This window comes from Parambassis ranga, chromosome 16, assembly GCF_900634625.1.
Source record: "Parambassis ranga chromosome 16, fParRan2.1, whole genome shotgun sequence".
Lineage (NCBI taxonomy): Eukaryota > Metazoa > Chordata > Actinopteri > Ambassidae > Parambassis > Parambassis ranga.
Genome location: NC_041036.1, coordinates 7,575,490 through 7,719,668, shown reverse-complemented (window position 1 = coordinate 7,719,668; position 144,179 = coordinate 7,575,490). Strand labels below are relative to the sequence as shown.

Here is a 144,179-nt window from a genome sequence, read left to right as displayed (position 1 = left end):
AGAGAGGGAGAGGGAGAGCCGGCCTGGGTCAGGTTAATACCGCTGTGACCCTGAGCCATAAATATATTTACACATCATTACACATCAACATACACACTGCCTGCCTGTGTCGCACACACAGTGTGCACATACACTGTAGAATCAGTCCCGAACACATTGTCGCACATGTGTGTGTGTGTCGGGCTTAATTGAATATTTAATCTATTCATTGACTAACATTAATATGGTGAGAATAGCAATAATGTGATCAAAGCTTAAATGAAAATGTGAAGCATGACCACACACAAAGGGCAGTCGGTAAGAGATCACACACACACACAGCTGGCACAGTGTTGAACAGCCCTTTCAAAGAATCAATGGAATGGCCTTTTATTCCAATTAAAATGAAGCATATTATTATTACTAGAAAAATGAACTCTGAAAGTAAAAGAAAACAGCCTGTAGGTGTGTGGGTGAGAAAAAAAAAAACATTTTTATTAGAATTAAATTAATACCTAAATGTCAGCTGATGTGAATTCTTTGCAAATACACATATTGATATTGCAGAAACTTAAGGGAATTTGTTGACTAAGAAGTAGAGCAGATATTTCTGTGGATGACAGATCTAAATCCAAGAATTGTTTATCTTGTCATCATTCCCCTGCCACCTGGGTGAGGTGTAGAATATTTACCATACCGCTTGAAGATCTGAAGTGCCTCCTGTTATTCGTCCTCCACTGCCTCAGAGATATAGCCAGTGTGTGTGTGTGTGAGAGGGGTGGGGGCTGTGCTCAGAGCACTATACTGCCAAAAGGACATGTCCAGGATGTGCCTTTAGGCCCCAGTGACTGGCCTTTATCAGCCCCTTGCTGCCATCACCTCCCTGCAGTCTTTCCACAGGTCAAGAGGTTTCAGCCTGAGGTGCGTTGCTTTTCATCATCTCGGCTGTCTGTGCAAAAGCCTGACTGATCAGATGAACTCAGTGGCTTCCCCAAATTCAGAGGAATTAGGAATAGAAAAGAAACACCATCCAGACTCTTTAAATATCAAACCTTTACCATCCAGGGATCATCATCCCCCATGAAGCCAGGATTGTAATCTCTCTCTCTCGTTCGAGGTCAGAAAAAAGGTCAAGAGGATCTAATTATGGGTCATCATGACACTTCAACTCTGTCCGTCAACTTAGGCTTAGTTAAACTGTTCCCAGGTGTTTGATCTCAGTTTTTCAGTCAATCTGAATCATGTTTTTGTTGAGATATGTTACAATAGTAGCAAACTCAGCCCCACATTGTTCCATTGAGACAGGCAGCCCTGTGCAGTTTAAATGAGGAAACAGACTCAGTGTGGCCTATATGTAACATTTCTATTTATTACACACAGACAGTTCAAAAACTTGAATTTTGACTCAGCAGTTGAAATCAGTCATGCTGAGTCCACCTCTAAGACTTGTAGATCTGATGTAAATCGGCCATGACATCTTGGTATTCTAATCCAAATGCTCATCGTAAGATGTAAGCGTGTTTACACACCAAGACTAAAATGAGCTGGACATTGTGTTTTTTATCTACAGTACTGCTAAAGCCATGTAGAAGTAATTGCTAAAGGTCAAGAGAGACTGTGTTTTACCAAGACATTTGTGTTTATCATTCAGGACAGATCAATACAATATTGTTGTTTTAAAGAACAAAAGCCAGGGGAGACTTAACACTGACCTTTGGTTCCATTTTCCATTGTGTTCAGGAGGTCCTACAAAACATACAAATGAGGCCCTCAGGTTTCTGTGGAAACTAAAGGTTTCTTAACATGCTGGGTCAGTGTTAACTGTAGGATGTTGATATATAAGGGATTTAAAATAGACCTTTCTCTGTTGTTGCTGTTTCAGACTAACTAAAAAGTCAAAGACAAAGTATTTGACATACCTTTTCTTCTTTTGCTCACTTTGGAGCAGCAAAATCTTTATAAACACATTTTTGCCACTTTAAGATTGATGATATTCTCAGCTCATTTGTCAACAGTTGCCATACATTCACGTTCCACATATCAGGGTCCCGGCTCTGTGATGGACCTGTCCTGTCTACTCGCCTCTTAACATGTTAATTTTGTCACCACTATGCTAGTATTATTATCATATTTTGTTCTCTCATTGCTTTGATGCACATATTCTGAGCCTTAATCTGAATTTATGTTTCAAAATGTAAATTGTTGAGAGCAGCATAATCATTGTTTTTTTGCCGTCCGGTCTATTTGAAAGTTTCTCTTCTGTTTCAATTCGTATCTTACCTCAAAATGTCAAAGTCCATCTGCAGAGAGTCACCAAAGGGTTTATTGGGGATGTAATTTGTAACAATGGAGTATGGTGTTGTTTAATCTGCATGTGGAGGGTTTTTAAATGTATATAAGACTATATATATAAGTGTTTGCATTGTATTTTCAAATCTTTCAAGTTTTTAAACTGGCTTCTGAATGACCTGAAAGTTGTGATATTGTCTGACACCATGCATAAACCCTGGTGTGCAGTAAGAATCTCTCATCCACCTTTTTTTTAGCTCCAGCTTGTATTGAATTTGTTTGTGAACTTGAAGCAAGCCCCGCTGCAGTGTTTCATATACAAGGCACATTCATAGTATCATTGTACATCTGGCATGTGATCAAAACTGGATTTGATGTACAGGCCACTCTGTACCATGACCATGAACACAAGTGTAGGCTTTGTGGCAATGCATGAAAACCAGGTATTAACACTTGCACTATGTATACATGCCGTGGAAACATTTAAATGCTTAACATTCTAATCTAACAATTTTGCTCTGCGTTGCTTTTCACCAGTGGTGGTGAAAGGCAATGCAGCGATGGTGGTGTTTTGCAGCAGAGAGAATGAAGGCAGACAGATTCCAAAATAGCACCTCTAACAAGTCCCGTAGAGAGGGGAGAAGAGACACCTTCGTGGGCCCATTGCTCCTGGGCTACAACATGTAGTGTGACGACTCAGTAACTCCAACAGGTCGACTTTAGACTATTTGGAGAGTTTTGAGAGACAGCCCGGCCAACTGTGAGGATGTGCTCTGACGCGCTACCTGATTCTCCGTCTGCCATGCGTCTCAATCAAGCCTAATGCCTGCTTCTTGGCTTCTGTATCTTTACCCTCCTCCTTCACCTTCCTCCTAGCTTTTTTTTCCCCTTTCCATCGGATCTCAGGTGGAAGAAGGGAGATTCATTTTCGATCCAAATTGTGATGAGTCAGCCAAGCGATGTGTTTTTCATACTTCCTCGGAAATAACTGTTTGACTCCTACAAGCTGTACTTTCTCTTGACAATCCAGAGGGAGAAGAAAGAGACAGTGTCTTTGTTCACAAGCTTGTAACTGCAGTGGATGGGTTGTGACTGAGTTTACAGTGTCCGTAGGCAGCCGGGCTAACTGGGACTTCACAATGGACAAGGCGCGCAGTTGGCCTTTCAGCTGAATATTTTGCAAGCATTGGCAATTTCTGTTTTTGTAACCTATTTGACAGGTGACATTTACCAACTTCAAAATTACCTCTGCTCCAAATGACTTAACTCTTTTCTCAGCGGAATACAGATGACATGAAAGTAAACAGTGAGATCTGTGACAGAGGCAGGGTAATTGAGGGCTTGGTTGTATGTATTCAGATGTCAGTGTTGTTAGTCACACAGGTACTGGGACAAAATGGGTCATAAGACATGTTTCAGAGTGGTGCTATTACAGACACAGACACATTACATTATTGGCACAGATGAGTGATACTATAAACCCATTCCTATGTAAAAGTTTTATTATTTAGTGTTTTGGTGCTGTGCAATTGAACGACTAATGGCTGAGTAGGGGGAAACTGTTTTTGAGTCTGGTGGTCTGAGTGCGGAAGCAATAGTGTCTTCTATAGACGGCAGCAGTGAAAAGAGTCTGTGGCTAGGGTGAGTGGGGTCCTTGATGGTTTTCTGTGAAAATATAAGCATTTATAACTTATAGTTGCACAATCCTCACTCTAAGTCTGACTCCAGAGTTTAAAGTAAAAAATTCTGAGTTATGCTCTAAATTCAGGAGTCAGAAAATATGGCCATAATCCTGTCCTTACCTCCTGAACATGGACAGAAAGTAATATGTACAATAGAATACATCATATTAAAGTCATATTTCGAGTCTATCTTTATAGATATGAACACACAGAATTCAATCTTAATCTAATAAATTAAACTTTCCCATCAATCGAACTTTGTCTTAAAAGGTGGTTATTGCCTGGTGGTTTATTTCACAATACATGAAGTATTATGAAATAAGTATAGTATTCTCTTTCTGTTTCTACAATATGGCAGAGAGGTCGACAGGATTATTGTACGGAACTACCATGTTTAAAGTACAAGTTAATTTTTGTATGTAGCATCATATCTTTAACTGAATTCAAAAGATTTAATGATTGTATGGATGCTTTGTTCATGCATTGATAAACTAGTGAAAAGGGCAGTTTCAAACAAATTAGAAGTGGTTTTAACTTTCCTGGCCTCTATATGTAGCTACAGTCAAAAGAAACATGTGAGGAGATTTTCAGAGAACAGCAGCTAGTTCCTCCACCGGGTCTGGTCAAGGGTGCTGAGGTCCGTCCCTGCATAAGCAGCGTGTGGGACTGGTACAGTGGCTGCGGTTGACTGATCTGCCTGCTCATTAAGGCACCGGCGAGCCCATTTGGCCTGCTCCTGTAATGGGAGCCTGTACTGTGTCAGAAACACTTATTTGCTCCACAGCCATCACAGAACATTAACATTCACGACAGCCCATCACATGAGGGAGGGGGGAGGGCGGGGTGGGGTTAGAAGGGTGTCTGAGAGGGTTTGCTCACTGCCCCAGCCCACTCACACACACACACACACATATAACCTTACACACAGACTCACTCACACAGGGCCTTCACATGTGCACAGGGTAAATTTGCATTTCATACATGTACATCCACAAAAACAACACACATTGCACATTATAACCCTAAAGTCATACTCTAGCACCACATGCAGGCTGCTATGTATGATCACTTGCATGCAAGTGCACACACTCGCACTTACACAGTTTAATTCTCTTAACACACCTTTTAAGAGATCACATGCTCTCTCTCACACACACACACATTTGAAAACCTTATGTTCTCTCACACACTCTAAGAAACATGCAATCAGCCCTCTAAGTAAAGGTCACATTTGCAATGCAGGTGACTCAAGCAGAAGGCAGAAGGTAATTGGCTGACGGGACGGGGAGCGCTAATACCTTGTCTCTGAAAGATTATGTGATGGATGGGAAATGCTTGGCATTGGGGTAATTAGATGTGTTTGGAGGAGACGAGACCGGGCCAGGGCCTCCACTTAAAGTGAGTGGGAGGAAGGGGAGGGGGGGCAGTCAAAGAGAAGGTGGCAAGGGTCACATGAGGCCATTGCTAAATTTAAGAAATCAGGAAGAAACAGACACAGAAATAGAGAAGATGAGGCAAAAAAAATAATAAAGTTTCAAGGCAGTGAGATTTAGTAGTTGTCTTAAATGTGCCTTACCCTCTTTCGTAAAGAGGAGACAATAGTTCTTTGGGTAACTGGCATGCATGCACCCCACAAAAACACAGACTAAATCAGAAACTGCATTTACTGTAATTTAAGAAAAACATGCTGGAATAAGGTAGGAGAGGAGAGAAAGGACACATGAGAAAAAAGGGGAAATATGAGTGCAAAGCATTCTAATTGAAGTGGGCCAGCTGTGGTGGGGTGAAACCCTTTAAGACACATGCATTATTTACATAGTGTGTGTAGCTGTGTAGGCCTGTGTGTGTGAGAGAGAGAGACACCCTGTCTGCATTGCACCTCCTTTGGAGAAGGAATATATTCTATCACAGGGCACTGAAGTGGAAACAAAGACTCAGCCTTTCTCCATATAGAGTGCTTGAAATGGAAATGCTGTCATTGACACTGTACTTAACTTGGACTAGGAAGGAATCACAAGTATTTTGATGTTTTAGGAGATGATCGCATTGTTGTAAATAGTTTACAGTACTTCCTAATATTACAAAAAGCAATTAGATCACATAAGTGGATTTTAACAAGTAAGCTTAGCTATAGTATAGTATTTCTCTTGTTTCTCTGTGAATTCTTTACCCAAAATCTTACATACCTTTTAAGCTGATATTACAGAACATCCTACAGTTTATGGTATAACGTTGGAAGGGAAGGGAATGTGTGAGCCAGAAAAAAGGGACACTTATGTTACACTGCTACATCTTGATGAGCTACAATGCTATTGAAAAGTAACATAAGCATTTTACTTTAATGACTTATATCACTTGGAATAATTGCTTAAATCTGTTCTGAGGATGGTAGGTAAACTCACTTAAAAATGAGCCCAGAGATAATGAATGAGACTTTGATGGTTATGTGCACAGTTCTCAAGACTGTCCAAATAATCAAGATCAATATGTAATCAATATCTGCATGTTTTATTTCATGATACTTCATTTGTGCAGACAAGCAGCTGATCTACCAAGCTGCTAGCAGCATTTTACATTTCCAAATTATTCACCCTCTGCATTGTGAAACAAAAGAGAGTGTCTGAATATGGACGAAGGTTTTATGATTCAATACGCAGCTTAGCCTACAGTTATACTACATAAAAATAAAATACACATTTTCAAGTATTTGGGTACATAGTCCTATACAAGTACAGAACTGTTGGAGAAAAACACTGGATGTTGTGGGCTGTAAATTACAACTTTTGGCATCAATGTGTCATGTTACAAATTATTATGACATAAAGCAGTATAGTCTCTTCCTCTCCTGTTATTTCTTCATCCTTTCCTCTCCATCCCTCTGCTCTACCAGCAGGTTATTGCTGCTGTGTGCAAATAAGATTAGCAGGTTGTATTTTCTCAGGTCTCTGCACTGAAACAGTAAGCCTAGCTGTGTATATAATTAGAGAGAGATTATGGCAGGGCCACTGCCAATGACCACGGCCAACTGACATTGTGTGTGTGTGTGAGCTGGCGATGGTTGTTTTGCAGTGGCCTTTCCATAATCTCTGTGTGTATCAGGGTGTGTGTACAGGACCACAGGTGATGTTTGAAGTGTAGCAGAGCCAAGACAAAAAGTAATGTGTATAGAATAAAAAAAGGAATTATAGTTTTATGTGAGCAGTAATTTACCACCTGATAAGACAGGTTGATTGACTGACTTTAATATAGTAAATGAGAGGGATTTAAAGGGCGATTTTCCATGACAGAAATGTGTTAATTTGCCTGTCAGTGGTTGCCCTTTGTTACTCCAGGCTTCAGACTCAATCACAGTGTAAACACGCAGCCCTGTGAACTTGGCAGGTGTCTATAGCTAGTATCTATCCTCCTGATGGGCCGAGTGTTTGACTGTGACTCCATTGATATCCTGTTTATTCAGTCTGCATAGGAATAATCACTTCAGTAAATGTGTGATATTTTTGCAGGATTTATAGGTCTCTAGGTCAGGACTCGCTCACTGGGGCAGAGTTTTGAATTCTAAACAATTATTTCATGCAGATTTTTAAAAAAAATACAAAGAAAATTAAAAAAAAATGTTCCTAAAATACACATTTATTGAATAATGTCTTATTCAAATGAATCTGTACGTTGAAATATATTTTTTCCCTCTTTCTTCTCTCATTCCTGTTTCCTCCCTCTGCCTCCCATCACTCCATGCAGCCTGAAAGTTACTAAATAATAGAAGAATTATGGGTATTTTATTCAGCCATTTTTCACGCACAGTTTCACACAAATTTGCGTTCGGAGCTCTTTTCTAACTGACTGAAGTATCGCGGCGGTTTGCTGTTGCATGTCCTAATAGACGCCTCACAGCTCGCCACTCTCCTCTCGCAATTAGTTTTCATTGAATACTATTGATTTTCACCCCCTTTCAATTATATACACAAAAGTCAACCACCTAGATGTTTGTAGTCATTAGGAGCTACTCTTTGTGTCTTCTCCAATACTAATTATGTCTGGCTGCTGGTGGCTGTTATCTTCAGTGCTTGAACGGAAAAAAACAAAAACTCCACAAGGGAAAAAAAAAATAGAATCACTACATGCACCAGTGGAGATCTGGGGTCCTGTCGCATCTGTGTGTGTGTGTGTGTGTGAGCGAGTGTCTGAGCGCATGGCTATCCTTCCACCATGAAGCCTATGGAGAATACACCTAATAAAATAAATATGACTTGGATAAAGAAAAAGAGTCGAAAGTGTTTGTCCCTTGGCACGTCTCTCTCCGAGTGTGTAATGTATTGTATTTTCTATGTGGCTTGGCATCGCTCCTGCATTGTTAAAGGAATGTTCCCATAAATGTCTTTGCTGAATTTAATTCTAAATAAATCCTGACATTAAAGGGCCATTTCCTTTGAACACAGTGTGAGGATTTATATTGAAATCAGGTTGAAGTAAAAGAGAGGAATTTGGACCTTCACCAATACACTATAGAGAGGTTCAGTTTCTGCAACACCACATATAAATGTATCATTCAGAGACTTTAGATTTAAGGCCTCTGATGAATGGCATATAATGACATATAATTGTAGCCTGCTGTGTCTTTTTTGTTGATGTCCCTCTCTCCATTTTGCAGATACGAGTGAAAAGGTTGCACAGGTCTCTGTGTTTGCACTAACCTCTGTCCTATATTTACTCATCTTCTAAACAGGAATGCCATGCATATGTACAGAACAGATTTGGCCAGCATCTCAGAGTTGAATCATTATGCCCTTTCCTCTGCATGGCAGCAGTTCAATGATAGCTCCGACTGTGTGAGAGGGAGATTCAGAACCTGATTGAGTTTAAGCATTTTGGATTGTTTCTCTTGGGGCATCATTGTTCTTTATGGAACAACATGAAACATCAAAGTTGTAGGACTTGTGTGGAAGTCTTTGAGAAAACTGTGAGCTGCAGAATCAGTTGATTTCTCTGGAGTCAGTGCAAACTTTTCCCGTCAAGTTCAACTTTCAAGAACTTTGACATGCAATTTTTTTCCCCATTGAACATTACATTATTGTCCCAAATAGTATTGCACAAACTGTAAGTCTGTACAGCCTGAAAGTTATGCTAGCAAACATCTTCAACTCATTTGTAGTGTTAGGACCCTACAGGAGACTTGAAACCTGTTTTGTTTCCATGGAGGAATGAAATTTACGACTAGTAAAAACTAGCACAAAATGGACTCTAGACTTAATCACCTGTCAAGCTGCTGTCACACCTGAGTCTGGAAAGTGCTGCCTGCTGGAGAAAATCATTTTGACTTGTCTGACAGGGCAAAGACGAACAGGATGTGGCTGTAACACACGCTAGATGTGGGATACATTATGTTGTAATGTTATTATTTGGGCTTGTTTTATGTGTTAAGTATAACATGAAGACACAAAGTGATGCTACAGCTGCTTAGAGTGGAGGTTTATGAATTATGATGATAAAAATAAGTTGTTCATAGTTTGTGCACACATTTACTGCATTTTATTCCAACGGCGCTCCGAACGTTGTTTGTACTTCTTCCTTACATATAGCCGCTCTGTTATCAGTAAAAGGTTAGCATATCGTTTTTCCATTGACAGCTAATTGGAACCGTTTGTTTGACAGGTGCGTGGATGTGTCTCAAGTCAAGCTCTAATATATCACCTTTAAACAGGATTTCACAGAAAACTCTTATCTGTTGGATCAAAGTGAGAAAAATGCTCTAATTATGAGGAGGTTCAGACGCGGCGTCTCACTCTCTCCTTCCCTTCTGCTCACTTGATCTCTCTGTCGTTGACTCTGCCATCTATCACAAAGTGTTCCTTTGATAATTACATGCCAAAATGACTTAAAACTTCCCCGCTAGGTGTAAGGCGTTACAGCCTGAATGACGTGCCAATTCACCCTGGGGACTTTTTAACAAGGTAAGTCAGGAGCATGCCATGCAGTCACTCACAGTCTTTTGCACAAATGTTCGGCAACTCCTAATTACAGTCTTTCATAATCCTCTGACTGGTTATTTTGACTAAACAAGTTCGCAATGTGGCAGTCTGCCATCTTTCTCTCTATCTCTCTGTTTCTGTGTATGAGGAAACATGCAGGCAGAAAGTAAGGCAGAGACAGTCTGCCACTCAGTGAAACAGATAATTAACTGATGTGCGGCAGATGTATTTGTTTATTTTAACAGATTCAGTGGGCAGAGAAGATCCTGCCTTTGTGTTTGTCAGGCAATGGAAATGAGACTTCAGGGGAGTGGGGCAGAAAGGAAAGGTTGATGGGCTAAATGCCAAGCCACAAAGTCTCTAGTGAGTTCTTCCTCGTGTGTGTGTGTGTGTGTGTGTGTGTGTGAGAGAGAGAGAGAGAGAGAGAGAGAGAGAGAGAGAGAGAGCGGGCACAACCCCCCAGAACAAGCCAGCAGAGCTTGAACATTTGGCACTTGCAGTTCATGTGTTAAATGTGGGCATGGTTGTCAGCGTGTACAGAGGTGTGTTGAACTTGCTTAGCATGTCCCATGGACACCTGCACACTTTGTATACTTTTATACCGCATGCTTGAGTTACATAGGCCTCACATGCAGACACATGAGTGGGTGTCTGTTTGCTTCATCTTGTGTGTGTTTAAGTGAAGCACACTAGGGTAGAAGTTAGGTTTGTGTGTGTGTGTGTATGTGCATGTATATTTATAAAAAAAATAAATAACCATGACCATTTTACAAACCACGACAGCCTGTGTATAAATTACTATTATTAAAGGAGTAGACAGGTGATTAGCACTGACAAAGATATGTGTGGAGTACAGAACAAAAATATTAGCCTAAAGCTAAAGCTGTTAGGACATAAATTCCAAACCATGTTTGGTCTTTCAGCCCCATAGGTTTTCACTGAGGTCTTTTCTTTTTTAAAGAACTTTTATGTACATACTTGAGGTCACTTTTGGATCAGTTGGTTGACATTTAATAAAATGAACACTGTTTTTTTTTTAAACTTTGAATTGATCAGTGCTTAATAAAGGTCTCTGCTAATGGTTCAGGAACTCCCTGCCTCAAATTCTTAGTCAGTAAAACACAGTATCCTCTCAGTTATCCCACACAGTTATCCATTCAGGCTATGAAATCACTTTATCCTCCACAAATCAAAACATAAACAGTTTTATTTTGTTGTATTAAATATTAATTATTTTGCTGTGGTGTGGCTGAATATAACTGATTATATTTACATTTAGTTTATCTGGTTTGCTGACTGACTGGCTTGGTTTTTAAACAGTGCTATATAAATAAAGTATAAGTATCATTTCTATTTCAGTTGCACTACATTTTGTTTTTGTATAGCTCGGCTTGTACAGTTCAAGACTTTTTCCAACACTTTTGGTTTGGTTTTGTGGTTTTAAAAGAGGCAAAGCATTTCAATAAGGTTTCCATAATGTTGGTTAAAAACTTGAGGCATGTTGCACATAGAAAGTTCAGCCACACTAAGTCAGTAATAAGTGCTTGGGGTTAGTTTGAGGTTATGCTCTGAGCACTTATGATTCTTAGACCCTCTCTCATGTGTGCAACAGAATCTGAAACCCAAATACGTTCAATAGTTTTAAGAGAGGTTTGCATTGAGAAAATCAGTTTTAGGTAGTATATAAAGCAACAGTGACCTCTGTGGTTTGAAAGCAGAATTGCAGTAGGAGGAGGAGAATATGTGGGTAGATGACTTGGATTTATACTTAATATTAGAACTCAGAGCTGGGCAAAGTGTCCAAACTGGTACACAGCTACTCAGATAAAATACAGTAAAAAAGTTAACTGTATTTGCATATCAAAGACCTATAGGCAGACTAAAGTGCAAAATTGATATCAGTTTAACAGTGGGAAGTTACAAGGTCCATATTAGATACAGAATTTGTCAAATTTTGTGCCATAAAACAAAAAAAGTATTAATTTTAAAGGTATGAGTGTATGTCTAAAGGGAATCTGCATCACTGTACCTGAGTGTCTACTGTCAGTGTACAGAATGTGTCTCTGCCTGTCAGTCTTTTTGTCCATCTCTCTGTCAATCACAATGCTTTTGTCTATGTGTGTGTGTGTGTGAGAGAGAGAGAGACAGACCGACTGTCAGACTGGCTGTCTGTCACCACTGATACTAGCAGTTTGCTGGAGGGGAAACATCTAGATATTTCTGCTTGACCGTACATCTGCCCAGCCAGAGATGGCCTCTTTTCCTGCTTGGTCCCCTCTATGGACTGGGTTGTGCGAGCATATGTGTATGTGCATGTGTGTGCCTGTTTACGTGTGTGTGTGCGTATACGTCAGACAAGGCAAGGCGATGTGTGGCCGGTTGGACAGTGATTTCGGAATCTGTTTCACCCTCAGGTGACTGTCAAGCTGTCAGAAAAGCAGGTTTGTTCCAGCTCGAGATGTACCTCACCATGTTTATATTTGCAGTTATTTTCCCCTTTGAGTGCTAACATCTTGTTGACAACGCTGTACACAGAGAGGCTGGACAGGTAAATAAGTCACACAACTCCTCTGCTCAGGAGGAGTATTTCAAGAAGCAGGATTAGCAAGAATCCCATAAATTATTACATAATATATATTATATTACAGTCTTGTAGATCATGTGTTTTAATGCCAGGTAACAACTACTGTGAATAATTAATAATTAGACAAATTAACAAGGAAACTAATTTGAGAATGTAGGATTACTACTCTGAGTGACTGAATATCGTCAACACTTTGTGAAGTCATTATCTAGGCCTTAAGATCTTATCGCCCAAGGAGGTCCAGAAGGACATTGAAGCATCCTTCCAGTATGTTGAGAGACTCCCCTGTTCTGGAGGAGGCCATCACTGTTCAAGAGACCATTGGCAAAATCCAAGATCTTGATGCTGCATTGCCTCAACTGTGTCCATGCAGGTAGCCGCAACAAATAGCAAAGGTGTCAGAGGGACAGGTCCTGAGATTCCATGGGTCTGATGAGTAGCAGGTTCAGCACCTTAAGAGACATTCTGTCATTTTTGAAGGTAGATCCTGAAAGATTCGTCAGAAATTTGTAACTATTGGATGATATTTGGTTCCACAAGAGGCTCTGAGCTTCCAGGACAGCCAAATCGGTGAAGATGTGCAGACACCATTCTGGCCTACCTGGAAAATGGCCACACCTAACCAGGGCCCTGCAGCACTGGTCTTTTGAGTATATAGGAGAAGATTAAGTAGAAATGTAGGAGGCAGAGGAGAGGGGTGTTCTCTCACCAGCCCAGTCCAGCTCAGTCCACAACAAGGATTGGTGCCATCAGATTCGGATTTAAACTCATCCAACACCTGCCCTATTCAGCAACCACTTTATGGTGGTCCATGATCAAAGAAGAAATCACTTTTCTCCAAGACTGCTTGACTAAGTGTGTGAATGCAGTTTTTCTATAATGATCTCTTCTACCTTAGGCTATGAACACCACCAGACCCCCTTATTTTCGTGGTGCTTCTTGCGATTAGCTGCACAAAGTAGTTACACGCTGTCTCTGAAAACTATTACAGTGAAAAAAAACTTCATGCTTTAAACCAGCAAAATGTGTTCAGATTGAACAATGAGAGCAAACCACACAGCAGCTGTCTGTGCATTATATCTGAAGCATCCATGTGGTTTATCACTCTGCAGATAATAATGAGCCTCTTAGTTTATCGTCGTACACAAGACAATCTACTCTGTTCATTGTCTCCTCTCCCTGGGTGAATGCGCCTGCTAATCATTTCCCCCCTGATCCCTCCAGCAACAAGGACAAAGTGAGAAAAGTCCCCTTTCTCACAACACCTATTACCTATTGTGCAGTGATAAGAGACAATGAATATACACACACAATAAAAAAAACAACAACAAAGAGTTTGGTCAAACAACAATTCACAAATGTCCATTTTTATGATCCAGGATTGTGATGAATGAAAGCATGCAAGATTAGTATTGGGTTTTGTTCAAGCCTGTTATCAAAGAGGAACAACAATGGCGGTGAAAGATGGGACAGGCTTGTATGGAACAGAAAGTTTTTGTTTTTTGATTTTCAAAGCCTTTCCCTGAGAGTCACTGGGGGAAACAATCGCACTGACACAGGTCCATTGTTTGACGTGGGTATAAATACAAGTGGCCTAATGTGTCTGTTGTTTGAGATTTCTGGCACTCAGCACTCATCACTTCCCAGAAGATAGGTGATCAAAGATAGAGACAACAGGATGCCAAAGGCATATCACAGAGAATGTGAGGATTTACATCTGCACTCCTCATAACAGCAGAAGCTTTTACAATGGGCCCACGAGGACCCAGCAGAAGTGTGTGTGTCTGTGTGTGTGTGTGAGTACAATGGATTTCTAGCTCCAAATCAGTCTCCTGTTATTATCTGCTATGTGAGGAAACACCTATGGGAACCCCAACTGAAAAGGCAATATCAACAATTTCACACAAAGGACCACAAGTCGCACAATTAAGCATTCAAAAACCTCAGCATTGGATAAAAAAAAACAAATGCATATGCACAATCCCACATACACAAACTTACACAAGCACACAGCAATATGCAGGCATATTTGCAATCATGGAGCACGGAAGGGATTACAATATTTCCCCCCTCAGCCAGATTAGACAAGATCAAATTATTCCCCTTCTGTGATGCCAGTTTTCTGCTGTCTAATGCCGGCTTTTCAAACAACACAAGGTTTATTGTGGGCAGCACATAATGCAGCAGATTTCAAATTCCTGTCGAATGCGGTGTGACAGAATACAGTAGCTCTCCTCGTATTCAGCAGGAGGAGGCCCGTGCAGGCCACTTACACTGGCTGCAGCTAAGCTGTTTATGTCCCCCATTCAGCAGTTACACAGGCCGGCGAGTGTAAACACAACAGTATCTTTTTAATTGTGCTGTTTCAAGCCTCGCATCTCTGTCGAATTAGAGTGCAGACCACTCTCTGTCTCTCCCCAAGTCCTAGCAGATTAGGGGCCTCGCTGTAAGGAAATGCCGGGGTGGCTCAGTTTGGGTTGTCACCGAATCAGCTTAAACTTCCCTCAGCGAGCATGGCAAAGAGCGATAACAACCGCACGCTTGTTTGCGGTGCAGAGATGCTGCAGCAGGGGTGGCTGGGTGAAGGCGTGCGTGCATGTGTTTGTATGTCCAGCTGAGTTTTCCGCTTGTTGTCCCCTTGTTTGTTGGAAAGCTGGAGATAAGGAGAGACAGAGAGTGAGCGAAAGAGACTGAGAAGCAGAGGAAGTTGTGTGTGTACCTGTATATGCATGATAGAAAGAGGCTGACTGATACTGAACACATGTAGCAGTATGTGGAGATAATGTTCAGACTAATCTAATGTAGGACAACTGATGACAAAAAAAGACATTATAGTATTGTAAGGCAAGGTTTATTTACCACCATACGAGGCAATGGATGCATTACAGCATGCTAAAATCCATAAAGGAATTGAATTTTGATTCAAAAAGTTTTCCTATACTACAAAATTCTAAGCTCTCCTCATTACACATGAAAACAACTTGCATTTTCTCTCTGTTTCTCCATTCCAACCATTAAAAACTTGGTTGCGATGCATTTTTCATCGCACCATGTGCTTTTGTAGAATAATCAGCTGGAGTTAAATTGGTTAGGACGTGTATGTTTTAAAAATTTAAATGTTGTCTTTAAGAGACAGGGGCAGGGATATAAGCCTGGTGGTTGAAATGAGGTCTGTACACACAGTGAAGGCATTAACCTTTTCTGCATTTAAGAGCTGTTGAAAAGAAACAAGAAAGTCTTTGTCTGTCACCTCTTTGAGCATTCAGGGGAAGAAAAGAGTGAGAAGAGGAGGTAAGGTGAACCAGGAATGGGACCAAACAGGGAGAAACATGAAGGATCCATAATATTAGATAATGTTTTATTTTATTGTGTTTTATTTTATATAATGATATTCTGGGAAATTATCAATGCCTGGGACAAAAGTAAATATGCTATTAAATTTATTAAGGATTATGTAGGCTGGGATAGAGTCAGTTTCCAGTGTGTATACATGCTTGCATGAGGAACAATCAGTGTTTGAAGTCTTCTTGTAGCACAGTTTCCCTTTATGTCCTTCCTCACCTGAGCTCCACAATACCTGGAACCATAGCAGGATGTGGCAGCTAATAACATAACATAAAGATGACCTTAGTCTACAACACATTTAACACCCAAATCCCTTCCCTCATCTTTCACTCCTTGCTGTGCTACAATATAAACTGTCATACATGAGAACTTTGTGCATGTGTATGTGACAGACGCTGAGCTTTTATTTTGAAAGAAAATGAAGAACACAAGCATTAAATAGATATGATGTAAAGGATGGCAGGGATGATGGCCAACATGTCACGCATTGGTTTCTAAAAATGTGGTACAACTTTTTAGAACAATTTGACCTCACACAAAATAATAAATATATAAAATAATAATAATAACATAATAATGGTCAACGAGTCCAGTGTTCAAGTCCCCCTGACACCACGAACTGTTTTTTTTTTCACCTGCTGTTAAGTTTCAGTTTTAATAGCGATTGGATTTAGCATAAAAAAACTACTGACTACAATTGTGACAACCCCCCTCTCCCATGAATATGTAGACATGTGGCTGTTCCATTTTTAAGGACTGAAATATCAACCTCACGTTACGTTTTCGTGGTGAGGTTGGGCAGTATTTGAACTTGACAAACTTGACATCACATATACTGACAGCATCTACTGCACATTAGCAACAATAATTTCATCCTATTAAAACTTGTCATTTACAATCAAATGCCCTTACTTAACGGCTAACGGCTCAAGATGAAATTGACATTAATGACATTAATCCACTGTTGACATTAGCATTAGCATTGGTGTGTCGGTTCAGCCTCTGGACCGCTAGCAGTCAAGTGTTATTGTGAGATTGTGTATAAAAAGCATGCAGGTTTGGGTAACCTATATTTTGCATCCATAAACATTTAATTGCTTGTTGGTTGGAGCAAAGGACAGGCAATCCTGGACAGGCAGTACTGCACAACACACCAAAAACACAGAATTGATGATGATGTACAACTTGACCCAAATGATAATACTAGATGATGATAACACAGATGATTCAAGGCCAGAAGTGATGCACATTATATAATGTATGTTACAAGAAATTTGACCATTTTTGCTATGAGGCTGCTATTAGTAATATCAGTTGGTTTTGGCTGGAGAGCAGAAGATGTTCTGTGAATCTCACCTGTGTAGATCCTTGATTGGTAAATGTCATAGCTTCGCTGTCAGTTAGAAAAGATGTTTTAAAATACATATATTCAGTTGAAAATGAATTTTTATTAATAATTTCAAAGGGCAAAAGAAAAAAATCAGGTCTGAAGTGCACTGAGGTGATGCCCATTAATCCCCTTCTATCCGACAGCAGCGTTGGAAAAGGTAGAATTGTGAAATGACAAGCCCCTAAAAAAAGTGAATGAGCACACTTGAACGATTTCAACTACAGCTCCCCTCAACCATGCCTGTGGTTTTGAAAAGGAGGCGAATATGGTGAATTCTGTCTGTAGACTGACGCAAAACTGAGTGGACAGGCAGGTAATAGGAGGATGAGGCGGGGAGAGGGAGAGACAGGCATGGCGCAATCATGAAAATGAATGCAAATGGAGGCAAGGGCAGCCATGGGAGGTCCAAGAGCATGGAGAAGGGATGTACTTAAAAAAAACGATCTGCTCAAAGAGCACAAAGGGCCTAACCTTTACTGGATTAAAATGAATGGTTTGATATAAAACAGCTACAAATAAATACACAAACATTTTAAGATTTCTTAAAAAAGATGTCGGCCCTTCCGTCCATCTTCCCTCTCTTCACCTTGCGTCCTCTTTCCTCCTCTCTTTGCATACCCACGATTTCTCTCAGTCCTTCTTTTCTATATCATCATCCCATATAGCCTTTATTCTTTACTTTGGCTTTCTCCCTTCTATGCCTGCTCCCCCCTTCCTCACCCCTCCTTTACTTTTCCTCTTCCACACACTGTGAATGTAGGGTAGCAGCTTTTCTGCTCAGTCGTCCCAGACTGACAAGTACCTTAAAAAACCCTGTCAGTTTAGGAACATGACGTCCCGTGACCTTCCCAGCATCTCACACCCATGCGCAATAAATGAATGGAAATATACATCAAAACTGCTAGTGTGTCTATGCGTGTGCATCATGGCTGAATTGTTTTCCTCAACATGCGAATGCAAAACAGTGAAGTTGATGAATATATATGACTCTTGGACTATGCAATTCTGAGAGAGCTATAATGCAGAACTGTAAATGGCTGCTTTCAATTTTGTTGGGCTCATGTTTGATTTTGAGGCAGTGTGTTGATTGCATTATGGGCAAGGGTGTCAAAGAACCAAGAGGAGCCGGGTATTTAGATCAGTCAAACCAACATTAAATGTTAAGTTGCTTTTCATATTGATATTTAAATATCATTATTATGAATTGTTAAAATCTGTATTTAGTCTGAGACCATACAGTGTAACTCACAATTTGTGACTGTGTGTGTGTGGACGTTTACAGCCATATTTAGACCCCGTTCACAATGGGGAAATCAATCCAGCTAGAGTGGGATAAGGGGTGCATCCGGATAGTTTTTTTCTGAGTCTGAACAACGCGAACCCAGATATATCTGGATTGATTTCAATCCACCCCTCGAAGGTGCATCTCCCGGATTGGCTCACATATGGGTCATGTCTGAATGCAAATGCGGCTAGCGAATCAGGCTAGTGACGTGATACTTCTGGTTCAGAGGAACAGTGTCCGGGTCACACGAGTGCGCCGCAGCCTGAACAGACTCTGTATATTATGAGGCGCCACCTAGTGGTTTGAAAAGACAACAAACAAGCCGGGTTAAGCTAGATTGAGTGCGGACACATGTGTGTGATAGCCAGATTTGAAAATAGGTCTGAACTTATCTAGCTTAATGTGATGGTTAAAACTTTTGCACCCTGCACACTGCAAAGACAACTTTCAGCTTGTTGATTACAGTTCTTCTGTGACTTTCCCAGTAACTTTGAAGCAAGGGATGGTAGGGGCTCCTGATGAACTGTTGGCAAACATGCATAGATAATTCTTCTGTCTCTCCCTTATTTGCCCTCTTTCCCTGCACCGCAGGTTCTAGCTGTCCTGCAGCTTTGAACATCTCAGCTTGTGGTTCCAGATTAATAAAACAGCGAATTAATGAATTTTGGATGAAATCTTCACAGTTGGGGGCTGGTTGTGCCTCATTAGGGCCTGTATTATTGATCAGATTGAAAACCTCCAGTTCCTCTGGAACCAAACTGTTATAACCGGGCACCCTCCTTCTCCTTCATAACGAATGCTAATTGCACAGAGGTAAAGGATTGATAGCTAATTGAGCATATTTTCAGACAGATCATCATCATAGCTTGACACTAAAACGCATGTCTTTAATATGCATGGAGGCTGTCACATACTGTATTGTTAGCCTGCTAACATTGTGGACAAGATACTGTAGGACCTACACTGAAGGAAGAATGGAAGTGTCGTAGTCTAGCTTTAAATAGATTAACACTATAGCCCTGTTCACACTGGAGAAAATCAATCCAACCAGAGTGGGATTTAATCCAGATAGCCTTTAAGCTGGATGCTTTCAGACCTATTTTCAATAGCTCTTTTTTCCCCCGCTCTTTTCCTGTGTCGTTCTTTCAGTTTTTTTTCTTTGTTCAAAACATTGTTTATTCCTTTGCAGCCATGTCGAAAATATACTCGGGGCAAAGCTGTCGTAGTTCAACGGATGTGGACGCGGCTGTTGTACGCAACCTGGACCGCATTTGCATTTAGACCTGAGACAGATTTGAAGCCAATCCGGCTAGAATTGAAATCAATCTGGATATATCCAGATTCGCCTTGTTCAGACTCAGAATAAAACTATACAAATATATCCAGGTACAGCCCGAATTTTGCTCTAGCCGGATTGATTTCCCCAGTATGAACGGGGTCTATCAGACCAAAGAAAGGAAAGAAGAAGCCATAGTCTTAGGAGCTTTGAAAGCTCTGAACCAGCTGCTAAGTACTCTTAGGAGTCAATTCTTGATCTCTATGTAAACTTGGCCACTGCTTAATCTCTGATATTCACTATCCTCAAACTTACCATACTTTGCATTTCATTCAGTAAAACTTATGATGAATGTGAAAAGTGAATAAAAACAAAACTGTAGGGGCCTTCTGGGTTCTGTACTTTGTGTCAATATGTTGCCACAGCTGCACCAGTCTTTCTTTGTGTGATCTGTATGTAACTGCATCATGCAGTTCCATTTTGTTGTTTTCTCCTTGGTGACTATATTTTGCCCTCCCAAGCAGCTTGCCATGAAAAATTAAGTGGATGCTCAGAGACTAATGCACTTTCTCAGTCATGTGTTGAGACAATAAAAAATTAACAATAGAAATAATTAATTTTGATTGGTGCCTACAGTACTAAAAACTTGTGTTGTGACCTCATGAGTAATTTATATCTCATGCAAATTCCCTTCTTTACTTACATGCAAAATAATGTCACTTCCATGTTATAAATTACTGCAAGACTTCTAACTTATGTTCCAGCATGTTGTGATTACAGTGTGCCCCTGTGCATGACAGCAAGGGTCTATTTTCTTTGCTTTTATTTTGAAGTTCTACCAAGTCATCTAATATGCATTTAACCAGAGGTAAACATGCATCCTGAGCAAGATTTCACTTTGTAGCTATTAATTCTTACCTTTCTCCCTGGCATGGCTCATTGTCATACAACTGTAAACATCTCTCCTTTTTGTTTTCCTGTCTGCTAACTTGGCATATCGCTACCAGCACTGCATGCCTTAAGATTTAACTGTCATTTAGTCTAATGCGGCATCCGGTTCTTCTTGTTTACATGATGTTAGCCTGACTACTACCACTGTGGTTATGTTAGTTTAGCTGTTTCCTAAAGTGATTCAACAAATAGGTCCAATGTTACTGCAATATCCGCAGAACAATGGCTGGCAGCTCGTCTAAAAGTGATTGCTTTGTAAGAACTGTTGACCAAAAGTACTTATTATTATTTTGTCGTCTACACTTCAACAAAATTACATCAGAACTTAAGTTAAATAAACTGGGAAGTCCCCCAACTAAAAAAAATGCTATGCTATAAAATAACTAGACTAATGGATTAAACAATATTAGGTACTTATAAAACAAGCTAAAGAGATCTCCTTAGATCTCCTTTGCAGGAGGCATTAGTAAGCGTGTTTATGTACCAAGGACAGAGATGTCTTCAGAACATTGAGTCAACTGCTTTATTTGTAGGGTATTGCAATACCTATTCTGACAATGTTAAACCGTCACTGGCAATAAATCCTATAAAATAAATAAATAAATTTAAAAAAAAAAAACAAAGAAGCTGAAACAACCTAAATAGAATAAGTAAAATAAAAGTAATAAAAACAAAACTGTTTTGTACTTTGGCCATCCATTCTGCTCTATATACTTTACTTACTTTGTGCTGCAGGTTTTACACACACACGCATAAGTTCCCCTCTGTCCCTCATGATCCCCTCGTTATCCCCATATGGCATCTTGCTGAATGAATGAATCCATCCTGACAACAAATGGGATATAAGACAAAGAATATGTTTTCCTTCACTCTCCCGTATTACTAATAGATAAACTGTTGGGTTGCATAGCATAAATACTTTAACCACGTCGCCTCCATTTGTAACTGTGTGGCCAAACAGATTCAAACAGGAACATATGAAATATAAATTGGCATTTTATAATGGCCTTTTGTGTGTGTGTGTGTGTATGTGTCTGTGTGTGTGTGTGTGTTTGGGGGGGGGGGCTGTTGTTCTGCAGGGACTCTCTCCAGCCCTTGTAGACAAAGTAAATTGAGGAGGAAGAGAGACTGCAGGGATTAAACTTGCTATAGCAGGAAGCTGTACAGGAGAGAGTCATCCAGGCAAAGTTAATGCTGATTACCCTGCAAAACACACACCTATATTAAGCACATAAAATTATGTGGTTATTGTATCCATATAGAAATCATATAGAATAAAATGTTATGAATTAAATCTTTTCATATTTAAATATGTATATATATATATATATATATATATCATAAAAAAACACCAAATTTATTTTTTAAGTGCCTTAAAAGTACATTGAAACATGTAAATCAAATTAATATTTTGGAGAAGCTGCCCAAAGCCTGAAAGTGCTCATTGCTTACCACAAGAGAAAACCTAGTTAGCTGAGCAAATGCACAGAGAATGTAGACCAGAAGCAACATGGTTTCTTGGAGCTTGTACTACACTCCTGTTGGACATCATGTCAACCCAGGGCTGATCCATCACACTCAGGAACACACACTCAGGCTTTGAAGCACCGACTGCAGATCTGTCATTGTAAAGCCTGTAGAACATCTTGTCTGTCTAACACACACACACACTACAGCAAAACTGTTGTACTACATCTTAAATCACAGGTCCATCATTGTACTGGCTGAAGAACATCTAGTCTGTCTTGTTTCTAACCTAAGACAGCAAATTGAGATAATTATGGCCTCAACACTTACAACATGCAAGCAAGTCAGGAAAATTCACTCCAGCTTGATTATATTGAAGCTATTTATCTCACACACCATCGCAGGGCAACTTAATGACAAGGATACAAATGAAAATCTTTTAGAACTATTATGATAATCTGACCAAAGGTTTTTTTTTAATTACATTTACAGAAAATTAAAAGATAGTATTTCAGAGACACCCACTGGTGTTCACATGGTTTTATGTAATATGAATAGATTGAACAAAGAAGTGCAATAAATTGCATATAAACCAGTTTCTTAAAAAATAAAAAGAGTAAAGTGTTTTGTTATCAATTGTTAATTGATATTATTGTAAACATACACACATCATTGCAGTAGTTTAGCTGTTTAATCTCAGCTTTCCTAACATGCCCTAGCTGTAACAACTTCAGTTTGAGCTTCAGCTTCTCATGAATTCAGATTTCTGGACATTATTATTGCAGAAAAGTGTCAGAACAGAGACAGCAAAGACAGAAAAGGGTGAAGAGACAAGGAGACAGGGGGAATTATACAGATGTGAAATAAGCCACAGACTGCAGGAGTTGTAATTAAAGCTTTAAAGGTTGACAGAAGAGGGGAGTGACTGTCCATCCCATTTATCCCAGTTCAGATACTGGCAACCTTTGATTTTCAGATAATCTTCTTATCCTCTTTGGAGTGGACACTGGATTTATCAGGAGTGACTCACTGCTGTCTGTCTGTCTGTCTGCCTGCCTGCCTGATTGCTTTGTCTGGCACTCACATACACACATGCACACAAAGTTTGACCAAAGCATTTATATATATGCACAGATACACATTTAGAAACACTGTTACAGCTGTTACCAATTCACACAAGTTTAAAGTATGGGAACAGTTCTACTCTTTTTTTCTTACACACACACACACACAGTCTGAGGGGCCTGGATGGATAGCATCACATTTGAACACTTAACAGACCAACTGGCTGTCAGACTCTTTTTCCATCCTACAGCTGCTGTGGGAGATAGACTGATACTGCAGATGTTCCTGCTAATGGATCAAAAGACAAATGGGGCTTTAAAAGGGATAGCCGCTCACCAAGAGTGTGTCCTGGGGAGATAATTATATGACATATTCTTTGTCTGGTGATTTTATCGTACGCCATTTTTATTAGCTCAGCTGAAAATATATTCAGAAACTGTAAGAGTGTAATGTATCACATTGTACACGGCCATGTTTTACCATATTTTCTTTCAGCCAAGGGGTTTTGTCATATGGGGCTGTCATCCGGGTGGCATTTCTTCCATAAATTTGACCTAACTCAAAATGCGACTCAGTGATTAAAAAGGAAAAGTATGACTTTGTTATTATTATTATTATTATTAATAGCCATAAAAATACATCTGAAATGTTAAAAATGAACTTTAGCTGAGGACATCCAGAGCATTTCGATTTCTTTAGCTGAAAAATAGTAAAGAATTTAAAGCGAGAGAAGGAATAGTAACAAGAGAGAGAATTAACCCATTAGTCAAATGTTATTAATGACTCGCACATATGCATGTGCTGGACAATTAACCATTCACAGGTGAGTGTAACCGATAGGCGCCTTGCTTTCTCGAATGAACTTTGATAACATCAGTGGCATCCCTCTTTTTTTTCCTGAACTCATTCATTCTGGTCTTCTTCTTTTTTTATTGTGCTGTCCACTGGGTGTTGGTGTCCGCTTTGGTTATCAAAGTATCACCAAAATTTGCTTGCCCATCTACCAAAATAGAAAAAAAAGGGGGAAGGAACGCAGACGATCGGGAAAGAGGGAAGAGCCTAATTACTTTAGCCTGTTCCACTGTCAGGTCATTAATAAAACCTAGTTATCTTTCAGTGACGCCCAGCCAGGAGCCTCCCCCCACAGCCCCATATCTTCTCCTTATCTACTATAAAATATTTGGGAATTTTTCCTCTGAAAATAATTCAAGATTTTTGTCTTGGCTGGATATTAAGAAAAAAAAGGGGGGTATATGGGCCATGCAGGCGATATTCATGGCATAATGGAAAAGCTCCACTTGGGTTTGTATGATACCGTGGGGATGTCTACATGCACGTGTGTGTTCCAGGTGGATAAATGTGCTAGAATTACACTGGCCTTGGCTTCATAAACATTGATGGATCTGGGCAACCTGCAAATGCAGATAAGGACTGTGGAAAAATCACTCGGCCTGTTTTTTTTTTTTCACTTCTTGGCCAATGTATATTTAAAAAGGAGCATATATATGCTGTAGGTTACATATGCATTACTTATTCTTTTGCCCACATACATCAATGACAAGCAAGGAAAAATGAATAGTCAATAATAGCACGGTGGGGTTGTCCCACAGACCGCCCTGTGCATATTTTACACCTTCCTCCTTTATCAAATAGAAATAGTAACATGATATGGAGTTCATTTCCTGTAGTGTAACCTCTTTGGCCCGTTTGCTCGGGAGTCTGTGAGAGATAGAAAACAGAGCGCAGAGTTTGTAAATCAGCTTGGGTACATGGGGCAGTGCTGTTTGTTTTTTAACCTGCTACAAGCCTGAAACTAAGTTAACATTTTTTTTTGTATCCGCGACCAGCTGTTCCACATCCAGCAACAGTTCGCTGTATATACAATAGTAGATGGACAAAGTGGTCTTAAAGTGGCCGAGTTAAACAATTTGTTTTTAGTTTGATTTAATAAAGTAAAGCCATGCCTTCTCAGCTGTTCAGCAGTCGCATGTGTTTGAGGGTGTGTGATGTTCCTAAGCTCTCAGATACAACCTATAATAGCCATCCATTATCTTCATCTGCCCCCCCTGTGATGACAGATCATTTCCAACTGCTTTGAAACAGTAGCACCCTCAGCTGTGTACAGGTCTCTGATCACACAAGAGCTGTATTCAGTGGGAAAATGGAGACACTGGATAACTGGATATGGATTATCAAAGATGCTGTTCACTCAAAATGCCTCATGTCTCATTCAATGAATGAATACCACAACTACGCTCAACAGCGGAGGGGAGAGTTCAAACAGTCTCAGGAGAAAGCATGAACAGGTGTTCTCTGGGCAGAGCCATTTAACTGTTTTTATAAGATTCAGTAAAAAAAATGTGTTCATAGTTATGGTTCTTCCATACATGTAACATTTAATCCATCTGTAGCAGATGTTTAGTTTGTTTTGGGCCTGTGCCCAAACCTTTTTTTAAGAAAAAGGGGGTCTGTATGGAGCAGTCAAACTCTGAAGGGGGGCGGTTTATGGTGGGAACATCATCCTACCTAAGTGAACTCTGCAGGTTTGTGCAAAACCCCTCGTTCAGCTCAGTCATGTATATGTAACCCATAAAGAGCTACTTTTCCTTATTGATAAGATTGATTAAGAATCCAATCAGGTTCCAATACCAGCCTCAAACCTTCTTGTATTTTTAAATATTGTACATCTACAGTTTATGTGAGCCTCATTAGGGTTTGCTGAGCAGCCCATCTAATATATCAGGAGCACTAACCAACATGCAGAACTTCAAACTCTCCATACCATTATCTCTCTCTGAGAGTTTAGGCATGGTATATATAAAGAACATGTTTTATAAATAAAGATCACATATGCTCTTTGTTTATATCAGATGGTCGTGTAGATAAAGTCAACATCCCAGCTGGCACACTGAGTTCAATTCAATCACACTGCTTTCATCTAATATGAAAGCACACACACACACACACACACATGTAACCCACCCCCTCTGATTCAGGGTCAGCCATGCCCATCTCCTCTGCTCTGCATTTAGGACTCATGAATAAGTAATGACATCTCTCATCACCTCAGAGCACTGACAGTCAGGCCAAAGAGCTTTCATCTGCTCCAGCCCATGTTCAATGTTAATGTTTTTCTTCCTTCCTGATCATGTGACAGACAAGCAGCTGACCCGAAACCACCACAAACAGTGGCACCTTGTAAGTGCACGGTGGTGAGGAAATGGAAATATCTAGATTATTTGATTTGATTTAAATTTATTGCTTCACACAAAGTCAAAGCCTAAGTTTGCAAACTTTTTTTTAAAAAAATGTGGAGATAAAATGATCATTTCTGGGGGAAAAAAATAATGTTGCCTGGCATGCATATTAATGTCGGTCTGTGTTAGCCTAGTTATTATGCTTGTCACCAAAAGAAACGTCAGATTATTTGTTAGATGTTTTAATAGAAGAAATAAAAACTGTTACAGAGTTATTATTAGAGTCTGTGTTCCTGTACAATCCCTTTCGATGTCAAATCAGCCTTAAATAAGGCAGATTCCTGTAATTACCACAGACGGCCACAGAGGCCGCTGTTTTCTCTGCCCAACATAAGTTACCAACAGCTGAGTCTGTGTAAAGTTTCCACATTATTATCCTCAATCAATGTAGCTGCAACTTATTTACATAAAGTACATTCAAACTAGCTATGTGATTCTGTCAAAGCTTACATTTATCACAGGAAGTGGTATTACAGAGCTACATAAGAACACTGACAGTACAGTTAGACAGACACTGAAGCACTGAAACACCCTCATCCCAGAATCTGCATTGTTTATGCAGATCTTCCCTGCATTTAGAGCACTGCTGTGTTTCTTACTGCATTAATCATCACCACCTGTAGATCCATCACTTGAACTAGTGTTGGGCCTTTGGTAAAAATGTATGTCATGCCCACTGTGGACTAATGGAGAACAAACAGTAGCCAGGGCAGTCAAAAGCTACACTGTGTGTACAAATGATCAGTTTTCTTATGGAAAAGGAAGTGTTAAAAGATGTATCAATGTGTGTAACAGTAAATTGGAATATTGGCTCCAGTGCACTTTTATTTAAAAAAAAAAATGTTTTGAAGAGCACAAGCTTTTGGAGGTAGAAAACTATCCCCCTCCATTATTCTTCCACTCGCTGTTTCTCTCTCTCTCCTCTTATTTTGTCATTGTTGAAGAGCTTGTTTGATGCCCCCCCTTCTCAAAGCCTTACTTTTGCATATTCATTTCATGTTAAATTGATGGATTAAGTTATCCCTGGCTCAAAATCAATCGTAGCTTGCTATTCTTTATTCCTTTACACTGGACCACAATCCCAGAGAGAGAGAGAGAGAGAGGGGGAGAGGGAGAAGACACTGATAAGGCTCAGTCCCATTATATGTCATTTTAAACAAAGAAGCAAAGCAGCCTGTGGAGACTCCCTATCAGCTATTAAACAGAGACGTAGCATGCAGCCTGAGATTGATGATTAGCATTTTCTCCTGGTAGAATAAAGATGCTGGCCTGGACCAGCGATAACAAGACAGAGTACAAAGAAATGCTTCCCTTTTCCTCCTTTTTCTTTTAGTATTTGTCTCTCTTCTTAACTCTCATCAAATAACTATTCAAATAAAAATTCCTTATATGTTTTTTTTTCCTTTCACTGTTTTATTTTCTTTGCTTTCATGCCTCTCTGTCTCCCTCTCACATTGCCCTTTACACTCCTTTCCTTCCTCCCCTCTCCTCTTTACAGAGGCAAATAAATGCACAGGCTGTGTTGCTGTCCTTTTGTCTTGCATCCTTGTGTAATCTGTTAGGAGTGGACAACATGGAATCCCTTATGTCACAGTCGGAGACTTGTAAGTCCTGGCCAGATACAAGGCAGAATGACACAGAATGAAAGCGGGGAATAAGGGGGATTTAAGTAAGAGTTTGATAGGAGCATGTAGGGCCATTGTTTTCTTTGCTGCACGACCAATGTCAAGCATTGTGCTGGGACAGTTTTAACAGCCTGTAAGGGCTGCAAAACAGCCTGATTATAGATGGGCAGAAAGGATGTATTGGCTGCATAAACTGTCTGCAGTTGAAAGTCATTTTGTGCAACTGCACTGGGACCATGCAGATACTCTTTAAAAAATGTTCTCTCAAATCTTTGAACTTTTTTCTCTTTACTAATTACTATCACATAAAAGTTGTGCTGTGTTACTAGCTGCAAAAACATGCATGCATAAAAAGGCTCAGTTTATTTTTTGAGTTTAACCGTTTCTTTTCTGGGAGTCTGCCGTTTGTTTTTGTTGTTGTTGTCATCATAACTAGTGGGAGAAGTACAATAATATCTCTGATATCCTTTGCTTAACTAAAAGTAGCAATGCCAAATACTTGCACCAAGTTTTACCTCTACAAAACCAGTGACATCCACAATTATGCTTGTTTTTCCATTTGTTTGTGTTGCAGTTGTGAAAATTAAAACTAAATCTAAAGGCCTCTAAAGTCAAGAGAACTGCCTACGCTGTGCAATTTATATACAGTTACAACCACTACATTTTCATTGTTTGTACAAGAATATACATTGTCAACCATTCATACAAAAAATACATAAAGGGCCACACACATATTGAACACATAAAACACATTGGGCCTCATTCAGAGACAAACAAAAACAGGTGCATTCACATGAGAATATGTGAAGGCGCATATTGTACATGTAGTTGTTACAAACTTGCACACACAGTACAGTACAGCCTTCTACACACGTTCAAGCAGATGTACATGCTCACAGATGTAGATGTGATCCTCCCACTGGTCTATCCGTGTGGTCAGAAGAACATCACTAGAGCTCCTCCATTTGCTCGGAACTAGTACTGCAGCAAAATAGGGAAAAAAAATCCCCATGATATGCACCTTTCAACTGATGTTATATTTTTGTTTATTTCTGTGTCTTCATATTTATTCAGACATACAGCTTAAATAATTAGAATTTTCTAGATATGGACAATTAACAACAATTACTCTCCATGACAATGTCTGTCATTCAGAAAATTTCTTCCCACAATTTCCCAGGTGTGATGATTGAAACTGGCCAAACTACAAGCATATTATCTGTCCTCTAGGTTGTCACCACTGCTGCAGAGATTTAAGAGAGGATGAGGAAGTGACCAGGAGAAAGAGACAAAGCAAAGTGCAACAGGAAAACAGAGCATGAAATCAAAATCCCATTGCTTTGATACCTTTGTCATCACTATAGATGGTCAATTAGACTAAACGTTACCTCTCTTGCAAAATAGAACATGACAAGAGAGTCAGAGGGAGAGGAAGAGAGAAAAAACACACATTTGTTGTAGTGTTGGCAGATTTGGAGACAGGAAAGGACAAAAGGAACATTTGATGCAAGAAATGTGGCATCAGCCTTTCAGCACTATTGCAAATTCATGCTCCAATGTCCCCCGCGCTGCTTCCATTCCCACATTCCCTGAGCACTTGTACCTATCAAAGTAGAGTAATTTTGTTTTTGTCTAATCTTTTCAACCTGCTTGTCAGGAGAAGAATTAACCCTCTGTTCCTTTCTCTCCTATCTGGAGACTTGTCTACTTGACCGTTGTGCTATCTGTTGATATGATGTTCTGCTCCTATAGTAGAGCCAAAACTCCAGTGTAGGATATGTATGGAATGTTTGCTTCATTTAACATAAGGTGTCATGACTAATTTTTGTGCAGGTAATGAAGTAGTAATTTCTACTTCTGGCTCATGTGACTGATTGTGGCGGGCCAGCAGCCTCATAAGATTAAGCTGGCACAGCACTCTGATTTTGTCACTGTCAAAACTTGAATTAAATGAATGTTCTGCTAAAAACAAAGCAAAATTCATCCCTAAATGAAGCCTGTTCTGTGGTCTTTCACTAACTGCACATGCCCAACTGAACTGATGTGCCTTTTAGCGAGTATCATTTAAACCAAATCATATGCATAATAAATTATTCCTAATAAATTATGGAGCATAACACCTATCACCCTGATGTGGGCAGTGTTATCTTATCCTCCATATCTTACCCAGACTATCATCACAGCCTGTTGTCCTTTTTGCATGCATCTCACTTTCATACACTGACACACAAACACAGACGTAGGTCACAGATGTCTGTGTGCCTTATCACGGCTTTAGCACTGAGGCGGATCAGTGGTTTCTGTCAACTAACACTCGACCCTTGATGATAGCATGACAAGGTATGTGCATGGGCGCTATGTGCGCAGGGTTTATCTGTTTCCTCTTCCTGCTTTCTATCATCCAGCCACATTCCACATCCATGACCTCACATCTCAACAGGCCGCCGTTGTCCCTCCTCTCTTGATCCAGCTCTTCCATTTTTCCTATCACTTTCTTTCTTCCACTTCCTTTCATGAGGCCTGTGAATACCTGTGATTGTCAAGCTTACAAGGAGACGATCAAACCATGCTGAAAATCCAGCTTAGTCACTCAGTGCTTTACAATGGCTATCAAGGTCAAAGAGCGTCTCTTGAATATGCCAGCAGCGGTTCCTATGAGTGAGATTCCAGGGATACCTCCTGAGAAACTGCTGTGAGATGCCGTGTGATTGTTTATCCATCAAACATTACCCTTCAGGACCAGACACTCAACACCGCTTACTGATTCTTCACAATGAAAACGCATACACAAACACATGCATGTAATCCTCCTTTATACCATCCTCCAACCCCCCTTTTGTTTTTGCCTGTGTAAAATTACAGTTGTACAGGTGTCCGGCCAGCAAAGCAATGCTGACAGACAGGCATGCACGAGGACAGCCAAGCACTTGTGTTCACCACAAAGATCTTTCTTGTCTTACAACCGGCTGTCCTGCCCAACATGTGGCTTTGGTTACAAAACCCGCTCCTCGAGCAGGAGCCCCCTTCATCTCTGTTAGGAACACAGAGGACGATGGAAGGTGCTTTCCGAGATGAACGGTAAAGTAGCTTCCTTTTTCAAAGGGCTGCGGATGTACATGGCTCAGGGATTCCTGTGTTAGCTGTGAGATAGCGTGGCACCTGGAGAGACTAGACAGGAAGAAAGGACAAGAGACGAGAGGAGGAGGGAAAAAAAAACACAGAGAAGCTGCTTAGATGTGATGCCAGAGAAGGGACCAGCAGCTCTCTCAGATTTCAAATGTCCGTTGTATGAAATTGGGGTTTCAAACGTTACCAATCTGACTGCCTTTCCCTCTTCATCTTGCACTCATCATCAGCACATCATAAAAATGTGTAGATCAGTGCTTTCTCAACAGCCTGCTGCACAGAGATGACTGTTGTGAATTCCTCTCTTACCTCAAGGCTCTCACAAAATCCCCTCTCTGGAATAAATGTACAGCATAATACTTTTGTTTAAGGGCCTTTTTTTCTCAGAGCCAAATGTAAAACAAATGAAACAAATCCAGTGTTTAGTTGTATATCACATACAAAGACTAATGCAATAAAAGTCTTTGTTCCTGAAGCTAAAACAAAGGGCTCTTTGGTGATTGACACGTCCAGCGAGTCCCCTGCCAATCTTAGGCACGATCCATTTCCTCAGGCCAAAGTGTTCTCTTTGTGTGTTGAATATGTTTTGGAACATGCCGGCCATTGATTGACATGGGCGCAAGGGCTGGTAAAACATTTCTGTGGTGTGAAGCAAACAGCGGTCCGTCTGTCACTCGGCCTCAGATGTTTGGCCTGGGGGGGGCGGGGGCTATACTGATATAATAGTGGTACAAAAATCTGCACAGATCTGCTTCACTTTCCCTTTTAGTCATTTTATGACTTATTTGGAGCTCAGATTAACACAGCCTGGTTTCAAGCTATAGCAAATGATTTAATGATTGAAATATAATGTCAACAAAACCACATAAATACATCTCTAATTTCACATCCACCTTACATGCGGCCTTTGAGTAAACACTATGTACAATGATAGTGCTGTTTTTAGGCTTGTTTAGGATGTGGAAACTTCTCTTTTTTCCCCCGTCAAACAGTTGGAAGGCATAGTGCTGACACCCAGTGCGAGTCACCACCTTGCACCTTTTCTGTTTTCCAAATGAAAACAATAGGAAAAAAAATGCTGTATATATAAAAATGTCCTGATAGTTGTGTATTTCCAAAATGTCATATGGATTGATTCAACGGCAGCATTACAATTTTAATCAGTGGTGTAGAACCAGGTGTTAAAACGCATGCGGCAGCCCTCCAGGCCATAAGAAATTGGACAAGGCACCAGGAAATTGTCTCTCCTCCAGAAACAAGTGTTTTGTGATTGTTTACCCCATGTCTTTAAATTGCATTTCTTCCTTTTTAATTTAAGCACCTCAGCTATGGGATTGAAGGAGGAAAAGAGAGAGAGAGGGAGAGGTTGGAGGGAGAAATGGGGAAAACCTTTTCCACAGTTTTTTTCTTCTTTTTTTCTATCTCTCCATCCTCTCCAGTATTAACCCTGTCTGATGTGATTCCTGTCAAATGCAAATGTCACGACCTGATATGGTCAGCCCACAGGGCACTTTGACTGCATGTTAGTCCACACCCAAATTAAAATATAAGTTGAATGGTGTGTGTGTGTGTGTGTGTGTGTGTGTGTGTGCGTGCATGCGTGTGTGTGTCTGTGTGTGTGTGTCTGAGCCTGCAAAGTGCTCGTGCTGCATGTTTGTGCACATGACTGTAAAAACATGATTGCTATGAGAACAAGGAGAAATCAAGTGTCATAAATACAGCCTCTAACACACGGCACCATTTTTCACACTATGCTTGAGTACCGATATGAACATGTAGCTCAATCAATAGGTTTGCAAAAAGGGGAACTTTACAAAACTGCTGTGCGCGCACAATTTAGCTTACAAGCAAGAGAGTTCAGCACTTTGGAAAAGATAAATGCTGCTTTTAGTTTTCTGTACACCACATTCCATTCGTATCAACATTTGTGTGTATCTCTGTATCTCCATGAGGCTGTGATTTCAAGCCAGAGTTAATTGCTGCTTCGCAAACTGCCCTGTCGGTGTAGCCAGTAGACTTCTGTTTTATGTTGTTGAGGAACTATTGGTGGCACACTTCTTTTTTTTCTTGCAGTATCAAATGACTAAAGGGAATTAGCAGCCTGCTCCAGCTCCTCGTCCCTTTGGGGAATTATACAAAAGAACAGCAATTTATAAGGGGTACCACAGAAGAAGAAATGAGTTGCACAGAGGCTTGAATTCATGGCTGAACACAGAAAATGACAATCGAACAAGATATATTTATATTTGACCAGGTTAGACAGGTAACTTCACTCAATGTGTTTAACAATATTTTGATGAGTTTATTTTGTCAAAACCCTAAAATATCTTTTCACACCATATGCTATGGTATGAAGGGGCAAAAGTATAAGGATTTCTATTGATAACATTACATGGAGCACATTGCTGTTGAAGTATAAATAAAAGTAACACTTGTTCAGCATGAGGTTATTTACAGGTCTTTAAATTATAAAAGTGGAAGCTGTATTGTGTAATGTCTTTATGTGTCTCAATGTGTCAGGTTGTGCACTCAATTCAGTTTAATCTCTGAATAAAGGTAATCTATCTACAGCAAAGTGTTTCAAAGAAGTGGATGATCATACTGTGAATTTATGGAAGGAAGTTATCTGCAGTGCACGTGTGCCTGCAAGCACGTGTATGAACACAGGGTGTGACGTTCATGTATTTATTTTGAATTTAAGCATCTTTGAAAGCATTGTAAGGTTTTCACCACTAGAGGGAAGCATGCAATCATTTTTGAAGAACCGTTATCTGAGATTGACTGTGTTAAATCTATGGTGTCCACAATGTTGGCTGAGTTGTCATAAGCTCAACGCAAATTAATACAATCGTCGCTATACAAATTACTGATTTCCCATAGAAATAGAACATGTGTTAGATGTTTTTTTCTTGCTGTTTACTAATTAATATAATTGTATTGCTACACAACACTAACAATAAAAACGAGCGGCTTTGGACATTTTTATTTCTAACTATTTTATCTGTAATAATTATTGTGTGGTGTTGATGCCCTGTCAAGCTTTGTGTGAAGCAAATAGTTGACAAAACACATCAACGTTTATATTGAAATCAGTCAATTCGGTCGTAAAATATTTCCAACCTAGTTTTTTTAAAACACACCGTCGACCTCGACTTTGTAGGTCCCCCAATAACACATGGTGTACTGAAATGTTTAAATTACCACGTTGTGGGTTTGGTCCTGAATGCAGCATCGCATCGTGCGAGGGGACAATGAGAAGAGGGATGGTCGTGCGCATGCGCCCTGTTGGAGGAGAGGAATCGTGTGGCTCCGTTAGCATCCAGAGCTAGCGGATTGGTGTGGCAGGGGAACACGGTGTGGAGGAAGGCGTACTGTAGGTAGACAAGATATCGGCGACTCCAGATATCCCCAGTTAATCCTTGAGCTAACCATTATCCCTCCATGCTGTCCAAGAGAGGAAGATAACGATAATAGCCCTTCACTGCCACCTCAATTAGCCACCGTGCAAGACTGATAAGGGCAACTGCGTTTTGCGTGAGGAGCCTTGCTTTTTGGCAGAACCAGCTTTCCTTTGTAGATATTAGCTGAAACCTCGACTAACGTTACTTGTAAGCATGAAGCTACGGAGTAACAGGCAGTGTGCGATGGAAGTAGATGGAAAGAAGATGGACCAAGCTCCTCCGGTCAGAAACCCTTTTGTGCATGTCTTGAAATTCACCCCTACGGAAAAGGCAAAGGTAAGAGTAACTTACTTTTGCTTTAAAGGGCTAATATGCTCACACAACATGAACACTACAGTGCGACACAGGTTGACACCATCTTTTAACTTAAGCAGGTTTTCTTCACTGCGTGCAGTCAGCTGGGCTTGTGTTAGCTAGCCAGCTAACATTAGCTGCATACATGTTGCTTTTTCTCTCTAATTTCTTGTGGGCTCGGCTAAACCTTAGCTTTAATGGCCACGTAAAGACCTTTAAAAAGAGATATTGAATTTTGCTGCGATGTGTATTTATTACAGGAGTTACATGCGTGTAAATTAACCTCACTCAGGAGTCCGCTAACAGCTTTTTAATACAGAATACAGTTATTTGAGCATGGCCGCCTATCCAGGAGGGGCCTAGCTTGTTGCTTTTTAACTCTTACGGTGACCATTAGGTAAATGTAAGTTGTACAGGTCACAGGGAGAGGATATGATCAGTGGGTACCCTTTAATTTGTTTTAACATGGTGCCCTTTTATTAGCTTTTTTTGGCATATTTCTGTCTTCGTTGGTGCATATCGCACAGCCACCCAGCCAACACGTGAGGACATGGAGGGCGGAGAGCTGACAGCTAGCTCCTACTGTTATGTCTTGATACTTCACTTGTTTCCCTAGTCATCTCTTCATCAATTTTAACCGGTTTGCAGCACGTGGTGTATCAATTCAAGCTAGTCTTGATAATCAGATTTAGAGCTTTCAGACTTCTCTGCAGAATGTGTTAATTGCATGCTGCTTAAAGCTTTATGCTTTCAAACTCCAGGGCTCCAAAAACTATGCAGCAGTCTTGCTGGGATGCAGCTTTTACAGACAAAACGTAGCTTAAAATGTGATTTATTTTGCACCTGTGGCTGTCAGGACTTTGTCCTCCATGTAAAAAAAAGATGTACCATGTTGTGTTATTGCAGATGATGGAAACTTTCACTCGTCATATTCACATTATCTTGGGACTGCCTGTTAATTTAGAGGGCCTCATATAGCTCATCCCATTATGAACTCTTAAAATAGCTTAAACAGCTAGAGAAGTGAGTGTAGAATGCATGAATCATGATCCTGAAGGCTGACAGTCTCATCTAAAAAAGAAAAAAAATGCTAAGCGTCCTGATTTTAACTGACAAAATAGTTTCCATAAAGAATAAAGACACAGGGTGTAATGTATACTGTTAGTAAACAGGGTGGAATTGGGGCACAGCTGGGAGATATTTTCAGTAACAGAGTTCAGTGTAATGGGAAAGCCACAGTTTTATGAATGGCACTGCTCTGCCATAGCAGGTACCAGAGAGAGCATCTTGTTACAAATAAGAATAGTGACCTAGGGAGGTTCACACACTTCTGCCGGCTCTTTTCACAGAGATTGAATGGAAACGTTAGAATGTCAGGTGGATCAAGGCCAAAGCAATAAGATGGTTTTCTGGTTTTCTTCCTTCCTTAGATTAAATTTGAGGAATGTAGCAGTAATTTAGGCTTAAGGCTTGACATTTGCAGACAGTTTGATCTTATCAATGATTGGATGAAATTTAACAAAGTGAATTCAATTGTCAGGTTCATTGAAAGAGATTTTTATTCTGCTACACCTGCACTGTTATTTATCTTCACATAAAAGGGAAATGTAATATATATGTGTGTTTCAAGTGGTAAACCAAAAACAGGCCGTGAAATGAATTTTATAAGTGTTGTAATGGAGAACAACTGTCTTCACAGCACCAGGGGGAACTTTAAACACTTGAGCTAACTTCCCCAAAGTTTTGGTTTTCAGACAGAAAAGAGACTGTCGCATGTCTTCACTGTCTGTCCAGCAAATGCTCCTTAACCCCCCAAAATCTTCTGTTGTGTCACAGTGGTTAGTTTCCCTTCTCATTTGAAGTTTGCATCCAATCCATCCATCAGCTTTATCTGGTTCGTCTTGTCACAAGAAGATGTAACCCAGTTTCTCAGGGATAACAGGCAAGGTACACATTGAACATCACAGAACTAACACACGAAAACACTGAGACCTGATCCAGTTTGGAACATGCATGCCTTACAGTATATCTGTGAAACCCCCACTCAGAGGGGTAGCAGATTGAAACAGGAGCAGATGAGTTTTGTTGGATTAACCCAGCCCCTGCCTGGCATTACACCATAAGGCTGTTGCTTTGTAAGCCTGGGCGTCTGGCTTGAGAAACAATAGGCTGTAGCACAATTAAAAAAACTCACCTGTTTATAAATACTAATTTCCCTTCTTTGCTAACCCTACTACTTCTTTGAGACAAGAGGAGTAGCATAAGTAAAGTGGATATTTCTGTCTAAGAGCTTCATTAGATCAACTTTGGAGGCTTATAGATACTCATTAGTAAGCTATACTGTAACTCAGTATCATGACCCTTCAATCCACAAAAAAGCTGATCATGAAGATTTTTTACCTTGAAGTTGCACATCATTGATTTACAGAGCTGACTGGCAAAGCTCTAATGTCATAATATATTACAGTGTTTTTGTTGCAGATTGATGCTTCTCAGCCAACATTCCAGTCTGAAAATGGCTTTATACCCAAAAGTTGCTTAGATGTCAGAGGGCAAGCTGCTCATGTCAGTACGCAGCTTGGCTTTGACAAGCCTAATCTACATTCTTGTGTGATTTATTGGATAAGTCCAACAAAGAGGTAAATCTATTTTGTTCCTGCCAAAGCAGCAATGGATCAATAGCTTATTCCCACAGTACTGAGGGGAATATTTCTGTTGGTCGGTATTAAAGATGGAATCTGACGTTTCCTTTTAACAGTAGTGATGCATATATGTAAGACAACATTTTAAGGTGGCATTTTCAGATTCTGTCCATAGCCAACATAACATATTGTTTGCCACTGAGGAAGTCACAGTTGTCTATGGAACCAGAAAAGTGAATTGCCATAGCACAAATGAAGAAACAGTGACAGTCATATAGAGTTGTGCAGCAAAAATGCCATCCTATTTTAGTGGCAAGGCCTTTACTAATATCGAGAGCTGTGTTTTTTTTAAACTCATGAACGGGAATTGACAGCAAAATGTAAAGGATATACTGTGTGTATTGTGTGAAAATACTTGATAATCATGAGTGAAGCTTTACTCTATTTAGTGCTAAAGGAGCTCCCTGAAATTATCAGGACAAACATTTAATCACATACTTTTTAATGACCTTGGTAGTCTTCTTTGCAAGACAGATGCACAGATTTACACTAAAAAAACAACTGGTTTTGCAGTGAGGAAAATGTTTTTCAAAAGTTAAAATAATAAAAAAAGTTGTTATAAATTTATATATGATAACTATTGACATCAAAGTCGTCTGCTGCAGCCAGAAATTAGTTTTCGACGCTGCCAAATAAACCTTTGACTGCCAGTTTGGTATTAAAGGAGTTATATACACACACCTAACTTCACTGAAAGAAAAGAAAGCCACAGGCACTTTCAGAATACGCCTGTAGCCTCTCTAAGGGATGCACAAGCCACTGATTTATGTTGACACACAAATGGTTAACTCCCCTAACATTCATTTTCATATGGCTAAACATGAATTGCTCTCTTTTGGTTCACCGCAGACTTTAATTGTCTACGCGTTCAACAGACATGCTATTTACTAGCCTGTGGTTTTGATGGCAAGAAGCCGCAGTTCATTTCTACTTCATTTACAATGCAGAGACTGTGTTTGGAGGTACAGAATAATTCCCATGATGCATCAGCCCAGTTGAATGTTTATTCTGTGTCCCCATTTACTTTGAAGACCGTGACAAGACTGAACGCATGAATTTAAGGATGCAATTTCAGTACAAAGGCTATATTCACTTAACCTCTTCACTTTTGTAGTTTTGCCTTCATTTTAATTCGGAGTGACATTTATGCATTCTCATGCTTTGGGTCTAAATACATTTTTTAACAAATGCATTATACAAAGGGTCTGGAACATTCCTGGCAAAGCTTCTTTGTTGTTGTGGGAAAGTACGGGTACTTAAAGCCATCTCTTGTTTGTTCTTGTTGAATATATACTTTGTATGTGTGTAAAAAAAGATTGCGGTGTTAGTTGATATCTATAAATTAATTATTGCATTTTAAGAGCGTCTTAGGGAAATTCATGGCAAGAAAGTAGGCTTATGTGTCACAGCTCTGTACAGTGCATAACGTCATTACTCCTAACCCCATACTAATCAAAACACATTTGTGTCAATATTGGCAACATGGTGGTGAGGGCAGTTGTGTTTCTTAGACCACAAATGTGTTGTATTTATGGGGAATAAGGGGAAACCTGTCTGACTGCTCTCCAAACTCTTATGGTGCTTGTTGGTAGTTGAAATATATTGATTTAAATTGACTACACTGTTAGACATGAACTCTCTCCTGATAAGATATAACACGAGGTCCAGATAGACTTCATGTTCCTCAGCGGTTGCTATCAAGACAAATATTGACAAAAGATAACGGCCGCTGTCAGGGAGTCATAAAATGTAGTAGTGTAAGTAAATAGCCACCACTGAACCCAAACAGCACGATGCCAGACACCTCAGAGATTTGAAGAATTAAGGGCCAAAGATATATGTAGTATTTAGATGGTAAATGCAATGTTTCTGAGCTACTGTTTGCAGCTGTATCACAAAGCCATTGCTGCATTCATTGCTTAGTTTTTCTTTCATCATTCCTTCAGTGCATAGAGTACTGAGTTGGATCTACTTACCTTAACCCTTGCTCTTTTTTTCTACTCTTACAGATTGCATTAATGACAGTCACACTGTTCCCCATCCGTCTACTCATAGCTGCATTCATGATGTTGCTGGCATGGCCTTTTGCCTTTCTTGCCTCAGTAGGGCGCTCTGAGACCACTGTCGAACCACAGTGCCTCTGGAGAAGGTGGGTATTTCGTTCATGTGTATATGTTTTTATACGATTAAAAACTTGCACAATCACAAGTTCTATCTGTATATACAGCGCAGCTGAATTGTAGTCTTCTGTTTCCAGACTGGTGGACATAATTTTGAAAATCATCATGCGGGTCATGTGGTTTGCGGGAGGTTTCCATTGGATGACAGTGAAAGGGCAAAGAGCATTGCCTAGAGAAGCACCCATTCTCACCCTGGCACCCCATTCTTCTTACTTTGATGCCATTCCTGTCACAATGACAATGTCATCAATTGTCATGAAGGCAGAGAGCAAGGACATACCTCTCTGGGGCAGTAAGTAAAAATTACATACTGTGACATCATCATTGAGCTATGTGACTGTTACTAGACATGTGATCTAACCCCAGCATGACAGACAGATTGATAGATAGTGCATCTTAGGGACTGTTCTTACACAACATCACCCCACCACATAGAAGAGCCTTTCAGGAAGCTGGAGTTTTATCTGTGCACTACCTAAAGCCAGTTCAGACACAACCGCACCTTTACATCCTATTAACTAGCTTCTAACTTCAGATACCTTTCTTGTTCCTTGGCAACCTTACATGCTTTAAAGGACTGCGTGTGTTATTTTGACCTTCCTGTCTCCTACTCCTGCTCTGCCTACTAAGTTGTTAATTAGCCACACTGTTATCTGAAGGATGAGTGAGTCTTACTGGAGGTAGTGCAAGATTGAAACCATATTTGTGTCCACGACACGTGGTTGGTTAATATTGTGTTTTGTAGTATCTTACATTATAAACACTAAATGGATCTCCCAATAAGAAAATGAATGTTCTTGATGAGAGCTCTCTTGCTATATCAAGCTCTCCTAGTCTGTCTTCACAAAAAGGTACACTAATATGTTTCATGCCAGTCCTTTTGGCCTTGCATACAGGCACCAAGTACCAGTGCATGGCCGAGCAAGTGGATTCCAGAATAAGAATTAAGACCTGATCAGCCACAGTGACGTGTGCAGAGTGTCTCTCAGGATACTTGCTAGAGTCATAATCCCTTTGGTCAGCAGATAGGACAGAGTTGGAATCAATTTCTTCTCATTGTTTCACCTTCTTCTTTTTCTGTCCATTGACCTCTCTCTGTTAAACTTCTGCTTCTTTCATTTAGTCTATCTCAGGACTGTCAGAAACATTTCCTGTAATAAACATTGGGCAAAAATCCACAATCTGTAAATCTGTTCACACTTCTCTTTTCATGTCCTTGTCCATTGTCATTTGTAGGTCTGCTGTGTTAAGCCATTGCTTAAGTGCTTGTGACGCTGTGCTCTTGGGCCTAACAATTTAGGGAAAATATTTCATTGCAATTTTTCAGACAAATATTGTGATTAATATTTGATTTGCAATTGTCTACATTTACTTCAGTATTCATTCTCATTCATACAAAGTCTTTAAAAAATTTTTTTTTAATATTACTAAGAGTTTTTTACCTGGCTATATCTCTGGATCTGGAAACATGCTGTCTCCTGCTTTCTCTCCTCTCTCCCTGCTTCATCAGTCTGTGGAACTTTATTATTTTATCATCATCATCATATGGCCAAAAACTTTGTTTCAGATAAAGAAATTGTGTTATCCATTTGCATGAATAGCCGTCATTAGTCTGTTTACTAAGGAGTCAGTTGCCCAAAAAATTATAATTTTTGTGAGAGAGGGGAAGAGGGAGGGTGTGTTCCTCATGCTGTGTAAAGGAGAGTATTTCTTGACATAGGCAAGTGCATAACTTTTAATGTAGTTAAAATTGCGGTTGAAATCGCCAGTTTTTATTTGAACTTACATGATGATTTAGCCCTGATGTCCTCTGCCGAATAAACATTGTGCTCATGGGCATAGTCTATCATCAGGTGTTGTTGAATTTCTCACAAAAGTATTTATATACAATTAAATGGTGTAGCAAAAGGGAAGTGAGGGTTGCAGTTATAGTCCTGTTGCAGTTGCACTGAGAAAAACTGTTACTGTTACTCTTTACACATCATTTTTATCTTGATAATTTGGACACAGATAATGCTGTGTAACGTTTTCACATTGTTCATTGGTAATTGTGGATTTGGCCTCTCTTCACTTTTATGTTGCTATAAATAGAGAAATAGAGATTAGTTTTGTTTTTTGTTTTGCATATTCAAAATGTCACTTTTTACCTTATTCGGAGCCTAAAAGCAGAAAGGGAAGCCACACGTTTCTTGCTTTTGTGAATAACGTGAGGCTCATCTGACTCATGAAACCAGCATCAATGAGCAAGATGCATTAACACACAGCTGTGACAAATCTGTTCTACAGTGTTTATGTGATGAATGTAATGGCTGGTTCACAAGGCCCATTGATCTTATACATTTAACTCTTAATATTGGAACTTATTTGAAAACCTTACTGTTTGGACCTCATCAGTGTTTCTGTCATGTATCCAGATTAAAGTGTTGTTACTTGTGTCACATGAACACAGGAATAATTCAATACAACACCACCATTGTACTTTGTTGGAGTGATTCAGCAGTCAGTGTTTTTTAAAGACACCATTAGAGAGAGTGATTTCACTTTATGATTGCCTTCTGTTCTTTGTTTTTACTTTTAGCTTTAATTAAGTACATCAGGCCAGTGTTTGTCTCACGATCAGACCAGAATTCCAGAAAGAAGACTGTGGAGGAGATCAAGCGCAGAGCTCACTCTGGAGGAGAATGGCCTCAGGTAAGTGCATAGATGTTCATACCAGTAAATTCAGGATTGCATAAAGCATTGTCGAACCAATAACAACAGCTAATTCCCCACTTTTACCTCCAGATCATGATATTTCCTGAGGGGACATGCACCAATAGATCCTGCCTAATCACCTTTAAACCAGGTAGCTACATTTCCTCAGCTTTATCATCTTTATTCTTAACAAGTTGTCAACAGTTTACTCCTTGCAAGCACTGTTATTTTATAGCATAGTGTATTTTGACACAGTTAATTAATGTGAAGTTTTCCCCCTCTTGTAGGAGCCTTCATCCCAGCTGTACCAGTGCAGCCTGTGGTGATTCGATACCCTAACAAACTGGTAAGATTGTGGAATGATTTGCTGGAAACACAACAAATATGAAATATGAAATGGTGCAATTCCATTTCCTCCTCTGCTTTGTGTAATCGAATGATGAAATGATATTTTGCAAAAACAGGCATGTAAAACATTTTACAATCAAAGAAAAATGTCAGTTATATTAAAGATTGATAAGATTAAATATATAATACAGATTAAAATGATACTAAAAAAAACTGCAATGACTTAAAATAAACATCATTATATATATTACATAAAGCATGCCTGTAAGTAGTCAGACTAGAGTAATAAATGAGAATTGATTTCCTGCATTAACCAGGATGCTAATTGTTTGTTTTTTGTGTAACTGCAGTGGACACAGTAACAGATGGTCTAAGAATGCATCTTAACATTACTGTGATTGTGATTATGTCTCTTTCTAATATGTCGACTTGCTTGTATTTTTATAGGACTCGATCACATGGACATGGCAAGGGCCTGGAGCGTGAGTACAATTCTTTATTAAACAGATGCCGATTTTAGTTTTTCTTTACTAAAGCAAAATAAAAAACTAAAGCTAAATCCATTTAGGCTAAAAAATATGTAAACATGTGCATTAGAATAATTCTATATTGAGACATATCTGAATCTGGATTTTATGCTCAGATATGATTATTATGTGGCTTAACACAAGGTAATACACGATGCGTTTGAGGATCACAGAGGAACTGAAAGTTTGTCAACTCTCAGTTCAAACCGTTTCTGTCTTCTAGTGAAGCCTTTGTGTCTATATTGGTGTTGATGATGTTCTTTTTCACTGTCTAGATTTGAAATCTTGTGGCTGACACTCTGCCAGTTACACAATGAATTTGTCATAGAGGTATTTATTTCTAATATTCTATTATTTCTTAAAGATGCTGCAATTATACCTTTAAACCTTATCTTCTAATGCATACTTGTTTGGTCTCCTCACAGTTCCTTCCTATCTACACACCATCAGAGGAGGAGAAAAAAAATCCTGCTCTGTTTGCTATCAATGTGAGACGGGTCATGGCTAAGTAAGTAAATTACTGGATATACAACACGCCATTGATGTTAACATATAAATTGGTAAAAAAAATTTTAAGATTATGTCTCTTGCTTGGCTCATTACTTAAATTGCTCTACAGTTTTGCCTCAATAACAAATTAGATGTTTATACTGTTGTTTAGATACTCTTATTACCCACCATTGATTTTATGAAGCAACCCTTCTTAAACTATGCTGTACTTAATTTGCAAAAGCTATGCATACTACCTGTCTTCTCACATTCTGTTGCACCCTGCTTTACTGCTTTGAACCTGTGTAAAGGATATACTGTGTGTATTGTGTGAAAATACTTGATAATCATGAGTGAAGCTTTACTCTATTTAGTGCTAAAGGGGCTCACTGAAATTATCAAGACAAACATTTAATCACATACTTTTTAATGACCTTGGTAGTCTTCTTTGCAAGACAGATGCACAGATTTACACTAAAAAAACAACTGGTTTTGCAGTGAGGAAAATGTTTTTCAAAAGTTAAAATAGTAAAAAAAGTTGTTAAAATATTGACGTCAAAGTCGTCTGCTGCAGCCTGAAATTAGTTTTCGACGTTGCCAAATAAACCTTTGACTGCCAGTTTGGTATTAAAGGTGTTATATACACACACCTAACTTCACTGAAAGAAAAGAAAGTCACAGGCACTTTCAGAATACGCCTGTAGCCTCTCTAAGGGATGCACAAGCCACTGATATTTATGTCGACACACAAATGGTTAACCCCTAACATTCGTTTTAATATATCTCTAAACATGAATTGCTCTCTTTTGGTTCACCACAGACTTTAATTGTCTACGCGTTCAACAGACATGCTATTTACTAGCCTGTGGTTTTGATGTCAAGATATGCATACTACCTGTCTTCTCACGTTCTGTTGCACCCTGCTTTACTGCTTTGAACCTAGGAAGAGAAACTTTAGCTCTGCAGGTTGACAGAGGACAACACACATTGTTCTCAACATCAAAGTACCCGCAGTGGCTACTAGATTGGCCTTATCAGTCGTGCGCACAGTTCGTATTGATTTGCACAAACTGATGTCCCATCATTGTCTCCTCTGTGTTGTGCACAGAGCCCTGGGGGTACCCATCACAGACTATTCATTTGAAGACTGCCAGCTGGCCATGGCAGAAGGCCAGCTGAGACTGCCCGTCGACACCTGTCTGCTGGAGTTTGCCAAGCTCGTCAGGAGACTTGGGTGAGTCACTCAGACTTTAAAAAGCAATGCATCCATCAAAGAGGACTAAATAAGGGGCACAGTGCTCACCCGAAACAGCAGGGACTGGGCTGAGATTCAGATTCTGGAAGTCATATCTTTGGCACAGATCCCTGTGGTTAGCCAGGTGCCTGCCTAGGATGGGGTAGTGTGATGTATTCATGTGATGCAGCTTCGTTAATAAAATCTTTGCTGCCAGGTGAGGAGAGACAACCATGAACAGACCACAGAGAGGAAAAATGGATGCCACTAGAAAACATGTTAATGGGTGTCTATATTGAGAAAATACAATGCAGGCTTAAGGTTTATGACATAAATCCAGTGAGAACAGTTTCACAAATAAACATGAAACCACTGTCCGTGCTTTTCTGTTGGATGGATTTTGAACACATCTTAGCTAAAAAAAAGATATATTTTTTTATGCACTCTCAGGCTCAAACCTCGGAATACAGAGAAGGTTTTACAGGAGTATGGGAACCGAGCGAGGAAACTGGAGGGACAGAAGCTGGACTTGGACAGCTTTGCTCACTTCCTCGATGTTCCAGTTTCAGATATGCTACGTGACATGTTTGCTCTTTTTGATGAGGTAAAAACTGAAGCGAGTTTTCACTCTGAGTGTGTAGCTTTGCAGACTTCCTCAGTGGCAACTGCGACTCACTCTGCATGCGCTTTGTTTCCTGATGACTCTTTTGTGTCTGTATTCTCTACAAATCTCAACTAGAAACAAAGATGTTTGCTTTAGTCAGATCATGATTAAAGTAGAAGACAATAAATGCTTCTTTAAAACTTGACTGCATAGCAGAACCTTGTTTTGCAGACATATGTTTGTAAGATTGTTTATTTATAGGACATTTTAGTGCAGTAAATGTTTTGTCATTTCAGCTGTCACCACCTGCAGGTACTCGTTGCTCACATGCTCTGTTTTGATCTTTCTTTGTTTTCTCTTTCCCCAGCATGACGATAACAGCATGGATATCAGAGAATATGTGATAGCCTTATCTGTTGTATGCAGACCTGCAAAAACTCTGGAAACCATGAAGCTGGCATTTAAGGTATGTAGTGTTTCAGGATTAATCAAAGCAGTGCTTACACGGTGTTAACACATTGTTAACATGACACATATTACAGGTTGTAATGAAGTTAGACTTACAGTTAATGGCATACTGTATTTCAACATTAGCACCCTCTCTTTTACATCTGCTTTTATTGTAGTGTAATGTGTAAAAACACAATAAAGACCATCTGGTCGTGGTGGGTGTTTTACACAAATGCAGACACAACAACAACTTTTTTTCCCGCTGTGTCATTTATTTAGCAAAAATAAAGCAAAAACCATGTGAGTAATGCTTAGTACCCTCTTAGGATTTAGGATGTTTAGCTGCTGCCAGGTGCTACTAATCATCAGCCCTTGATGAATTGATCATAAGCTCGTGTGCAGACCTCTATAAAAGCAGATATTTTGGCAGTTTGCTGGTGTGAGAGGCAAGGACATAAGCAGTGGTGTTTGAGGAGCAATTGTTGCTGCACATCAACATAGAAAGGGTTATAATACCGTTACCAAACACTTGGAGTTCACCTGGAGTTCAGTCTTCCTCAGTGAGATATTCCAGCAAATTTACTTCAAGGTCAGACCGTGTAATGCTCAGAGACACACACAAAGTCTTTAAAGTACAATTGCACAGAACAGTGTGTGTGGAAGGTTTTCAGTAGAAAGTCTCTTCTGTCTTCACAAAGGTTCACAAAACTGCATCTGAACAAAAGACAACACTTCTAGGACAATGTCCCATAGACAGATGAGACCACAGTGGACAGTTTGACCTTAATGCTTTTTGTTGTGTCTGATGAAAACCAAACAAAGCAGGAACACCTCATACCTACAGTCCAGCATGGTGGTGGAGGGGGGTAACTATTTGGACTTGTTTTGCAGCCAGAAGAATCTGGGGACCTTGCAGTCATTGGGTCGACCATGAACTGCTTTTTATACCAATATACCAGAGTATTCTAGAGGCAAATGTGAGGCCATCTGTCTGACAGTTGAAGCTCTGTTGAAATCTGGTCATGTAACAACAAGATGATACAAAGCACAGCAGCAAATCTATATCAGAACAATAAAACAATCAAGGTTTTTGAATGGCACAAAAGTCCAGACCTCAGTCTAATTGAAATGCTGTGGCAGGACCATAAGAGGGCCGTGCCTCGATGAACAAAGCGATGTTGAGGAGAAGAATTAAAAGAGGGGTTCCCAATGTTTGAACACACCTGTGGAGACGGTAACATTCCTTTATTAGATGCATTCTTGTCAGAGGCAGTGAGGCAAGTATAACTGGTCATGTTTTTGATCCCCTCCCAATTGCAAAGGTTTAGCATAACATCGTTAATACAAATTTAGCACATCCTGGAGTTGTTTCAAATTAAAAGCCTTGGAGTGTTTCAGTGCACAAAAACTCTTCATTTCTTAATTAGCTGGCTGTCGTACCATATGCAGTAACAGCCGGTTAGGTTTAAAAGGACAACATAGCTGAGACATCAACACACACACTGCACCCACACTCACTTAAAAAAAGGTCCTTGATGAGTAATCAAGAACAACAGTGTTGAAAAATACACTCTCTGAAGTGCTAAATTGATTAAAGAAGCGGATATGTATGGACAATACAGGTCTATTTTCAGACTGTTTGTATTGACCATGCTGTTATTTGAGACTTCACATTAATGAGACTACATTTCCCACATCAGATTTCATAATATGAACTGTTAAGATGTTATCACTGCAGCTGATGAGCCACTGTGGTCACAAGACAATCAAATGACTGAGTTATTGTGAAGTTCCTAAATTAATTGCTCTTGCAATTTTGCAACTTCTGCACCCACTTGATTCTTGTGTAAAATCTCTGTCAGACTTCAAAGAGAGAACTGCATTTCTCCACTTTTGACCTTTTTCCAGATGTTTGAGGCAGAAGAAGATGGAGCCATCACAGAACGGGAGCTGGCAATCATGCTGACGACGGCATTAGGAGTGACTAACCTCAGTGTGTCAAGCCTGTTTGCTGCCATTGATGTTGAAGACACGGGAAAGATCACATTTGGTAAGACATCCAACAAAAGATGGCAAAATAAACTGCATGCTTGGCAAAGTCTTTTGCTTTAGCTGGGCCATTTCCTTGTAAGTGTGGCCTCTGAGCAGCCTCTGTATAATGTGTGTGTCTGGCGCCCTCTTGTGGTCTTTCCTGCAGACAAGTTCAGAACCTTTGTGGAGCAGCACCTAGACTTTGCTGAGGTGTACCTGTATACAGATAACGCAGGCCTCCACAGTTCCTGCGATGGTCAACAACAACCACAACCCAGCCTGAACATTGACAGCACTGCCACCAGCAAAACCGCAAACGGTATCTGTCCTGACTTCAGCCCCGGCGACCGCGACGGCACAGTGGACGGACTCCTCAAGAAATACAACTAAAACATTTCAACATGTATTGGGAGCAAACAAACACCTCTCCTGGTGAGGCGGTGTCATGTCAGAGGCGGAGGGAAGTTATAGTAAGGAACTAAATTTTAGTAACGACAACAACAAAAATAAGGTTTACGTACCCTTTTTTATTAGCAACTCGTCCATGAAATTTCTGAGCTTCTTTTCAGCCTGTTGACAGTTTATTTTGTTATAAATTTCTTTTTATTTTTTCATAGTAAGAATCGTCAAAATGCCAAAACAATGGCTGATACAATGCTTGAATACTTGAAGGGCAAGCACTTATTAGGATTCCTGGGGCAAATGTTGTGTTTTTGTTCTGTTTTCTTCTCTCCCCTCCAACAGTGCATGTTTTATTTTTATTTTTATTTTTTTACACAAGGGAAGCAAGACAAAAGTGAAATCAGTGTTTTATTCTCATTCATTTGTAACTTTTCTTCATTTCCTCTCTTTAGTGGTAGCTGCCTTTTAAATTGAAAGTGCATGGGCTCAAGTTATTTTTGAGCAGGATTATTTATGTGAAGAAGGCCTGAGGGTACCAGTGACAAGTGTCTGAATACTTCAAGCTTCAGTAACCACATTTGAGGTTAACTCAGGTCCCTGCAAGATTATGGTCATAACTGCTATGAGCCTGTTGTGTGTATGTGTGTGTGTGTGTGTGTAAATATATATATATATATATATATATATAAATATATATACAATGATATATTTGATTTAGCTCAGGGTTCAGTGACAAATGAAAAATCTAATGATGTCATCATTTTTGACACTCAGTGGGTTATGTGCATGTAAACTTTTTTATTTATTTTTTTTTTGTCCAGTCACTTATTGCATTTTTTTTTACACAACGTGGACCAAAAATGCATCAGATGTCACCTGTCATGTTTGTAGCCAGTGAGTGTAATGGCTTTAAGAGGGGGAAAAAAATGGTGACCGCTGAAAGCACATGCAGTTAGGTCGGTTTGTTGGGTATTTTAAAGGCCAGGTCACACATCTTCCCTTTCTCCATTACACTCCTTAATCTCAATCCCACCATACTCACAGCATATTTTTCTTCAGTCTTACACCAGTGGGTATCTTCAAGGAGCCCAAGTTGTCTTTCATGCTTCCCCCCTGATTTTAATGAAAGGACATTAAGTGCTTATTTTAAAACAAAAATCCGAACACGCTCGCTATTCAAATTGTCTGTGAAGGACCAGTCTGCAACTGAGATATCTCCACCTATAGTGACGTTTATACCTCATACTCAGTTTTTTGTTAAAGGTGGCTGAGACATGGTTTAATTTTAAGTTGCCAGCCTGTGTCCATAAAATGCATTTTTCATGCACATTGTAATTTTAAGTCTTCCTTAATTTTTTTTGCCTTAATTTGGTTCAAAATTAGGGATGATTTTCAATTTCATAAGAGGCAATTAGTGCTCTTTAAAACATTGTTCCTTAAGGTCCGGTTAATGTTTGAGAGTGATGTTGAAACTTTTGCAGTTCTACCTTGAGATTTTTAATGTGTCCAAATTTTGTTCTTTTTTTTGTCATTTTAATTCATGACATAAAATTTACAATCAAAATGTTGACAAAAAACATCCCTGAGCACTTTTCTATCACACAATGATGCTCGTTTCAATCGTTTGCCAGCAGTTGCTTGGCTGTTTTTCATCTTCTTTCTTTAAAAACTCACAAAGTGACAAAGTACTGTCCGTGCTTTACTGTATACATTTTGTCATTTTATGGGTAAACTAGATGTTAAAGGGAATTCTTCTCCTGAGCGGATGAAATGACAAACATTGATATCTCTTTTTTAGCTGGTTGACTTTTTGTTTGACATCACACAGTGATGTGTTATTATTATTGTCTGAAATCACCACATACCTGTCTCGCTCACGACCATGCATACTGTAACCCCGTCACAGCTTTCAGTGAAGCAATATTTCACATCTTTTAAGCCTTCTTATAATGTATGCTTTTTTGAAGAGTTCTAATATGTATTTTGAATATTCCAAATGCAGGACATTTTGTGAATTTTTGATATACGTATATGAATGGTGATTTTTATTTTCACTGCCATGACAAAGATCTGTGATCTTCTCTCCTCTGCAGATTGTATTGATGGTGAAAAATGAGCCACATTTGGTTTTTTTTTGTTTTGTTCTTTTTTTGTAAAATACTGCAGTTGTTTTGTGCTGTATTCCTCTTACACAGTGTAATATTCTATTGTTATGTTATTACTATTATTACGCTGAGTTGACTGCTTAGAAACAAAATGCAGATTTCATATGGAAACCGATAGCCTTGAATCTATAGAATTATTATGCTTAAAAAAAGAATGTATAGACAATCTTGTCACAATCGGGGGCCGCTCAAAGCTCTGATCTCCAATGTACATTTTCCTAAGAAGTCATGTACACTTTTTATTCCTTTTTTTTTTTTTGCTTTGATCTGTGCAGGTTGAACTAGACAAAGTGTGAGTGTGTAACTGTTGAGCCTTGAGGTGAGGTGTCGCCACATGACGGGCTATGTCAACACAAACACTCCAGACTGCACACACACACACATACAAACACCCAGTATGTTTTAAACACAGTCTTCTAGTATTGTCCCCTTACTACTTTGTCCTTTTTAAAAATCGTATGTATTTGTGCTTGCACCTTAGAATTTTCATTAACTTTTAAAGAATTTTCACTTTGCTCTAAAAGCATGATAAGTTTGTAGGTCACAGTATTGATGCAGAGATGTTAATGTGAATAGGTTTGGCATTCCTAGATTTGCCACAATATAATGGAAGCACAGAGGAAGTTATGGTTGTCCCTCGCACCGCAACATTTTACATTTGCTAGCACGAACATCTAAAACACTTTTTTTTTTTTTTTTTTTTAGAGCTTCTGCTTTTGTCTCAGGATTGTGGACATTTTTGTAGCTACAAAAAATGCGTAAGCTTGGCATCATCATGACAGTTTGAGTGACTTTAACCTGTTTGCACCGTGAAATGGAAATATTACATGTACTCCTCAGTGATGTGGTTAAATATACAGTTTACTGTGCGTATGAGGGAAGCTGTGCTGTTTTTGTACATAGACGGGGAATCTGGCTGTGAATTACAGATCTGACCTAAAATGAAATGTATCGACCCACAGGAGCCCCATCAGGCTGTTCTGTTTTCATTTTCAATAGGTGATGTTACATGTTCAGCGAGTCAAATACATACTGTTGTACGTACTCAGTATTTACGTTCAGGACAGTTCTGCAGTTTGGATGTTCTGTATGAAAATACTGGGTCCATTTCTGTTCACATGTGTTTCATTGAAAATATGATTTTAAATACCTCAGCAGAGGGGAATCCTGATTTTTATTTTGGTTTTATTTTTTTTTACTTCGTAAAATGTAAACCTGCAAGACAAACTTGTATTTATGCTATTGCTGCCTGCTTGCCACAGTCTGTCCAGCAGTGAGCCTAAGACGAAAGACTTGTGTACTCTCACAGAGCGATAGTGTCTTTCTGATGGCTTATTGTATGCAGACCGAGAAACTGAGCTGTTTTTTCCTGTCTTTTTCTATACTCAACAGGTTTTATTTTATTAATGCATTTTGATGATGAAGAGTCATTACTGCAAGCTAATTTGAATTTGTTCAGGACTGCTATAATATAACTTGTTAATGTGACTCTTGGATGGAATTAAAGAAGAAACGTTAACACAAATCTCTGTGTGAGTGTCGGAGGTAACGTGTGTGTGTGTGTGTGTGTGTGGTTTATTGATGCTGACTGAAAAGTTATATTTATATATATATATATATATATACATTGTTCTACATTGTCCTTAACTACCATATTAGGAATGCATATTTAAAAAATATGTAAATTAAAAAAGATATTTTTCTTACTGCTGATATGAAAAAATTCAGAAGTCTTTATGTTCTAGTTTCTGCAGTTTACTGCTTCTGCATCGTTGTCTCCCTCTTGAGGTAATCTGGAGGACATGCAGTCACATCAGTTTTAATGTATTCAGAGCTGCAGATCCACACAGCAGGTATGAAGGCATCATGTGTTTTAATGCAATTTAAAGAAATGACTGAAATAAAACACGAAGTATGTTTGAGCTTTCATTGAAAACGTATTTTAAAGACATTTAAAGCAATTTCCCCTGGGATTAAAAAAAACATTTTTTTGATTTTTGATTCTGATTGAATACTTTTATGTTTCTTTCCCAGCCACATAGGTTGGTCCCATATACAGATGTGATAACACCAGCACAAGGTAAGAAAATGTGTTACCCCATTTAAGAGGAAAAAGTTTGAAAAGGTAAAACCTGATGAGTCCATTACAGTCAATAAATGACCACAGATGTATTTGGAGAAATGATGTTATCGCTAAGGGAAAAAGTTGAAAAGCAAATATCGAGTGTTATGAAATAATGTACAGTAACAAAAAGTTAAATAAACATTGTACCTGTACTGTAATATAATTGTCACATATGATGTACCATCAAGAAAAGTTATGTTTGTGGACTCTTGAGACAATGGAAGAATATCATTTGCAGTGTTACTCATGTGTCCCTGTGTTCACCAAGGCCTTGGCTGCTTTGTCTTCTCCATGATGTACTTTTTCTCATTAATAAATCATGAGTAAATAATTAAAGCGAGCACCAATGTGTGAACTAATGAACTGTTTTTACAGCTACTCAGTCTGCAGCTCTTATTAAACATGACACATTTGTTACTGAATGAGTCTTCATTGGGAGTCCCTGCTGTGTCACATAGCAGGTGAATTGGTGGTCTGTATTTGAGGGGGGCAAAGTTCTCATTGTCTGAAATCAGTGTTTCTGATCATGACTCAATAGATGAAGAATTTGCCCTCATTCCGCTTTGTTTTTTTTTTTCTTCTACAGAAGTAAGCACGGCGCTCAGACGAAGCAAAAAGAGCGGAAGGGAAAAAGCTGCCCTTTCAGATCCAGATGAGCAGATCCACACTCATTAGAATGGAAAAGACATGTTCAGGGAAGGTAGGATCATATTATTGCTGGCTGTACACTTCCTCTTTCTTTATGACAGGTGGGCTTGGTGGAAAGCCCTGGTGTCCTTTATCTCTTTTTCTGCCATCCTTCACCCATCATCTGCTCCTACAGGTCTTCCTCCTCCTCCTCTTCCTCCTCCTCCTCCTCCTCTTCCTCCTCCTCCTCCTCTCTGGGTCTCAGCTGTTGCATTTATGAAAACAAGACACTCGATTATGTTCAACTCATCGTTGTCCCAGCTCCATTGGAAACCTCATAATTCCAGCACGGCTTACATCGACCCAACAATTTCTGATACGGGGCCTGAGCCTTGATGGATGATTGCACTTTAAAAACTGTGTGTGTGTGAGCATCGTGGCGGCGGCAGAGTTTGGGATTAGTGGCCGATTGATCACTGTGATTGGCTTGCAAACAACAAGCTGTCATTGTGGACATGAGAATCATAAACGTGTGTCCATGGGGAGCGGGCTGATTGTGTTATTTGGTGCCCTGGTTTTTGGTGTTGAGTTTGTAATGGGGAGAGGTCTGGGTGTCAGGACTGATTGTGTTTAGGCCGTCGGACATTACAGGTAATGAGATTTTAGCTTTGACAGGATTGGTAGGCGGGTCATTGAGGTCTATTTAGCAGCAGAGCAGGAAGAGAGGCAAAGGGGAAAGGGTGGCTGTTCTCATGAGGTGTGACAGGGAGAGACTTTAAATCTGTCATCTGTGTTTTACACACAGAAGATTTATGTAACTTAATATCTGTGTTTTCTGAATAAAATTGCTTTTTTGTCCCCTTTCACACTGTTTTGAAGCCTCAGTTGGAAAAAAGTTAATTTTAATCCATCAATTTCAATCAGCTGTTTGGTTGTTGCCACTTATTTGTAAACTTATATCCACATTATTTAAAGAAATATGAATAAAACCTTCTTTTACAGCCCTTTGGTTAGTATTGTAAACGTTATGTAAATGACCTGTATTCATTCTTTTGGGCCATTATTTATTTACAAAAGCATCATCATCACAACACACATGATTCACCACTCAGATTGCACTGCATTGTTGTCAGTTGTGCTACTATTAAGATGAGTCACTTCAACATAAAACCAAGCAAAAGTCTATGGGCACGTTGTACAGCTGGTAGTCACAATAGTTTCACCACCCACAAAGCTTAGAATTAGGCTCGAGTGCCAACGAGTGACATTTTTTCATCAGCTTTTGAATCTTTTGAGTCATTGCTAGAGTCATGAAATTTAGCTTACGAATACAAACATGGTCAAATTGGTCACATATTATTCTGTAAGGATGTCTGATGTTTAAGGAACAGCAGATGTACTAATGTATACAACATACCTCAGATTAGAGCCTGTTATTCTGGGTGATACTGATGCTGTGTGTGTTAAAATATGTAGTTTGTGACTTACAGTCAACTAGAAAAATGCTTAAATCAGGTGAGAAAATATGCAATGATGAAGGGTGAGAGAGGAGGAGGAGGAGGAGGAACAGACGAGGGAGTGAGTGAGGGAGGGGAGGAGAGTGACGGTGATGGGGGAGTGTTGTTGATTGTTTCTCATATTTCAAGAGTGGTCCCGCAGACAGATCTCCATACGAGACCACGAGGTGCTCTGGTCTCTGTGTGCGCCTGTCACTATAACCCAGGAGAGTGGGAGGAGGGCAGTTACTGCCAGTTCCTCTTTATCCTTCATCCCTCTATCTTCCTGTGACTCTGTCTTTTTTATTATTATTATTATTATTATTACGGTTTTTGCTTTGTGTCTATACTTTAATCTGAGTCCACCTTATCAAGGAAGGTCTGCGTGAATCATGGTCGACATCAGTTTGCAGCACAGTGAGGAACAGCGCTAGAAATAATCATCCAAATCCACAACTGGAGGAGCTTTAACTGGTGCTTTTAAAGGTAAGAAGATTATTATTATTTTATTTTTCTGAAGTAACAATGGTATCATAGTTCATTACAAATGTAAACAATAAATGTTTTTTTTTCCTTTTTAGGGATTAATAGTTTTAAATGAAATTACATAATTTGATAATCTCTCCTTTTTGTCTAATTTATTTGAAAATGAAAGCCACTTTCATTTTTGAATAAATTGGTCAAAAAAAGAGAAAACAACAATTTCTGTTGACCTTAGAAAATATAAATCAGTTAACCAGCAATATTGAAACTCTTAAGTTCTGGTGGTCTCGAATTTGTTGTAGATTTTCAGTGTGTGTGGACGCTTGGCCACACGTTTAAGCAAAATGGCGATCAACAAGTGTGAGATGAAAGGGAGCACGCAGCAGTGACCTTGTAGAGATGCAGTCTGGATCATTTCTGTCTCCTCTCTTCTCTTGACCTCTTTTTCAGAAAATGTTGTTGTGTTAATAATTTCCAGTTTATCAAATTAGACAATGCATTTCTCTTCTTGTGTTTGTTTATTTATTTATTTGTGTCATTCTGTACTCGTCACCTCGTTTTTTTTCCCCTGTCTGCAAACAGCAGCAGCATCCCCCCCCCCCTTCCCCCCCAAAAGGCTGTGCACTCCTTCATGCTGACAGAGAGCGCGCCTGTCGCCATAATGTCCTCAGTTGTAGCCCCGGAAAAGTCCACCGCCAACACCATGGGTCCCAAAGAGGTCAGTACAGCTCAGAGGTCCCTGTAGAGGATTAACAGTTCACCCTGATTAAAGGGGATCTTACTGAGTCGCTGCGTGGGGCATGCCCCTTAATGAACAGCTGTTTTTGTCTAACCTGGTCTGTCTGACTCAATTTGTGTAGATTAAAAATTGTTTGTGTGTGTGTGCGTGTGCGTGTGCGTGTGCGTGTGTGTGTGTGTGTGTGGGGGGGGGTCATAATGGTTAGAAAAGCAGTTTTTTCCTTCTCCACAGCAAATTGTTTCACCCCTAGTAGTGTCCTTTACCTTCGAGTAGAGAGGACTGGTGCATGACAGGCACCGTCTGTCCTGCGTGGGAAGAGACAGAATTAGAAATATACAGGGCTCGTACATGTAAAAGATCTCTGTGTCAGATTCAGGATCAAAAATATGTTTTAACTTAGGTAAACAGTTCAGCATAATGTGGCAACGTTTCTGATGAATGATGAGGAATGTACAGAAACATCTGTCTGAGTCTTTGTGATGCATGTTTGACTGTGAACCTGCAGGTAGAGCTGATACTTGTAAAGGAGCAGAACGGGGTTCAGTTCACTTCGACCAACTTAGTGACTCCAACTCCGACTCAGACTAATCCCAACGGGGAGGAGGAGAGGGAGACCTGGGGGAAGAAAATCGACTTCCTGCTGTCTGTGATCGGATTCGCTGTGGACCTGGCAAACGTCTGGAGGTTCCCTTATCTCTGCTACAAGAATGGAGGAGGTGAGATGGATGAAAGGAGTTAAGCAAATAAACCATATATATATATATATTTACATACATATATTGTCCTTCTCAGATCTTTGGGTATGATGGTCGATGTAAGTTGTTTTTTTCCAAGATCAAAATAAGGGGAAAAAACCACCACAGCTGCTCCGAATAGATTATCTCTAACAATCAGTGTCACTAATTACGGCTGTTTAACATAGAGCTCTCATTAGGTGTAAGAGCTGTAAATGATACTGTGGCTGTATGAAATGGCACTCTAGATGTGGTCAATGCTGACACAAAGCTTAGGGGGACACTCTGCAGTCCAACCTGTGTGTGGCACAGTATGACATTTAGTTTGAACCAAAAAAATGTTAAATTTAAGCTCAGTGATAACCTACAGTATATTCCTATGTATTATTTACATGCTGCCATTGTCTGGTCCAACTGATTGTTTTTTTTAAGCTTGTTTTTGTCTGTCTGGGTTGAAATTGCACATCCCCTGAAAGGTGCTGTGTGTCCTCTGCAGGTGCCTTCCTGGTGCCATACCTGTTCTTCATGGTGATAGCTGGCATGCCTCTCTTCTACATGGAACTCGCCCTGGGGCAGTACAACAGGGAGGGGGCAGCAGGGGTCTGGAAGATATGTCCCATATTTAAAGGTAGTGTCTTCGGGTACATCGAGACGTTTAGATGGATGATGTACGAACGCATGCAAGTGCAACTTCTTGACACCTGCATGCTCTCACAGGAATGTTTGCACATATATAATAAATCTATCCATCATGATATGCACCCCCCCCCACCTTGTGTGGTACATGGCTGTCTGTCTGATGACATACCCCCCCTCTTTAATATCTACATGTCTTTCTGTCTGCTTGCCTGCCCACATGCGTGGCCGTCCACATGCCAGTCTCTTTTGTCTGCTTGTCTCTGTTTTGAGCGGAGACAGGCATTGTTTATCCTCCCCAACAACGTCAGGTTGTGTTGGCACTCAGATGGAAAGCAAATGAAAATTGGGCTTTTAGACTCTTGTCCTGATTGTCCGAATGCTTCTGTCAGATAGTGGCATCTAACACTTTGTCTCTCTCTCTCTCTCTTACTTCATACACATCGTTAAGCAAAGCACAGTTCGGGAGGATGCCATCCAAACGTACACTAATGGAGAAACAAACATTAAGATCATTTTGCATTTCTGTGCAAAGTCATAGGTTGAAAATATAATGACAGACTTTGCTTGGTTCACACTTTTAAATATGTTTTTCAGTGTTTGTCTGTATCCATCCATCTCCTGTTTCACTCTAATCCACATTAACAGCCATGAATGTAAAGACCCCAGATACCATCAACACCAGCGAACCATCTGTTGCTTCACAGCATGAAGTCATAGCACTACTTTGTGTGAAATCTTGTCCTTGTTGGTATGGAGGTGGCCCACAGTGTGTATATGTTGTGTGTGTGTGTGTGTGTGTCTCAGAGCGTGCACCTCCTGTGTGTGTTGAACATGTGCCGTCTGTCAGGGACCACACTGAGTACGTTGACGTTGTAATCACACGCTTCACTCTCTCTCTGTCTCTCAGCAGGGGGATAACAGTAATTATTCAAATACACATACACATGCCTGTATTGACAGTAATTATTCTGATCAACAAGCTGGTTTCCTCTCAGGATCAATGCATTTGAAGAAAAGGGACTGAGATGGAGAGATAGCTCGGCCACATGCGGCGCTAATAAGGGGCATCGCTGCCTGGACAAATATCACATCCACATTACAAAGAAATCAATAAGGCACGGTTGTGGTCATGCTTCTTAGCAAAGGTTAACAATTAGATTCAGCTTTAGAAGAGTGGACACTGTTTCAGATTTGTAGAAAGGGTAGATGTTTTGATAATTAAGGTGTGAAGAGGCAATGTTTAAAAGTTGTGTTGTGTGAGACTGCGGGGTTCTAACTCTGTGAGAGGCTATACAGGTGTTGGGACATGCAGTCACAGATGTGCAACACTTAATATGGATGATTTGTTTTCCTCTCTAAAAACAGGTGTTGGCTTTACAGTGATCCTCATTTCCCTCTATGTCGGTTTCTACTATAATGTCATCATCTCCTGGGCGCTGTTCTACCTCTTCTCCTCGTTCACCGGCGAGCTCCCATGGGTCCACTGCAACAACACCTGGAACAGTCCGAACTGCTCAGACTGGGCTGACAACAGCTCGGTCAGCGACATCTACAAAGCCACCCCTGCTCAGGAGTATTTTGAGTAAGTCATTACATCTCATTGCAAGGAGTGAAACCTTTAATTGGACAATACATACAGTCAGTTTAGTGCAATGCAGTAACACAGCGTTCTGGATTTAGAAATGTTCCCTGCATGTTAATTGTGGAATATTCTGAGCTCCACTTCAGGTTTGTTTTTTTATCTTCACAATGGAACCAGAGTTTAGCTGTTGCCTCCCACTCTATGAAGCTAACCAGGTGTCTACCTTTCCCCACAGGTGAGGGGTTGTTCTGTTGTGACAGATGGGGTATTCTCTTCGATGTTAGCTGAAATGGCAGTGTGCTATTTACACAGACCCACCTGCAGACAATTTGAACATATCACTGAACATCGGCTGAACTTATTGCGCCTCATTCCTCTGAAATTATCTGGATCAAGGCGTCAGCGATGTTCAGTGATTTTCAGGTGACAGAATTCAACTCCAGCAGTATAAAAAGTACCTTTTGAAGCCTGCTACCCTTTCAGTTTCAGTTTCAGTTTGACTTTCAGTTATTTAATGCTGTGAAATGCTAGATTTGTTAGATTTATTAACTGGGCCGACCAGACTTGTAGTTCACCTTTAGGACTGTTTTTCAGTATTTTTCATAGGTCATCCATCATGATAGACAGTTTAGGCCCCTTGCAATGCTAAGTATGAACTACTGTGGTACCCTGTGGGTTAACCCTGTGACTGCAAGTCACACATGAGGTCAAAGAATCCAGCCTGGATGCTGTTTTGCACAAAATGTACTTGTGATGGGTGCATGGAGCACACAGTGCTTGCAGGGAACGGGTAAAGCTTTTTAGGACTGGATTTTGTATGTTGCTTGCATTGTGCCCCCTTTTCTTGAGGTGTTTACAAGCGAGCTGCAGCACCTGACAGACATTATAAACGTTTAAATACTTGCTTACCTGATTGTTCTCTCTCCTCAGACGAGGTGTGCTCCATATCCAGGACAGTAATGGCATTGATGACCTGGGTCGTCCACGCTGGCAGTTGACTTCCTGTCTTGCTGTGGTGATTGTTCTGCTCTACTTTAGTCTCTGGAAGGGAGTCAAGACCTCTGGCAAGGTAACACATGACACTCTAGACATCTTTGTTAATGATGGAAACAACAGTAAATCCATGTAAAAATGCACTTTAAGATTTACTTTCATGTGTTTAAATGTGTGCTTTTCCTCCTTTTCTCTGTTAAAATATGGCTGCACTTGCTGGGTGTGTGTATGTGTGTCGGTGTGTGTGCGTGTGTGTGTTGGTGTGTGTGCATTCTGTGTGACTTTTTCAGGTTGTGTGGATCACAGCCACCATGCCCTATGTGGTCTTGACTGTGCTGCTGCTCCGTGGAGTCACTCTGCCCGGAGCCATCGATGGCATTAAGGCCTACCTCTCTGTGGACTTCCTGAGACTCTGTGATGCTAAGGTGAGTGCCAGCAGAAGAAAGAGGTGGATGCATGTGGGGTGAGAGTGACAAATGAGTATTCACATCTTCAACAAATGTCCCTTTTTTGATCTAATGACAACACCTCAAATGTAAAATTATTTATAACACATACAAGACATGTGAGAGGTGTTAATAGCATTTTTAAGTCAGAGCTGCATTAAAAAATCTAAATTTAGTTTGAGTAAGCTTTGTGAAACCTGCTATCACAGTGACCAATATCTTATTTACCCTAATAGTAGGTGTTAAGTAGCTCAGTGGGTAAGCATGCAGGACCAAAGCATTCAGTTATGGAGAATGATAGAAAAAGCAAGAAGGAGAGAGATTGAGAGATGCATGGGAGCAATCGGAGAATTAGATTAGATAGATGCATGGAGCAGTAATTTGCAAAATTACCCCCCGTATTCACAAGCGTCTTTCATCTACTGCCGTTGAATGAGTTTCCTGCAATTATCTCTAATAATGGCTTTTTTCCTCTCCTGTGCCTTTTGTTTGCCGCTTCACACAAGTGTGCTTGTTCTGTTCTCCCCAGGTCTGGATTGAGGCAGCAACGCAGATCTGTTTCTCGCTGGGAGTGGGGTTTGGTGTGCTAATTGCCTTTTCCAGCTACAACAAATTCAGCAACAACTGCTACAGGTAAAGACACACAAGAGGGGAAAAAAAAGCAGGTGGGGGACACACAGAGGCAGACAGAGGATGGGACGTTGCTTCCACAAACATGTACGCAACACAAGCAGGTGAATTACAATAACCTTTGAAGCTCCTTGAACCCCCTTGGTGTCTTTGACACCCTGCTGTGCAGTGGACAGCCATAACACCAATCAGAACTCTCTTTGAACATCATCAGGAGGCTTTTATGTCCTCTTCTTCTGATGACCGTCCACCTCCAAGATTCCTTCTCGAGCTCGGCCTCGTCCTGTTATTTAACACTTAAGAGATTAAACCCTCCTTAACAGAAGAACCAATGTTCAGTCTGTCACGTACTGTATTGACAAACTGTCAGATTAATCCATAAAATCAATCTGCTTCCCTGCAACAGACCGATCCCTGACCTATTCTTTATTAGTTCTCTTTCATAGCATTCGTTTCGTGTCTCACTATGGGAGAACGCCCCCTGCGTGATCCCGACAGAAGCTTTAATTACACTACACCAGCCCTTGGGGCTGGTATCAGTGACGTCTATGTCAGGAGGGACCGCCCTCCTCCTATATAATAGGCTGACATAGCTTCAGTCGCCATTCAAACACCTCTTCTCGCTTCTCACAGAAGCCTGATGACAACTGTGTTACTGGGTGCCTAGCTAAACTGCCCACTGATTCGAGTGAAAACTCGGTCACCGGGCGCTTGGTCCCACACGACACGGTTGCTTCACAGCTGAAGAATAGTAGAAATACTATTCCACGCTATCGGTGAAAGTAGAAATACTCTTGCCTCAAGTAGCAATACTTGTCACAGCCGAAGTAGCGATACTTCTGCTAACAGCGGGTGCGTTAGCATCGTCTGTAGGTAGCAATACCACTATACAGCTCACGCTAATAATACCCACAGCAGGTAGCGATACCTCACCACAGGCTAGCCAGGAAAATAGCCATATTTCCCTGAACACAACCAGTAGCTGCACAAGCTAACGCTAGCGCCCTTGAACCCTATGCTAGTCATGGCCACGGCTAACAACCCCGCTGAAGTCAGGAAAAGCCCAAAGCTTTGCCCCTGCGGCAATAAAATGTCTAGCTGGGACACTCACCCCGTGTGTGCAGCATGTCTGGGCGTACCTCACGCGCAGGCGGCTATGTCCTCCACGGACGATTGTATCCACTGCGCTGCTTTCCCACGCAAGTTGCTCCGCCGACGGCTAGCTCGCCAGGCTAATTTGTCCGGCGGTGACCCACTGCTGTCGGAGACAGCCTCGCCGCAAGGCGGGGTGGATATGTCGGGTGGGGCGGCTGAAGCGCTGCCGCCCGGGCTGAGTTGGGCAGACGCAGTTCCCCAGACTGCAGACTCCTGTTTCCCGTCAGAGGAGGGATGGGAGAGCCTTATCCGTGTCGACCCGAGACGAGACGCTGATGACGAGGAGGGAGAGTCTGCCGACTCCGAGCTCCTGTTATCAGACGGTGACGAAGAAGAAACTAACTTCAGCGTCACCGGCGGGGCTGCAAAGCCGGGCGTCGCGATGGGAGAAATCCCTTCGGCGCTTTCTCCCCTGGATCTCGACATGCAGGACATGTGCAAACGTGCCGCTGTAAGGCTCAACATCCCGTGGCCCACGGTTCAAGCCGAGGAAGTCAGGTCTCGCTTTGATGGCAAGAAGCTGCCCAAAGCAAAGAAGACGGGGAAACAAGTGCTGCCAATTTTCCCAGAGCTGCTTGATGAGATAGCGGCTACGTGGAAAGCTAAACCATACAGCGAGAAACACCCCATCTCGGGGAGCTCCCTGTTGGATTGCGAGGGGATGGAGGCTAACGGCATCCGCCAAATACCTCCCATTGAGCCGCTGGTAGCGACACACCTTCACCCGAAGACGTCCCTGTCCTCCTCGGTTTCATCTTTTCCCTCCAAGACAGACCGCTTTCAGTCCAGCCTCACTGACAAGTGTTATAAGGCGGCGGCTCTGTCGACCAGAGCTCTCAACGCCTCCTCTATCCTGACGGCCTACCAGGCGGAATTAGAGGAGGACATGACGGCTAAACCAGATAACTCCCTGTGGGAAGAAATCTGCGTCATTACGGACCACGTCCTTCGCCTCCACAAGGTGGCTATCCAAGCCACGGGAAGAGCCATGGGTCTTATGGTCCTGCAAGAGAGAGCGCGCTGGCTGGGGCTCACCAACCTCACGACTAAGGAGAAAGAGGAGCTCCTCGACACTCCGGTCGTCCCTCATGGGCTCTTCGGCTCGGCTGTTGCCTCCATGCAGAAGAGATGTGAGGAGAAAAAGAGAGATGATGAGGCGCTGAAACTTTGCCTGCCGAGGAGGGCTCCACCTGTTACTCCCGGCACTTCGCGTCAGTCATATGCTCAGGCTGTCTCTCACCCGGCTCCTGCTTATCGGATCCCCAAGGTGTCCAAGACGCAGGCAGCCCCTCCAGCCCCTAAAAGCGCCGGCAACCCATGGGCTAGGAAGCAGTCTCCCCATGCTCGGCAAGCCGCTCCACCACCTCAACCCGCTACCGCGACGGTGAGGAAGAAGAAGCGGCAGGCCTGACCGCTTCTCCCCAGGTGGAGGGCCGACCCAGGCTGCCCCCCCAACGGGTCGCCCTGCCCTTCTCCAGCTCAGTTCCAGAGCGGGTTCTGCGGGACGTTGCCCGCATAGAGTGCAGCACTTGGGCCGGTGTTCATGTTCGAGTGCCCAACAAACACAGACAGCATTCTCAGTGTTGCACAAGCACTTCTGTCTTGCACTCTGTAATAAAACAGTCCAATGCGCATCCAGGCAGAGAGCCGAGGGCGCTGTTGACTATGACTATGAAAAAAAAAAAAAATGCAGAAAAAAGATATGTTAAGACACACAACTATCTTCTCTGCTATAACACAGCCCGCGGGGACCAACATCCCCGCGGCTGTGACGCGGTCCGCCCGGGCACCTCCATGCAGCAGGCAGGAGTCACCGGGGCGGATGGGCGTTGGGTGTTACGCACCTCGACCTCAAGAGGGCGCCAACGTACCACATATGACAGAGTTGCCGGTCAGCCCGCTTTCTCTGCACACAGAGAATTGGGCGGCCTGCACACGGTCAGAATGGGTGTTGAGAACCGTTCAGAAGGGTTACAGACTTCAATTCAGAGCCGTTCCACCTCATTTCAAAGGGATGATTTCTTCTCATGCTCAGGGAGAATCCGCAAACATTCTCCTAGAGGAAATTTCCACTCTGAGGGAGAAAGGAGCAATAAGAGTTGTCCCGCCCGAGGAGGCCCACAGCGGGTTCTACTCGAGGTATTTCCTGGTTCCAAAAAAAGGGGGGGCAGGGGATGAGGGCCATCCTGGACCTCAGAGCCCTGAACCACTATTTAAGGAAATACAAATTCAGGATGCTGACACACGCCTCTCTGCTGCGTTTCGTGCGGGCAGGTGATTGGTTCACATCTGTCGACCTGAGGGATGCATATTTCCACATTCCAGTGTATCCTCGCAGCCTCTACACCCCGAGAGGCGGCCCACCATACAGATGTTCTCAGGGAACATCTGGTGAGTTTGGGGTTTCGCCTGAATATGGAAAAAAGCATGTTGACACCTTCTCAGTGCATCACCTTCATAGGCCTGACTTTGGACTCTCTCCAAGGCAGAGTTTTCCTGTCTCAGGACAGGGTGGTGGCAATGAAAGGATGCCTTGCACTGTTTCACAGGGGCAACACAGTCACACTCAGACAGTGTCAGAGGCTGTTAGGCCTGATGGCCTCGTCTGTGGTGGTGATACCCCTGGGACGCCTTTACATGAGAGGGCCTCAGCGTTGGGTAGCCTCCCTTGGCCTAGATCCTCTCCGAGATGGTCATCGACGGGTGAGGGTTTCTGTGGACTGCTCACTGGCTCTGCGCCAGTGGAAGAGCCCAGGGTTTCTGACCCAGGGGGCTACCATGGGAACTGTTTCGGCCAGGAAGGTGATCTCTACAGATGCCTCTCTCACAGGCTGGGGTGCTACACACGAAGGGAGGACAGTGAACGGGAAGTGGGGCCCTCACATGCGCTTCACCCACATAAACTGTCTGGAGCTGATTGCTGTTCATTTGGCTCTAAAACATTTCCTCCCCTGGCTGCGGGGACACCATGTCCTAGTGAGGACAGACAACTCCACCGTGGTAGCCTACATCAACAGGCAGGGAGGCTTGAGATCTCTGCGGTTGCATGCGCTGGCACACAGACTGATAGTCTGGAGCAATGTGCACTTTCAGTCACTGAGAGCGACTCATGTTCCAGGCGTACTGAATTGCGGGGCGGACCTACTCTCCAGGGGGATCCCTCTATATGCAGACTGGAGACTTCACCCAGAAGTGGTGAAGCAGATTTGGCTGCGGTATGGACGGGCGGCAGTGGACCTTTACGCGTCAGCGGAGAATGCCCAGTGTCCGCTGTTCTTCTCCCTGCACGACCGAGTGGCTCCGCTGGGGATCGATGCACTGGCACACGAGTGGCCACGTGCTCTCCTGTATGCTTTTCCCCCAGTGGCTCTCATCCCTCCAACTCTGGCCAGAGTGAGGGAGAAGGGGCTGGTCGTAATCCTGGTGGCTCCGCACTGGCCAGCGAAACACTGGATGGCGGAGATTTACCAGCTTCTGGCGGGCACGCCTTGGCAGCTGCCATTACGCAGGGACCTGCTATCCCAGGCACGAGGGGAAATATTTCACCCTCACCCAGAGAGGCTGGCTCTGTGGGCCTGGCCCGTGAGTGGTTTAACCTGAACTCAACAGGACTCCCAAACAGTGTCATTGAGACTATTCAATGTGCTAGGGCCTCATCGACTAGGAAGTTGTATGGGCTTAAGTGGCAAGTGTTTGAGAGCTGGTGCTCGGAGTCCCAGTCCATTCCTTTTCAGTGTTCTGTGGGGGTGATTTTATCCTTTCTGCAGGACCTCATTGAGAAGGAAAAATCTTTTTCAACCATCAAGGTGTACCTGGCGGCAATCTCTGCTTGCCATGTTGGTTTTGATGGTAAATCTGTGGGTCGACACCCTCTGGTGTGTCAGTTCATGAAAGGTGCACGACGTAAATTGCCGGTATCTAGGTCTCTTACGCCGTCATGGGACCTGCCCACGGTGCTGGATGCTCTTTCTGGTCCACCTTTTGAACCACTGGATCAGGTGGACTTGAAGGTGGTATCTCTTAAGACAGCGCTGCTCCTGGCCTTGGCCTCGGCTAAGCGCGTCGGTGAGGTTCATGCCCTGTCTGTGCACGAGGCTTGTACCCATTTTTCACCAGGGGGCGAGAGGGTCAGTATGCAGCCTAACCCAGCCTTTATCCCAAAGGTGGTTGGGTCTCTCTCCCCAATAGAGCTGGTTGCTTTTTATCCACCGCCTTACTCCTCTGAGGAGCATCGGCGTCTGCATACGCTGTGTCCGGTCCGTGCACTAAGGACCTATCTGGACAGGACTCAGGGTGTTAGGCAGAGTGACCAGTTGTTTGTGTCCTGGGCTAAGCCATGTGTGGGCAAGCCAGTCTCAAAACAGCGGCTTTCCCACTGGATTGTGGAGGCTATTGCTCTGGCTTACACGACCAAAGGTCTTCCGCCTCCTGCTGGTCTGCGTGCGCACTCCACTAGGGGCCTTGCTGCTTCCTGGGCTCTCTTTAAGGGGGTTTCAGCCCAGGAAATTTGTGCAGCTGCAAGTTGGGCTTCACCCCACACTTTTGCTAGGTTTTACAAGTTGGATGTTACGGTTCCAACCCTGGCACATTCAGTTCTTGGGGTAGGGTTTTCACGGGGTACAACCCACTCTTCGTGAGGCCCCTCTGGGACAGTTGTCATTTTTACAGGCATGTCTGGCAATCCGGGAGTCAGTATTTCTCCCATAGTGAGACACGAAACGAATGCTATGAAAGAGAACTGGAGGTTATGGCTATAACCATGGTTCTCTGATTAGCATGAGTGAGTGTCTCACCAGACCACCCTCCTTGCTATGGAAGCGAGGAAGAGGTGAGCTTGTTTGAATGGCGACTGAAGCTATGTCAGCCTATTATATAGGAGGAGGGCGGTCCCTCCTGACATAGACGTCACTGATACCAGCCCCAAGGGCTGGTGTAGTGTAATTAAAGCTTCTGTCGGGATCACGCAGGGGGCGTTCTCCCATAGTGAGACACTCACTCATGCTAATCAGAGAACCATGGTTATAGCCATAACCTCCAGTTCTCTTAGAATTCGATTAATGAACTGCTGAATTTTTTATATTTGTACTATTAACTGTTTAACTATTAACTGTTTCTCCAGAGATGCCATCATTACCAGCTCCATCAACTCTTTAACTAGTTTCTTCTCCGGCTTCGTGGTCTTCTCCTTCCTGGGCTACATGTCCAAGAAGCACAACGTGGCTCTAGACAAAGTAGCCAGAGATGGTACAGTATTACATCCCAGAGCTCAGTCTGTTATACTAACTTGTTATTGTGCATAATGTTTTGCTGTTCTTGTTTTAGGTGCTGGCTTGGTGTTTGTCATTTACCCAGAGGCCATTGCAACATTGCCTGGGTCCTCATTCTGGGCAGTTATCTTCTTCATAATGCTGCTGACGCTGGGCATTGACAGCGCTGTGAGTATGCACCCCTCCCCCACCGACATTTACACCATGTCCATAAGGTACCTCTGCTGAGTCAGACAAAAAGTAAACAAAAAAGTGTGTATGTATTTTCTTGTGTTTTCTGTTGTTGTAGATGGGCGGGATGGAGTCAGTGATCACAGGGTTAATTGATGAGTTCAAATTCCTCCACAAGCACAGAGAGGTGTTCACCCTCTTCATCGTTGTTGCCACGTTTCTCATATCCCTCTGCTGTGTCACAAATGTAAGACATGGTCAATATTGCATCCTCATACATACAAGCAAATACCCATGAATGATCAGTTTAATGTTGTTGTTTTTATCTGTTGAATATCACTGTTGTCTTTTCGTGTCCTCTCCAGGGAGGGATGTATGTGTTTACTCTGCTGGACCACTTTGCAGCAGGAACATCGATTCTCTTTGGAGTGCTTATTGAAGCCATCGGCATCGCTTGGTTCTACGGTGAGCAAGATTGGGCTGAAGGCAAAAGAGGAAGAAAACAGATGATTCGCTTTTTCATGGCCGGCAAAGCTGATGCTTTATTAGGTGTCTGATGAGAAATCTGTTGGCATGGGTGCTCTGTGCCTCGATGCAACATAGTTCTATTAGACGTAGAAATGTTGCAGCTAGAAGGTCAATTCTTACCTAATGGGTTTGGACTCTTCAGTCTCTGTGCATGTATTGTTAAGGCAGGGGTGTATACTGTAGCAGCGATAGCAGCAGCGATAAAGGGATAAATGGACCGAATTCTGACCTCTGCCTGTGTTACCTCTGTCCTCACTCAGCAGTGGTGAGGCAGGACATAAAGAACATTGCAGCTGGGAGAACAGGCAGTTCCCATTTGTCATGGGCTGGAGTCAGCTGTCTAATAGCTAGATTGTAGATTGTTGTGGGCGGGGGTGCCCCTCGTTTCGCTGCAGATGACTAGATTCTCATGACACTCCATTTGACATACTGTAGTTTCACCACTGACACCAGGTTTCTTTATTTTGTCATTAATGTATTTGTAAATAATATTTAATATTAGTAATATCAATAATGTAATATCTAATATCTTTTTTGTCCTTGGGACTGCACTGTGCTGTTTTTTTTCACATTTTCTTTAATAGGTACAACCAATGTAAAAGCAAGAAAAGCTGACTCCTCATATAGTGTGAAAATCTGGCCCCTATTTTAAAACACCAGCAGCCACTAAGTCATATAAAAACAATCTGAAGGTCAGGGAGAACGTTTGACTCAAACTTCCGTGTTGAGTTCCCTGTCTCTTGTCTACAGAACCTGACTGTGAAGAGGTGCATAAAGGACTTAATACTAACAAGGCCCCAGGCAGTGAGGGCAACATATTGCCCCACTTTGGTGGGTCCTGACCTTGGCAATCCAGATAAATCAAGCCTCAGGCTTCAATGGGCCTTTTTGTGGTTTCTTTATAACTGCTGACAGGAACCCTTGACCCCTGGCCACTGTGGTCTTTTGTTCTACTGTTGGCTGCATAAGTACATGTAGCTGTGCTGAATACCTGGAAGTCAGTCAGTCTGGATATATTGCTCTGCAGTGAGAGATGCCTTCCAGGCAGGAGGACTCAGAAAGCATGTTCAGCCCAGAGAGAAGGGAAATCATGAGCAGGTAGCAAGGGTCTCTGCTGAGAAGACTTCTGTGGTGGCAACTTCTGATCATCAAAACAGTGGTTGTCCATGTTAATATTTTACTATTAATACTGAGTGTTTCTATACTTTAGGAGTGGACCGCTTCAGTGACGACATTGAGGAGATGATTGGCCAGCGACCAGGCAGGTACTGGAGGCTGTGCTGGAAGTTCGTCAGCCCCTGTTTCCTCTTGGTGAGTCGTACTGACACCAACCACAGAACATTTATGAGACCGTGACAATGACACGGAGACAACAAAGGAGATTTAAACATTTTAAAAGAAACGTTTTTCTGAAAAGAGAATAAAGGGCCTATAGGTAAACTGTCAACTGTAGCTATTCAACATATACCTATCAGCAAAGTGCACCCATAACAAATAACAGAAGACCAAGGTTAATGGGTATCATCATCATCATCATTCATCCATTATCTATTAACCCGCTTCGTCCTGCAGTGCAGGGTCACGGGGGCCTGGAGCCAGTGTCATCATCATCATCATCATCATCATCATCATCATCATCATCTTCAACTCAAATCAAACGTTTCCAGTCAGAGGACACTGCCATGCTAACCACCTTTATCTTCAACAGCCTCTAAATCAGAATTTTCTTTTGTATCCCATGACATTTTCTCCTATAGTTTATGGTCGTGGTGAGCTTTGCTACGTTTAACCCTCCAAACTACGGCTCCTACATGTTCCCTCCATGGGCCAACATGGTCGGATGGTGTCTTGCCATGTCCTCCATGACCATGGTGCCTCTTTATGCCATCTACAAACTCTGCACGCTTCCCGGAAAGTTTTGCAACGTAAGTGTGAGAGCTGTTTCTTCTTATCCAATATCAAGTGAAATGAGTCATTTAAATGTCAATCTTTTCATCTTTGGTTTGCTTCATCATGGTGAAGCCCTTTCATTAAGGATTATGTGTTCTGCTCGAGCAGGGGCTCTAATTACTCTCCTCTCCTTCACAGAGACTGGCTTACGCCATCACTCCAGAGACAGAGCATCATCTGGTAGACAACGGGGAGGTTCGGCAGTTCACTGTAAGTGTCATACTTTGTTACATAACAGATGAACATTATCTGCACATGTCCACATGATAAATATATAATATACATTATGTATTTGTTGCCATTACAATTTCATTCAGTAGTATGTTACATTTTCCCCACAGCTGCATCACTGGTTGGTGGTCTGAGGGCTACAGAGAGAGAGGAGGAGTGAGAAAGAGTGTGACTGTGTGTACTTTGGGTGGTTAAATGCACAGCAAAGGTCTAGAGAAGATGACAGTGGTAAACATGGCAGGGGGGGGGTAGTTTAAAAGTGCCAACAACAACAGCAACAAAAGGAAAACCCATAGAAATTAGTGTTCTTTCTTTTTTGTTTACAGTGGATGTGTGAAGCTGTGCACTGGCCCCTCTCCACTATTTAATTAACATTGATCATACTTGGGATTCAGTCACTTCTTGTAGTGTTCAGCCAGCTACTTCCTTTCATGCCAAAAACTCCCCGAATGCATACATATATATAACCCGCTAGATATCAAAATATAAAACAGAAAACACAAGAAAAAGTTTTATTGTTTTTTTACTAATATGTTAAAACAGTATGTGGCCTTTTTTTTCTTTTTCTTTTTTATTGAAGATGTTCAGAAGCACATGAGGTTTGATTGAATCCCATTCCATATCTAATGTATTTATTAATTAATTACTGTTTCTTTAAGACTGTTATGATATTATAAAGGAAAAATGAGCTTACATTATAGAAAATCAACATCATATTAAAAATAAACCATGAAGAATGAAAACAGCCGAGTAGTGTAATGCAGTCACCTGTCATGTTTTAAATAATGATCGGGTGATTGTATTCCTTACGATACGATAAAACAGCCGCCATATTGTCATATCAGAGAACAAACTCTTATTAAGATGTAAACACAACATTAGCCACACTGATTCCATCAACCAAAGAAACACAACAAGCTCTTAAATTTAAACACATCTTCCTCAACGTACGACTTTTTGCCAAGGGATTTTTTTTCTTTCTGTTTTAATTAGTAGACCACTTGATTGTTTCCTTATCCTCCCCCATTATTTTTTTTTTTTTTTTTTTTTTTACAAATTAGTTTTTTGTTCAGGTTGTGATTCATGAAAGCATAAAGCTTTAATTTTACGGTTTACACAATCTTATCGAGTAATTTAAGACTGTTTAAAAAAGAAAAGCTGCTTTTTATTGAACTGCAAATGAATAGTGTGTAATGTATTCAATAATAAGTCATTTCAGTTATATATCTGTGTAAGTAAATGTAATGTAGAGGGCCTTGTATTGTACTTAACTGTACTGTATGATATTGAATAACAAGACCAACACACACACACACACACACACACACACACATATATATAAATATATAAATATATATTAGCCTTAATGATCTTGATGAGAATTATATGGAAATACATATGAACTTTTTTGCTCAGAAACAATGGAACCCTTCCCCAAACTGGTCAGTCATGATAAATATTTTTTGTTTTTCTTATGGTACATGTGACACACTTGAAGGGTTAATTCTGTACCAAACTGTATGCCTGTGCTGCTGTACTGTGCCTTGTGGTGTTTTGGACTGTATGATTTTGTTTTGTACTGTCAAATAAAGTATAATTAATACAATGATTACATTTACATCTGTGTTTTTTTTCCCTTTAAAACGTGTGAGTGATGCAGTCATTATTAATGAGTACATCTGTTATTATAGGATTAAATAATATTATTATTTAAGATATTATTATTATTGTAAGGGCCGGAAATGCTGAAGTGTTGTGTGCAAAATGTCCAAACATTATTGATACAACTGATCATTGACCCCCTGAATACATCTGTATGCAAGTGATATCCTCCTAAAAACAAACCATCAAACCATAAAGAGAGTCTTAATGACATGAAGAACACCGATAATTGAGCTTTTTTTCCAAGATGGGTCAGCATGACCCTGAATCAGCAGCGTTCATTACAGTAACCAGAGTGTCAAACACAGACAGAGGACCGAATATCCCCCGCAGACAGCATTCAGGGATGATTACTGCTGAAAATACATATTGACAGTCGTTCCAGTCTTTGCGTGGTCTGACCTTTTTGTTAGATTTGTGCACTCAGTGTAGTCTCACTCACTGCTTATTTTTTTTTGTTTTTAAGGGATGTTTATTGGATGCTTCTCAGCAAAAGTCATTTGAATAAAATGCATGTGTCATTTTGTCCCATTTCACCCGTGACCAAGCGTAAAATCTCTGCACCAAGCATACAGGCTGTAGCTGTGAAGACAGAGATTTACTTAAATTCTAACTGTTCCTCTTAGTGAAGGATCTTTTTAAATGTAAATATTCACATTTTTATTGCTCTCTGTTACATTTGTTCATAAAATATCACCCACTCAACAAGTCTGTTAGTGCACTATATGTTTCACACTGCCTGTAAGTATGTTGATTTTGCTGTCTGTATGAATCTTACATTTTATATGATGATATATATCTTTTTGGTTGAAGCCACCTTCACCTTTATTTTGTTGACACTTGCAACGAAAAGTGACATAGGTTTGCTGGGTGGATTTGTTTCTAAATGTTGTCAGGCTACGGCAATTGCAAAGCAATTCTAGCCATGCTAGGATACGCTTTAAAAGGTGCCATTATCACATCCAATAAACAAGAGCAATTATGTATAATTTCTTGCCACTAGTGTAGAAACGGAAGAGATATGTAGAAGGAGAGCTGGAAGAAAGTGGGATTTTCTTGTTTTTGAGGTGCGCTGTGTGTGATTTGATGATGTGTCAAAGAGGATTCATGAAGATAGGATTTAAATAAAACCGCTGACAGGTGAGAATAAAGCAGCTAATAGGTGAGTTAAACAGTGTTGTTGAAGTGAAATGTTGATTTGTACAGTTCTGCTGTATATGTTATAAATTGAAATAATATATCAAATATATAATGACCGTTGTCACTCTTATCTAGATGTAAATTTTAGAAAATATATATAACATTGGGAGATTTGTTATTTAAAAAGAAAAAAAGTTTTAAAGTGGGTCTGTGTGATCTTTTACTTAGTGTACACTGCCCTCTGCTGGCAAAACCCAGGCACTACAAGGCCCTGTTTATTTACAACTAATTGCTGCAGGTGAGATGTTTATAGAGGTTACAATCTAAAATAATTAGCATGGTTGTTTACACATACAAATACAATAAAATCATATTAATAATAATACAAAAAAATACTTGATGCATGTTTACATGTTACCTCAAGGGTGCCCTCTCTTGATCAATACAGTATATGGCAACATAGCCCCTGTACATTGTAAATATTGACATTCATCCTGTGATAATATATTGATGCACACAAAAACACTTGCCTTGTATTGTTATGATCATTCACCCACTGCTTCTGTCAAGCAACTGTGCATTATGACGAGGCACAGAGCATCTTATTAGGAGCTTGTCGCCCTTGCTGACCTCTGTGTTTGCACCCACACCCACCCACCCACACCCACACACACAAATTAGACAATAAGTTGCTGCTGATTGCTGCTGCTGATTAACGATGTCATGGCAACAGGCAGGTGAAGGTTGTATGTGAGAAGAGGAGGTTTTAGTGATGATTAGCCCTTTAGAATCATATAGCAGCTGACAAAACATGTAATAATTCACAAAATAAAATTGAAACATAAAAACATAACCAGTGACTTTGACTTGCAAACAAGAAAAATAAATAAATGTAACTGCATCTTCTATTTGGGAAATATATGTTTACACTGTAGAATTTGGATTAACAGTAAATAAAGTATTTAGGGTGAATTCCTCTAGATTGTGCCACAAATGTGCCACTTGATATTTAATGAGCAATAGTACAGGCCCTCGTGTTGTTGGGCAACATAATTATAGTTCGCAAAACAAACATGTTTTCTGTCCTACTTTCAGGATGTCACCGGCAGCACAGGTTTCCACTCGGTCTCCTGATGCCCAATTAACTTTCTCATATGCTGTCTTACAAACTAGACTTCAGTTTGTTTTCTATCAGCACAGACTTCCGGGTGTATAAGGGATTACAGGATATATTGGATCAAAAAAATATGAAAAAAAAGTTCTCATCCTTAATAATTGACTATGTGGTGATTATGACTGCTCTGGGTTCATGTAAACGATGAGAGAACAGCGGCTTGTTCCCATAGATACATCCCAACAGATGAGCTCCCATGATACCCAGGCTACATAGCGGGGAAACACACACACACACACACCCGTTTGGCTTTTGCCATCACCTGCTGCTGCGTAGCGGTGCGCGCACACGCTGTCGAGTATCTGCACTGTAGCGAATAGTAATCCTGCCAAATTTATGGATAGTTGACATTTCTTCCTGTGCGTCACGCCCATGTTTCCACGCATGTGATCATATTTATACTTTAGGCTTTTCTTCAGTCCTGCCTCTGAACATTTGACCTGGATGGAGCAGCTGTAATGACAGTATAATGGCCTTTAGGCGACCGTCTGTGACTTTATTATAACCAGCGCATCTTCTTCTCTCAGTCCCGTACCAGCCTGCATTTTTTTTACGCACAAGATGAGCTCGGAGAAGCCAAACTTTCTGGCGCAGCCCGTGGTGAAGAACATTTTCATGTACCGGAACGGTGATCCATACTATGAAGCGCGCCGGATAGTGATCAACCAAAAGAGGGTGTGCAACTTTGAGACTTTGCTAAGAGAGGTGACCGGCGGGGTCCAAGCCCCGTTTGGAGCGGTGAGAAACATCTACACCCCGAGAGGAGGTCACAAGGTGGACTGCATGGAGAGCCTGCAGAGCGGGGAGCAGTACGTGGCTGCAGGGAGAGAAAGGTTCAAAAAGCTCGAGTAAGATCACCACATAACGTGGAACACTTTAAATAATGCTTTAAAAGTGTTTAATTCCTTGTGTGGAGCAAACTGCTGCGTGCTGCTGTGTTAATGTGAGGAAGGACCTGTTGAATTTGAATCAATGTCACTCAGCAGCACTTTTGCACCATCGCTGACACATCATGTGTCAGATGAGTGCTGCTGAGTTTATTTTGCAGTCTGTATATGGAGAGTTCCATCTGATCCAGATTAGCATTACTGGATATAATTAAGTTGATATTATTTGTGACTGTGTCAGTGCAGTAGTGTTCCTGTCCTTATCATGTGCTGCAAACTTCCACTCAACCTGTGATTAACTCGTTTCTCTTTATCTGTTGTTTAGTTATCTACAAATTAGCAACAGGAGGAAGAGGATGATGCAGACTCTTCCACTCCAGGTGAGGCAAAACCAGCAAGTGTTCTAATATACAGCCCGCAATGCTGAAAGCAGCAAAGAGTGTGTGAATCCCATGCAAAGAGCTGCTCATAGCTGTGGATGGTATTACATGAATGACTCTATAACCTATTAAAGACACTGTGTGTAAATACATAATCGCTGGGTTTGGTGTGTTCTGCTGTAACACACCCTCTGCCAGTCTAGATCCTCATGTTCCACTTTGGATTATATGAGTGAAAAGGCTCAATTTAAGCAGGAATGTAGGTTTGCAACTTGATAAAAGCCCACAAAATATTTCACTTTTTTTATATATGATATTGAGCTTCCCAGGTTTATTGTTACATTTCCTGCACAGGCCTAAGTTTGTCTAAGTAATACCCAGACTGAATCATGTTGTAATGTGCACTTTAGTTTAAATTGCTTCCAGTTTCGTAGCATTGCTTATAAATTGAGGTCAAGGCCTTCCTGAAACACTTGATCGACTGTACCGCACCTTTGCTCCCTCTGACTTTTCAACATTTGAAACTAGCACTAAATGCAAGATACATGAGGATTTGGGAGCACCCAGTGTAAAGATGTTATAAAGACACTTTAAGCTAGGTGTTATGTTTACCATTCCTTCTCCATTCTTCTCTGTAAAGAATCACTTTGTTGTTGTTGTCTCAGTAGCCATGAATTATTGATTTATGGATCATAATCATCCCTCCGTTCAATGCATCTTTAATCACCAGCTATGAAGTCACAGCCAAAACAAGAACAGCTTAAAGTCAAGTCACCCACAGGCTCATCTATTTTTGAAAGTCAACCTGCAGGTCTTCTTTCCACACTCAGGGTAAAGCAGTGAAACGTGTGTGTTTATGGATGCAGCAGCTATAATAAGTAGATTTGTACTCTGATATGTGTTCTCTTAGTTATTTTTCTTGGTCTTGAACTTTCCAAACAGCCCTCCTGTCTCTCTCCACTGTACCATGCTAATCATATGAAGGCAATGGATTCTTGATTTTTGTCTTATCAGCCATTAGCAACAAGCTTATTCATCACAGGTAACCTTAAGGGCTCCTTGTTGCTGTTGTTATTGCCTGGCAAGCATTAAAAAGGGGCAATTTAGTTTACAAGGACCCTGCTCCCCCACCCCTCACTCCCGCCACCTAACCTCCCAAATTGGCCACAATTAATGATGAGAACTCTCAGCTGGCAAGGTGGTGGGCTTGTTTGTTTTTCGTCCTTACCGATTTCAGGTTATTACAGCAGTGTTAAGGTTAAATGCACCATTCTGTAACATAAAGATTGTTCCTTTGTGCTCAAGGACGTAGTTTTCAAAATTAACAGCCATTATTGTAGTTGCCTTGTTAAACACAGGTGGCACATGTACACTTTCGTACAGTACATTACAGTACAGAATGAACTGCATTGGAAGTACAAGGGTTTTCCCTCGGCTTGGCTGTTGCCAAGTGGATGGATGCTAAAACAAAAAAGCGGAGGGGACTTTTTGCTCACAGCACAATGAAAGATGACATGATGATAAAGATCTTAGTGAAGAGAAAAACATATCTTGTGCATCTAATAGCTCCCTGGAGACAGATCCATACCTTTCCATACCTTACCATGTTTTGTTTGTTCCAGACTTCAGTTGGTTACTAGCTCAGTGGGTTATGCCTGTCTCCCTGGCTTTATAGCAGGCATTAATAGTTAATAAAACAAGAAGTGCAGAGCCTCTGTTTTAACAAGCAGCATGGTTTGTGAAGGTAATTTTACACTTTATAGCCAAAGTCAACTCAGCAGATGCATGTGCTGCCTCCTGACTCTAATGCTTGTTACATGCACTGTGTCCCACATTCTGTTTTTGATTTTGATTTTTTTACTTTTTGTCCTCAACACTTCAGTTTAATATACCTCCTCCCTCATCTCACACTCTCATAGGATCCAAATCTTAGCCCTGTGTCACAGTTGGTTACAGGTGTTGTGGGACAGGACCTGCAGAGTTCCACTCAACCTCAAAGGATCACACAGGACTCATTCTTTTGCTGCCACATAGATCAGAGACAGATTCTTTTAGAGGTTGCAAAAGCAGCTTTTCTTTTCCTTCAGGGGTATAAAACCTTTTGATCCCACACAATCTTTGTTTTGAACAGGGCTTTACTGAAATCAACACTAAAATGAACACTACTCTGTCTCTAACCGCTCAGCCCTTAGAGGTTATACAATACTATCCCTGCACTGCAAAGGTTGTCCTTTAACTACTGTATTATCAATAGTGTTAGCATTGGTCCCTGAAGCAAAAGTCCCTAAAGTTTGTCCATGCCTGTTGTTCTGAGCCTCCCGCTGTCCCTAAAATCCCAAGTGTCCATGCTAATCGGCTAACAAGCTTTCAAAGGAGTTCCCTGTTATCACAACGAAAGAAACGAGTCAAGAATTTCAGCGTCACTACCAGATGTACAGAATGGTGTGTGTGTGCCAGAGTGTGATATTCTACATACTTATCTCCCTTTCCTTTTCAGGCCAGACCGCCGCCGCACAGCAGAATCATTGTGTCAGCTCGATTCCTGAAACCCATCAAGGAGCCGTGCACAATATTGTACGTTAGCAAAACACCTCAACACAATCACAACATACTGATGTGTTCTGTACGTCAACATCGAATATTTTCTTTCACATAGCGTGGTCGCAAATGGTGATGTCTTGGACCCTGCAATGAGGCTGCTGATCCACCAGAAGCTGCTAGGCCAGTTTGACAAGATATTAGAAATGGTCACAGAGAAGATGGGTTTGAGGGTCCTGGGGGGCGTACGAAGGTACGACTTTTTACACAAATGTTAAGTAGCAGCATAATATTGTCAACATGAGGCATACTGCACATAAATGAAGGAGGTGCAGATTTTCTCCAAATTAAATACTAATAATTATATATACCGTACTCGTATAATATCAAACATAAATAACATACCAGAATTGCCTCTGCAGGATACACAGTTTACACAGTCAGCTCAGTAAATGCCACATATTGATTCTCCAGCATGCCTCAGCTTGGTCAGCTGGTGTGAGCATTTGATGGAAACCACAAGGCCTCTTGACTCTCTGTGTGTGTGTTCTAGTCTCTACACCTATGAAGGCCAGCAGGTCACTGATGGGAATCAGCTGGAGAGCGGTCAGCTCTATGTGGCTGTGGGAAGAGAGAAGTTCAAGAAGCTTCCCTACAGCGACTTACTCTTCACCAAACCCAGAGGAAGGAGGGTCAAAGGGTAGCGTAAGCCCATCACTGTAAAAACAATACCAAATACCAAAGGAGAGATTTATATTATGTCCTCATATACGGGTCAACATCAGTATACGTAGTTAAGAGACCACCATGAAGCATTGAGGAAATGAAAAAATTGTAATACTGTGGAACCTATGGTGGTTCTTGGTAACCACTCAGTTTAAACAAACAGTTTATGTTTGTCAGTGTTCTACTGGGCCAACTAATTACTCCTTCAGGGCTAATGTCTTCCACCAGGTCTCCTGAACAAAAACTCCCCTGACTGTAAATATTATTTTTTTAATGTTAATGTATCTATCTAATATATGTATATATACATATATATATTACTCTCAGAAAACCAGGAAATCAGGAATTCTAGTTATAATGTGGAGCACACGAAGCCCTGTTCAGATCGGCAATTTTAAGTCAACGTTCTTATGTTTTATTTTCAGATAAAATACAGTGCTGTGTCTCAATGTTCATAAATCATCATTGTAATGTCTTTTGTCTGTCTGTTCTTTACAGAATGAAAGCTTACTCTCTACCGCCTATCTACAGATTCTCAAAGCAAAGTGAAAATGTAAGAATTGTTCATTTTGTTTACAGTCACATGCAGATGAGAAATTCAACTTGTCAATAAATCATTGCAGCCATTGCAGCCTAGTTTTCTTTAACTAGTGAGAAGAGCTTTGCTAATTAAAAATAGTCTTAAATAGCTTTCTCAGATTTAAGGTAGATGAGTTAAATTGAAAAACAAATGCATCAAAGATTGAATCAAACAGGTAGTCTTCTACTGAATATTTAACAAGTTTCTCACTGGCTGAATGTTCCCACAGGGCAAGTCCATGGCGCGGTGCAGTGACAGTGGAGACGGAGAGTCCAAGGCCTCTCCTCCGAGCCAGACCAGGAACAACAACAAGGAGCACCTGTCCTCCATTGTGAGGGAGATCTCTCAGGCCAGACTCCTCTCGTTTCGGAAGAGGAGGAGTGGACAGAGCTTGACTGATAATGGTAACACGAACAAAAGTGCAAAAATAATACAGTTTGAATCAAATGTGTTCAAATGATGTATGGCTTTGGATTTTATTAGGTTTTAAAAAAATACACATAGAAGCCTCTAACTCACCAAATGATGATACAAATCTCCACAATATAAGTATCTGTTGCCCTTTTCATGTGTGTCTGTCAGAATGATCCCCTCCCATAAATATGTATTATTCTGTTTCTCACACAAACAGAGCTCATATGCTACTATATACAGACATACCATGATGTAATGCATGGTCTTTGTAGCCTTATGTAACCTGCTGCACTCCTAAATGCCCACATAGGGGCACTGTTGCTCTACAAAACATACAGTATGAATTACTGAAAGTAGGTCTAGCATGAGCATGATGACATTAAGTATTATTAGAAGAAACAGATTACGTCATCTTCTGGGCTTAATGTCCTGAAGAAACTTTGCATTAGTCTTTACTGGAGTGTTCAGCAGTGACTAAAATTCTTCTTAACATGTTATCAGTTGTTTTTCATGGGTGTGGTTTTGTTTAATGTTCTATAGTAAAAGGGGTTGTAGAGTCCCTGCAGCCTACGCCTGACATTATTGTAAATCTCTCTGCCGTCCAAACCACATTACGTCATCTTGTGGGTTCTACATGCCGCCTGCTTGGCAGGAGAGTTGACAGCTGAAAGCCAAAAGGAGCATGGAGAATTTGTTTCTGTGGTTCAGGGGAACTGGCATTTTGCATCAAAAGAGGATTGAAAGAACGTGCACGTTTGCGTCCATTTTAGTGCGCCTGAATGCATTTTGTATTCCGTAATGTCACCCTCAAAATCCCTCTGTATCAGATTGTGTGGCATGTCATATTACAAGCACACAAAACCATGTTACATTATTGGTCCCCTTGGGTGACATTGACCAAAAAAAGGAAAAAAGTGAATTAACAGACAGACAGCTTGGAAAACAAGAACAGGCATGAGACAAGGTTGTTTGAATGGCTTTCGCTCTCTGGTTCAGTCTTTGCTGTTTGACCTATAAAATCCCTTTCAGATGCTGTCGTCTTAACAACATTGTGCTTATTTGTATGGTTTCGTAGCAAAACCCCATCTCTATGTAGCAGCCTCTGTTTCTCTGTCCATGGTGCTGAACTGACTGAATGTAGAATAGATTTTTCTTCTTCACCTTCCCTGTTACTTGTTTATTTGACTTCTACAAAGCAAACTGTCATAACTACATATTTTAGAAACCACATATTTTTTTGAAACAAATTATAACATCAGCAGTCAGTGTTTTGGTGAAACGTAGCAACAGTGTAGTTCACCTTTGTTCGTATCACCTTTGTATGGTGATTCACTTACTGCACCGACATGTTTTTTAGGTGTTATCTTCCCTTTGGGGGAAATCCTGCCCTGGTATGAGGTTAACACCCCCCCCCCCCCCCCGGTGCCAGTAGCCAAAAAGTTAGGGCTGACTGGCAGCAGCTGTGGAAAATAACACAGCGTGAAACCCACACTTCACATCTCTGATGTGCCGGAACATAGGAACAAAACAAACAAAAAAAAAGAACAGAAGATTATTATAAAGGTGTCATGTCATTAGAAATGTATTTGTGATAGAGACACTGGAAGACATTGAGACAAACAAGAAGATGATAGAGAGAATGGAGAAGAAAGGAAAAATTGAGACATAGTAACCCTGTAACTTGAGATTCTCTCTCTGTTTTGTGCTGGGTCTGTTGTGACAGAGACGTTAGCTTGTGTGTGTGCGTGTGTGTGTGTGTGTCGGTACAGCAGTCCCCATTATTCACTGTCTATCAGTCGCTGGAAGCCAGACTGTGGATAACTCAAGCAATTTCTGTCTGGTGTATTGTAAAGCTTCGAACTTTTCTGCTTCATTAGAGTGAACACAGCAGTGAGTGACAGCAAAGACAAGGGAGAGGAGGTGCGACAACTCATGCAGCAAAGGTCATGAAATGAATTTGAACTTACTATAACAAAGACATGTGGCTTAAAAGACTTAACCAACATGACACAGTGCCCAACACAGTTATTGTATCTCTTTTAAGCTGGGCTACATTGTTGTTCCAATTTGACCAGTGGCTAGCTTTCAAAAAAACACATTCAGTTTGTATGGAAGCAATTAGCAGTTGTTGCTAACCTGGAAATAGAAATAGGATGTTTATCACAGTTCTGTTTCTTAAAGGGCCTTTGTGACCAATTCAGTTAATGGCTCCCTTGAGAGTGGAGCAGTAGGAGAAGTAAAAGCAGCACGGATGGAAAAAAAAAAAGGACAAAACCAAAAAGGGAGGAAATAAAAAAGGACATGTTTGGACAGATAAAAGAAAAGGTTAAAGAAGAGGGGATGAAGGGCTGAGGTGATGAAGGGAGAAGAACATTATGAGGAAGGAGAAGGGGATGTAAAAGGAATACAGGTGGAATCAAATAGTGAGTCTGATGAATAGCCTGAGATGATGGAGCATGAGGGTTGGATGGAGGGGAGGAAAAGGCATAGAGAGGCATTGAAGGGTAGAGGGGATGGGTTTGGATAATTGCCTTTCATTTGGATAATCTCTCCATTTAGAGTCATCAAAGCAGATTTTTACTTGCCTGTGCCCCTTGCTGGGGCTAAATTGCTGCTCTGAAAATCAACAAAAGAGGCTTGTACTTCAAGAAGGAAAGACTGACAGAAAGGTATGTACAAGAGGAGAGAGGCAGAGGGGGAGAGAAGGGGGCTCTGCTGATTATCTGAAGTTTTACATGCCTTGTACCTCCCTCCTGCATGCATTAAGGAAGACATACTAATTGTAATCATAGGTGGGCAGTGACAAGTTATATTTATTCTGCTCTGTTAGGTACTTAAGTAACTTTTTTTAGTAAATTGTGATTATGAGAGTAGATTTTAATGCAACATTCTTTTCACTCTTTGTTAAAGGTACAATTTGTAAACCGAAAAAAAGAATTGCAGTGCCTTTCACTGGAGCCTTTTGTCTCTAGTGCTGCTTTTTGTACTATATGCCTATTTTAAATTAATTCCTATGGTATGTATAGCATATAGTATTACAATAGACTGTCTGTGATGTCACCTGTAGGTCTCTGAAAAGCCACTTTCACTCTCTGCGGGTGGCTCCAGCTCCATGTTGGCAGTGTCACTGTCAAAGAGGTGGTCACACCCATAACTATGTGTAAAACGTTTTTTGTGCCACGCTGTGAACATTTTTTATTTCTGTTGTAATGTTGTCCATTTTAACATGGGAGTCTGTGGGGTTCAACTCAGTTTTGGAGTCCGCCCCTAGAGGCTCTCTGGTGAACTGCAGGTATTAACACTTCATTTCTAAGGTTGCTGCTGGGATAATACACAATGTGACCGTTGGGTTAAGGTTTTAGTTATTTTTTGGAACATTTCAAACTTTCAAACAAACAGTAACTGTAAGTCAAGACAAATCATGCGACACTATAAATACCTGAGATGCCATTCATGTCAGGCTAGGATTCTCTTTTGTGCTCTGTGAAATCTTTCCTTTCTATAGGCTTGCTATAGGGTGAACATGTTTTGCAGTATAGTACAACAACAAATCAGCACTCTGCTTCTATTCAGCACACTAACCTATGCAATACATACAGTAGTTCATTGTGGCCTTTTGTTTGTTTAATGTAAACTGAATCAGGGAATGGTCCAGGTAGCTCCATCAGTGCTTACACTGAAACCTCAAGGGCATCTTTTGAATGCAGCTGGGGCCAGTCCAATTTATATAACATAAAGGATGCACATTACTTTCACTCCCATGATTTTCCTTGAAGGGACTTTGATTTGAAGTGAAGTTTCAAAAAATGAAAATGAAAACATTCTTTGTATTATTTAAAAGTTAAATGTGAGAGAAATAAGGACTGCTGTGTGTGTGTGTGTGTGTGCCAGATCAACCCTCTGCCTCTGGTGTCATAAAATGCGATTCTTCCTTTTGGAATTAGCCCTGTTAGCATATGTATCTTTAATGCCTGTCACAGTTAAGTCGAGTTTAAATTAGCATTGGGAGGCAGGAGACATGTACACAAAGAGACTGTGTGTAAAAAAAAAAAAAAAAGAGGCTAAGCAGCGAAGGATAAGAGAGGGCAACACTTAAAGGAAGATTTTCTTTCCTTTTGCAAAGTTCTATAGAATGTTCACTTTGTGTGCCAGTTTTTATGTATATTTTTTGTGCCCATGCTCATATGTCACATTTTAAAACAACATCCTTGTCTTTCCATCCTGCACCCCCTCCACCCCTCCTCCTTTTCACAACAGCAGAAAAAAGGGTTCTTCATGGCCCTTTGATGCAGGATTACTGGATTAAAGAGCAGGGTAGCTGTACTAATCTGCCACATTAATCTGTTAACAAGTGTTTCAGCTGTGACATACAACAGTGCTGGCTGTGACATACAAAGTATAGGGTTAAATTAATGTGTGACACATTCAGTGACAAAAAAATGTCTTCATGTCTGTCACTTATAATCAAGTCTGGTTTGCACATTTTAGTAGGCTGTGTGTGTTGTTGTTTTTTTTTAGAACTCGGTATTTGCACGTCTGTGCAGCTGTGATAGGAGCATCAGCATCAGTGTGGTTTCAGCTCAGACAGCTTTGACACAGGCCCACAGCCTAAATGGCAAAAGTAAATAACTGACATTTGTGGATATCTGAAGTTTACATCATGTGTTAAAGCTGGGATTAGGAGGGCATTTGAAGTTGCAGTGTTGTTGCTTCATGTTTTTAGCGGTGGTTAAAAGTTGTTTTCGAATGTTGTGTATTTCTTCTGAAATATTGTGCGGTAAAGATGAAGATAAATACACAATTGGCACAATTTTGGCCACTTTATTGGCTAATTTGCCATTTATAAGATCATTTATGAGCTACATGCAATGGATGCACCTTTAATTAATATTAAATTAGCACACAGTACTTGAGCAGACATCATAGTGTGCAATATAACAAAGTGCATATAACTATTGCTTTCTAATAGCTGTAACTGGAGCTGTGGCTGTTTTGTAACATCCTCTTATATTGTCTGCCATTATACTAATACTTAGATGGTAGACTATAAAGAAAAAAGCTGGTAATGCAAAATACCCGTCTATCATTTTCTTCTTAGGTTCTCATGTGTTGGAAAGAAAAAACGACCAATTGAACTGATTAAATTCTTTATATCATGAAGATAATAGACGGGAAAGATTTCAGGCAGAAACAGAAAGACGAGTGAGAGAGAACAAGCTCCATGAATTATTTAATAATTTAACTGAAGCCATGACCTTTATAAATATTACTCTGCCTGTCTGACTGCAACACTATTAAGCAGAGTTTTTCTTTGATTTAATGTCAAAGCTATCTAAGCACAGGGCTGAACACTACAGGAGGATATGAGGAATTTTCTACGCTAATAAAACTGTAAATTCCAGAGAAAAAGCTCGGTGTTTATCTGTCCGGATACATCCTGGAAATAAGCCTTGATAATAAATGTCATTGTGGAGAAGTCCTGATCATTCAGAACTAAAACATCTTTTTTTTTAATGCTTTCAAGATTTAAAAAAAAAACTGATTTGCATTTCCTTGAAGCTCAGGGCCTCAGTTGCGCCACATCGGAAAGTTTTTACTCTTTGTGAAAACTAAAACTTCAACTTTGTGTGTTTGTTTGATTTGGAGTGCGCTGACATTTAAATTTAGCATTTACAAAGCATTAGCATTACAAACGGTAAGTTGTGTCTGTGCGTTACATCATGCATTAATACCATGTAAACCCCAAATCAAGTGATTCACTCAATTCCTTCTCTGTCTTCTGCTAGTGATGCTTGATACCTGGCATCATATACGCCAACACTGATTCCTGTTATAACCGAAAGGTTAAAGTGATTTTATGTAGTTTTTCCACTGAAACTAACAGATCATTTTAATGGCTTATCTTCTCATAACAACAGTGTGAATGGTCCTTTCTATATAGCCTGTGGGTCAGCAGTGCCTTCACAAAGTGCACTTTGTGACTCATAACACTACACAAACACTACACAGGCATCAGGCATAGTTTGGCATCTAACAGAGAGATGGAGCTATGCAGCTTGTGATCGTCTATCATATCCCATATTATGGCAAGAAACTTAAGAAGAACTGGTCAGACACAACAAAGAATAGACAGTGAAGCAAAGGGTGAATATTTGACCTGCTTACACTCATTGGCAAGAGCTGAAAAAAGAAATTGGGATGTAGGACTGGTGGCAGACTGGTGTTTTTTGCTATTGGATTAGTAAGTGGTAAATTGTTTGCTTAATGTCTGTTAAGCTCCTACACCAACAAGCATTTCTGACAGTGGCACTGTGTGTGTGATGGTGGTGGTGGTTGGGGGTGTTCACTGGGAGTGAGGGGCAGGGTAGACCTTGGACAGGTTGCCGGTCTCTCAACCTACAACCAATTACACAGCTAAACTCAATTTTGTATTTTAGCTATAAATCACCATTAAACTCTATCGTGTTTGTAAAAGATTACTTATACACAAATGCATTTGTCTAGTTTAGTTTGCTACCACATTTAGCAGAGATGGACACGAGTCCCTTCCTGACAAGATGTCTCCAAGACTATACCCTCTCTCTGTCTCTGGACTCAGTTTCAGTTGCTCATGCATATAGCTTCAGCTCACATTTAACTATGTCAGAGGGTGCAGTTCTTCACGCATTATGTAGAGTAGGTCCTGACAGTAAACTCGTATATTGGCTTTCTACCGTGTCCCCCCTGTTGATGATGAAAAAACGCATCTATAATTTACATATCAATCTTTTAATATTCAGTCAGGTCTATAGAGACACATTAGGAGCAGAAGTGGTGATATTTTATTATTGATCCACACACCAGCACCTTCTGCTTTACAAAACTGTGAAATTCATAAAAATATTATCTCGTGTGTTCGTGCCAGAGAGTGTCCAGTCATCACATTTTCACATTTTATACTTAGCAGCTGGACTGTTTTTCTATGCGTCAAATGTCAATAAACTCAACATGGACTGGGCCTCTCTGGTGGTAGCTAGCCACATGGTCATTAAATGTTTTTAACAGGACCCTGGTCAGTGACTGGAGCACACTTGCTGAGTGGCAACATTTCATAATTACCATTCAGAGTTACTACCCAGGTTGTTTTACACCCCCGCTATAACTCACAGACATGTGCTGAGTGGATTAATTCAACTGGGTGTAAATAAGCAATTTACTGTGCTGTGTGGTGATATACAAGGAGTGCAGTGTGGAGTGATTTAGGTATATAATTTCAAGATATGAGTGTTTATTTAATAATGCAGAGCTAATCCACTGAATAGCTTGTAGAGGCTATGTTAAGATTTTTTTATGTGCTTTGACTTGTAAGGATACCACACTGTGATTTGTTTCCCTTTAGAATGGCAACCTCCGCTGTGAAAGGATTGATTTTTAAGAAGTGACTTTGAAAGGATAAATATTGGACTCTTGTGCAGCCAGGAATAAAGCCACACATTAATAATATAGACCCTGACGTTCACAGCATTTACAAGAACACTTCTTTCTTGTAAGGCAGTTGTCTGCCCGTCAGAGGTTCAAATGCCTGAACGTCTTGTGATATCAGCATCTAAAAGGATAAAGAATGACATTTTTCAGTATTTTTTTTCTATTGGGTTAAAAAGGGAAAATATTTTAATATTTTAATGTATTTTTGCATTGAGCGTGCCTTGTCACATCTCAGTTTTTTCACATTAGCGAGAGCATTTCTGACTCAATAAACCTTCATGGTCTCTTTTATAATGAAAAAACAAAATCTCTGCTGGTCAGACACTGATGTCTCGGGAAGGATAGAACTTGATTGCGCTGAATGACTCTAACTCACAAATGCTTCCTGGAGGAGTATAGAAAAGGCTTTTAAATATGATATTAGAGTGCAGCAGCTCTTTTATTCTGGGCAACAGAAGAAAAGCTTTGTTCACATGCTGGTTCATTACCCAACTCCCTGCTAAGCCACAGCTACAACTTCTGTAAACAAGGAAAGATTGCAGGAATCACTCACATCTGGAGGCAGAAATGAAAAGACAGACCTGTTTGTCTATGCTGGGCTGGAAGTTTGTGGTTCATATGAACCAAAATAGCAAAAATCCAGCAGAAGTAAAGTCGAACATGTTTTATGTGTGTTTGTGTGTGTGTTTCCTGAGCAGAGAAATGGAAGATTATCCATCTAGGCTATCACTTCATCTTCAGTTGTGTTTTATTACATTTCTGCACAACAACAGTCATTTATAACTTTACCTTCTGAGATAATGGCAGCAAGAGCCATTTATATGAGTAATTACACCCACTTACCGGTGCATCCTTATTTTACCTCATGCTGATGGATGACATGTAGCTTTACCTTTGAAATGCAGGTCTGCATTTATGTGTAAGAAGTATGTATGTGTCTGAAGATGAAAGAAAAAAAAAAATCTGACACATTTTTTTATGCTCTCTTGCACATAAAACACCCAGGCTATGTGTAATGCCAGAACCCAAATCTATTGGATCTAATAAGGAGCAAGAATTCTAAATATTGTGCTTAATTTGATTTTCATGAGCCCGTGCCTCATCCTTAAATCATGTTAAGATGTTTGGAGTCATAGCGGCTCACTCACTGCTTACACTCAGTGGTCCGGCCTTGCTGTTAATGAATGGAAGTGATTTCCATAAAATATTCTTAAAGAGGTCTGTTATTATTACCATAACGTTTCATCTCCCACCATGGCTAAACTTCAATCAGTTTTGCATTTGAAATGCATTAAATGTCTCCATAAACTCTTCTAATCTCTACCCGAGTCATTTTTCTTCTTTAACTGGTGTATGTAGAAAGGGAAACTAATATTAAAGACATTAATTACACTGCTCTGTTTTTTCTCTATGCTTTTGCTGCTTATTTTTGATTGGAAATTTCAGTCTCATTCAGTGTTTCAAAACAAGTGTGTAATTATGTTGTTTATCAGAGCGTATAGTTGTACTCTTCTTATGATGTTTAGGGTTAATTACTCCAAGGCCTTTGATGCACATGCTCATATGAAAAATGGTAAAGACCCATATTCATTTTGCACTCCAACAAACCTGCCTTTCGGAGCTGATTGCTTCAATAGGAATGAGTGGTGTGTTGCTGGCAGTGTGTCTTAATTTAAATACTGGCACTCACAGCGGTGCTGTGCAGTTGTTTTATTAATGTTTATATTTATTTATTTTTGGTGCTTTACACAGTTTTGTCTGAACATTGTGCCCATCTCTTCTGTGAGGAGATGTTTATTATCTACCTGTAGTGCTTATTAGGATGATTACTGCAGTGGTGGTGATAATGATAGTGATGATGAAGATGTTCGTGCTCTAATATGACATTCGGATCACTAAATGAGCTTGTAAAATGTTTACTATCGCTCTCTGGCGTGTTTCCATTGTCTGGGAGAAGTTGTTTACTTCTATGAAATAGAATTATATATATATATATATATATATTTTGTTTATACTTTTTACCACTAGGTGTCACTCTTGTGCTGTGTTTCTTCAAGCCTTACAAAAGCTGCTGAATAAAAGCTGTGTAATTTCAACAAGTCGCATGCTGGATGTTGAATATAAGCTCCTGTATTTATAGGACAGATGTGATGGATTTCTGAATTAATTTGCAATGACTGGAACATGTGGGTTTTCAGGGTCTTGAAAAGAAAAGCAGTGTACATATGAAGGAACATTGAGGCTGTAGAAATGCAGCATAGAATGAAGCAAATATCTGAAAAGGGTTGAATGGTATTTCCAATTTAGTTCGCATTAGTAAGAACATTTGTGACAGTTTGTTGATATAGTTATAGTTTGTTGGGAAATATTCTACTTTAAAATCTCACTTGCTATTCTCTCTTTATTTTGTCCAGACAAGTCAGGTCCACTTACACCTGTGTCAGATAGAATAACTTTCAATTCTATTCCACCAGGGCTGCAGACCACTGCTTACCTTACTTTTACTGTGAATTATACAAGTCCATGCATGATGCAATGTGGCACATTTGGATGGAGCACATGCTGTTCTATAAGTCATAATATCACAGTGAAATATGCTTGAACGCTTAGGATTCCTGCCATCTTTTTTGTAACATCTTGTACATCTCTATTTCTAGATGACCTGGAATCAAAAGCTGATGATGAAAACGGAGATGGCAATCCCCGACAAGACCAGCCAACTGGAGAGGTGTGAACATGCAGTGCTGTACATAATAGGCCACCACAGGGACAACAGTGACATCATTGTAACAAGATGCTCTGTGTGATGTGTAATTTTTCCACACATGATGAGAAGAATTAGACAGGCAACAAATGCTGCCCAGTTATTATTATTATTATTATTTACTAAATTGTACAACATTGCCCCCTAGAGTCAGTCCCAGGATTGACCTACATACGCAGACATGTCAAGATGACAAAACAAAACATATCTTGGACTCATGCCTTAAACTCCACAGGACGACTGGCAGTTTAAAAAGGAAAAGGAAAATGACCAACTCCTCCCAGGGGATAGCCTGAGCGACCTAAAATCTTGTTAGCCTACTCCGACAGTATTACCATCAATAGCTTCCTTGTCCGAGTGACTCCAAACTAAGATGGATTGTACTCATTCAAGAAACACAGGGCTCTTCTATTTTATGCAAATTCATTATATAAATTTAAAAAAAGAAAAAAAAATGTTTTAGCTACCAAAAATGCCAAACTATGTTTAATTTTACCACTTCAAGAGACGAATAAGACACACACACATAGCTTCTTTGTCAAGTGACCAAGTGAATCCAAATCTAAGCTGAAGTCATCTATTCATCCATTTGCTGAGCCTGGTTTGTCCTGTGCTACAGTGTCATAAGGGGGCTGGAGCTTATCCTAGCTGCCAATGAGTGAGAGGCAGGGTACAACCTGGACAGGTCACCAGTCTATTGTAAGGCTAACACAGAGAGACCATAGGGATAATCTACCATTCACACCCACAGCCAATTCAGAGTCCCCAGTTAACCTAACAGACTCGTCTTTGATATGTGGGAGGAAGCCAGAGTACATGGGGAAAAGACACACAGGCAAATAAACAACATGCATCCTCCACACAGAAAGGTCCCAGCTAGATTTAAACCAGGAACCTTCTTGCTGTGAGGCTCATGCATCCCTGGGCTCTTGACCATGACTTGAAAATAGCTTCCACCACTGTTGTGTTTGTTGTCCCACTTCTGTTCTCCATCATGACTTCTTTCTGATGCTTAATATCTTCATAATACCTAAAATCTGTGACAGTAATATTTTGTAATATTGCTGGAAAACTGTAGGTCTCAAAGAGAACTTTTGTAAACAGTCCACTTGTTCTTCCTGCTTGTTAAAATATTTAGTGCTATAAGTTGTTTTTGTGGTTTAACTGCATTACAGAAACATGATACCCATAATGCAAAAGCCAGAAGCCAAGAGGAGAATGGTGAAAAGGCAGAAGAGAATGAAAACACCACCGAGGAAGATGCTTCCACTGACAAAGAGGACAAGAAGGAGGACCAGGAGACAAATGGTGACAAAGAGGAAGGAGAGGATGAACAGGATGGAGGAGAAAATGAGGAGGAGAAGGAGGTAAAAGAGGAAGTGAATGAGGAGGTTAAGAGTGAGAAGGTTAAGAATGAAGAAGAGGTTAAGAATGAGGAGCAGGTTAAGGATGAGGAGGAGGTTAAGAATGAGGAGGAGGTTAAGAATGAGGAGGAGGTTAAGAATGAGGATGAGGTTAAGAATGAGGATGAGGATGAGGTTAAGAATGAGGATGAGGTTAAGAATGAGGAGGAGGTTAAGAATGAGGATGAGGTTAAGAATGAGGAAGAGGTTAAGAGTGAGGAGGATAATATCAAGGACCAAGACAAAAATGCAGAAGAGATGCAAGATAAAGACAGTGGTGAGGACGAGATGAGCAGTAAGGACCATGCCAATGATGTAGACCAAGGGGAGGAACAGAAAGAGGATGAAGAGAGCAATGACCCAGTCAAGAGTCAGTCAGACGAGACAAAAGAGAGTGATAATGGTGCAAGTAGCAACAGCAACCAAGAAGAAGATGTGAGTGAAACAAAAGAAGAAGAAACCAAAGAGTCAGGAGAAGAAGAAGCAAAGGTGAATGGAGAGGTCAGTGGAGAAGACGATGAGGAGGTGGAGGAGGCGAAGACGGACCTGGAGGACAAAAACTCAGCCAGTCACTTAGATGCCACAGAAAACGGAGAGAAAGGGAAAGATAACAATGAGCAGGATTAATGCAGAAGTAGAAAAAAGGGGATTAGAGAGGAAAGAGGGCGTGTCAAAGTTCTTGAGTGAGAAATCATAAAAACAGTAACTCAGACAGTCTGAAGGCGGCAGAAGCACATTTACAGGAAGCAGCGCTTCACTGCAACTAGACAGAGTCTTATAGAAGCTGAAACAAAGCTGAGCGTTAAAACGAGCTTCAAGTGTGTATTCAACAGAACATTATTCATAACTATCATGTTTGAAACAGGCTTTAATAATATGTTCTTATTTTACAACCAGGTAAACTTTGGCCTGCTTTATTGTTTCAGTTTACACTGTCTGTGAGCGCTGTCGTCTGTGATGCTTGGAAATTAAAATACAGTTTATTTTTAACAGGTATGATTATGTTATTGGGGATGGTTTTGAATGTTTGGGTAACAAATTGACTTTTTAGGAGTTTACAATAAGCTACATGTGTAATGTCTGAATGAAAGCTAAACAACATAATGATTATAGTTTGAAAGTCCTGTTTTTAAAACTAGTCCATATCTTATTTTTTGTTTTATGTACTCAACATGTCTTACATATTGTTTATTTATATTTAAGTACTACCAGAAAATAAAAAGTAAATAAAGGAAAATACGGTTGACCATTTCCCCCACTCTGGAACTCAACTGAAGGAAACACACATACATAAAATGAATAAAAACATTTTCAAGAGATAATACAGTATATTTGAGAATGTGTTAGAGTAGCAATGTTGAACATATGTTTTGGTGACAAATGGTAACTGCAAATGCATTTTGTTTACCTTGTTTGGCCTCATTTACCTACAACTCTTACATGCCATTTAACATGCATATGTGAGTCTGTTTTGGTGGCTCCACCTGTGGCAGACAGATGTAATGATCTCAGCATCAATTTTGTGAGTCAGTGATTATGTTCATCACTGACTCATAGGCTCAGTCAACAGTTTTATCTCATATGGTAATACTTATTTTGCAAGGGCAAGATTGACTTTCATCAATTAATTTTCATTTGGTTCCACTTATAGTAGGATTAAGGTATCTACCTTTAGACTTTCATTTCATTGTCATGATTGTGAGATTCCTTTGCTTCGTTTACAGAGTTCAGTGTGCACACAGATGAAGATAACCTCACTGAAGAGCATCTAGTCTAGTTTACTATCTAGTAGTGTTAAAACGTCTAAAAACTAAATAAAAAAAAATATGCATTTTAAGAAAAGAGTGAAAAGAGATACAGAGAGAGCTGAGAGGTGGGGCATCCATGATGCTGGGCTCAAGATGTGTGGTTTGGCCCTATTTGCTGCCTTATATTGATTTTGAGGTGGTACAGGCTGCACTCACAGGGCGTGCCGCTGGTTCTGGTCAGTGAGACATATTTTGCCCAGGTCTGGCCCCACTGCATGTTACACTAACATAAAAAGACTACCTTTGATTTCATTTTTGTATCTAAAAAAATGACATTTAGATGTAAAAGGCTAATTTTTAGTTACATCCTCAGTCTTTTTGCAGAGGACCCATTGTGCTGTGCTGCTTTGAATCTGGTAGAAGCACAACATTCATCATTTTGCTGCCCTGTTTTAACAAGATTGCTTAAAAACCACTACAAACCGCCTCCCACCCACAGACAGGAAACCATGATATGAACTGTGATCTAATTCTGTGTCGATGATGGCCTCGCTACCCTCCCATCCTTGCAGCTGTTCCAATTGGGATTCATGCAGTCAGTGTGTGCATGTGAGTCACCATCCCACGAGAGACGGAGAGAACATGGGTGAGAGGGAGGGTGAGGAAGAAGGAGAGTGCAAAGAGCAACAGACATGGAGGAAAGGCAGAGGAGGTGGGGGTGGGCGTGTGTCTATGAGTCATAAGTCCGGACTGGTTGAGGTGATGATCCTCGAGATGCTATTTCTGGAGTCGCCATCAATTCTGTCATATCTCCCCCACCTGGCCCTCAGTGTGTGTGCGAGAGAGAGAGAGAGAGAGAGAGAGAGTACATGAAGGTGGTGTCTTAACATAGTGTTTAACAGCACACGCTGATGATTGATGACAAATAGAGCTGTCAGACAGTTTGTAGTCTTTTAATTACTTTGATGCTCTAATTATTAAAAGAGTTTATGTGCTATGGGAAGAAAATACAGCAGCTCTGTAAAGACCTTCCCCAGATATGTGTAGTAAACAACCCTCTTTCTAAGTGTACTTAAATATCATCTAGTATAAGAGTATATGTATAAAATACATATACTCTTTTGTTTCAATTGACAGAATAGTGATTGTGTTTTATAGGATTAAAAAAAAACATTTTTTTAAGCTGCAGATATTCCAGTTTTATTGTGTTCCTTGAAAAATAGACATACTGTATATAGACATTTATGTATTCTCCAATAAGTAAAGAACACTCGTGTAACTTTGATTTACTGGGACATCAGGAGACAGATATAGACGTAATAGATCCAGAGCAGGAAGGATTTCCACATCAGCATGTTTTAATGTGATGAAGGGTTTGTCCAGCAAGACTTGTTTGTCAGTTTATCTTTTTTCCTCCTAGGTTTGCAGCTCTGTGGGTCGAGTATAATCCTCATTAGTATATTATAAGTATATTGTTATGTTTTGGTGTTGGATCTGAGACCAAATGTGAAATGACCCAAATCTGCAAAAAGCAGAGAGACTTGCCAGGTTGCCAGAATTATATTAAAAGGTCATCTTACATGAATATATGTGGCCATTTTTTTTTTAACAGCGAATATCCTGCAGTGCAGCTGCATGGATGGAAGATGTTCGCAGCCTCAGTCCACTGTAGGAGGCATGTAGCTTAATGGCAGTTGGACAGTATCATTAGTTCAAGAAGAAAATACAATAAAAAAAAAAACGAAAGTTGCATTTTTACACATGTTGTGTGTGTGATAAACTGACAAAAACTGCATTACATAAGTAAATAAAACAGTGGCACGTTCACAATATTTGAAATATACTTCTAATACATGTAGACAGCATTTTAAATAGCAGCAAAACAGTAAAAAAAGCTTATTGTGCTTCTAAGTTGCACAGTTATAAATGAATAAAACAAAAGCCTTCTTAATGTGACACCTGTTTTAAATACAGTACTTCGCAGTTCCTTTGATGACGCTCTGTCAGTTCAGCGTAGTGCAACGTGTAATTTCAAGTTTTGTGTGTGAGAGCAGGAAGGCAGTTACTGTACCGAAAGCATCTTTGAATCCTGACAGAACAGCCATCAGTGCTGTCAAAATGTAACGTCGCTGTCATCTCACCGGAGCGGCGCCCATTGTACACTCCCTACAACCAAATCTGTCACGTCTCCCTTGATGTGCCCTTATTCTGTCTTGCACCAGCTCACGAGCGGTAGCTACTGTAACCACATTTGAACTGAAAGATGTCTATATATCGATGCCTGTCTACATTTGTCACAAGGAGAAAATGAGGCAAAGAAGGGGAGATGGTGTCCTTGTTCTATCCGTGAAGTAGTAGTCTGAGAGATTCGGATGTTCTGCATGCCCTGTCTGCTTCAATGTACCTTTCATCAGCTTGTCTGGCCTCATTTATTGACCCTGTCTGAAGATGCACTGAAGTAAACAAGGTCAACTGGCCTAGTAAGACAGGACAAAATGTCAGTGTGAAATCTATATTCTAATCTGGTTATAGTGGTTGTGTGCCTTTAGCAAAGTATCTGTTCGGGCTTGGCATTCATACTAATATTGTGACTCACAGCTGTCATTGTCAGCTTTTGGATGAGCATCTGAGCTGAATTTACATGTTATTCTGTCTCATTCTCCGGTGTTCACTCAGCAGTGAATAATGATACTTGTGTTTGATCGTTCCATTGAACAGCACTGCATCAGCTTCTGCACAACAATCCTCTAAAATGTGAATCCTCATGACAGAAAAGAAAAAGCTTTGTGGAAACTACAATGTTTTTATTCCAAAATCATGATCAGCTAGCTTGTTTTCTGGGTAAGACCTGTATGCACTGTTAAAAAAAAAAACTTTGTTCATTTATATTAACTCTTAAAATCAAGCTTTAAATAAAGATGACAAACCAATACTATTAGTCATGTATGACACATGATGTGTTACTTAGGGCCACTTAAGGTGGAAAAGAAAACATTGAAGGTGTAACATTTAGAAACAAAACTCATAAACAGAAAAGACACAAAAATACAAAATGATCTCTTCCCCTTATGAGGCTGGATCAGTCTCACTGCACCACAGATGCTGCTGCTTGCTGCGCATTATGCCTGCACTGTCAGAAGAGAATAACGCATGAGGTCGATTAAGCCTCGGAAAGGGAATCAAATTGTTCTTTTGTGCTGTCTGTATTATTATTGTTTTTATCACCCAGCTCCTCCATTGTTTTTCCACCACCTACAATGGCCCTAATACACTCATGTAGTCATGTAAGTTGACCTTTCAAAAATAGAGCCTGACAAACACATACACACTCACACACAGTCTGCATAACAATCAATCCTTGCACACACACTCTATGCCTTGATCTGGACATCAATCAGGTGTCCGACTTTGTGGTCACCGGCTGGATGTTCTGGACTTTGGAAAGAGTTACTGGTACCTTTCCCTCTCCTGGCGTTGGTGTTCTCATTATTGGAGTCCCTGTGACACACAGTGCAGGATTGGTGAAGTAGAAGAGATCGCTTCACTTTGCTTTGAAGCAGAAAACAGAGTGAAATCTTACCAACTGCTGCATGCAGGTCTGCCAATCTCTCTTTGAATTTCTGCTGCAGAAACAGTTCTTCTTTGGAGTAGCTTTTAGCGAAGGCAGACAGAAGGAGACCCACGGCCATGGAGGTTCCTCCCACACAGAACAGCACAGCGCCGGTCAGCTTACACACATCCAGCACACGGTTGAAACTGACAGCTTGTCTGTTAAAAACAGAACAATATTTTTATTTGTCATCTGGTAGATCTTTTTAAGAATTATTAATAATAAAATGTAGGTGAAAAAGTTTGTTAAATGCAGTCATCTAACAGTTGCAGAGTCTTTATTTTGTAACTCACATGTTCTGTGTTGTAAAACAGTGTACTTGAGGTAAGGCTGCATTAAATTTGTGTCATGGAATCATAATAAACACACATAGATTAATATATTGTATTGATCCCATACCTGTCAACAAACAGGAGATCATCTTCACCGAACATTTCGGTCTTGGCTGGAGTGGCATAACCCACCAAAACGACAATGAGGCCAGAAAACAAGATCAGGGTACCGAACGCAAGACAGACCTGGAGGCCAGAAAACAGTGTAAGCCTGAGGATGAAGATGCTTCATCAACCAACCAGAATATTGTTTTAGAAGCAAAACTTCACCTTCCAGAGTAAAGAGCTCCACCTGCTAGGCGATCTCTGAATCTGAAAATCTTCATCACGTTCCCAGATAGAACCTGTGCATTCCTCATAAAACTGAAGAAGAGTACACAAAGATAGAAATGATGACTTTTGATAAGAGAGGAGAGAATGCCCCCTGCTGCTTTCTGTGGGCATCATTACCTGGTGTAGGTAGGAGCGAACTCCATACTGCTGGTAGTTTCCACCAGCTTGAGCTTGCTCCCCATATTCTGACCCGCAGATCTCTGAGCATGAAGTCATCCTTCACATCTGTCTACCTGAGAACACACACACATATGCATGCATGAATGAATGACTGCACATTTCCCTCAAGAAACCACCCACGCAGTATGTGAACAAACACGCTCTCGCTTTACTTGTACCCATGCATAAACAGGATTGTTGGCAGGTACATATACATTCATATTCATATTCAGTCTGCTTTTATACACACCAGCATGCACCCTCAAACACTGCCGGGAAGTTATGTAACACAGTGTTGAAGGCTGGGGTGCCCAAGTACATTAAGATTAATGATGCATTCTCCCTGTCTGCTCTTATGAAATAAACCATGACATATTACTGCATGGATTTGATATTGTTACAGCTGAATGCAGAGAGTGCTGACATGCAGAGAACCACCCTTTTTTTCCCCCAAACATTTTATTTCATGCAATAAATCAACACAATTTGTGCACTTTACCAACAATAATGCGCATTATGCCTTCTGCTGTTGATAAATTGCACTCTTTAAAAATTACAAGGGAGATATTGTATTAACTTTGCCATTAGGAAACCCAGAACAAACAACAAATACGTAAAAATATATTGCAGCTCACAGTGCATACTGTTAACTCTTAATGTAGTCTGTAAACTTAAAATTGTTCTGCGATGCTCTTCGTCCTTGTGTCATTTACCACCTACGTCTTCATATAAAGAAAAGCATAAAGAGACAAGAAACCACCCACTCTAGGAAATATCACATTACACACATTAATTCCCTCTGCGTTTCAAATCTAAAGGCATTACACAGCTGAGTGCCTCCATACAAACATACTATGCTTCATGTGTTTGTCAGCTAGCACTAAATCTTAAAAGCTTCGCCACAAACACTCAAGAACAAGCAAAAATATAAAACCTGTTGTGGCTGATGTTTCTTAAAATATGTCAAAACGTCACAATGCACATCTCATTAGTGTACAGTGCAGCGCATTGTGTGCTCCAAGGTTGCATTACTCTTGTGGCATATGAGACATATACACATAGGCCTTGTGGTTCGTCACCAGAGGTACTGGATAATGTAATGCTAAATAATGGTTACACACCTCTTGTGTGACACCTGTTTCAAGGTGTGAACTAAGGAGTCCCATGAGAGGAAATCAGAGTGGTCTGTACGCACAAGCCAAACATCTTAAACCTCCAGAGGACACCGTCATCAACACTATACAAAACTGTTTATATATATTTATTTTATTTGACAGCTAACATTATATAAAATGCATGTATAGAATTGAGTAGACATTTGGACATTTGGACAGTAAAGTTGATTAAAGATACTCCATGTACTTTTCTATGGCAAATGTTGGTGCCACGGCAGATTTTATGAATTACTGCATTAGGATGAGACATGCTGTTCCCTGGTACCCGATGTTAATGATATTACTACTTAATTTGTACCTCCTGAGGAGTGTCATGTCTCTCTATCCATATCTTGCAAAATTGATATGTAAGAGGTGTAAATATTCATCATCCATGCAGATTTACACAGATAAGTGAATAGATTCTTTATCTTTTTAATTAAACCTTGAGGGTAACTACATTTTATAGGGAAAGGAGTTTTTTTTTCAACACCATATAATATTACAGAACAAGGCCTAGGATTAGATATAGATTCCCGTGTTTTGCCGTGCCAAACTATTATTAATACTTCAATAATACTCGGTTAAAAATGTTAATTTTACATAAGTTAACATTTTCCCTGCAGCATCATGTACACAGGCTATTACTTCTGTCCCTTTGGGCAATTAACCTTATCCACAGCTCGTACGACAAGATGGAACACACTTAGGTAATGTCGACCTATCGTGACTGAAAACCCAGCGACAAGAAAAATAATATTCATCTTCTTATCAACAACAACTACCCTGCCTACAATACTGCCAGCATTTGAACGGTGGAGCTGGCCATGGTACTGAGCGCCATTATTAGCCTTCCATCCAGCACCTCTCCCCAGCAGGAAAACACACAGACGTAATATGTGACGCCAGTCTGGAAACAGACCTCCCAACCCCCACGAGACGCAACCAGACTCACAGACACGCTTTCCAATTAAACTTCACCTAGCATCAAATCAGGTCGATTAGGTCAGATTGTCTTAAACAGGAGATAAAAAAAGTCATGCTTGGAATAAAAAGGATAAACGAGAAAACAGAGCGTGAAGTTTTATTTCATCGCTTAAAACTGACAGACACAAACATAATAAAAGGTAAAAACAAAAACAAAAAAACAAACAAACGCTCAACATTGTTCTATGCTTAAAATTATTCTGCACAGGACTTCCAGATGTGCAAGATGATAAACACACGGTGCACAAGGGTGACGCCGTTTAAAGAATCGATGCAGGAAATAGGCTCACGGTGTAACACACAACAAAACAACAATCCAACACAGCTGCTACAGATGTATAAACATATTTACAAATCATACATTTCATCGCCATTTACCTGTCATCACCAGCTCGGAGAGTGATCACTCGCTGCTGTTCTCTCAGCCGGGTCCCATCACTCTACAGTCACCTCTCTCTCTCCCTCTCTCTCTCACTTCACGTCGATGATTCAGTTTTTCACGCTGTGTACTGCGCATGCGTCACTTCCATGACAATATATGATTCAGTGGCGAATATAAATAACCAGGCAGGAGGATGGAAGAGGTAGCAGAAGAGAAGGCATTCATGAATGAAACTATAGATATGACGTGTTACCATGGGAACAGAGGGCATAGTGCCTATATTGCAAATTGTGTGTCTCTGAAAAAAATCCCAAGAGACATATATATGTTTTAAACGTTGTTCTGTGTGTCTGCACACATGTAGCTGCATCAAGTTTAACCTAAAACACAAAATGACACAATCCAACAGTACAGCTCACAGAAAGCTGGATGGCTCAGCGGGATGTCCTCAGTGGACAAAGTCAGAGATAGCGAGGTTGGTACAAGGGCATCTGAGTCATGCATCAAAATCCACAAAGTACACAACCTTGCAAAAATACACATAGACATTTATGCCTTATTATTTCTCATTCCAGTCACATTCCAGGCCACTCTATTTTTAGCTCTGTCAATGACGTACATTGTTGAAGGAAGTGTTAGTCACCATCCAATCTTTATGAAGGTAAGACCTAAAGAGATGAACAACATCACGACTCAGATATGAAATCTCTGCTCAATAACGAATGAAGATGAGCTTCCTGTTAGTTACATATATCGATTACCAAGGCTTCAAAGTCACAGAACACTTTTATCACACTAAAAAAAACTTTTAAAACACCTGAAGTGGCCAAGCATCAAGATGTCACTGTCGACTTTGCCTCTGGGTTTAAAATAGTGTGTTTAAATACACTGATGAATGATTTTTCCTACACAAAGATGTTAACAAACAAACACATCAGAAAAAATAATTCAAGGGCAACTTTTGCTTTAATTAAATTTAATTTAATGTTCATATGCTAATATTGTGTGAATGAAGTACATAGTACAGGTACTACAGGTACAATCGAGATTTAAAATGCCACAACTAAAGGTGCACTTCAGTGTGTATGACATAGCGTACATTTTTTAATTTTCGTTTCTCAATGCTGCCGGTAGGTGGCGGTACTGCACCGCGCAGTTTGCGATTAAAACAACACAATAAACTAGAAGAAGAAGCAGAAGACGAAACGGACTCAACTCAAAAGTTTGCTATACCTTTTATCAAGCTAAACATACGTTGAATGCGACGAAACCTTACTCGAACTTAAACACATAAGCTGACCGGTATGTGAGTTTGTTTAAATTCCGTATAAACGCTCCTCTAGGTTGTGGAAAATGTGGATTAACAGCACCTGCCGAAAGATGCCACCTGTTCACCGCCTTCCCCGCTGTAACCCCCAATTCTCACCACTGCAGAGACGGTGAGTATCAGTTAGCATGTTTGCATTGAAAACATTACTGTGACGTTGATTTAATTGTGTTATGCCATGCTATTTCCACGTTTATTTTACAATGGCAGCTGTAGTAGCCTGTTACGCTGTGGTTTGCGCATGCCCAGAAGGTATCTTGATTGGGAAGGTTCTGATTGATGGTGGTCAGGTGTGGCAAGTATTGATAAGGCGTCATCATGTCTCAAAGTAAGGTTGTGTTGCCTTTTGGTTCACAGGAATGTTTTTATTTTATACTATATGAATAATGTGGCAAAGTGTTGTTAGTTGTTATATAGTGTAAAGCTATTAACGTATCAGTATTTTGTGTGACTATACAGACATGGAAACAAGGGTTCCCGTAAGACCATTAAATGTAGCCTACTCATTACTAGGGATTAGAAAGAGGCTCATATAAACACAGAAATGTGCAAACCAAAAATGAGCACTGTTTTCTGGCCTTGATCTGGTGTTAAATCAGAACAGGCTCATTCCACACAAGCCTTTCACATCTTTAAATGCTCTTGCTTCTCGAGGCATTGTGTTATTTATAGAATGCCTGTAAGACCAGTCACTGCCATCATTTAAGTAACAAATGCAGACACATTGTATGCACTGTAGCCAAACCGTGAATAGAAATAATGTTCTTGACAAGTCTGATTAGAGTATAGGTTGTAAAGAACTCCTTGAAGCACAGCCTTGCATATAGATGAATGGCAAGTGATTAAATTGACTCCAGCAGTAGTGGCCTTGTAAAAACTCTAGTAGAGCCAGTAATGGACTTTTATATTCCTAATTTTGATGTAAATGGGCGCAATATAGTACAAGAAATGAAAGCCTCATGTATCATAGTGGGCAAGTTCATATTTGTTTATCAGTGGTTGACAGAATAATCTGTGCTGCCATCACAAAATGATTCGTGCCTTTGCACATTACATTGCTGCATACTAATGCACTTTTATTTGGAAAAAAAAAATGTTTGGTTATCTCTGTCTTTTTTCTCTGTCTCTCACTCTCTCACTGCTCTGTGTACAAGCTGAGCATCTCTGAGCAGAGAGAGGCGGTTTCTATGGCGACGTGAAAAGGTCACCTTCAGGAAGTTCTCTGAGAGCGTGTGCAGAATGCCAGTTGGATAATCAGGCTTCCTGTAATGACTGATAACAGACCATAGCTCATTAGAGGGAAAGACAGTGATAGGGTGGTGGTTGTGGTGGTGGGTGGGGGGGATCACGAGGGATTATTAGTCATAGTGCAAAGAAACAATAGAACGTTTATACTAATGGTGTGCCACACTTACACACTGTGTGTGTGTGTCTCTGTTATGTGAATGTGTTTGGCTAACAGGCTGTGGCGAGATGCTAATCCCACATGCAACACAATTAGAGAAAAATATGGTGCAGTGATCACTTAATGCAGGCATGCAGAGTGATGTAGACAGATAGAATTTAGGGCTTGTAAGTAGTTCTGATATTTTTTCTTCTTTATCTTCTCCTCCCTTACTCAATACACTATAATAATGTTCAAAAGTTTGAATCTTAGTAATTTGGTACTTTGTCCTTTGATTACAGTCTTTAAACGTGTATAAGAGCTGTTTAAATGTTGACTGCACTCCCACTTTTTCTCATTACTTCTCCCCCCACATGTTGTGTTTACACAACTGGCAGTGTTATGAAGTGCAGCACAGACATTCATTTTATTAAATAATTTTTTTTAAGCATCGTTAGTCTTAAAGATTAAATATTCTGCCTTTATATGTCAACTAACTGCAAGCCTATATTCCATTATAACAATATTTGACACTGTCATGGGATAGAAGTTAAAGATTGTGTATACAGAGAGAGTCACAATTTGAACCTGACATTCGCCGACATTTTGTTGGACTACGTATCATGTTCTAGTAGTAGTCTGTTGTACACTGTCAATTAAAACACACATTTCTAGTACTGTGATATTTTATTTTTTAATTATTGGATATTGGATCTGTGGTCAAGTCATTTTTGTTTATATAGCCCAACATCAATAAATAATAAATCTGCCTCAGGGGGCTTTACAGTCTGTACAGCATGTAACTAAAACAAGTGCCTGTGGTGGCAGTGTCTTTGCTGTAAATAAGTCTAACTGACAAATCCTTCAAGACATTGTTTGCTATGAATACTCCAACACCAAGACAAGAGTCAGTGTTGCTAACAAGGCTGACATCTACTGGACATCTTGGGATGTGAACAGTGAATTAATGTGTAGGAATGGAATACGTTTAGCAGCAGAATTTTACACTTTCTAGAGTTTGTAAGATTGATTTTATGATAATACATGTCATCTAGTTAAGTAACAAGGTGGAAACACTTCTCTTTATACTGAGAATGGCAGGCACAAAGGACATTAAAGGAAATTAAATGAAAGTTTGTTTGGAAATTTGGAAAGTTAGACAAAAGCTGTAACAAATTTTGTGAGCTACTCTTAAACACCAGACTTTACATAGCCGTCTTGCATTAGTCTGCCACAACACTCTTACTTTATATTAAATATGATAGATGAGAGGGAGGGACACATGTTCTATCCATCTCAGGAACCCTGGCCTTGGTGTTGTTGTCCATTTGTCATCTTATTGATTCCTGTGTCATTCTGCCATACTAGAGCTGAAGGCTCGGACTTTCCACTTGGACTTGGAGCATGCTGTATTTCATAAACCACTGACTGGAGGGAGCAAAAAATGTTGCTCTGATGGAAGTGATCTTTCTCTGTGGGACAAAGCTGTCAAAGTTATAGCTGCACAGTCATTAAACTCTGGCAACATTTATACAATCTCAAAGAATGGTTGTGGGGAAAGGTATTTTAAAAATGTGCACTGTGTGTTTCTACAATAATGGAGACTTTATACTAAATAGCCAGTTATTCCAAGGTTATTTAATGTAAGGGTGTCTGTTTTTTTCTGTAATTGTAGAAATACCTTTTCAAATGGTGGCGGCAAATTCAAGACAATTACATGCAAGATCATAGAAAGTCCGGGAGCATTTCACCCATGACCATGCAAAGCAAAGAGCTTCATGTGACATCTATATATGGCAGACCTTGCTTAGCATGGAAGCAAGCATGTCGGACTAATGAAAGTCAGTGTCATGAAGTTGAACTTACCTCAGTAAGATAGTTGGCAGCTCCAATTGAAGCCATTCTCCTCCTACAACACACAGAATGTTTTTAGATTAGATTTGGTTACTTCACCTTTATGCAACTACCTACATGCTAAGTATAGTTTCTCTAAAAAGTCTGATGTTTCTGATAATAGTAAGCCTGACAGAACATAAATCCCTTTATTTAAAAAAAAAAAAAAAAAAAAAAAAAAAAGGTGTCCGGTATTAATCAGACATCATACATAATTAATGTCAAGTGATTTGTTTAAGCTTTGGGCAACACTTTGCCCTCCGGCCTGGTATACACACACACACACACACACACGCACTCTTACATATACACACACACAAATTTCTGGAGGCCTGGGGTCCCTACAGTGATGCTGAACTACCCCTGTATTTTAATTGTTCCATTTCAAGCTTTTGCACTGAGTGCTCATCATTCACTGGTCTATCAGGGCTGATGAATGGGTCTGAACTGTAATAGTCTCTGCTTTGCTCTCCAGGCACAACATCACTTATAAGAGACACACTTTAGAGCAATTAATCATACTGGATCACACCCCACAGACTCTCTCTCACACACCTCTCTCTATTGTGTTTTTCCAAGGCATTTAAGTGTGCATTGCCGAAAAAAGTGTTAGACAAACTACTATTGAATTTAGGTTAGGGCAATTTCCCAGAGGGGTCAACTCATATCCAGCTATTCTGAAGTTGTTGGCTGGATAAAAAGATTTTAGTTTTAGATTAAAGAAGGTTATGGTTGGCATCTGGGGATGTCTTAATACTTGTCTCTGTGCAGCAGGGTTTATGACAAGCAAGTATGAAGTGAAATTAATGTAATGTAATACTTATATTTTCATTTAAGTCACATGAATACAGTATTATGTGGGGTGGGGTAGGTAATTGTGATCCTGGTAAACTTGACCTTTTAAGGTTTACCAATCAGCAATGTTTTGAAAACACTGTAGTTTTAACTAAAAGTGATTATTTATTGTACATATGGACCTGCTCTGTTCTGCCAGACACTTTTTTTTGCAGTAGAAGATTGCATGTTAACTTAAACCTGAGATGAACATGTAACCTTGCACCTGCCTCACAGTTGGCAGGGTGATGTTGGGTCCAGCTGGATTTTACTATTTTACTGTGACACACTGCAGCAGTACCTCTCCATCTACTGCCTTTGTGGTACTGTTCCATCTGCCCTTCAGTTTACTCCCCATACTCAGCCCCCTCTAGTTGGTGCTCTTTCCTTCTTCCTTCAGCCCCCCCTGTGTTTCTGTAATTGGTCATTTAAATGAAAAAGCCTTAAATTGGAGGATTAGAAGTGCAGGTCTCTCTCTCACTCTCTCTGTCTTGCTCTGTGCATGAGTGTGTGTGGGAGAGGGAGAGAGAGAGACAGTCCCATGGTGATATGGCAGACAGTCTCCAAGGGATGTCCTTAAGAACAAAAGCATCTGGAAGAGGCCTCTTTTGCTCTCTCTGTTACCCTGGTTACAGGCTGGCAGCTTGTGTGTGTTTGTATAGTATGTGAGTCTGCAATGGAAGTATTTGCTCTGCTGTGCAGCTCTCTGATTGAATAATTAAATAATAATCCATTTGATATTAAGATTAATAAAAAATATTGTTTCAATTTCGGAGATGATGAGTTGCAAAGTTTGTGGGTACATTTCGAATGGATTGGAACATTCAGTAAAGGGAGGATGCCCAAAAGTTTAAATATTTCCCCCAAATGTATTTGTATATCTGAATGTGTGTGTGTGTAGACAGGACGGCTGGCAAGCAACTGTCACCACGTGGCAACAGCCAACCACGCTTCACTTCTGGCCGCGCCAAGCTCTCCAATTACAGAAGCCAGCTCTGCCAAAAGCCCCCTCTTTTCCTCTCAATAGATGGGATGACTGGGCTGCATCCTCTGACACACACACACACATACAGACACACACCCGTTTCTCCCTTCCCCTCTTCTCGTGGTGCACCTGCCTCCCTGCTCTCCAGGCCAGCTCAACTCCTATCAAAGGAGCTGAGCTCTTTTCTTCCAGAAAGCTAATCCAACACCTGTCTCCAGGCTTTATACTGGGAATAGAGGGCTGTGAGCGTGAATGCAAGAATACAGTGTGTGTATGCGAGAGCCGAATACAGAGTGTGTGTGAGAGAGACAGTTTGTGTTTCTGAGAGATCAAGAAGAAAAAAGAAATAGTGTGTGCGTGGCTCTTTTGTGTGAGGATTTGAGAACGGACATATGGAGACTACAAGGCAGACTGTATTCTTTTCAGTGGTAATGGAGTATCAAAGGACAGTGGAGGCATAGTTAGAGTTTTATTTTGCAGGGGTCAGATTAGCAGTAACACAAAGATTGAGAGAGTCTTTATTTTACTGTGAATGTAACTGTTGAATGTTTGTGGCACACATGCAGCATATACAAGTCCAAACTTTAAATGTCCCGGTCTGTCCTCTCATCGTTATTGAACACATTTTCTTGTCACTTGAGGGCTGTTGAGCAAATGTATGTTTTTATGGGTTTTTAGCTCTGGGCCCATTTCTACCTCATCTTGGTCTTGAGCTCCTTTGAGTCGTGTTACTGGTTATGTCATGCGGGATCTCGGTGCACTGTGTTCTGGTTCTTGTTGCTCTATTTAGAAACATGGGGGGCCATTGAAATATTTTTGCCATTTTTTTTTTTACAGACTTTAATTTAACAGGACGACTCACATCAGGGCCCTCTGAAGATTCGCCTCCAGCAGCAGGGGTCTCTCAAATTGGAAATTGGAGGTAAAATAAATCTAAGATTGCTTCCCTCCCTGTAGAGTCCCGAAAATGGCTGCAGGGGAGATATTAGAGAGAGAGCAGGAGAGAGAGAGAGGCTGAGGAGGAGAGTTAGATGGATAGAAGGCAGACTTAGAGAAAAAAATGGAGAGAGGAAAAAAAAAATAAACAGAAGGTGGGAGAAAAATTGAGAGAAATGTTGAGAGAGGAGATAAAGTTAATGGAGCTTTATTCACTTTAGCCATCAGGGCCTGAAACAGTAATTCCAGCAGCAAAAGGCTTTGTATGAGTGTCTGTAGGCTCACATGTGCAAGTCAATAAGCATTGCAGGTGTTCTTACATGTCGGTTCTTGGAGGTGTGCTGTGGATTTAACAGCAGGTGGCTGTGTGTAGGGGTTTATACAGTATTTTTCCAGTTGCCATGGGAGAGCACTTATTTGCTACATCTACATGCTCAGGTACCATTAACACTGTAAGTCCCAGGAAAATGAAACAAGGTTTTTTTTTTGAAGTTTGACAGTTTTTCTCTGCCTACACATGTCCATAGATAAAAAAGTGTTTGTTAAAATATAATCTAAATGTGTTACTAGGTCAAGTCTCTGAGATAGCAAGCTCCATATCCAATTGATTGGTCACATGGATGAAAGATAAGGCCACAGAAGACCAAATCTCATTCTCTATGAGATTTTAAAGCTCTATTATGTGAAACCATTTCAGGAAATTCTGCCCTGATGAGTCTGATGTAGCTGTGAATTCAAAGCAATCTGCATTGAAAAATTGAGAATACATTGTAAGAAGGTTGCTCTCTGTGATGTTAGGTCTAACATCAGTGAAATGTGTTGCAGAGATGTCTGCCGTTAGGGAAGCATCCATTGGCTGCCTGTCCTACATCAGAGAACCACAAACAAGTAATAGAAGCTTTGAGAGGGTATAGTCTACAGCCACTTATCAATCATGTTAAAGTATTCAGTGAGTGGATCTGTAATCACAAGGGAGGGTCAGTATAGAAGGAAGGAAATTTGTGATAATAGTATTTATGACAGCATAGAAAAAAAAACTGATTTTAATGCAGGCAACATCGTTTATTTGTGCAAACAAAATTAAGGGCACTTTAGTTTAATACTGAATCTAACTTTTAAGCAACAATAAATAACTAAACCCACTAGACCATGTAAGTCTTCAGGACAATTTACCTTGCTAAAATGCACTCATTTCATTTTGCCAAAGGCCACACCCTAAATCCCAACCTCACATTAAACCAAACTCAGCCGAACCGTGGCTTCTAACATGTGACACAAATCGAGCCATAGTACTGATGTATTGTTACACCCCTTGTTGAAACATTGACTTTTTAAAAGAAATATTAGAAACTTGTCTGCCACACATTGTAAGAGTGCAGAAGTGTCCCTTGTATGGGTGTGCCCGATTAATCAATTCATAGATTAATCGCGATGCGATGTGACGATTTAACATCGATTCATAAACATTTAAAAATCAGTTATTTTATTAACGGAATGACAGAGTGAGGAAAAAAAACACCCTATATGAAAAATACTAACTGTAACATTGTAATTGAATCTTGAGGTGTCTTAGATGACTACCAAACTACCAAATGACTACCAAAACTACCAAATACAAAACAATTATTGATTAGTTGATTAGTTCTATGAATTTAGTAAACACCATAAGTAATACAACCCTCAAGTCCCAGTAGAAGGCAAATGACAACATTAACACCAAAGGTGATGGCCACACAGGACGCCAGGATCTTCCCCTGGGTGCTGTGTTAAACCCCAGTGGAAATGGAGATTATGTTTACCAGCTGTGGAGGGGGATGAGGAGACATTTCCATCCACTCAAATGAGGCAGGGCATACTAGTCCACTGGCAGATGAGATGTAATGATCTTCCCTTTCCCAGTAGAAATATCCCTCTAGTGGGCTGATGGTCATGTAGTATACAAAGCATCAATATGTGACCTGGATGAATAATAATGCAGTGTTTCCCACAGACCAGGTAGCAATGTCATGGTGTTGTGATGGTCGGTGGAGTCGGTTTATGTATGGGAAACACTGTAATGTTTAACTTGGACACATAGGGTTTTTTTTTTTTGCATGACGAACACCACATCAAACAATCACCTAAAGATAATATCAGGTCCAGGGTCATGGTCCAACAACTTAATAGACCCACAGCCTTTATATTATTTTGATGATCGCAATGTATTGTAAAAGTGCTTATTACTCTAAATGTCTAAAAATGTATATTTACAAGTTATGAGTTCTCACGATCACCTTTTGCTTTAACACAGACACACTGAGTGTCATAGAAGTAATTTATACTCACAGTTCCTTGGCAATGAGATTAAAACTGTGTCATTCGGTAGTGGCTCAACAGAGCTAGTGTAACTGGAAGTATGATGAAAAAGGACAACTGGGTCTTTTCTCACTCTGATTCTCAAGCTTGCACACACACCAGCCAGGCTGTTAAACTCATATCAGCAGAGGCTCACTGGATTAGCATATCTGGGTGAGATAAAGAAGCAGACGATGGTTACTTAACTTCGACTTAATGTCCCCCATCTGCCTCTTTCTATCACTTGCTCCTGCTGTCTCTGCTGCTCCTTCTTTCTGCAGAACTGCTTTTTTTTTTAAATCCATGGCTGTGTCAATTGTCTTAGTCTCTGTCTCTCACTTTACTCCCACTATTCCCGCTCCTTCTCATCACTTTTGCCAGATGATAATATCAACAAAAGCACATTAGAATAGCAAACAAATTCTTATCATATTGCATCCACCATGGGGCTGGGGATTAAACTGGTCTGTCACCGTGCACCACCGACACTGCAAATCAAGAACATCTTACCAGAAAGTCCACCTGCACACATAGACACATGCATCCAAAGCTCTCACAAAAACATAAAAACATATAGAGAACATGTATATGCAATACACAGGCAGAAGGATATACAAAGTTGGCACCCCATTTTCAAGAAATGTCATGGGTATATACATGAGATAGGAAACCGTGACATTTTTTTCCCATTTTTGGAATTTGGGATTATCCAGATAAAGATAAGATGGAAAAATGTTGCATGGTGTCTGCACAGCATATCAGCATGGTTTAAATGGGATATTTCTTACTCCTTATAGTCCCCATGCATGTGTAAAATATCAATTAGTTTTCTTGAGATTGGATTTTTTTTTACAACTTGGTGAACTGAAAAATATGGTATTTGTGTGATGCACACATATCATACATTTGCCCTTCATGTGACACTTGTTACACACTGGAAAAATACCTATAATATTAGCCATGACTCAAATTTGACATTAAGTGCATTAGACATGAACATTTCTGTACAGCATGGGTACTAACTTGCACTATATTTGCGCATCAGTGTGGTGTTTCTTTATAGTGGTGTCATTTTGAGTTAAGTTCAATTGGATTATGTCAGTCATAGCTTAATAAAATATTGGTATTTGAAAGTCTGACTCAGTCTAGAGTTAACCTTCCATGATTGCCTGATTTTGTTCAGGACATTACCAATCACCAATGATAATGAAATCAGCCCCATATTACATTCCACAATTTCATCTCTTGTACAAACTGAATAACAGTGATCCATGGACATGAATGTTCCATTTGAATCAATTGCAGTTCAAAATGTCACAGCCATAGATAATCATAAGATTGACCCAGGAGTGATGGTTAAGAAACCAAATGCACTGAAACATATGAATCTCCATTTTAGAGTAAGTTAGTGTTTTCATTTTTCAGAGCCTAATGGGCCTATTAGGCAGCTCATTGGCATTTGCTGCCCCATGAAATAAATTCATGCATATGGTGGTTTATCCCAAAAAGGGACATATGTGTATGGTCGCACTGCAAAGATACGTATACACTCAGTAATACATTTTGGCTGTATACTCTGCAGGCATAATGGTAATTTATTCAGTCCGATGTCACCTGTCAGTGTAATTGAGATTTGTTTGCTCTGACCACCCATATTGTCTGAGTCCCAGGGGTAAAATAGTGACTATGGATGCTGCTGTTCACAGTAATTTAAGTGGATAGCTACCCAAACAAGGTTTATATAGGCATGTTCACATGCATACATGAACCTGTTTCTAGGCACACTTTAATGACTGTGCATCTGGAATGATAGAATAATTCGATTGGATGGCTGCAGAGTAAAATATGCATGATTACTTTAAAATGTGCACTGACTTTTACATACACAAACCTAGGCACACATACAGACAATCATTAATGACTTGTAATTTAATAATTCATTTGAATAGGAGTGTAGTGATGCAAACATACTTCGACATGCAAATGCAAATGCATTGGGAAAAAAAACGTTTTAACTCACCATCCCATCATACAAGATGGCAACAAAGGGGAGTTATTGTGTAAAATAATCTTTAGTAACATCACCAACTACATAACTCCCAGTGGACTATAATAAAAAAGTAAAACACCGGGACACTGTTGCGAAAACTCACAAAATAACAAAGCATACCTCCACTCCAACTCACAGGCAGAACAAATCTACACTGTTCTCTAGTTTTAAGGTCTCTTCCTCTCTTGGCCTGTCTTTCCTTTCTCCAATTTCCAGATACTTGCTGTATGAGTCCCATCATACCAATCTTTCCCATCTCTGTCTCTTCCACATCTTTTCCTTTCCCTCTCATTCTTTCTCTCTCCCCTTTCTAATTTTCCTCAATGACGGATCCCCCACCTGCTTCAGATAATAAGATACTCCCTCTGGCCTGCGAGACTCATTCCTCCTGCATCCATCACTCCCAGAGTCACATTACTGCCCTTTACAAGCACCAGGATGTTTTTCTCCTTAATTGTAGCTGTATACATACCTACCCCCTCCAACCCCTCCCCCCCCACAGTAATAATAAATGGTCTTGTCCGCCATTATGGCCATTAGGGAGCTCACACTGAGACTACCATGCCGCCCACAGTGAGGAGTGCTTGTTTGGTGTTGATGTTGTAGCCAAGCAGTGGAAGGATGTCCCTGGATTCTAGTAACACATGTTAAGATATTCAGTATCTGGACTAGGCAGGTGTTACAGAGATGGTGTCTGAGTTCCTCTGTCTCTTACTCTGTGTTTCAAATAAACAGACAAGTAAATAGAAACAGCAGGTTGAACAGGAGAAGAGCAAAGCAAAGACTGTGTCTCCAGAGATTGAGCGACATCACATAATGTGTCTGCAGCCAGATGTCTCGGATGGTGAGCCAATGTCTATGTAAGAAAATGGAATTACTCAGTTTGGGCAGAAGATGGCAGTATGTTCCTATCACATCACACACACCATGTGTTGTACTGTAGTTGTTGTAGTGTAGGAGAGCAGGATGCCTCACACATACACACTGAAACATTTTAAATTAGGTACACAGTAGGGCTTGAATGAAAAGGTAACGGTTGAATGACTAACTGTCTAAAAGCCTGTGCATTTTAGAGCTTTGGCATTTGTATAATGTTAGCACTCTGATCACGCAAACAAGCATATATCAAAACAAATGTAATGTTTGATTCTTGATTTTATATGGAAATGTTGCATGTCAGGCTCTCTCTCTTTATTTGCACTGAAGAGGATTCATTGGTAATTTCATGTTTTCAAGAAGTGGTTTACATGTGGTGGTTTACATATTCTTCTCTTCTGTTTTTGGACATGTAGCAGTTTTATGAATGAAGTCACTGCAAGAATTAAAAATAGATGTCTGTTGTTTTTATGATACAAAAAGAAAAATAGATACTGGATAGGGCAAGGCCATGCAGTGCATCTTGTTATGCTACTGTTTTTTCCTTTAAAGACTTTCCTGGTTTATTTTGTTGTTGTTATTACAGTCCTGTGGGAAAGAATATGCACAATATCAGTCTGTTCGAGTAAACTATTAGATCGTAAGAATGCGGAACAAAACCTTTAAAAACGAATCGATAGACAAAGAAGCATTTCCTTTTTCTGTGTTGTTGCTCTGCAAATATGCAGACATGCTACACTCTGTAGAACACACACAACTCCTCAGTGATAGCCCTACTTTCTTTACAGATTGATTTGACGTGTTACACTGAGACATTTCATCTCTTTTTCAGCAGTCTGCTGTCATGTCTGTCACTATATGTGCCTGATACCAACAGGCCAATTTACAGATGGTGACACGAGAAACAGACAAGGAAATCATTACGGACACATTCATAAATATTGGCTACTCTGTTCTTTTAATGGTCAGGAGTCAGAAGTCTAAGGTATGGGAGTCCTGGAGCTAAAAGACTCAAGGATAGATCAATGTCAGTCGTCAGGGGGAATGAAAGCCAGTCTGGTGGAAAGGGGGGAAAGGAAGAAGGAGCTTCAGGCACTGAAAAGTCATATCATAGAGTCGTCAGGGTGGGCTGTGGTGGTTTCAAATCATGAATTCTTTAATGTACTAAGTCCAAATGGTCCCCTGTGCCCCCGCAGTGCCTTGCCTGGCAGTCTGAAAATAATTGAGGACTTGAGCTAAAGCAAAAGGAGGGGTGAGTAAAGAGAGAGTGTGAGGATGCAGGACAGGGGGAAGAGGAAGAAGGAAAATGAGAGAATGAATAAATGACAGAAAGAGAGAAATGGAGACTCAGTTCTTTACAAAAATTACCTTACCTTTACACTTACACAGCTCTCTTGTGACTCAGGGGCCTGTCATTTGTTCAGTGCTGCTGCCCCTGTATCAGTCACACTCATGATAAAGCTCTGGTGGAAGGTGGAAGGTAATCTAGTGGCATTTCAGCGAATGGACCTCAGAGGAATACTTCTTTCATCTAAGGTCATTAATCGCAGCGTCCAATCAGCTAGCTCGTAGATCAATAGCACAGTCCCGTGCTAAAATTGAAGGCATGAAAAGTGATGCTGAAGTATAAAACATGTGATGTATGTTTCCCCTCAGCAAGTTTGCAGCTAGCTGGGTCAGTAAGTTGGTGCCATGTGACCTTTCAGATCATCATAAATGAGCTGATCTAGAGGTTTGAGCTGCTTAGGTGAGCTTAAAACCTTGAGTAAGCCTAAATTGGAAATTATTCTTACCACTTTGTATGTTTAATTTTGACTTTGAGTTTATAGCTGATTAGGAGGTTCAAATTTATAAAAACAGAGATCCCTGGAAAGAGTGTAATGGTGTTTAGTTAATAACAAAAACTGCTTCATGACTGCTGCAGTAAAAACCACGGCTCTAAAACCAAGGTTGCAAACATTGCTCTGGGCAGCAATCCTCGATCAGTGCTGTTTGGAAACCTTGATAATTGCCTTTCCTGGTTTCTCACTTCACTGAGTACTGGCCACTAACTCTCTTAGCTGGTTGGGTGTTCATTAGAAGTCCTCATTCAGTAGTTAGAAAGGATATGAGTTTTCAGCCAGCCCATTAAAGGCCAAATGTCACCAATTTAACTGTGTGCAAGGCTCATAAAAGAAGTCATGCATGCTATTGATGTTCAGTACCTTTCCATTCTTCATAACGAGCTGCCTGCACAGAACTGCAGTATGTAGAATACATATCTTTGGCTTTAAATGGACGAATAATGAGTATTCATATTCCATTGCAATTGTGCTCCTGTGTGCTATAGATAAAGACATATTTTAACCCTTGTTTGTCAGCATAGTACTAGAAAGATAACCTGGGATATCCTTCATTATTTATTGATATGACTGTTTACGGTTTGCGTATCTTCTTTTAACCTTTGTTTTTTTTACACTCTCAGTATCTATTGGTGTTGTTATTAGCTCCCCATTATCTACTTCAATAATACACACTACACTAATAATTTATGGGTCTTGTTTTGCAATCCTAGCTGCTCTGTTGGCTTTAAGCTAAATATCAGCAAAGCTGGAATAATGTTTAGTGCACCATTTTTGTTCACCATGTTCAACTACAATTAAGGTTGAGTTGAATACCATTTTGTCCTGATGCTGTACATCAGAATTACCATATTTCATAGGGTTAACTTTACTGATGTTTTATGGCAATTAGGGGTGTTTCAGTCTGTATCAAAGCAATGGTCTGGACACCTGACTTACATTTCCAGACGTAAAGCCACCTCTTGAATGTCAAATGTCCAATAAACAATAGAAAATCCTAACTTTTCTGTTTGATTTCAATTCTCCCAGTGACCATCTCTTGCAGTAGTCCAGAGTATATTGCAACAACATCAACCCAAATATACTTACTTCTTGTGCTCAGCATGAGGGGACATATAACCCACATCAGGAGGCCCCTCAACATGCCCACAAGGGGAGAAAAAAAGAAAAGGATTGGGTTATTCCAAAGATGAATGTGCCTTGCAGCTTTTGGGCAAACAACACAAAACCAGCGAAAGGGAACATCAGCATCATTTGATGAGGCCATCCAAATGTCTCGGGGGGGCTGAATTGCCAGGGGCTAAATGATAAATATATGTTGTTGGTGGTAGAGAGTGATTCTACTGGCTGCCCTGAGGTGCTCTGTGGCTGCCAGCACTACTCCATTTGTCCTTGAAGATGTTGGCTGAAAATGTTGTCATCTGCTTGGGTTGTCTTTTGTGTCTTGTTTGTGTGTGTGTACAGTACCTTATTTTGAATCTCTTTTCACTTGATGTTGGAGTTGGGAGACTCACTGCCTTAACACTGTATGAGACTGTCTGTCTTCCATGCTGTCTGTACTGCTCCTCGTGTCTCTTTCTTTCTTTTTATCTCCCCTCAAGCTGCTACAGCACTGGAGGTATTAAACAGGATCAATACAAATACAATGAATTATTTACATTTAAAGGACAACCTATAAACTTATTTTGGAGGTGGTCATGGTGGGTGGGTGGCAAGGGGTAGGGGGAGTTGAAGTTTTACAATCTTTAAAAGTGAAAGTGTGTCACAGAAATAGAATGAAATTCTTACGAAGCAGTTCCAGCTGCCTACACAAAGATCCTCCATTTTCATAAACTGCTCCTATGCAAGATATTGTTCCCACTTCAAGTTTTGTAATTCCAAAAAGCTCACACAAATTGCATGAAAATGAATAATTCTATGTGGAGAGAATTACATACGCCTATCTTTCTTCCACCTATACGCCTGAATTATTGATATAAAGTCTCAGAGAATTTCTTATTTATGCATACGCCTAAAGACAAAACAACATTGTAAAAACCTCGATCAGAGAGTGAGAGTGAAAGAGATGGAGTTGGAATATTTAAAGTCAGTTAATGACATTTCCATTCTGTGGGCTTGTCAGAAATAACAAAGCCATGCATTTACCCTCTGCATCTGCTTAAGTCTCTTTTCCTCCTCCCGGTGCCCCAAGTGGCTCAGAAATCCTACTTTATAGCAGAGAGGTGTCAGAATTTTAAACAGGCCCTGTCTTTATCCCCTGCTTCCCTGAGCTCTTTCCCTTTAATTCCTGGAAGACTAGGCCGCGGTCGCCTTTTAACCCTCACCTGCTCCTCTGCTAGAATAATGTTGGCTTCTCACTCTATTCTGCCGGGGGAGGAGGGTAAGGGGGTGATGATGGTGGTGGTGGTGGTGGTGCTGGGGAGCGTTTGGAGGGAAATGAGTGTGCTCCAGACAGAAGCAAGAGATAGAGTTAGGATGGGAGGGAAAGGGTGGGAGGTGTGTGTACGTGCATGTGTTAAGGTGGGGAGTGTCTACCAGCAATGGCAAGTAAAAAAAAAAAACAGAATAGAAAAATGGAAAATACTGGCAGAGGTAGAGACAGGAGACATGGACAGACAGCAAAGGCTGGAGTTATATTATTCTCTTGTGGGACGCTGACTAGCCATTTATCACGCCTCACTGTGAAAAGAAAAGAAGGGAGAGGGATGGTGGAGAGGGTTTTTTTTTTCTGTCGCTTGTCAGACAAACCTGATGACAAAGCACTATCCCCACACCAGGTAATGTGCCCATTGTGAAATTGGAACAACTTCATACAAAACCAAAATATGGGGGGATAATTGGCCTATATTTTAGGAGAAATGGATGTGTGCTCCTTTTTTGTCCTCGCAACTGAATGTACACTTGCTTCTGAGGGAGTGGTATGAATGTAGTCTACGGACTTTGTTATAAATGTCCATTCATAAAACACACTTAAAAATATGCACTGTCAAATTTTAAAAAACTATCCTGTTAAATCAAGTCTAGCCTGGCATGTAAAAAATGACTAATATACATATAAATATTATTGTACCTGAGACATTATATAAAACAGTTAAACCTAAGGCTTTGTCAAGAAACAGCAAAGGCAATAAAAGGAATAAATTGGCAGAAGTTTCCAAATGAATTGTCTATAAATGATATTCTGCTGTATGAGTAATTGCCTGCAATTCACTCCCCTTTGAGTCAATCTCATGTGTGAAGTCAGCGCTGTTAATTAGACCTGTTTTTATGTTCAAGGAACCAGCTGAGCCTGCCTCTTTCTCTCCCATGCTCGCTCTCTTTCTCTCTCTAGCATTTGTACTTAATTACTGAGGGACTGCTGTCTGCACCAGCGAGGCATAACAAAGAGATGTAATGCCATTAGCGAGCTCAAAAAAAAAGAGGCGAAATTTAATCATTTCTCTTATTCTGGTGTCTTTAGAGAGTAGAGTGGTTAAGATACACTTTGTAACTACAGTGGCGGAGACACAGCATTTCCTTAGGATTGGGCATTATGTTGCAGGGACTTTATGTGGTTTGAATAGGCAAATGATACCGCTCTTAAACCTTGCCAAACTATTTGATCAGAGATTTGAATATGATCACATTTCCAACATTGTATTTTATTGTACTGTATTCTATAAAATAAAATATGTTTATACAGTTTCAAAGGTCTAAGGCATGATGTGGTATTCAAAATAGGAGGACTTTTAGCTTTGATGAAACATTCTGCTTTCTGTTATTGAAAGTATTGTTTTAATTACAATGACGTGAATTACATTTGCAAAGTACAGAGAGATTGACATAAGGCGCACAATGACACCTATTGGGTGCTGAAAATTGGATTCACACCACAGTGGTTGGTTCCATTTGTTGTTCAAAGAGCAGTGAGCGACAGTGTGGATATTGAGTGGCAAAGAAAAGTGTGCACCCACACACACCTCTGTGCACACCTACTCTCCCATGTACACACAAGGTGAGAGGAAGTTTTACAGGTTTTGACACTTTTGATTACATTTGACACCACAGAAATCCACAGGACATGTAACGTGGAAATCATCCATTGATTACAGGCACCCTGTCCTAGGTTTTTATATGGAGTGAATTGAATCAGCCTTGGCTTTGCTAAGCTCTGCAATACCTGAGGTTATGAAAGAGTGTTCATAATTTAATGCAGCCATAACCGCTTGAACAGCAAAAGCAAAGGCAATTGTGTAATTGGAACTCATATGTTTGGCTCAGTCAGTTCCCAGAGGTCCATGGCAATGGCTTGATTTTGTTGATTACAGTAATTGCATTGATTTCTATAAGAAATCATAGCTTTTTTTATTAAATGTTGGTAGCTGGGATGCAATTTGATATATTTGAAAACAATGTTCGGACGGTTTATCTATCATTATTGCACATTACACAACAATCTGGTATGTTTCCTTATCATGTGCTTTAAAAACATGTAAGTTATCTATAGTTTATTAATTGTGAACCCTCAGCGTGTTGTTCAAGCAGTTTCTGTCTTTTGACATAAATTACTATCTCTATAGCAAGCAAGAGAGAGACTGTGTTCATCTGAATAGTGCATGCACCAACACACCCCTACTTGCAGGTAGACAGTCACAAATACAGTATAACTTAAAGTGATATAGTCACTCCCATCAAAATATCTCCAGACTTTAATATGTCTAAACCTTTTGATTGATGGCCTGGACCTAAATGAAGCCATTTCAATTTTAAAGGCACCATGCAAATATATTGAAAATAGGGATTCCACAGATTTGGCTCAAAAAATGTTTAAGGCAAATTGTATTAGTCTCTACGTTGTATATAAATTCAGTGTCCCACCATGCATGGCTGCATTGTGCACTTTCAAATATGTGACAGCTTTCCATTTATCAAAAGCTAAAATAATACAGCCTGCCATAAACAACAAAGGATGCGATGGATCAAACTAAGCACACCTTTTAAAAGATACTTCAGGATGTGCCTTATGAATTGCTTGAATATATGAAAGTAAAGTGGATTCGTAGGGATATTATTACTATCAACATTAAAATGAGGAGAAGTTTCATAATCTTTAGGTGTTATGGAGGAGAATTTCTACTGAAGGTGAGGATTTATTTTTCCATGTGAATCACAATCACCTGTGTTTCAACACCAATTAGTTTTGTTGTTAACCTAAAACATGTGATGGATCTACATGTTTAAGAAAAAACAGTATTGGGGTATTAGGGTTATTGGCAATCTACCACTTGTGTTGTTTACACATGAGGACACATTGGGATTGGGTCACCGTTTCTTTCACCAAATCATGCCAAATCAATATTTACCTCATCTCAGATTATCCATGAAAACAACATGTTTGTCATTCTCCAGCCTCTTTAAGCATTTAAAATGAGAGTAAACGTTATACAATGAAGTAGGTCATGGTCAGTGACTCATGCTGGTAGCTGGCTGCTGTTTATGACATTAGCATATATTCAAACACCTCATTTTTCATTGAGCAGGCATTAGTAAGGGTGACCTTTCGCTCCAAACTACTAACAGGCATTTTTGTTATCTAGATTGCATGATAATTACAGTATGAATAAATGACTCGGTAGGAGTATTAAATCACATGCATCTAATATGTCCGTGGTAATGCATGTATTATAATCACAATGCCATCAGTAACCATGGTGTTGTTAGTGTTAATGTATGGACTGCAGTGACAACAGAAAATGTTTCTAGTATTAATGTGTAAGAAATAACGTATTTTGTAGAGCAGGATACATAATCAGGCAGCCTGTGTGGCTGCCATTGCTTTGTGTATGAAGCCAAGTGTGTCAGTTGTAGTGTGTTAGGTAATCAGGTGTATTTAACTTAACCTGCACTAAAGCTGCCCAGGCTGGAAACGTTCCCCTGCTTACTTCAATAATTCACTGTGTGTGTTTCTGTGTGCCTACATAGCAGATGTATAATTTACTAGTGTTTTCATTCAACCACACTTCATTCAGCCATGTAAGTCCTTATAGTAAAAGGCAGTGCAGTATACATTTTGGAATGGCTTGAAATGTGTGCGTTTCCACTGTGTTTGTCCTTCTAGTTGAGTTACGACACTGATGGAACAACAGCTCTTTGTATAGTGGTGTCAAAGAGCCCGAGTGATGGAGTTTAGGGAAAACACACTTCTGCTTTACACAAGTCTGCACACACTTACATCTGGCTGTGCGCATGCTGGGTGTACAGATCCAAGTCTCTGTAACAGTGTCTTATCCCAGTTCATTCTTATGATTTAAGAAGGAACATAAAGAGCATCATTACATATTCTATTGGTGAACCATACTGACATCAGCCTCCATACCTTTGTACGTGCTAGTTAGCAGGGAGATTAAATGGCTTAGGGCCAAACAAATGTGCAGCTTGTAAAGCTTTTACAAACATGGTTTGTCTTTCATTTCAGTCACATACTAAGGGAGGTAAGTTGAAATTGTATCAGAGTAGTATATGTAATGCTATATGCCTCATGGCTATGTACATCAGTGTTGTGTGTAATAGTTAAGGCATTATATATTTATGTTTATGCATTGCTTTGTGCGGTTCAGTCGTACCATCATGAAACAAACCACATAGCAATCAAAGCTCTGTGTATAGCCAATTTACTTACAGATTTATTAAAACTGAAACTAAAAAAAAAAGCTCATTCAGACCAGTAGCCTATGGCCCTCTAAAGAGCCTCTGTGTGTAGCATGGAGTGACGGTAAAAGGCATCCTTAGGAGGGTATCTTAAGGTCATCACCATCCCTCGCAGCTCACTGAAGCCATAAGTTGATAAATTCAGAGGGGCATTTGCCCTTCAAGCCGCACAATTTGCTAGCAGCCCAGCCTCTGTTAGGCCTGCCCTAATCTAATGCCAACTGTCTGCCTGTGAAGAAAAATGGAAAAATTGTTTGTGAAAAATGAGCGTCAAACCCCTTCCTCCGCCCCCCAGCTCCTAATCAGAAATATGGTCAGCAGCAGCATTTATTGGGCCTGAGAGAATTTTCTTATGTTTGGCCCTCTAAGGAGAAGTAAATGCAGGCAATTATAGATGAAGTGATTTAACATGCCAGCGTTCCTTCTCTACATAAGTGTCTCATTGTAAAGAGCAGTCTAACGGGCCAGAGTATGCTAAGCACCCAAAGCACACTGCTTCTGTTATGACTGTGGGCAAAGCAATAAGGTTTGACCATCTCTTTAAAAGAACATGACAAAGAAATCCTGTACCCTATTTCTTAGAAAATCGTATCTTCTAGAAATACAAACAGCTCCACTTTCAGCAGAAGAAAACTCTTTGCAAGCCCTTATATTTGCCAGCAGACTCCATCTGTCCTCATCTGTATGTGCTTCAAAATGTCCCCTTAAAAGAATCCAATAAATGTAATATTCAGCCAAAAGAGTCCAGACAGTGTATTAAGCCTTGTTTTGCTATCATCATGCTCTAATTAAAAAAAAAAGTAATTACATCAATTAAATTTAGGTTGAGGGACTTTTCCTTCAGATATATGAGTGAATTTTGACTAATGTGTGATGTGCTGTGTTGTTTTTTTCCCTATGTGAACACAGTCTCACAGCATGGCACTAGCTTTCCCTCATGTCAGCTTTGGACATGCTTCACACAACACACACACACACACGCAGACACGCAGACATGCAGGGGCAGGGAACATGCACCATCCACACAATCACACTTCACACAGACACACACCCTACACTATAACCTAACACCCCCATAAGCGCCTCTTCTGCATGCCTCTGCCATAACTAACTGGATTAGTCAGCCACAATCGATTTGGCACATGCTATCAAAACCAAACAGCCAATCTCCTCTCCCCCGTCCATCTCAGCACCCACTCTTCCTTCCCCTCACTCCCCACCTCGTATTTGCTCCATGCTTGCTCCATTCCTTTTCCTCACTCCATCTGTCCTTCTCTACATTTCTGTCTCTCATTTCTTCTTTTACTTGCACTATTGCCCCGCTCCCCCCTCTCTCTCCACCTCATTCCTCATTTCCTCCCATTCCTTGCTCAGCCCATCCTTTTGTCCCAACACAAACTATACTATCAATTTATGCAGCCATGCTCTTCTTTTTAACCCCCCCCCACCACACCCCCAATCACCCCTCTCGTCATTCCTTCCATTACCCCTTCCTCCTTCTCACCCTATTTCTCTAACTGTCATACATTCGTGAATACTTGGTTTGTTTTTTTTTCATTGTTTTCACAGACCTGTCTCTCTTTCCCTTCTCTTACACCTTTTTAAAAAACTTTTCCTCCCTTCTTTTTTCCTCTCCTGTCCTTCACCATGACTTCCCTTCCTGTTCCTCATCCCTCCATGCCAGTGTGCCACTGCTGCTCTCCTCCTCACCACACATTCATCCATCCTTTCTTTCACTTCACCAGCCAAATCACTCTCTAACAGATGCCGCACTCATTCAGTTGGTCTCCCAAGTGTACGGGTGTGTGTCTGAACGAGTGTCTGTTGTGTCGGCGTAATTATGCATGTGTGTGTGAGGAAGCACGTGTGGGCATGTGTGCATGTGTGTGTCTCAGTGGAACAGGCCTGGCCAAGGCTAATTGCTGCCTCCTACCTGGTGGTGACAGGCCTAATCAAGGATGATGAGCTCACTGTTGGTCTCTCTCTCTCTCTCTTTCTCACTCACTTACTCTCTCTTTCTCTCTTCCCTCTTTTGGCAGAAAAATAGATAGACAGCCTCCAGTCCCCCATTATGGGTTGTTTTTGGAGAGGAGAGGAGGATGGGAGGATGATGGCAGCGGGGGAAGGAGAGCGGGAGGGAGAAAGAAGGACAAGGCTTTTCATTTCAGCTCTCCTCTTAAGGGGACAGCATGGGAGCAAAAATTGGCCAGAGTGCTTGAGGGGTTGGGGTACACAGGTTGCAGCACAATGGGCCTATTCACCTCCTCTCATATAGTAAAGGGGCCAAAATGATTGGATGAATGAATAAATGAATGGATAAATTTTGTTTCAGGGTGTTTTTTTGGGGTAAGGTGAGGAGATGGGATGAGAGGCAGCAGTGTATATCCGTGTGTGCTTCTGTGTGTGTGCATGTGTGACAGACAGACTGTGTGTCACTGGGTTGAAGGGTATGGCTATCCAACAACTGCCTCTTGTGGTCCAGAACTGCTTGAGTCTTGAATTAGAATAATGGCATTTGGCCTGAACAGTAACATAACAGATGTGTGTGTGTGTGTGTGTGGTTGTGAGTGCATGGAAGTGGATGTATAAACCTGATTGCAAAATACCTAATGCTGTAAATGTCTGGATGGTGTGATAGCCTAAAATAAACCCTGTAAATAATACAATTTCCAGGCTTGTATCACGTCACACAATCTCTCCTTCCCTGTGTCTCTCTTCCTCTGCCTCTCTGCAAACACATATCACTCGTGAAGCACATAATCACAGATACACCCATGCATGCATGTATCATATTGATTGCTGTAGGACTTTTCTGTCTCCACTCCCGTGCCCTTCTCCACAAGGATCAGAGGTCAAGGTCATTTGCAAAACTGGCAACCAGCCCCAAGCCAATATGAAGAACTTGATCCTGTTTGAGACACATCTCTGACGCATGATCCAAAACAAACAAAATAATGTGAAAGGCAAATTAGATAATGCCACACACACTAATGTTTTTACATAATGATGAATAATAATGAATAATAATGAATAATGAATAACCTTACCAAGTTCAAAAATGATTGTTGCACATGTCGTTTCTCCAATGTAAGTATATGTAAACATAAAAAAACATGTCAAATTTAGAATAATATATATTTAAAAATATCTAAAGCCCATGTTGAAGAACAATATCTCTCTATATATCTATATAATCTCATGTCAATCCAAATTTTATGCAACTGGTGTGTTTCTAAATGCATTGCTGGTGAGGACCTGGTTCCTCTTGTGTGCTGGAAGGGCTTCAGGGGCTGATGCGCCTAGAGTGTCGTCTCTGTAATTTGGAGCATCTTGGGAAATATCTCCAATTCTTGGGTAATCTACTTGTGATACCAACACTTCCTCCTGTCCTCCTTTATTTGTCAGCTACCATGCAGTGCTTGGCTTTGGCAGTCCATATTTCAGCTGTTTATATTCATATTGCAAATTATTTTTTTTTCCTCTGCTGACATGATGTTAGAGCACTACAAAGGCTTTGCTGTTGCTGGGTTTTGATTCGACATTCTGGAATATATATTTAAACTGCATGTATATATAAAGTTTACTGAAAGTAGTTTTTACTCCACTTGAAGTTCTTCACACAGTATTAATGGATCTCTACCATTGTGGTAGAATACAATCTCAATGACATAGCCACACCGCTGCAAAGTTCAGCAATAGGCATAATCTTGTACTGTTTACAATACAAGGCTTAATAATTTTAAGGTACTTGGAATAATATTAAATTTACAATGATAGCCATCAAAGCCTGTGGACCTTGAGGAAGTGGAGGCCTCCTACATAACAGAGTTTCATCATAATGGGTTAGCCTGGAAGGTCTTCATCCAAGCATAACTGTTGTGTGTTTTGGTCTCTCCCTCTCTTTCTATCTCTCTTTGAGACCTTCCATTTTTGTACATACGCTTTGCTCTCTGGGGCTTGTCAATCATGAGCACAATTTGCACAGATAACATCTTTAAGTATAGGCCATCCCTGCATATTGCAATATAATCTTGTCTCTTTGAATCAAAGGTAATGGGAGATTGAATAAATCTATAAAGACTGGTTTGGTCAAAGGCTTATTACTCATTTAGTATGTTCAGGTTTAACATGAAATAAAAGTGAATGTTGTATATTTTGGGATATACATACAGTGGCATTTGCATGGCCTTTGTTTGTTTGTTATATTTAGATTTCACTTACTTTTCTTAGATTATATGGATATGCTAATAAGACTACATTTTCTAATCTTTTCTGGAAAAAAAGAGGGCAGTTCTGATGTGTCAGACTTAACGGTTTCCGTGATGTATTTTCTAACAAATACAGTGCAATTAAACTGAGATTTAGCTTAGCATTTAGAAAAAAAGTAACATTCAGATCATACACCACATTACATGTCATTTGCTACTGTCTCTTTGTTGTTGTTGTGCAATATTTATTATGGGTTTTTATTAGTTTGATTAATACCCCCCCATGGAAGTTAATCATCTCTAGACCTAGAAGGAAAAATAAGTAATGTTTATAACCTAATCAAATATATGACTATGGTTGTAATAAAAATTCATAATTTCCCTAGTGTATGATGTTAGAGGGACATACACTTGGAATCATAATTTCTGGTTTGTTTATGAATTATGTGACTATGGCTCGGAGGCTGGCCTGTAGATCATCAGATAAGACCAGACTTGTGAAAAGATAGCTGTGTCTTTAAAATGAAAATATGATAATATGGTAACAATATAGGATCATTAGGTAAAACAACTTATAATACATTTCTTTCATGCAAATTTAATATTCTGCATAATGATCCCCAGTGATGTGTACAACAGTGGACTGTTTTTAATGGACTGATGTTATAGTAACAAGCCGACAGCTCTACTTTATGTACGGACAGTGCAGTATCAACCTCCTAGTTTGGAGATGTTTAAAAACAGGCCGTATTTTTAGGGTTAGTCAGTCCCCAAAGACACATAGACATTACAAAATAATGCTAATTGAAGTATCTGTCGGTATAATGACACTTTAAGGCACTTTGAAAACAAAGGTATGTTACAGTGCACTAAAAGTAAAATGCGTTTGTAAAACCAAAGGCAGCAAATGTGTGCACATCAGCAGTTGAGCATGCATACATCTGCAGAGGAGATGCATGGCTGCATCAGTAACTTTTAGGCCTTTAGGGGCATTCTTGACTGTCCATGTCACTTGATTTACCAGTTTAATCTCAGCAGCTTTCAACAAAAATGCAGTGACAATAATAGATGCAAGTACGGTCTTGTATATTTTCATGGCCAATACATCTATCCATTACTCAAGGTAAACAGGCATAGGGAGAAAAGAAAAGACACATTGGTGTTCTGCTGCAACTCTCCCACAGGACACAAATTGTGCTCTTTCCACACACAAAAACACAATCATAAGAGTATCAGAGGAGGAGGAAGGGAAAAGGTAAATTGGTCAAATAGGAACTTGAAGTGCACTCTATTCCCATACATTTCAGTGAGCTATTTCTGATGCGTGTAAAGTTGATGGTTGAAGACATTGACCACAATGAAACAGACCTTCATTGGAGTACCGGGTCTCCTCAAATATTGCACTACAGTGATAATAAAACTTTCCTTTTTTGCTCTCACAGCAATAACAGAATCAAAACTGCACCCCACATAAAAGACCACAGCAACGTCAGGTCCATCAAACCTAATTGATTCTACTGTGTCTTCATTTTCGAGGTAAAACGTGTTGGGCCTGTGAGAATGATAGAGAGCCTGATTTATGAAGTGCGAGACAGAGAATTCTGGGTGTCGCAGGTTTACGAAATTTCATCTTGGATCAAGCCCACCACTCTGGAGATAAAGGCTAAAAACGGAGAGGTTTGCACTAAAAGGATTATGTTTATGACTGTCTCACTAGACACAATGTGTGGGTGTGTATGCATACTGTAGCGGTTCATTTAGGGACCTCTAAACAGTGGTCTGAAGTATAGTCACCCTGTAAGGCTACCAATGATTTACAGAGCTGTTTACCAGGCCGTCTGACTTTGCATTGGTTTCATTTGTGTATGTGCAAATTTATGCATATTTATAATCATCTGAATTGAGATACCTTTTACAACAATAACAGCAATGACAAAATAAATGAACTTGCAAAGAGGTAAAATAAAAGTGTTTGTTACACAAGAATATCTTTTGGCCTCTGGCTAAAACCTGGGACCTCAGCTGTGAGATCCAAAAAAGCCACCAAATGAACAATTAATGGATGGGAAATTGAACTGTCAGCCATGGTTAATGTTTCATGTGGTGATATTGTTAAAACTAATCAACAATAACCCAGCCCTACTTCTGAAAGCTATAGTTTACTACATATCATGATTGTAATGCTTATTTTAAATTCAGTTGAAAAAAAAATACTAAAATAACCCAAGGGGACTTTTATTAGTCTGGGCATGATGACAAGATGTTTAAAAGAGTATAGTAGGATGTAGGAAATAATAAATGCCTTTAAATTAAGGTGGGAATCACAGTTTCCAACTGAGAACTTCCAGATTATTTTACAGTATTGCTAACACCCCTCTCCCACGTCTGATGCACTGCCTCTGGCTGTGCTTTGTATGACAGACACCTATAAAGCATAAAGTACAGACAGCTAGCCTTTTTCAACTCAGCATTATGCCATAGGATTCCTGCACCTGCTTTCAAGTCCTCTTCCTCTTTGCTGGCCCCCGTCTGTGTGTGTGTAGTGTCCGGCTGGGCGATGTGATAACTCAGCCTTAGTCCAGTCAAACCAACTTAATTCTTCCTCTGTCAGAGTAAAGCTTCAGAATCTGCCATTTTATGGTTAAGAAAAAAAGAAAGAAACAGGATGTTCATTTGGCTTCCAGCAGCGAGGTGGGGCATCTTCTAAGGCAGAAAAATCTCTCTTGCTCGCTTTCCTTTGGCTTTCATTATAAATATGCCATGGTATTGGTCTTGTTCTTTGGTTTGACACACTTCTTTGCAGAAGTTCTTTTTGGCTCTCTGGTTTAAAACTTTCTTACTTTTATTCTTTTCTTCCTTTCTTCCTCTAGTATCGACTAGCAGACATTAAATAAAGGATAAAGCTTTAGCCGGCCTGTGCCAGCAGTCGCCACTGTCTGAATCCTGTCTGCCCATCAAATAATAGTAAAATGAATTCCACAGCATTTGATTTAGTCGTGTCAAAAGGCCAATGAAATGAACCTCTGTGCACCAAATCCCTCTGTGCTGGGAAATTGAAACTAAATTTATTTAATATTAACAGGAGCTTTTATACTACGTCCCCACATCCCCAGTCTTTTTTTTGTTCACTTTGCAGTGCTCTGCTTTGTAGATTTAGAGGATGTGTTTTTTTTTTGATAGCGGCCAAATCTTTATCCTTTTTAAACTCTTGCCTGACCTCTTTGACCTTTTTAGGGGGATAGAACTGGGATAGATCCTGGATTGTACCCTCTATAAAGATCAAATTTACAACATATCTGAGTTAAATAAATAAATATTGTAAACACTTCCAACTTAATAACAGCAGCCTCCAAGGACACTGATACAAAGGAAAATTCTTTAAAAGTCTAAAACCTGAGAAATGTCCCAGGGGGCCTTTTAAACAGTACTAATAGGATACTAATTTAGGATTAGATAAAGTTGGTTATGTCTTAATAGTCCCTATGTAACTGTTTTATAATTTCAGTTTAATTAAACAACTAAAATCTCTCCACAATGATGCCACAGTGTCCATTACACCAACAACATTAAAGGTAGATGTCCCCCAGCACTTTTGTTTTGCTTCAGTGAACATCAGTACTGTTTTGTTTTAACTCATGGTAAGACATGAAAGACAACTTGTTAAGGTTTGGTGTTTTTAAAAAGTTGCTATTTTTAGCTACAATAGGGACAAGTCCTGCCCCCAGCAACACATTGCCGAGGACTTATTAATGTACCCTCCTATTCCATTTCACTTTTTTTTTGACTAGTTTTGTACACAGATTTTCTTAAAAATTTGTTTGTTGTCAGAACCCGACAAAAGACACAGTTGTAAGTGTATATACCACAGAACTCCCAACTGCTGCCGAAATTTTGCACAAAATTACAAGAAACTGTGGGACTTCTATGCCAACTTGTGCATAAAATCCTATTTGCATAAAATACAGTACATGGATAAAAGCTGTGCTCTTTTTCTAAGCCACAGACCTTTGAAATTAATGAATGCACCTTTGACTACAGGGCATGTTTCACTAACCTCACCATTTGCAATAAAATTACATATCTGAGCTGTGTAACACAGACCCAAACTGTCAAGTACAGAAGCAAGTAGAATTAAAATATCAAGCGCTTGTTATTGGACCTTGTGTTCATTAGTGTCTACAGTGATTGAATTATCCGAGACTACATTGTTGTTCAATAATTAGCTTATTAGCATGGAGACCACAGCACTGGAAGGCCAGCCAATCAGACCAACAATTAGCCATCAGCATAAAGACAGTGAGATTGGGGCCATGCTGCAGTGGCAGCTTATGACAATATTGGTCAACTCATTTCCATTACAATCAATTAGTGCTTGGCCTAATTTGATCCAAAGGAAAAGAAATCATTAAACCCAGATGCACTGTGAATAACAAAACCATCTATTTGAGTTTGTTTATGCCTGAGTGACTAATGAACCAGGTTACTTTACTAGGTTGATCGAACATCTGAGATATTTATGGTTGTCTTAAGACATGTAAACCTTTAAAGTTTAGAAGAAAAAACTTTTTCATAAACATTGCATGCTTTATCTTTTTTGGCAATAGGGACTATGCACTATGTACTGTTGTTTTGATGTAGCTTGTCTTTGCAGTAAACCTACATACTAAAAGCGAGTCTTATCTGTGCAAATTGCCCTCCAAGAGCCTGCTCCAAGTTGCACACACAGTGTGTGTGTTTTGTGTCCTGTCTATGCACTTTTCCTGAAGTGTAAATCAGAATTGAATCCATCCCCCATGCAGTAAGGCCCCTGTCTAATCACAACTGAAATGCCAATTATTTTCTCATTGCTATAAAGCTTTATCATGAAAATCTCAAACACATAATGAGGTTGAGTCATTCAGTATTGGTTTAAGGTCCGGCGAAGATGCAATCGCCTCTCTAAGAGGCTAATTTCTATGAGACTGCTGAGGCAGTTCATTGTACCAGATGATGTTTTCTATGTTTAGTGAAACGGCAACAAAAGGGCTAATAACCTGCACATTAAATAGGGTTGTCATGCCAGGTGCTTTTCGTTCCCAAAATGATATACAACAATACACAATACAAAACACTTACCACATTTCTTTGTAAAAGTGAAAAAGCTCTGTACAATACATAACATGTTGCATAAAGGCATGCTCTAAATTGCAGTAAAACTCTTCTCCATAGTGCTTTATCTTTCAGTTTGCCTTTTTATTAATCTCACATGAGGGTTCATGCAAATGAGCTGTGCTCGGAGGTAGTGCCAGCCCGTATCCCAATCTCCTGATGATTGTGAGGGATGCGTGACAACACGCATTACAACTTTCACAGCCAAAGCATTTACTTTGCCCATGGAGGATGGGATCAATAGAGAAGGAGACAGTGTTTAAAGAGTTTCCTCTGCAAGTGACAGTGTCACCAATCCAGAAGACAAAAAAGGGGATGCAACTCAAAAAATGTGGCAGGCTAATGGTTGCTTTAACCCAATACAAGATATTCACCCAGGAAATTGACTTTGTTTCTGGTGTTGGAGCATTACTTTTGCATGTAGTTGATTTATTATTTATTCCTCTTTGCTTCATAAGACTTGAGTTTCAGACTTAGCTTTGATTCAGGCTTCAAAACTACTTGGTTATGTTTATGAAAAGATCATTATGTAGGATAACAAGGAGCTTTCAACAATGGAAAAACTTGCAACGGAAACTTTTTTTTAACACTGTGACAGGGAAACAACAATTAGCAGATTATTATAAGATAGGTGTTGGTATAAAAAAAAACCTATTTAATGATGTGCAGATGGGCTGTTAGCAAGATCGTTTTTTGGAAGAGTTTGTCCGTGCCTATTAACATTTTATTGAAAGAAATGGGTTTAGTGTGTTACTAGAAAATACTAGAAAAGAACCATGTGTGAACATTTTTTCTAGTTAGTGGTGTTTTTTTTTATTTATGTAAAACAGCAGTTTAACCCTTTATCTTGACTAATTTAGTTTAGTTCTCCAAGTCCTTTTGCAGATTTGTACTTCTCAGCTGCAAATCTCTTTTCCCTCTGTGCACCCATCAGTTTGTGAACAGGCAGACTTTACCGAACGTTCTTGCCAACAGCTTGAATCAAGGTTTCAAAGATTGCAGGATTATGAGAATGATAAAGGCACCATTTGGATTGTGTACACCTGAGATAAGCAATACTCTAAACACCTTTACACACCCCTATGAACATACTGCAAAGTTATTAAACAGACTATTTGTTGGTAATTCAAAATGCCTGGAGATTTGCACCAAGCAAACAGTATGTGGACAGAAAATCATCCATAGACCAGAAATGGCAGTCTGAAATTTACTTGCAACTCCTCAGTGGAAAAGTTGACCTTCATTTCATCTGAATGTTCTCTAGAGATCAAACCTCATTTTTGATGGAGCTCGTTTTCTAGGAGGGACTTGACATATTGTGGTATGATATACAAGTCCAAGGCTAGAGGCCATTAGACTTTCAGAGCCCCTAACATTTTTAGTGTATTTGGCTTTTGCCCTTATTTGTTTATCCAAGAGACCAAATGCAATAACATGCTAACTTCATGAACAAACATTAAACCTGCAGATTTACATCATAAACAAGCAAACCTCACCTCACGGGGTAAAAAATATGCAGCCAAAAACACGCTGCAAATTTCACAAGCCTCCTCAATGTGTACAAGATTCCAGTAAAAGCAAGAGGTGAGCGAAAGCACCCTGAGGAGTCATCCAAGGGCCAGTGGAGGGATTGATTGTCTGGGTAGAGGATTACAGAACCTTGTGTTCAGCCTCCCACAGTCCAATTGGGTTTGTTCTGCTGTGGCTAGATTATAGAGCTAAGTCTGAATGCATCATGTATCAAATGATACCTCAGCAGAAGATGTGAGCGGGTAAGCAGCACACATAAAAGATGTCTTACCATACATATGGACACACACACACACACACACACACACACACACACACACATATACACACCGTCCCCCTCTAAGCAGTTTAAGATGAGGTGGACTGAGGGTCCATTTATTGTACAATATAACTTCAGACACAAGTCAAAACCCTGTTTTCTCAACGCCATAGCTTTGTGTTTCACATCTATGGAAAACAACATGTTATTTTGAGATTGTAGGAGTTCTGTAAAGCTGAAACATTGTTACTAAGTACTATGGTTACTATAGACACACGGTGTGAATGTTTAGTGCTTTTGTCTTCTATTTTTCTTAGAATTCCAACTTGAGTCAGAGTGTAAAACAAAACAACAACAAAACAAACAAAAAAACACATTCTAAAGAAACTCAATTCAAGTATTTTTAGCTTGTTTGATAGCAATGTTTTTCAGCATGCATATTTTTTTGAGTTCTTTCTCTTTCTGTAACTATGCTTTCTTTCGAACAAGCATAGTTATAATAACTGTTTTGCAGTTTATTTATTGTGTGCTGACAGTGTAAAGGGAATCCATATGAAACTACATGACGAAGAGAGGCTTAAGCACAGCAGGGCGACAACGTGCAGTTAAACACTACTCTGCTACAGATACATAATCACTGAACAGGAAAAGAAAACAAAACACATGACCACAGTGGCTCAGAAATTCTTCTTTAAAAAAAAAAAAAAAAAAAAAAACATTTTAAAGTGAACCAGTAAAAAATACTTCCAGCAATGTCTGTGCTCAAGAGCCCCAGTGCCCACGTTGTAGCCCACGACGTTTGAGTTCCAAATGAGCAAATCTCCTTGGTGTAGGCCACACTTCAAGACTGCAGGATGCTCATAAAACATAGTCCTAATTGATGTGTCACATCATCCCCAATGTACTTTATTGTCCTCTGTTAAATGCTAATATCATTCCAAGAAGTTTGCAATAACATGTATTTCATTGGAGCAAAAATAGCATGGGAGAGGAGCAATTAACTTAAACACACCTCCCCTATAGACTTGAGACTCACACCAAATGGCCTTTTTAAGTGAAGTGAGGGAAAACGAAAGATAGCCCCAATTTATAAAAAATACCTCTATACGTCCATTAATGATTTCAGAGACTGATTTACATAATTTAGCATTCCCTCCTTTTAGCAAGCATTATTTTCCCCGTATTTCTTTACACCCCTGGGTTTCAGCCAGGGCACAGACTATAAATCTATGATAACTCTGACATCAATTGCAGGCACTTCTCAGCAAAAGGCTATTTAGCATGGCAAGGAGGGTATTCACAGTGCGTCATTCCAAATGTCCATTTTTTGGTGTGTGTCTGGACTAATTGTGTGTGCTTTATCTTAGAAATTTGTGTTTCAAAGCACTCCCATTATTTACTGCTACAATGGCTATAAAATATTAAAAAGACCTAATAGCACAATGTCATTTTCTACAATGGCAATTCCCTGAAATACTTCTTTGTAGTAGAAGGCCATTCAAAGCTTGTTCTTATGTATGCAGGCACAAAGAGAACACACAAACTCCATATGCACAGACCCCAGCTGGTCAACCGGTCTGAACCCAGGCCCTTCTTGCTGTGAGGTGACAGTGCTAACCACTTCACTCCTGTACTATGTGATGATTTATTTAATTTTTAAGTGGCTGACAAGTGAACATATTGCATCCTAGTATGTGTAAGCATTCCAATACTACAACACTGAAAACTATTATGTACTTTTAATCACCTTTACATGCATAAAAAAAACAGAATTATTTAAATCTCTGTGAGCTCCTCTTTCTCACTCTATTTCCTGTAATTGTCTTCATGGCTCAGCCCCAGGAAGAATGACTGTAGCATTAGAATCAATTAATTAAATAATATCTGTCCTACTCATTTGCCATGACATCATGGCGATGTTAAATCCAGACAATGGACTGACTTCATAACTTTTCAGGGATGCTATTTGTTTGACACCCTGAAGGGGGCAGACAAGGCCTTTGGAAGCAGTCATACCATTAATGAATCAGTTCAGCACTTTTATGTTAGATGCAGAGGAAAGGTGTAATTTATGCCACATTTTTCTCTCATTCACACTTAACAAGTAAGTAAATAAAACACCAAAATATGCATTTACATCATTGCTTTCAAAACATTTTTGCTCTTCTGTGACTGAATTATTTGATATTGAACAAACATAAAATGTGATATAATCTGGATTTTTATGCACAACCCTGTTTGCCTTTACATAATCGATAACCTTCTTTCATCAGCCAATTCACATACATTGTGATTAAAAACTTTATTGGTCAGTTACATCTCTAAATTATTCACATTTACAGTATGACTCTGTGGACTTCAGCTACTCAGTCAACACAATGTAAATGCCCTCACTAACACCCATATGACTGTGCCTTCACCTTTGTTCTCATTCTATTCAAGGAGATGCTCTCTACCACAGCTATAATGATCTTGCCACCTCCACCATTACTCCCACAAGCATACACATTTTTCTTTTTTTCCCTCTCACAATAATTATTAGTCTGTCATGTCCAAGCCACTGAATGAACCATATTAACTAATCAAATGTCAAAGACTGCAAAGAGATGTCTTGCGATTGCCCAGTGAAGCCAATAGACACCTGTAGTGGAACTGTGGTGTGATTATGCCTCTGGTGTGTCCTGCTAACCTTTTGTCAATGAGTGACTTTGTGCATGTGTGTACATGTGCACACTGCTTGATTTTTTTTTTTGCATTGCCAATGGCTTGTGTGTGTGTGTGTATTTTTGGTTAATCACATGACCATGTGTCTCTGTGTGTCTCCATGGTATCTAAAGGGCACCAACTGAGTTGCAGAGCTCCATTCTTAATTAAAGTTATACATAGAGCAGAGCATACAGGGAGAGCAGCATGAAAACAACCACAAACCCTAAGGTGATAACAGTGTGCCATGCACAGTATGATGAGGTATACACTTGAATTCAAAACTCTTTTGTCCAAACATGCATGTCCTGCATGTTTATGAGTCATTTTGTGTGATGCTGTGCTGTTAACCAAACATTTTGTTTTACCCGATAGTAACACTGTTTTAAAATAGACTTTAAGACTTTTATTATATGTGAAAACTGCAAAGTAAAGACGTCACCATAGTCTTTGCATTATAAACATATGTATCTAAATTCATAAGAGTTTATGGTGCTGTTGTCAATGTCTTTCACTGAAAGGCAAAAAGGCTACTTCTGTGTTAGACACAACCACCAAGTCATTCGGGTTTGTCCTCTGGCAACCATGAATGTCTGTTCTCTGTTTCAGTCAATCTTTAAAATAGAATATGTGTGATATAAACAAAAGGAAAATTGAATGAAAAAATATTAAAGCTGATCTAACAGCTGAGTTTATCACAAAACATCTGATGCTTTAATGAAACACTGTCATAATAATTAAATTGACATTCAGTTCAGCAGTTTGCCCTAAAAAAAAAAGTAATGGATGTCATTATTAAAGCCAAATTTTGATATATTATGTAAGATTCAAAGAGCCATGTCACATTGCTTGGAGTGCATTATCTTTCCTACTGCACTTAAGCTTCATATGCTGTGCCAGTGTTAGAGATGTGACATCCTGGGGTTGAGAAGATAAGAGGAGAAGAAGTCAGTAGAAGTGCAAAGACACGGGAGAGCTGCAACAAGGCCAGGCAGGATGGGAGTTCCCAGGGAGAAGAGGGAGAGTAAGACGCTGGGCTGAGCAGAATGAAGCAGCGGTACACCTGTGTATGTGCAAGCATGTGTGCACTATATGCATGAAGATTAGAACATGAGTGATCATCAAAAGCAGAGTGCATGTGTTAATGTGTTTATTAGTAAGGGTGTGTTACAGTAGTTTGCTGGCATGTGCATGCATGTGTGTGTGTGTGTGTGTGTGTGTGAGCAACCAAAGCATTTTGATATTCCTGTGTCTGTGTCTTCCGGCGTTAAATCGGTTGGGGGTTCAGACCAGACTCATGCTGGGTCCCTCCAAGCACTCACACTGCTCTTCAGCATTCATTTGTCTCCTGCCCCCCACACCCACCCACCCTTTCCTACTGACTGTCCAGTTTCAATTCTTTCACTGTCTGTCTCTCTGTTTACCTCCCCTGCTTTTCCTCTTCATTTCTTTTTGGTCACTTGTTCTATCTCTCCCTCTGCTCTCTATCACACTCTGTTTTCACCACATCCTATCATTTCATGTGTGGATGGTGGATGCTCATGAATTTATGGATTTCTGCATGGGGGGCTTTCTTCCGAGGGAGACCAAAATGATTTCACAGCCCGCTGTGTGGAATATGGGCTAGTGGAGAAACAGGGTGGGAGCTCAAAGAACCAGACAACTGTTTTGTTCTGGTCCATTCTCTGCAACAGAGGGAGTGGTCCACCTGAAATAAAGCAGAAAGTGTTTTTTTATGGTACATTTTGGACTAAAATACAATCAGCCTTTTTTTCCTGTTTCTCTGTTTGTGGTATTAAGTAGTATTAAGCTTTTGATTTGCCTTCCAAGTCACACATTTTAGACAATTCAATGAAAATTGAAATATATCAAACAGATACATCACAGCTAAACCTAGTGAAAATGTTTCCAAGCAGGGCTGTGCTATACTCTATACTGTTTTAAATAAATAATCAACGTTTTGTAGATGAGATTGTAAACTTGACATGACTTCACACACAGAAATATATAAACTATTTTTTCGTTCACTGAGGGACCGTGTTATTGCTTTGCTCAGGCTCGCTTGCGTGTGTGCAACACCTACTATACATATAGGTGTGGCACGATCTTTCCTGCTCACACGAAGTTGCATTTGAGGAAGATTAACATAGTTGCTTTAGTACATAAAAGGGTAACTCGGGCATTCGCATACAAAGATAACTTGGTTACTCACACAGAAAACTCTAGTGCTTTTGTTTTGCTAATGCCTTTAAGAGGGTTTGTCCAAAATGCAGCGTTTGTGATGTACAGGCATAAGTTAAAGCAAAGTCAGAGCATGAAAATACACTTTAGGTCTCAGTTTTACCAATAAAACCAGTTAGACTAGGGTAAGCAGTGCTGGTTTGATTACAACTGAAACAAACTTGTCCATCAGATGGATGACAGCAAAATGTAGCTGAACTGCGCCCCGTGTTATGGTTCAGTGCTCAGACATTTCATGCTGGGCCCTACAGCATGAAATGTGGAGCAAAGATCCAGCATCCACCCAACAGACACCTACCATGCATATGCCATACATACCTACAAGGTATTTTTGGAGATGACCCGATTATTACATGGATAATTTCACTGGAGGAAAAAAAAATATATTATTGAAACAAATTGACTCCATGTTTCCTTTTAACAATTTAATGCATATAAAAACAGGGTGAAAAGCCTCAAGCAAAGATCTTTGCTTTCTTTAATTCATGTAGCCATATAAAGTTGGAGTCACCAATGTACCTACCACCTGAATTATAGAAACAATTACGGCAATGTCTGTTATTTGTTGAGGCGCATCCATAATGGTGATGTGATTGTCCTTCAAAATCTAATGACATTAACAGCATGGAAGCACAAGTAATTCCATTTGTTCAATTCTTCAAGCAACAGGGAGTCAGATCTAAAAAAAGTGGTTTGAAGAGTAGAGGACAATCTAGACAAAAAACAAGTAGGGAAATGAGGTCCAAATAAATACTCACCTTCAGATTATGCAAGCACATACAGCACATGTAGATAACACCTGGACACAAATCCTTCCTCCGTTCCTTTACCACTGGTAATATTTTTCATTTGTTTGTAAAGCCGTGCAATAGAAGACGTTCTGTATCTCTCCACCAGTCATGGACATGTTGGGCACAGACCCAATTGACCAACAGCAAAGATAGCTAAAGATTTATAGCAAGTATTGTACTGTACTTTGACCTGGAACAATGCAATACAATATTAGACAAAAAGATAAATGATTTGTTGCAAAGCAAATCAAACATGCAGAAGTCATTTAATCTCTACTTTTATCTACAAAGCAATGGCACTGTATATAAAGCCGTAAGATTTCTATACTGTAGTTTATTAAAGTGTGTGTATATGTGTGTGTGTGTGTGTGTGTCTTTCTTCAATATTCAGTATGATGCCTTGGAGAAGCCAGTGTCTTCTCTCGTCAAGTCTACTTGCTTTGCGGTTGCATAATAGAGGCACAGAAACAGAAAACATGCCATGGGTACAGACCCATGAAATACATCATACAGGTCGGTTTTGAAATGTCCTCTATAATCTGAGTGCTGCATACCTTGTCTTGTCTGCTGGACTTGGGCCGCATTGTATAATAAAACCATTATTGTTGGGTTGACATATATCCCTGCACTGCAGCCATGAATCCTATGTGGCAACATAACTGTAAAGATGTCAATTCGAGTGTCATATTAAGACAAATTTTGGAAAAGCCACTGACTCAGCATTAATGACACAGTGCTGAAGAGATGGGTTTAAGGTGAGAGGTTTGTGAGGAAGGGGGAAAAAGTGGCACCAATTGCACATCATGCATTCATTTAAATGGAGATGTGCAAATGTAACAATGGCTTGTAATGTAAATATTGGGCCAGGAACTGTATTTATTGTAATCAAGAAAAAACTAGGATGGCAAAATATCTAGAAAAAGACTGGTCCCTGTACTCTTCAAAGGTTGAAGCTCTGCTCGACACTTACCTCTGGCCTGCTTGTTTGTCATTTTTTGTGCTTCCCACAAACCCCTCACTGTCCTCCAAGGTCTTCCTTTATGATATCTAAGGTTTTCATTTTCCCAACCCTGACTCGGACTTATAGCATTTATTTTTTTACCATAATGTTGATGCTGTCCAGAACATGTGTATGTCACACAGTGTCCATAACAAAGATACTGTAAAGTTGTTCACCACTCTCTAAAAGTGGCCAGAGATATCTACTTAAGTAAGGATGCTAACTAGATAGCATCACCCTGTAATCCCATGTCGTACCACTAATTATTCAGAGTGCTGTTTTACTCTTATACAGTGGTTATTTGTATCTCTTGTCAATCATGTTTGGACTAAGGACAGTTAATTATCAATGAAATATTAAAGCTTCTGTAGCATGAGAGCTGAGCTAGGCTACTGGTATTTGCTGAGATCTGGAAGCCTGATTGCAACAGCTACCCTGTCTGTCATTTTCAAATATAACTTTTATACAAACATTTAGGATTAAAGGATATTTAGTTCATCTACTATTATATCTACACTTAAATCTGTAGAAAAGTCTGCAAAAATCCTTTTTATATTGTTACAAAAAAGCATAGTAACATTTAAAGAAACGTATTAGCTCTGCTCTCAGAAAGCCAAGATTTTTTTTTCATTATATAACAAGCTTTTCATTTCCAAATAGTCCATCATGCCTCAAGTCCATGAATATTGAAGAAACTCAACTATCTTTATTCCGACGCAGTGATTCATGCATTACAAACATTCAAAAGCTGTCCACAGCAGTCAATTCTTCAGCTTTTCTATTATATCAAAGAACGTCAAAAAGTGAGTGAGAAAGGGAACGGATCAGTTACAGCTGAATAAATTCCTTTCCAGATATACTTTTCTTATATAACATTTCACTCTTGTTTGATAGACGCAAATCCCCGTAAAGGATAAATTATCCGTATATAGTCAAGAAAAGTTTCCTCTCTTTAACATAATCCCACATTTCTATCTGTCAGACACACAGGAAAGTTTTCTTTAAATATTTGCAGTGTCATATAATAATAAAAAAAGGCCTAACCTCTTATTCAAAGGAAGTAATTTTCTAAGTTCATTAGAATAGCGTTTCAATCAAACTTATAGTGATTTATGGACCTTGTTAGTATAGTACCATTATGGATGATTAGTATACATATACGAATCCAGTTTTTGTCACCTTATATATATCTGTATAGTTAGTAAATCAACTCAAAATATTGCACGCTTCTAAAGAATTCTCATCTAATGGCTAAGGCTGGCATTCGTTTATTTGTGCAGTTACCTTCCCAAGTCTAAATAATTCTATTTGTGAGATACACGAAGGCTATTTAATAGTTGCTTATGATAAATGATTTGTTTACAGGAGGTGCACTGGAAAATGCAGAAAAACAATGTATAGTGATGTATGTATGAAAAGAGTTCTACTTCAGATGCACAGCTACATCCATTTAACGAGGTTGTTCATGGTTCTATCGATTACTTGTCTTACCTCTAAATATGCAAGATAAGGCCTCTTCTGTGAAGGATCAAGCCATCTAATATAAACTACTAGCAGTACGTGAAAACATACAACAGACAAACAAACCACATAAACACGCACATACTGGTTTGAGAGGGATTTGAGGATTTGCTCATAGACTTGGTGCACATCATCATGACCTTATTGGTAAATAGGCCTTTCCCGGACCCTGAGTAAACTCAATAAAACTAGCCTCCAAACCCACTGCACTCCCCGATGAGTGCCGACACAGAACGAATGGAGAGAGGAGATGGAGAGAGAGAGAGCTTGAAAAAGACACCGAGAAATAAATGGAGAAGCAGATGCAGGAGAACAAGATATTGAGATTGAGAGAGACGGGGAGGGAGGGAGGGAATAAGACAGGAAAGAGAGAGATCAAAGACAAACAGTGAAGCAGCTGAGACAAGGAGAGAAACATTGAACGAGGGAGAGGGGAACCCGGTGGTGGAAAAGTAATTCAGCGCTGCAGGGAGACGTTGTGTTCCGTTTCTGCTCTTGGCCTCACCAGCTGTAATGAGCCTCAGATTACAACTAGGCCCCGACCCTGACATGTGCAAAAGGCATTACTGCTCAGGCTGGCAAAGCTGGAGACTACACTCAGAGAATCAGCTCATCATTAAAACATATTGCCCTCAGCCAGAATAATTGAAAGCAGGAATATGTACTGTAGTGCCTGATGAGTGTTTCTGAGAAAGACTTGGAGAGAAAGAGAAAGGCCGAGACGGAGAAACAGATGGGGAGTCAATGAAAATTGTACATTTGCCGATTTTCTTCTTTTCTTGCTTTTTTTAACGTATGCTTCACATTTTGCATGTGAGAAGTATAATGCTGGTGCTTTAAAGCTTGGGAAGTTTATTTAATTTTAATAATATTTAAAGCAATATCAGTATATCAATTGCAGTTTTACATTCAATCAAGATCACATAAGAAAACATAAGATAAGAGAGAAAGTGTACTGGGTTACTTTAGTGATGATCAAATGTGAACATAAAACAAATATAACGTATAAAGAGTTTCATGTTACCCTGAGGAGGATGTAGGTGGTCTTACAGAAGTGGAAACACACCAGCAGTCCTATGATACACTGATGTTATACAGGCTGCTGTCGGGACAACAAACCTTTGATAGAATTGCCTCTTGCACTGGGGGTGCAGCAGTCTGAGGCTGAAGGAGCTACCCAACTGTCTTGGAGGGTGCAATGAGTTGCTCTGGGTGCCCAGCAGCTTGGCAGCTTGGCTCATCCTCTCAATCACTGAATCCACTCAGTAAGTCCCAAAGGATAGCCCAGGACAGTCCAGTTCTCCCTTTCTGTGATTCCACCAATAAAGCAGCCCACAGTAAAGAAAGTTGCTGATGAAACCATGGCCTCATAAAAGTAATGTCCTGCACTTACCACAGGACTTCTGACCCTTCCTGGACTCTTGTGTTATGCAACTAGTACAGTTTATTGTTGTTGTAAACACCCCTGTTGTAGAACCAATACGTACATCTCAGTGTCAAGTGCCTGAATGTTTATTAATGGAGGCTGTGAGGCCTTTTTACAGAAGTCAGTCACCATCTTCTTAGTATTTGTGGCATTGATGACACCGCTCAACAAAGTCCTTGACCTCCTTCCTGTATTCCAGATCAGTCATATTAGATGCACATCTAAAACAAGAATAGCTGCATCAGAAACAACTGTTTGAGTTGTAATGGAAGTCTGTATAAAGGGTGAAGAGGTATCCATGCCGGCTGTTGACTCCCTCTCTTCCCAGCTTCCCTTTGACTAGCACTGGTTGTTATAGTGTTAAAGGCACTGAAGAAGTCAAGAAGCATGACCCTCACAGTGTTCCTTCAAAGTGCAGAAGAGATCTATGCAGCAGTTAGATGACAGCGTTGTTCACTCCAATGCTATATTTCCTAGAGGTCCTGCTTGGGGCGTACCTAGGGTTGGATGTTGTTCAGGATCAGCCTGTACATGGTCTTTTATCAGGTGAGCCACAGGTCTGAAGTGGTTGGGCTCCCTGGTTTGTGCAGTCTGTGGGACTGTAAGTTTTCTATAAGAGATGGTAATAGTTACAATACAAACATGTATTAAACACATTTGTACCAAAAACCGTGACTCCTCAAGTGGCTACTTGATGCTGGCTAAAAACATTAGTCAATCCTCATAGATGTAAAAAAAATGGAATTTACAACAGAACTCAAAGGATTTGGTCTGTTGTTTCCCTGCTGGGATAATGGCACAGTTGGTAATATTTTCACAAACTGAAACTCCAGAGGCTCCAATATAGTTGTATTTGCTGTATACGAGTCACACACACAAAAAATCACATTGGCTGCAAGTTAAAGCTGTGTGGCATCATTTTTGCCTTGTATTACTTATGTTATGGGAAATTACATTTTAAAGTCCCTAGAGTAAAATACCACTCAGGTTAAAGCATATACATTCTACATTGTATCAGAATGCTGCTGTTAGTTTCATACACAAGTAGCTGGAACTTGAATGAAATTTCACCTCTGCAATACATTGTGAGAATGTGTCAGCAGCTGCACCCAACTGGAATCCAGGCTGTCATTTGGCGCTGCTATTTCACTGTGCACTGAACCACCGATGCTATGACATCACACCACACTACACCACCAGCGAGGATTGATCGTCACATACACAGAAAGTGGAATTCTCAAAAATGTGAAATAGTAGCTAATGCACAAGGGAAATACAACACAATTTCAACAAGCACTGTAGCAAGACATTTGTGGAGCAAACAGAATGCCGAAAATACAGTCCCAGTTTTTTTGCACATGTAGAAATCACTTCATGCAAGTCAAATGATATAGTATGTTTATACTTTTGTGTAAGGTGGTGAGACTTGAGCCTGTTAAATGAAGGGTGAATACATCCAGGATATCGGCTCTCCTCTCCCTTTCCACTGCACACTTCTCTAACCTACCCCCCTCTTCACAGCCCACCCTACCCCACTGTCATTTCCTTCATCCACATTGTGTTGTGTCACTTCAGTGAACATCAGGGTGCACAGACTTGTTTTGGCCATATCCTTCTTGCAAATTCACTTTAGTAAACAAAATTGAATGTGGGATTACTACCCTGTTGTGCAGGACTATTACGAAACCAGAGATGTGTCAGTGC

The 144,179-nt window shown here is 40.2% G+C and overlaps 4 protein-coding genes across 4 annotated transcripts; 3 read left to right on the top strand and 1 right to left on the bottom strand.

Moving 5' to 3' along the window:
• Window positions 1-34,589: 34,589 nt before the first annotated feature.
• Window positions 34,590-52,393, top strand: LOC114448960 (lysophosphatidylcholine acyltransferase 1). Its single transcript, XM_028426230.1, has 14 exons — window positions 34,590-35,024; window positions 39,754-39,893; window positions 40,002-40,216; window positions 42,503-42,615; window positions 42,709-42,769; window positions 42,906-42,964; window positions 43,414-43,448; window positions 43,769-43,823; window positions 43,919-44,001; window positions 45,091-45,216; window positions 45,667-45,820; window positions 46,188-46,286; window positions 48,179-48,320; window positions 48,468-52,393. Exons 1-14 carry the CDS (start codon window positions 34,902-34,904, stop codon window positions 48,689-48,691), a joined length of 1,629 nt encoding a protein of 542 aa, XP_028282031.1. The 5' UTR covers window positions 34,590-34,901; the 3' UTR covers window positions 48,692-52,393.
• A 3,837-nt stretch (window positions 52,394-56,230) lies between these two features.
• Window positions 56,231-70,912, top strand: slc6a3 (solute carrier family 6 member 3). The gene is made up of 15 exons (XM_028425251.1): window positions 56,231-56,317; window positions 56,844-57,054; window positions 57,569-57,700; window positions 59,077-59,293; window positions 60,224-60,362; window positions 60,577-60,711; window positions 61,262-61,365; window positions 67,637-67,761; window positions 67,840-67,952; window positions 68,074-68,202; window positions 68,321-68,420; window positions 69,694-69,794; window positions 70,241-70,408; window positions 70,572-70,643; window positions 70,775-70,912. The coding sequence occupies exons 1-15, from the start codon at window positions 56,231-56,233 to the stop codon at window positions 70,796-70,798; spliced, it is 1,857 nt and encodes a 618-aa protein (XP_028281052.1). The 3' UTR covers window positions 70,799-70,912.
• Window positions 70,913-75,201: 4,289 nt separating this feature from the next.
• On the top strand, window positions 75,202-92,423 carry LOC114448348 (doublecortin domain-containing protein 2-like). The gene is made up of 10 exons (XM_028425259.1): window positions 75,202-75,488; window positions 75,853-75,907; window positions 78,405-78,481; window positions 78,564-78,698; window positions 78,999-79,145; window positions 79,670-79,724; window positions 79,981-80,155; window positions 90,287-90,357; window positions 91,569-91,889; window positions 92,010-92,423. The coding sequence occupies exons 1-10, from the start codon at window positions 75,202-75,204 to the stop codon at window positions 92,421-92,423; spliced, it is 1,737 nt and encodes a 578-aa protein (XP_028281060.1).
• A 2,450-nt stretch (window positions 92,424-94,873) lies between these two features.
• Window positions 94,874-100,624, bottom strand: nrsn1 (neurensin 1). The gene is made up of 6 exons (XM_028426031.1): window positions 100,498-100,624; window positions 97,937-98,052; window positions 97,757-97,849; window positions 97,554-97,672; window positions 97,125-97,312; window positions 94,874-97,042 (listed from the first exon to the last, which is right to left on the bottom strand). The coding sequence occupies exons 2-6, from the start codon at window positions 98,033-98,035 to the stop codon at window positions 96,939-96,941; spliced, it is 603 nt and encodes a 200-aa protein (XP_028281832.1). The 5' UTR covers window positions 98,036-98,052; window positions 100,498-100,624; the 3' UTR covers window positions 94,874-96,938.
• Window positions 100,625-144,179: the final 43,555 nt, after the last annotated feature.

What these genes read in the sequence shown, in the direction of transcription:
- nrsn1 (XM_028426031.1), bottom strand. Translation starts at nt 98,035, where the DNA reads ATGACTTCATGCTCAGAGATCTGCGGGTCAGAATATGGGGAGCAAGCT. An exon ending in TTCGCTCCTACCTACACCAG is followed by an intron (nt 97,850 to 97,936) that starts GTAATGATGCCC and finishes ACTCTTCTTCAG; the next exon opens with TTTTATGAGGAATGCACAGG. An exon ending in AGACCTGCATGCAGCAGTTG is followed by an intron (nt 97,043 to 97,124) that starts GTAAGATTTCAC and finishes TGTGTGTCACAG; the next exon opens with GGACTCCAATAATGAGAACA.
- LOC114448960 (XM_028426230.1), top strand. Translation starts at nt 34,902, where the DNA reads ATGAAGCTACGGAGTAACAGGCAGTGTGCGATGGAAGTAGATGGAAAG. An exon ending in CCACAGTGCCTCTGGAGAAG is followed by an intron (nt 39,894 to 40,001) that starts GTGGGTATTTCG and finishes TTCTGTTTCCAG; the next exon opens with ACTGGTGGACATAATTTTGA. An exon ending in CCATGAAGCTGGCATTTAAG is followed by an intron (nt 46,287 to 48,178) that starts GTATGTAGTGTT and finishes ACCTTTTTCCAG; the next exon opens with ATGTTTGAGGCAGAAGAAGA.
- LOC114448348 (XM_028425259.1), top strand. Translation starts at nt 75,202, where the DNA reads ATGAGCTCGGAGAAGCCAAACTTTCTGGCGCAGCCCGTGGTGAAGAAC. An exon ending in AGAGGAAGGAGGGTCAAAGG is followed by an intron (nt 79,146 to 79,669) that starts GTAGCGTAAGCC and finishes TGTTCTTTACAG; the next exon opens with AATGAAAGCTTACTCTCTAC. An exon ending in AGGTTAAGAATGAGGAGGAG is followed by an intron (nt 91,890 to 92,009) that starts GTTAAGAATGAG and finishes GAAGAGGTTAAG; the next exon opens with AGTGAGGAGGATAATATCAA.
- slc6a3 (XM_028425251.1), top strand. Translation starts at nt 56,231, where the DNA reads ATGCTGACAGAGAGCGCGCCTGTCGCCATAATGTCCTCAGTTGTAGCC. An exon ending in TGAGACTCTGTGATGCTAAG is followed by an intron (nt 60,712 to 61,261) that starts GTGAGTGCCAGC and finishes TGTTCTCCCCAG; the next exon opens with GTCTGGATTGAGGCAGCAAC. An exon ending in CGGCATCGCTTGGTTCTACG is followed by an intron (nt 68,421 to 69,693) that starts GTGAGCAAGATT and finishes TCTATACTTTAG; the next exon opens with GAGTGGACCGCTTCAGTGAC.